The sequence below is a fragment of the Schistocerca cancellata genome, chromosome 9, assembly GCF_023864275.1.
Source record: "Schistocerca cancellata isolate TAMUIC-IGC-003103 chromosome 9, iqSchCanc2.1, whole genome shotgun sequence".
Taxonomy (NCBI): domain Eukaryota; kingdom Metazoa; phylum Arthropoda; class Insecta; order Orthoptera; family Acrididae; genus Schistocerca; species Schistocerca cancellata.
In genome coordinates, this window is record NC_064634.1 from 510,981,208 (window position 1) to 511,103,158 (window position 121,951).

The following is a 121,951-nucleotide window of genomic DNA, read 5'->3' on the forward strand; positions in this document are numbered from 1 at the left end:
TATTACAATTTATTATTATTATTATTATATTATTATTTTATTTTATTTGTTAAAGGACCAAGTCGATCATAGGCCAATATGGAGTAAAAAGAAGATTAGATGCAATTTCTCTTAATGCACGGGTTATATATACACTCCTGGAAATGGAAAAAAGAACACATTGACACCGGTGTGTCAGACCCACCATACTTGCTCCGGACACTGCGAGAGGGCTGTACAAGCAATGATCACACGCACGGCGCAGCGGACACACCAGGAACCGCGGTGTTGGCCGTCGAATGGCGCTAGCTGCGCAGCATTTGTGCATCGCCGCCGTCAGTGTCAGCCAGTTTGCCGTGGCATACGGAGCTCCATCGCAGTCTTTAACACTGGTAGCATGCCGCGACAGCGTGGACGTGAACCGTATGTGCAGTTGACGGACTTTGAGCGAGGGCGTATAGTGGGCATGCGGGAGGCCGGGTGGACGTACCGCCGAATTGCTCAACACGTGGGGCGTGAGGTCTCCACAGTACATCGATGTTGTCGTCAGTGGTCGGCGGAAGGTGCACGTGCCCGTCGACCTGGGACCGGACCGCAGCGACGCACGGATGCACGCCAAGACCGTAGGATCGTACGCAGTGCCGTAGGGGACCGCACCGCCACTTCCCAGAAAATTAGGGACACTGTTGCTCCTGGGGTATCGGCGAGGACCATTCGCAACCGTCTCCATGAAGCTGGGCTACGGTCCCGCACACCGTTAGGCCGTCTTCCGCTCACGCCCCAACATCGTGCAGCCCGCCTCCAGTGGTGTCGCGACAGGCGTGAATGGAGGGACGAATGGAGACGTGTCGTCTTCAGCGATGAGAGTCGCTTCTGCCTTGGTGCCAATGATGGTCGTATGCGTGTTTGGCGCCGTGCAGGTGAGCGCCACAATCAGGACTGCATACGATCGAGGCACACAGGGCCAACACCCGGCATCATGGTGTGGGGAGCGATCTCCTACACTGGCCGTACACCACTGGTGATCGTCGAGGGGACACTGAATAGTGCACGGTACATCCAAACCGTCATCGAACCGATCGTTCTACCATTCCTAGACCGGCAAGGGAACTTGCTGTTCCAACAGGACAATGCACGTCCGCATGTATCCCGTGCCACCCAACGTGCTCTAGAAGGTGTAAGTCAACTACCCTGGCCAGCAAGATCTCCGGGTCTGTCCCCCATTGAGCATGTTTGGGACTGGATGAAGCGTCGTCTCACGCGGTCTGCACGTCCAGCACGAACGCTGGTCCAACTGAGGCGCCAGGTGGAAATGGCATGGCAAGCCGTTCCACAGGACTACATCCAGCATCTCTACGATCGTCTCCATGGGGGAATAGCAGCCTGCATTGCTGCGAAAGGTGGATATACACTGTACTAGTGCCGACATTGTGCATGCTCTGTTGCCTGTGTCTATGTGCCTGTGGTTCTGTCAGTGTGATCATGTGATGTATCTAACCCCAGGAATGTGTCAATAAAGTTTCCCCTTCGTGGGACAATGAATTCACGGTGTTCTTATTTCAATTTCCAGGAGTGTACATCATATTATGTGGAAAGTGCGATATGGCACCCTGTTTCAACAAAACCAATGATTGTTTCGAGAGTTTTCATTTCGAGTAACACACCAGACAATACTCTATATGAAAATCTTGGCCCTAATAGCGCAACATTGCAGTACTGCAACAGTATAAATTGTGTTCTGGAAACAAAATGATTTTTTTCTATCATATCACATGTACCAAAGAACATGACTTTTGCTATGGTACTTAAATATAAATTAGCGTGATACAAAGGGTTAAACCGAATGGAAATTGTTGCTCACTTCCTGTAATCACTCTTACTGAACAAACCGAATACCTGACGTATGCACAAATATGCTCTACCACATTGATTTGAATCTGCTCATGACTGCGAAATTATGCATCAGCGGATGATGTGTGTATTAGTCTTGTGGGGCCATTCAGTGGCGAATGACCTATGTCAGTGGCGTTATTCGGATGCGGTGTGTGGGTTTGGGGGGGGGGGGGGGGCTTGTCTTCAGCGCACTGCTGCGCCAGCCGTTGTCGGCTTTCGTGAACTCGGAGCCGCCACCTCTCAGTCAGGCAGCTCCTCAGTTGGCATCACGAGGCTGAGTGCACCTCGTACCAGTCGTCCCACTGCAACCCGATCCTGATCCTACGAGCAAATCTTGAGTGGAGGGCTGGGGAACTATCCTAATCACAATATCTTAACAACTACTTGTTTCAACAAGCAAACGAGCGGCCAGAACCCACAACCCACTAAGGCACACAGTAACTGCAGATATGAAAGGCCTAAGGATATACTTGCTTCACGGCGTTCTAAAACTATTATCATCCACTCCTTCCGATGCAAACGGATTTCAGTCCGCTAATAATGGACAGTTCGTAATCGCTGAGTTATAAATTCCGTGGAGTCCAACACCTACTGCTGCGGCCTTAACAGAAACGGTAAACATCAGCAACAGCTCCCTTTAATTCACAACTGCCATGAGGACCACCTGCAGCCTCGTTAATCAACCCAAAAGCTCCTGGCCTGAGCTGCGCAGCAACTAAATCCACATTAATATACAGGGTGTTACAAAAAGGTACGGCCAAACTTTCAGGAAACATTCCTCACACACAAATAAAGAAAAGATGTTATGTGGACATGTGTCCGGAAACGCTTAATTTCCATGTTAGAGCTCATTTTAGTTTCGTCAGTATGTACTGTACTTCCTTGATTCACCGCCAGTTGGCCTAATTGAAGGAAGGTAATGTTGACTTCGGTGCTTGTGTTGATATGCGACTCATTTCGCTACAGTACTACCATCAAGCACATCAGTACGTAGCATCAACAGGTTAGTGTTCATCACGAACGTGGTTTTGCAGTCAGTGCAATGTTTACAAATACGGAGTTGGCAGATGCCCATTTGATGAACGGATTAGCACGGGGCAATAGCCGTGGCGCGGTACGTTTGTATCGAGACAGATTTCCAGAACGAAGGTGTCCCGACAGGAAGACGTTCGAAGTAATTGATCGGCGTCTTAGGGAGCACGGAACATTCCAGCCTATGACTCGCGACTGGGGAAGACCTAGAACGACGAGGACACCTGCAATGGACGAGGCAATTCTTCGTGCAGTTGACGATAACCCTAATGTCAGCGTCAGAGAACTTGCTGCTGTACAAGATAACGTTGACCACGTCACTGTATGGAGAGTGCTACGGGAGAACCAGTTGTTTCCGTACCATGTACAGCGTGTGCAGGCACTATCAGCAGCTGATTGGCCTCCACGGGTACACTTCTGCGAATGGTTCATCCAACAGTGTGTCAATCCTCATTTCAGTGCAAATGTTCTCTTTACGGATAAGGCTTCATTCCAACGTGATCAAATTGTAAATTTTCACAATCAACATTTGTGGGCTGACGAGAATCCGCACGCAATTGTGCAATCACGTCATCAACACAGATTTTCTGTGAACGTTTGGGCAGGCATTGGTGGTGATGTCTTGATTGAGTCCCATGTTCTTCCACCTACGCTCAATGGAGCACGTTATCATGATTTCATACGGGATACTCTACCTGTGCTGCTAGAACATGTGCCTTTACAAGTACGACACAACATGTGGTTCATGCACGATGGAGCTCCTGCACATTTCAGTCGAAGTGTTCGTACGCTTCTCAACAACAGATTCGGTGGCCGATGGATTGGTAGAGGCGGACCAATTCTGTGGCCTCCACGCTCTCCTTACCTCAACCCTCTTGATTTTCATTTACGGAGGCATTTGAAAGCTCTTGTCTACGCAACCCCGGTACTAAATGTAGAGACTCTTCGGGCTCGTATTGTGGACGGCTGTGATACAATACGCCATTCTCCAGGGCTGCATCAGCGCATCAGAGATTCCATGCGACGGAGGGTGGATGCACGTATCCTCGCTAACGGAGGACATTTTGAACATTTCCTGTAACGAAGTGTTTGAAGTCACGCTGGTACATTCTGTTGCTCTGTGTTTCCATTCCATGATTAATGTGATTTGAAGAGAAGTAATAAAATGAGCTCTAACATGGAAAGTAAGCGTTTCCGGACACATGTCCCCATAACATATTTTCTTTCTTTGTGTGTGAGGAATGTTTCCTGAAAGTTTGGCCGTACCTTGTTGTAACACCCTGTATAACGTGCAAAATCTGCAGCAACGTAAACCACGCCATGAGCTGTCTGGCTAATTTGTGCACAACTTAAAACCCACTAAAATTTAGTCAACAACTGCAACAACTCAAACGAACTCAACAGCTGCCCAGCTGATCTGAGCAGCACCTAAAACGACTGGTAAATTTTAACAACAGACTGCTACAAAGCTAAAGGACACAATGGTTGCCTAGCCGATCTATGCAGCACTTAAAACCGTGTGTAAATTCAGTCACAACTGCAACAACCCAAACGAACTCAATAACAGCCTAGCTGGTCCTGCGATATTTAAAACTGAATTAACATTTGGACACAACCCATTCAAGACAACCCTCCGAGGAACGGAAAAGCAATCACAACCTCGAGGTGGTGCCCACAACGCAACCCACCGAGGCACATCGGCCAACAAACTACCGCGAGAGCTCCACGCGCCTCCTGCCCTATGCAAAAGCGAGCCGGCGGCTGTAGCCGAGCCCATCCGAAAGGAGAAAGATACGCTCGCCGCAAGTGCCACATGACACACGAACAAGTAGAAATCCTTGGCAGTAGCGGGATCCGCCGCACCGCAGTCACACAAGCTGACCACTTTGCTACAGAAGCGAGCTACAGATGAAATATTACGTATAATTTCCCTTACAATATATTTTCCCATATGAACGGCACTTCGATTTCACAGCTAACGTTGCCTGATACTATCATTCTCATCAATACAGGCATGTAGACTACTTCTTGGGGGTATTTTTGTTCTGTCATTGCAAATACGGACACTATGGCCACACAAATGAAGAATTGTAGAGTACTACACTCCTGGAAATTGAAATAAGAACACCGTGAATTCATTGTCCCACGAAGGGGAAACTTTATTGACACATTCCTGGGGTCAGATACATCACATGATCACACTGACAGAACCACAGGCACATAGACACAGGCAACAGAGCATGCACAATGTCGGCACTAGTACAGTGTATATCCACCTTTCGCAGCAATGCAGGCTGCTATTCTCCCATGGAGACGATCGTAGAGATGCTGGATGTAGTCCTGCAGAACGGCTTGCCATGCCACTTCCACCTGGCGCCTCAGTTGGACCAGCGTTCGTGCTGGACGTGCAGACCGCGTGAGACGACGCTTCATCCAGTCCCAAACATGCTCAATGGGGGACAGATCCGGAGATCTTGCTGGCCAGGGTAGTTGACTTACACCTTCTAGAGCACGTTGGGTGGCACGGGATACATGCGGACATGCATTGTCCTGTTGGAACAGCAAGTTCCCTTGCCGGTCTAGGAATGGTAGAACGATGGGTTCGATGACGGTTTGGATGTACCGTGCACTATTCAGTGTCCCCTCGACGATCACCAGTGGTGTACGGCCAGTGTAGGAGATCGCTCCCCACACCATGATGCCGGGTATTGGCCCTGTGTGCCTCGGTCGTATGCAGTCCTGATTGTGGCGCTCACCTGCACGGCGCCAAATACGCATACGACCATCATTGGCACCAAGGCAGAAGCGACTCTCATCGCTGAAGACGACAAGTCTCCATTCGTCCCTCCATTCACGCCTGTCGCGACACCACTGGAGGCGGGCTGCACGATGTTGGGGCATGAGTGGAAGACGGCCTAACGGTGTGCGGGACCGTAGCCCAGCTTCATGGAGACGGTTGCGAATGGTCCTCGCCGATACCCCAGGAGCAACAGTGTCCCTAATTTTCTGGGAAGTGGCGGTGCGGTCCCCTATGGCACTGCGTAGGATCCTACGGTCTTGGCGTGCATCCGTGCATCGCTGCGGTCCGGTCCCAGGTCGACGGGCACGTGCACCTTCCGCCGACCACTGGCGACAACATCGATGTACTGTGGAGACCTCACGCCCCACGTGTTGAGCAATTCGGCGGTACGTCCACCCGGCCTCCCGCATACCCACTATACGCCCTCGCTCAAAGTCCGTCAACTGCACATACGGTTCACGTCCACGCTGGCTGACACTGACGGCGGCGATGCACAAATGCTGCGCAGCTAGCGCCATTCGACGGCCAACACCGCGGTTCCTGGTGTGTCCGCTGTGCCGTGCGTGTGATCATTGCTTGTACAGCCCTCTCGCAGTGTCCGGAGCAAGTATGGTGGGTCTGACACACCGGTGTCAATGTGTTCTTTTTTCCATTTCCAGGAGTGTATTTGCTCTGTCTGTGTTGCATGATGCATGTCTGAAGGCACGGACACTGGGACGAATGACAGACGTATGGAATTAATTAAATGTACTCGCAGTTTATCGCTTGTCGTCTCGTCTCTTTTAATGCAAGGTACTACCTTTGACGTAATCCAGATTCATGTGAATAAAGTTGATCAGTGTGCCAGAATTTTCCCTTCAGTTTGACAGTTTCATCGTCGGTCTGTTACCTGCACACCACTGATATCGCTACATCCTCTTCTTTGCTGGAAACTCCTTATAGCTGGTCCTCATTCACGATTTGGTTGCCTTGGTTCTGCTGCATGCTTATGAACTACAATATACATACGAGGTACGTTCAAAAAATTCTGGAACTTTGTCCACAAAATTGTTCTACACTTACCTGTTACTTATAGCGCATGATCTCCTTCGAAATATTCTCCTCCACAACTGATACACCGCTCCCAACACCGTTTTCACTTCTGGAAGCAGTCTAGGTACACCTCTTGCCTGATCCCGCGAAGCGCAGTCTGCGAATTTTCTTTTATCTCATATAACTGCGTAGGCTTCCGCGGCCAGAGTCAGTCGACATAAAAGTTTTCTGGGTGTGGTACTGCATCATAATGTGAAAAAATACTGTTGCTGGAGAAAAACCAACATTTCCGCCACGGTTGCAGCAGCCTTCTTCTGGGTCCAATGGTGCGTTCTAGCTATGCAGTGTCCTTTATACTTTTTGTTACTGTTCACTGCGCATGCCATTAAGTCATACTTTTTAAAAAGGTAGTTTCATTGGTCACTTACGAAAGAAGGAGAGGGAACTTTATTTTAATATGTTATTCCGGTGAAGGTAACCTCTGTTGCCTATAGGCTCTTGTGTTATGTGCCATGATTGCTGGTCACCGTCGAATGCTGGACGTCGGCCGCGCGGCGGCAGTTACTCGCCGGTAGTGCTCGTGCCTCGTGTTGACAGTGCGGTCTGCTGGGCTCTGATTGCTGGCAGCCGAGATGGGGCAAGCCTGAGTCCATCCCCCCTGTTCATGTTATTAGGGTGTTTAAATATTTCGATGGCCTCTCTGATTTTGCGTTTCGTCGTAACTGGCTGCTTGGCCAACACACAGGCTTCGCTGAATTTCATTTCTTTTCCGCAGTCTTGCTGATGTTCTGCCACTCCGGATTTGTTGTGTTGCCCTAGACGAGTATAGTGCTCGTGTTCTCGAATGCGCGTCGCTATTTGCCTACCTGTCTCGTCGATGTATGTCTCTTCACATTCGCATTCCACCTTGTAAACGCCTGCAGTGTGTAATGCACCCACCTTGTCCTTAGTGGAGCCTAGCACGTCCTGGATCGTACGACCACCGTAGAAGACCGAAGATAGGCTGCACCGCAACGCAGCGAAGGTGTTTGTATACTCGGTCAGGAACATTTTTCATATAAGGCAAGCGCACTGTGGCTGCAGTGTGTCTATTTCTTGCTTATCTTTCTTACTTGTGTTCGTCGACAAAGCTGTGTGGATCGACTTATGGCTGTAGGCATCGGCTAGAAACGTTATGCGTAGCCTTTTAAGCTCAGGTGTGATGTTTTGAGCATCACTTAGGCACTGCGTACGGATTGCAGGACACTGCATAGCTAGAATGCACCAACAGACACAGAAGAGGGCCGCTGCAACCGTCGCCGAAACGTTGGTTTTCCTCCAGCAGCAGTAGTTTTTCACATTATGATGCGGTACCATACCCAGAGAACTTTTATGTCGTTCTTTTATCTCGTCTGTCACTGCAAATTTTCATCCTTTCAACAGGGTTTTCAACTTTGGGAATAAAAAGAAGGCCGCACGGGCCAAATTTGGAGAGTACGGAGTATGAGGCAGCGCAGTGATTTCGTTGTTTGTGCAATAAGTCACGCACCAATAGGGAGGAGTGTGTGGGTATGTTATCGTGATGCGTAAGAGCCATTAATTGTCTCGCCATATTTCAGGCCGTTTCCTTCTCGTATTTTCTCGCAGGCGTTGTAACACGTCCCGACAGTACCATCCATTAACAGTTTGTCCCTGTAACACCAGTTCATGATGAACTAACCCTTCAAAGTCAAAGCAAACGATCAGCATGGCTTTGACATTTGACCTGACGTAACGATCTTTTTTCCGTCTTGGAGAACCTTTCCCGACCCATCGTCTCGACATCATAACGGAAGACCCACATGTCATCACCGTTTATGATTCTCTTAAGGAATATCTCGTTCTCATTTGCGCAATTCAAAAGCTATTCACAAATTGCGAAGCGAAAGTCTTTCTGGTCTTGACTCAAGAGCCGTGGGAGGAACTTGGCGGCAACACGATGCATTCCAAGACGCTATGTCAGGATTTGTTGACATGATCCAGCTGAATTGTTACTTTCCTCTGCAATATCTCTGACACTCAGTCTTCGATTGGCTTGCACAATTTCGTTGACGTTCCTGACACGAACTTCGTTGGTCGTCCTGAACGAGGGTCATCTCTAACTTCCGTCTGACCATTTTTAAACCGTGCGAACCATTCGTAACACCAAGTACGGGTTAAGTACCCATCACCATAGGTTTCCCGCATCATTTGGTGTGTCTCTGTAAATGTTTTCTTGAATTTCTCGCACAGTTTAATGCAGACGCTCTAACTCTGCCATCTCGAAATTCGCGAACTGTACGACACAATGTTCTATTCAATACAGCACTGAATAATAACTAAGAAACATACAATAATGAAACTTCCGGCAATTACACATTAAACACAGGCGTGTGCAGAGTTGCCAACCGCATTTCGCTCCAACAAACCAATGGCGCGAAATTATGAATTTTCCCGATTTTTTTTTAACAGATTGAACCTGGCAAGGGAGGGGTGACGTCGGCATTTTACAATAAATGAGCTTGGCGCGAGTCGTGCCCGGTAAGGCGATGTTTCACTTTGCGATATAAACAACTCCGGATTGTCATTAACTCTGAATTTGTCAGGTCGGAGTTAGTCAAGTCCGAATTAGCGAGGAGTTACTGTATTAGCACCTTATATTCTAGCGACCTCCACCGACCCTGTGCCACAGCTATTTCAGGGATCTCCAAATCAGAATTTACGTTATGCGTCCAAAGGAAAAGCCAGCCGACTAGATGCATGTGTTTTGCGTCACAGATTGGCTGAATTCACATACCTTCAAACTGCGATCGTTCCTCGGTGCTCTTACATTTCAGGGTTTTCTTAAGATTTTGGTGAATGGCGAGGGAAAATTTACTGTCACTCTCAATTCGACACGTCTTGAATTAATGCTAATCAGCGCCACGGCTCGATGCAGAGAACACTGTATTGTTGAGAACTGCGTCACATCACGGTTTGTTCTTTAGTCGGGAGGATATGTCGAAAATAGACACGGCACAATAAAAGGAAACCACCCAACGTTAATAGCCGGAGAGGAGGGCCGGACGACTGGGGCAATTCCCCTAAGAGCAGGGTGCCCATAACGTCCAGAGAGCAGAAAGGAGAAAAAAGGAAAAAATTAAAAAGGAAGAAAAAGTGGAAAAATTAGTAAAATCAATCAACATAAATCTTCCACAAATAAGCTGTTATGGAAACCACTGAGAGGTAAAGATATGCGAATGATTTTCCTAACTTACTGGGATCAAAGATCAGTCTGCATTATAAATCGAACATCTATTAACTGAAGATACAGGACTACATTTGAGCAAACATTTCCCAAAGGCTATGACAATGAATGCCGTATACAGGGTGAACATTAATAAAACCAATAAACTGAAGGGACAGATTCCTGATTGGAAACAGAGGAAAGCTTTCCTATGAAAATCTGTCCAGATATGGATGGAGTGTTTTTTTTTTTTTTTTTTTTTTTTTTGTGGTTTTAGGGCGCACAACTTCAATGGTCATTAGCGCCCTGACTACTCTAAGAATGCACCGCGAGGCACAAGTTGACAACAACAACTAAAAGGGAAAACACGATAAAAGACAGACTGACAGGCATAGGATTAAAATACAGCATCATCAAATGTCCTTAGAGAGGTTTGTCAAATAGATAAAATGAAGAACACGAGCAGCTGCTCGTGGGTCATCCGCTAAAATCGCATCGAAAGTACTTGGCAGGTTAAGATCTAGGCGCAGTGTGCTAAAATCTGGACAGGACATTAAAATGTGTCGAACCGTCAGCAAGTGCCCACATGGGCAGAACGGCGCCGGCGCAGCCGTCAGCAGATGGCGATGGCTGAACCGGCAGTGTCCAATTCTTAACCGGGCCAAAACTACCTCCTCCCGCCGAGAAGGGCGTGAGGAGAACGTCCAAGCCACGGGAAGAGATTTTAAGGCCCGAAGCTTGTTGTCTGTAAGTGCAGCCCAATCGGCATGCCACAGCGATAAAATACGCCGACAAATGACCCTGCTAAAATCGGACGAAGGGACACAACAAGAAGCTGTCCGAGGCTGGAGGACCGCAGCCTTGGCCACGGCATCTGCAGCTTCATTCCCAGGGATACCGACATGGCCAGGAACCCACATAAAGCTAACCGGAGAACCGACGCCACCAGCTGCTGAAGAGAGCGTTGGATCCGGTGTACGAAAGGGTGAACCGGGTACGGATCACTAAGGCTCTGGATGGCGCTCAGGGAATCGGAGCAGATGACATAAGCAGAATGTCGGTGGCGGCAGATGTAAAGAACAGCCTGGTAGAGGGCAAAGAGCTCAGCTGTGAAGACCGAACAATGGCCATGGAGCCGGTATTTGAAACTTTGTGCCCCAACAATAAAAGAACCCCCGACCCCATCGTTGGTCTTAGAGCCATCTGTATAAATGAAAGTCATGTTGATGAACTTCGAACGAAGTTCCAAAAAACGGGAGTGGTAGACCGAACCGGGGGTAACCTCTTTTGGGAGCGAGCTGAGGTCAAGGTGAACGCGGACCTGAGCCTGGAGCCAAGGTGGCGTGTGGCTCTCGCCCACTCGAAAGGTTGCAGGGAGTGAAAAATTAAGGTGTTGAAGGAGGCGACGAAAGCAAACTCCAGGGGGTAGCAGGGCAGAGACATACAACCCGTATTGACGGTCAAGAGAGTCGTCAAAAAAGGAACGATAAGACGGATGGTCGGGCATTGACAGTAGCCGACAGGCATACCGACAAAGCAGTATATCGCGCCGGTAGGTGAGTGCCAATTCGCCAGCGTCAGCATGAAGACTCTCTATGGGACTAGTATAAAATGCTCCGATCGCAAGTCATAAACCCCGATGTTGTATGGAGTTGAGGCGGCGTAAGATGGATGGCCGTGCAGAGGAGTATACGAAGCTCCCATAATCCAGCTTGGAGCGGACGATCGACCGATATAGACGAAGTAGGACGGTTCGATCCGCTCCCCACGACATACCACTGAGAACACGGAGGACATTTAAAGAACGGGTACAACGGGCGGCCAAATATGACACATGTGGAGACCAGCTAAGTTTCCTGTCAAATGTAAGGCCTAAAAATTTGGTTGTCTCCACGATTGGGAGAGCAACGGGACCGAGTCGTAAGGACGGTGGGAGAAACTCTTTGTAGCGCCAGAAGTTAATACAGACCGTCTTCTCGGCAGAAAAACGGAAGCCATTGGCGACACTCCAGGAGTAAAGACGGTCAAGAGAACGCTGAAGACAGCGCTCCAGGACACGTGTACACTGCGCGCTGCAATAGATGGTAAAATCGTCCACGAAAAGGGAGCCTGATACATCAGCTGGGAGGCAATCCATTATTGGATTGATCGCGATGGCGAAGAGAGCGACGCTCAAAACTGAGCCCTGTGGCACCCCATTCTCCTGGCGAAAGGTGTCGGACAGGACAGAACCCACACGTACCCTGAACTGTCGATCCATTAAAAAGGAACGAATAAAAAGAGGGAGGCGACCGCGAAGGCCCCATGTATGCATGGTGCGGAGAATGCCCGCCGTCCAACAGGTGTCGTAAGCCTTCTCCAAATCAAAGAACACAGCCGCGGTCGGGCGCTTCCGCAAGAAGTTATTCATAATGAAGGTCGACAAGGTAACCAGATGGTCAACAGCAGAGCGGCGCCTACGAAATCCACATTGTACATTGGTAAGTAGGCGTCGAGAATCGAGCAGCCAAACCAATTGAGAGTTAACCATTCGCTCCATCACTTTACAGACACAGCTGGTAAGCGAGATAGGTCGATAACTGGAAGGCAAGTGCTTGTCCTTCCCCGGCTTAGGAATCGGGACAACAATAGACTCGCGCCAGCATGCGGGAACATGTCCCTCAATCCAGATGCGATTGTATGTACGAAGAAGAAAACCTTTACCCGCAAGAGAAAGGTTCTTCAGCATCTGAATATGAATAGAATCAGGCCCTGGAGCGGAGGACCGTGATCGGCCAAGTGCGTTTTCGAGTTCCCGCATGGTGAATGGGGCATTATAACTTTCACAATTCGAGGAGCGGAAGTTAGGTGGCCTAGCCTCCTCTGCCTGTTTGCGGGGGAGGAAGGCAGGGTGGTAATGAGCGGAGCTCGAAACCTCTGCGAAAAAGCGGCCGAAGGCATTGGAGACAGCCTCAGGGGCCACAAGGACGTCATTCGCGACCTTCAAGCCAGAAACTGGTGAGTGGACCTTAGTGACAGATAGCCGGCGCAGGCTACCCCAGACAACAGAAGAAGGAGTAAAACTGTTGAAGGTGCTTGTGAAAGCAGCCCAGCTGGCTTTCTTGCTTTCTTTGATAATACGACGACACTGAGCACGTAATCGTTTATAATTGATACAATTCGCCACTGTAGGGTGGCGTTTAAATGTGCGTAAAGCACGTCGACGAGCACGTAAAGCGTCCCTACATGCTGCGGTCCACCAGGGGACCGTTACGCGATGTGGAGAAGAAGTAGGGTGAGGGATGGAATATTCAGCAGCAGCAAGAATGACATCCGTGAGGTGTGCGACCTGACGATCGCAGCTTGTGAAGGTTTGATCCTGAAAGGTCGCCCTGGAAGAGAAGAGCCCCCAGTCTGCCTTGGAGATGGTCCAACTAGAGGAGCACGGAGAAGGGGGGTATGCTGCAGGAGATGGATAACACACGGGAAGTGGTCGCTCGAATATGTATCAGAAAGTGCATACCACTCAAACCGGCGTGCAAGTTGGGGAGTACATATAGAGAGATCTAAATGGGAATAGGTGTGAGATGTGTCCGAAAGAAAAGTAGGGGCGCCAGTATTGAGGCAGACAAGATTGAGCTGGTTGAAAAGGTCTGCTAACAAGGAGCCCCTCGGGCAGGATGCTGGAGAGCCCCAAAGGGGATGGTGGGGATTGAAGTCTCCAGTTAACAAAAATGGTGCAGGTAGCTGAGCAATAAGTTGCATCATGTCTGCCCTGGTAATGGCAGATGACGATGGTGTGTAAACGGTACAAAAGGAAAATGTAAAAGTGGGGAGAGTAATGCGGATGGCAACTGCCTGCAGGCCGGTGTGCAACGTGATGGGATCGTAGTAAATATCATCCCGGACCAGCAACATAATCCCTCCATGAGCTGGGATACCTACCACAGGGGGTAGGTCAAAACGCACAGAGATGTAGTGTGCCAAGGCAATTTGATCGCATAGGCGTAGCTTCGTTGCCTGGAGGGCTACGACGAGCAGACGGTGCAAGCGGAGCAGCAACTTCAAGTTCTCTCGGTTGGAGCGAATGCTGCGAATATTCCAGTGAATAAGTGCCATCGTAAGAAAAAGAAGATGAAAGAAGGGGTCACCTCGAAGGCCGCTGAGGGCCTGGCTTCGAGCAAGCACTGCCGCCGCTATCAGTAGGCGGACAGTCATCGTCCATTGGGTCTATAGGTTCATCGGCCATCTCAGGAGGATGGCCGGGAGGGGGAGCTTCCTCCGCCGGCGAATGGCCAGATGTACGGCTACCAGCGGTGCAGCCAGGCGAAACGGATGACGGCATGGGGCGGCAACCGCTGGGTGGCGCAGGAGAAGAAATGCGCCGTGGCGGAGAAGGAGAACTGTGCTTCCTATGAGCCTTTTTGGAAGGACGTTTGGTGGAAGTACCGGTCGAAGGCTGGGAGGTCGAGGTACGTAGGAAGTCTGCATGGGATGGTTCCTTCTTGAAGGCCCGTGCATCTGACTTCGGGGTCTTCGTCTTAGCAGAAGCTGATGAAGGGGCTGGTGTCGGTGGGGTGATGGTAGGAAGAGGAGACATCGACCGCGCGATCTTAGCACTGGCCGAACGGACGACCGTGGTGCTGAAGGTCAGATCGCATGTCTGGGTTGCTACCTCCCTGGTAGTCCGAGGAGAGGCGAGGACAGTACTGTATTTCCCCGCTGGGAGCAGCGTGGGCTTCCTACTAGCCAATAGCTTGCGAGCAGCCGAGGTGGACACTTTCTCTTTGACCCGAATTTCTTGGATACAGCGTTCTTCCTTATAGACAGGACAGTCGCGGGAGGATGCGGCATGGTCACTCTGACAGTTCACACAACGAGGAGACGGAGGTGGACAGTCACCCTCATGGGCATCCCTGCCACAAGTGACACATTTAGCCGCATTGGAACAAGACTGTCGAGTGTGATTGAAATGCTGACACTGGTAGGTGTCAGGACATAGGGGCGAACAGAAATAACCTCATAGCCCGCCTTGATGCGCGATGGCAGCTTAACACTATCGAAGGTCAAGAAAAGTGTCCGGGTCGGTACAAGGTCATTGTTGACCTTTTTCATGACCCTATGGACAGCCGTCACGCCCTGCTCAGCGAGGAAAGATTGAAGCTCCTCGTCAGTCAATCCGTCGAGGGAGCTAGTATAGACTACACCACGAGACGAATTGAAAGTTCGGTGGGCCTCCACCCGGACAGGGAACGTGTACAGGAGTGTGGCCCGAAGCAGTTTTTGTGCCTGAAAGGCGCTCTCAGTTTCTAGTAATAAGGTACCGTTACGCAACCTGGTACAAGATTTGACAGATCCGGCTATGGCATCTACGCCCTTCTGGATAACGAAAGGGTTGACAGAGGAAAAATCCTTTCCGTCCTCAGATCGAGAAACGACGAGGAACTGTGGGGCAGGCGGTAGTACTTTTGTCACTGGTGGCTGGTCACGTTTCCGTTTTTGGGCAGAAGTCGAGAGAGATGGAGTAGAATCCATTGCGGAGGAATCCCCCATGATTGCCAGCGTCTCCGATGGCGCGCTCCTTCCTTGTGGGGACCCTCTCAGAGGGCACTCCCGCCTTAGGTGAATGTTTACACCTCAGGTCACACCTCCCGAGAAACAGACGGAGGGATCAATCGGCATGGTCAGAACGTATCAGCTCAGGCAATCACCCCTCCCCGGGGCTGGCCTTTACCAGGGGGTACACGCGTGCCTTACATGTCTACCCAGGGTGGGGACTTACGCGTTACCCCGTCACCGGCTACGCATGCAAACGCGTGGGTCGGCCTTCAGGCACGCACAGGGAGGAAGGAAGAAGAGGAAAAAGAAGAGAGAGAGGGAGAAAGAGGACAGACTGTCTCAAACGCCGAGGCGGAGACCAGAGAAGGCAAGGAGAAGAAGGCAATGAGAAGGCAAGGAGAAGAAGGCAATGAGAAGGCAAGGAGAAGAAGGCAATGAGAAGGCAAGGAGAAGGCAATGAGAAGGCAAGGAGAAGTCAAGGGAAAGAGTAAGGAAGACAGTGAGGTGGAGAAGAGCAAAGAAAGGAACCAACAAAAGGAAGGAAGAAACGAGAAGTGAAAAACCAAAAAGACCACAATTATAGGTCGTGGAACCGTCCGTCTCCAGACGCAGGCGCTAACTACCCCCGTGAGGGGGATGGACTCCTTTTAGTCGCCTCTTACGACAGGCAGGAATACCTCGGGCCTATTCTAATCCCCGGACCCGCAGGGGGGGGATGAAGTGTGTGCAGTGAAAAATCGTACCAGAACACAGTACAGAGCTGCATCGCGTCCACATCACAGGAAGTACAATGTGGCCACCACGGGATGCAATGCTCGCTTTCACACGTCACATCATGGATTGCCACACTCTTCACATTCCAGCCTCTATTTGAATAGTGTCACATGCGTTGTGAATACACTGTTGATGAGTATGCACATCAGTAACTGGTTCAGCATACACAATGATTTTCACATGCCTCTGGGGAAGATGTTCTTCAAGTGTCAGTGAACTGTAATGTAGAAGTGGAAACCAAATACCCTGTCGTATGGGCAAAGGCACATTCTCAAACTGCCCGGGCAGAGTATTCTGCAGGAAGTTTAGGTACATTCCCCCATCGAGATGTTGAGGAATAATAGTCGGTCCACGTATGTGGTCACCAAGACTCCCTGCCCACACATTGATGCCGGATCAATGCTGATGAGATGCCTCAATGATTCCCTGAAGATTTTCTGAAGCTCACAGATGACGATTATGCAGACTGATGACGCCAGTTCTTGTAAAGGCTGCTTTGTCAGTAAAGCAGACTGATGACAGAAATCCCGTAATTCTGATGGCCTGGTGCAAAAACTGTCGACAAAATCATTCCTGACAGAAATAATAGTGCTTGTCATGCTAGATACACATGATTGTACTTTGAAATGATAATTAAATCAAGACCCTAAGCTGTCGACAGGCACTGATATACATCAACGGGGACAGTTGAAAATGTGTGCCCTGACCGGGACTCGAACCCAGGATCTCCCGCTTACATGGCAGACACTCAATCCATCTAAGTCACCGAAGGCACAAAGGATAGTGCAACTGCAGGGATTTATCCCTTGCACGCTCCCTGTGAGACCCACATTCCCAACTTAATGTCGCAGGGATTTATCCCTTGCACGCTCCCTGTGAGACCCACATTCCCAACTTAATGTCCACACACTACATTCGTAGTGCCCCTGCCCATTACACTCATTACTCACGGCAGACAATCTTACCGAGGCCCGCATGAGTTCGGGCAATGTGTGTGCATCCAGCACAGATGAAGATGGTCAATGGTCGGTCGGCTTTAACTATATGAAGACAGTATCTGTTCTTTCGGACATGTCCAAAAGAACAGATACAATCTTCACAACACATCATGGATTGCCACACTCTTCACTTTCCAGTAATTCATGTAATTGTACTTTGGCTAAGACCATGTCGGCAGGCCACTTGCCCAGAATTTATACTAGGGTTCGTCTCAATATCCTGTAGATCCTAATCCTCCAGATCTAGTGCACACACAATCTGCCACCTCGTGGCAATGATGCATTTCCAGATACATCTTCATAGGCCGTTCTTTCCTCCACTTCCAGTCAGGAACCTATTCATACAGTTTGTTGGTGTTATTAATGTTCACCACATATAATGGTGTGCAGAAATGAATCGAGTCATAATTTAAATTTAGTCCTTAAAGACACTGTAAGGCAAATAAAGAAACAGCCTTTTATTTCAAAAGATTTGAGAACATATACAAATGCTACAGTAGTGACTGAGTGAGTTGGCACCGTGGGTAGCACACTGACTCTCATTTGGTAGGACAATGGTTCAAATCCCCATCTGTCAATGATGCAGGGATAGAAAGTGGCAAGAAGAGATGTGTGGGTGATGTTTTGCTGAGCTGGGAATGGGGTGGGGTGCTAGGAGTAGGGTTAGGCATGCAGCAGGGGGAAGAGGAGGGGGAGGGGGGCTCACTGTACCTGCTCCATGACCCCAGTCACAGTACATCACATCTCTCTGACAGATACTCCTATGTACTTTTACAGTAGTTTAATGTGCAGTACGTTACATTCATTTATGTTTATGGTCAACTGCCTGTTTCTGCACCAATTGTTCATCATCTGCACATCTTTTGCTACAGTGTTCTGGCATTCTTCTAAGTCACAGCATCGTCTGCAAATAGCTTTGTAGTGTTTCAGAATTATCCACTAAATCATTTATACAAAGATCTGTAAAACTAACAGAAGAGTTCAATAAAGTAACATCACATATTAACTACTCAGTGGAAATGAATGAAAGTATGGGGCATGTTGCCAGAAGTCTCAGAGTCCTGCACAGAAAGCTGGACAGCACATGACGTGAGGTCAGTGTGACTATAGTGCCAAATGAGACTGGCACTGCAGCATGAAGCAGCTGAAGGAACAGGAAAAAGACAGAGTATGTCAATCAGTGAACAGTTACAGTGCACTGTGCCAGTGTTCTTTATTACAACATGGCCGAGAGACAGCATCTGGATGACTTCAAATAGACAAGAATCATGAAGAGTAGCCCAGGAGTTTGGTACTGCTCATATCATAGTTTCATGTGATGGTTTTGTTCCGAACCGTAGGTACTGCTACCCGAAGAAGAAAAGGTGCTTGACCACGGTCAGCTACAGCAGCACATGACTGCCACATGTTCAACAGGCAAGAAAGCAGCTGTGTCAAACAGAAGGTGCATTTGCAATCACATTCAACAGAACTGCAAGGCACACAATCTCACACTTCACAGTGGCAGGGGTGACTGCATGGCTGTGGTCTCTCCACCTGACAATCAGTACAACACGTTCCACTGACACCCACACACTGTCAGTACCATTTCCGACAGTGCCGAGAGCATAGGCACTGGACTGGCATTGAGTGGGTTCAGGTGCTCTTCTCAAATGAGAGGCAGATTCAGTACGAATAGTAATTCAGGACATACCCCCATATGCCAAGAGACAGGAACATGTAACATACAGTCAAACATGATCTTTTGGCGGTCCAGCTGCTATGCTGTGGAGAGGTATAATGTTGCATGGGCATATTAACTTCAAAATCCTTAAACACTGTACACTCATGGGTCAACATTGTTATGACACTGCACTGCTTCACCATGTTCAGCCTTTTAAGGGTGCACGCAGCCCTGACTTTATGTTTACAGATGGCAAAGCGAGACAGTGTCGAGCTGGAGGGGCTCTCAGGAAGAAAGGATATTTGGCAAATGGACTGGCCTGCCCCCCCACCCCCCTCCCACATTAAATACCAACAAGCAAATGTCGAATGCATCAGAGCTATGTATTGCAGCACGTCTGCAGTACATCAACATCCACAAGCACCAATGACCATCCAGCAGCTGTCAATGGCACTGGTGGAGGAATGAAATGCCTTAGCAGTCTTGTGGCCAGCACGGGAGGACGTTTCAGAGCGCGCATTGTCATCCTCGGTGATCATACATCCTACAGAGAACCATGTCCCGCCTTCTGTGACGTGCAGTGGAACATCATAAATTGTGGTGACTTCAGTGTAATGGTTGTCTTCGAAGAAAAGTGTCATTTATGTCCATCTCATTGCCTGTTTCTTTCAGTTGCCTTCTGTACTGTACTGTAGCAGTTTGTTCTGTGTACGGTCAAAGGTTCATTGAGTTGTGTTACTTGGCAGTGACTCATTATGTGAAAGTTACTTTTGTCCTTAGGTCTTGCACTCCAGTGTATATACTGTAAACTGTAATGGTCCTATCACATTTCATTTTAGGTGCTCTTGAACTGACCTTTATATCTGTTGATTTTATTCCATTAAGAATGAATGTTGAGTTCTATTTGCAAGGAAGTCCCGAATACAGCCACAAATTTGTTCCGGTAATTGGCAACCTCATATTTTTTCTCAGTAAGTGAAAATGTGCAACTACTTCCTCACGTCAATGAACATGGCATCCACGTGGGGAACCACTGTCTATGGCAGTCTTGATCTCATAGATGAATGGAGTGAGTCAAGTTTTGCAAGAGCTCTGTTTGCAGAATTCACATTGATTTTTACGGAAGAGATTTTCCTTCTCCAAATATGACACACTAGATGAGCATAAAATGCGTTTTGTAGTTCAACAGATTGATATCACCAATACCTATTTGAAGAAATCATCTTGATTTTCATAGAGGTGGTATTTTTTCTCCAAAAACCGCTGTAACCTATGAGTGTAAAAAAGAGAGAGAGAGACAAAACTGAAGCATTTGAAATGTGGGTTTTTAGGAAAGTGGAGAAAATAAAATGGGTGGATAAAGTGAACAGCAGTGAAGTACTGAAAGGGGTAAAGGAACAGATAACTCTCCTAAATCTGATTAAAAAAGGAAAGTGAACTGGTTGTGATGTACACTAGGAGGAAAAGGAATCGTTACAACAGCTATCAAATGTTCAATGGAAGGACAGAATAAAACAGGAAGGAGAAGAATAAAAGTGCTTAGAATAGGATCAGACAGAGACAGAAAGGGTATTAACAGCCTGCTAGTAGGCAGAACACATTATTATTATTATTATTATTATTATTATTATTATTGTTACTATTATTGTTACTACTACTACTACTACTACTACTACTACTGTTGCTGCTGCATTAGTTGGTACAAGTAGTGGTAACCTGCTGCTTGTGAACCTCGTGAATTTTCTTCTGTGCGAATCTGCATTGTAACTGTTTGCCTCTTGTTTCTGAGGTGCGAATGGGAAATGAATCTAGAATTCTTATTGAGAGATGAGCAAAACCACTTAAAACCCATTCCTCTGCCCGGCTGGTGAACCAGCACAATAAATATTAACCCACATGTCACTCATCTGCCTAGATTGGACATCAATAGGCCTAGAGTTGAGTACCATAAGCAGTTCTGAATAAATAATTAGAACAGAAAACACAAGGAAGAAAGATTCAGGAAATTAGAAATGAAGCACAAACTCGAATTATGGCTGGATGGAATGCATGAGCACACTTCTCCCACTTTGTGATTCCTTCCTCCACTGGCCAGGAATCAACCAAAAGGAATGGATATCTGCTGCCATCAACCCACCTGAATTACATTTTGTACTAGCTGAAGCTTGTGGAGCATTGTTGGGGGACACTCTTCAAACACTGGATGATCTCAGGCAGCTCGTCACACGCACAAGAGCAGCTGAAGAACCTCAGCAATAATCCAGAAAAATTTTTCAGGCAACCTCCAAAGTCATTGCAGATTAATTGCTTTATCAGCTGTTGTCTACTAGGAAGATTAGCAAAAGATCTGCTGAATAGAACAACTCCTTTCCTGCTTTTTTTAGTCTGGAGCAATTAGAAGCTGCCACCCATCCAATGCAAATTAACGAAGGAGAAGTTGATATTTAAGTAGAAGAAATAAAAAAGTTTGGTGCTGCAGTCAAAAACTGCATCCTGGACCAAGTAAAGAGGTGCTTCTCACAACTAAAGATATCAAACACATGGTAAAAATGCAAATCATGTAAGATTATTGAAACCTGGGAAAGAGCAGTCTGATTAAAAAAAACTTCCAACGAGATTCAGTTCTCTCCCAGTGCTTCAAAGTCTTTGAGAGACTGATATTTAACCACATCTCTGAATATGGTGACCAGACTCTTAAAAAATAGTAGAGAGATCTTTTTCTCGTCAAATGCTGAACCTACCCCAGAGTCTGAAAACACACTTGAAAGAGGTCAAATCAGAGGTGTGAAATTCATTGACTTAACAGTGGCATACAGCACTGTCAGCCACAGAAGTTGGTTATGATGCCATATGCTACCATAATAAACTGAGGAAAGGAAAGTATATAACTGAAGCAAAGATCGATGGGGAATAATTCTAGCAATAATGACAAGAAATGGGGAAATTTACTGACATTTGCAACTTTGAATAGGGGAAGATTGTTACGGCCTGGCACCAGGGTTCCAGACAGTCCTTGAAAACAGTGAAGCTGGTCAGCTGATCACATTATATGTGAGCTCCAATGGTTGGATGATGAAACTGTGAGAAAGTTAAGCCAAGAAGGTGTTGGCTGCCCACAACTCATCAGAGAACATGGAGGTTAGAGGTTTGCTACAAACTGGTAAAGGAACAACTGTTTTAGAGCACACCATGCAACACAAATTGTTGAACATGGGATTCCACAGCAAACAACCCCTACGTGTGTCCACATTGCCCCCATGACATCATCAGTTACGGTCGCAGTAGCACGGGATCACTGAAATTGGATCATAGATAAATGGAAATGGCAGCAGTATTATGCTATGGGCTTATGCCTGGGCTTCCATGGGACCTGTGGTAGTCACTGAAGGCATCATAACAGCTTTGAACTATATAAACACTATTCTTACCCACTTGCACTTCTTCATGCTTGTTGTCTTCTCCAACTGTGATTTCATCTTCCAGCATGATAACTGATTCTATCACAACACCAGAATCATGCTACAGGGTTTAGGGAGCACCATTGCGAACTCATGGTGATGTCTTGGCCACCACATTCACCTATTCCAAACCTGACAGAAAATATCTATAATGGTATTGGGTGCCAGCTCTGCACCCAAAAATCACCTATCTATAATTTACAGGAATTGTGTGACATGTGCACAGAGTTCTGGTACCACATACAGCTGAATGCATGTCTTGCAAAATCAATGCTGTATTGCATTCCAAAGCCAGGTCAACATCTAATAAAGCAAGTGGCCCTAATGTGTTGGCTCATCAGTGTAGATTACCACCTGACATAGATCATCCAATATTCACTTCAGTATAAGGAATTCTGTCACTCTGAACAACAAAACATATTCAAGTATTCAAATATCTTTTTGACAAATTTTAATGACCAATTTTTCTCCTTCACCTTTCACAGAATTCGTATGACCCTTCACCATCATAAGAATTCAATACAATATTTTATACACTTGTCATTCGTTTTCACCAGAACATCTATTTGTTGTACAACAACTTCCAAAGGTGGAAGTTTTTTGAAATATATTCTTAATTTTGTCTCTCATATCCCATTAAAAATAAATTGTGAAGTGTGGGATACTGACAAAATTATGTACAGTTGGATTAACTCATACACATGCATCCACACAGAGTTAATGCAGCACGGACATTATCTTCCTGAAAGTGATTTGTTTACAGATAGTACAGAAAAGGATCTTCAAGCACAGATATTTACAGACTTTTATGGTTCTTTAAATTGACTTAATTAAAAAATGTATAGATCTTTCTCTTAATCTGTTCTGAACCTACTTAACTCTACTGTCTTGAATTCCCCTTTCTTGGATTCCAAGAAACTGGCAGAATCTAACCACTTCCAATCACACTGTGTGAACAAAAATGTGTTAAGTATATTTAGTCTGTTAAAGATACAGTTATGAATGAGTGAATTAATAATTAAAGTTTTTTATCTATTTGCATCATTACCATAAGCAGTTAATGCATAAACATTATGTTCCTCTGATGTTGTTACATGCTTAGGGCATTATGAATAATGCTGATTTTTCAAGTATACACTGCTTTATTCACTTTCTTCTGTAGCTACGCCCATCATAGACGGAAATTTTCCAGTGGTCTACTGTTCATCACAAGCTAACAATGAAATGCAAAAAAGGATTGTGTATAAATATACTAGGGTCGTTTTGTGTTAAAAAATAACTACCCAATGAATGATGTTTGGAAATAGAACAACTGTTATTACTGATTACTGGCATACTTCTGTTTGAATTGGTAACTGGTGACACAAAACATACAGCTTTATTACCACACTCTAGGTGCAGCTCTGTAAACAATTGTGGGAAAGCAACTATAAAAATCACAAACAGAGAAAGTATGTGCACAATCATAAATTTCATTCTAAAAATAAGCAGGATCCAACACACTGCAAAATTATAGGACGAAATGATTATCTGACATATATTATTCTGCTGGCCCTAAAGAAAAATAAATTATAGGACAAAATTTTATAAAGCAAATGAAGTAAACTGAAACTGTATCATTAATCATTTATGAATCCCAGAAGTATGAAAATGAACACAGTTCTGTCCTTCCTATATTCTATCACTTGTTCTCATTATTTTGTACTTGTAATTTTGTATTGTTTAGAAAAAAAAAAACATTTCAGGCTAACAGGAAAATTGAAAAGCTTTTTGAATGCAAGATTGGATTGTTTATAGATGATAAAGAGAATAACAAAAATAGCAACACTTCAGTTATCATTCAGAACTTCCTCCTAATAAGTGACTACAGTAATGCTGTATCTTTTCCTATTATTCAGTTTCTTAATATAATTTTTTTTTTATTTTCATCATTACCAATCAATCTGTATTCTTGTGTACTATTATTCTATCCTTGACCAATTATTTTGCATGTTTTATTTCTCCATGGAGCTTTGTTCAACATTTATTCCTATTCTCTTTATGTAATTAGATACCTTCTCCAGAAGAGTGCATTTTGAAAATGAAAGACTGAACTGTCTCTGTCCATGCTACCTCAAGCTGAAGGTCCCATTTTATATTTTTTGCCTGAAATAGATAAATGAACAGGTTCCTGGAATCAAAAGTGAAATAACTCCCACTTAAATATGTGGCACCATCACCCTAAATGTTAGAGAACAATGTACCTACTAATTCCTGAAACTGGATCAACTGATTTAAAGCTGAGATACAAACTCAGATTTGGAGAAAATGGTTCAACCTGTAGTTTCTGATAGATTACATTTTTCATCGCATGAAAACAGAAACAGTGGAAAGTGCAGGTAAAATGTTGAGTTTCTGAAGAAGACAGAAAAGTATTTAACACACCAGAACTGGGCAGACACAATGGACTAACAAATGAGATTAAGGTACAATAGTACCAGCTAATACTTTTGGGTAACCAATAGGATGCAAATAATGGATAAGACGCACAAGAAATAGCAGAATGCAAATAGTTAGTGCTCCATAAACTGAACCTCTGCTGCACAGAGCAACTTCTAAGCCTTATCCTGCATCTTGAGTGCTGTAGAATATGGTGAAACTGCCTTGAAAAACATATTTGAGGAAATGATATAGAGTGCAGCCCAAGAAGATAAGAAAACAGAAGGAGGATAAATAATTTTTTGTCATATTACGGAAGATGAAGTTAGAAATGTGGTAAACATCCAATGTCGAGAGGAAACACAAACACTAGTTACAAAATATCACATAGCACTTCAGGATCATTTGATATTTATAATGAATCACCCTCATCTAACATTACCTGTTTTTATAGTACCATGTATACCATCGATTCCTGCATAGGTTAAAATTATCTCAGTTGATTCATTAAAAGAATTCATATTATTTTGTATATAATGTATTATATTTCAGGCTAAAATGTATAAGAAAGAAATTAAAGTCTTAGAATCGATATGTACTAACAGTTGAAATTACTCTTCTTTTAAAAATATTTGAAATTGCAAAATTTGTGGCATACTTAAAATTCATATTATTAACTGCACAATCTAACTCTAATAATTAAACTTGTTTCTGGATTTATTTATAAAATAACGATATAATTTGGTGAAGATTCTTCTTTGGTAAAGAAAGTCTGTAAACTCTTTGGAATAATGTGAGGACCACAGATTGTAAGAGTGGTGGGCATGCCTCTGATGGAAGTAGGCGTTTTCTAAGTTTGTCACCAACAATTTAATTATTATTTTTTTTTTATTTTTAATTTGGAAAATGTAAAAACAGTGTGATGTTGAAAGATGTGATAAAGAATAAAATTTGAGAATAATACAGGCAAATCTTCATCGGTTATTTAGTCATCAAGAACCTACAAAATCGAAGTTTCTGCTGTAAGACTGTACCCCTAGATAAGACTCTGAGCCATCGACAACAACGAGGTAATGAAGATAAGTAAAAAGTTATTCTTTTTTATATTGTATGCCTCTCAAAGATTTCAAAATTTGTACAAAGAATGAGAATTTTAATAGTGATGTGTGGGAGGGTAAGATTACACACTCCTCACTTGCTATGATGGCTGTGGCCTTATCAAGTACACAGAGAAACTTGAAACTTCTCATTCACCTACCACATGCAAGAAAAGATTCTGTAAATATATATGTAAATTTGAAGTGTGCTGAGCAATTAAATGAAGCAGACATCCTAAATGAGAGATAGCCTGTACTTTACCATGAGAAAAAGCTTTAAAGAAACCCTTCACCATCCTTACATCTTACCCTTTCTTTTCCTCGTTTCTATTTTCTCCATACAAATACATTTAAAGAAATCTGTCTGCATTAAATTTTGCGAGAAACTCAAGAAAACCTTTACAGAGACACACCAAATGATAAGACCTTAAGATGTATTCGGTGTTACAAATAGTTCACATAATTTAAAAATGGCCAGATGGAAGTTAAAGATGACCCTCGTTCAGCATGCCCTTCGACATCTGCCGACGAACCTCATATCAGGAACATCAAAGAAATTGTGCATGCCAATCTAAGACTGACTGTCCAAGACATTGCAGAAGAATATAACATTTCACTAGGATCATGTCATGAAATTCTGACACCTTATCTTGGAATGCATCATGTTGTCACCAGGTTCATCCCACGGCTCAATGGTCACGACTTTTGCCTCAAAATCTGTGAAGAGCTTCTGGATCACACAAATGAGAACAAAACGTCCCTTAAGAGAATCTTAACTGGTGGTGAGTTATGATGTTGAGACCAAGTTTCAGTCTACCTAATGGGTCAAGAAAGGTTCTCCAAGACGAAAAAAAGCTCGTCAGGACAGGTCAAAGCCATGCTGATAGTTTTATCTGGCTTTGAAGGATTAGTTCATCATGAGTTCATGTCACAGGGACAAACTTTTAATCAATGATACTATTGAGATGTGTTGTGATGCCTGCGAGAAAATGTGAAAAGGAAACTGCCTGAAATTTGGTGAGACAATTCAGGGCTTGTGCATCACGATAATGCACCCGTACATTCATCCCTGTTGGCGTGTGACTATTGCACTACAAACAAAATCACTGTGCTGCCTCATCCTCCGTACTCTCCAGACCTGGACACTGTAGGCTATTTTTATTTCCAAAGTTGTAAACCTTGTTGAAAGGACGAAAATTTGCAATGATACACAAGATAAAAGAAATTTTGTAGACAGTGCTTCATGCAATCCAGCAAGAGGCGTACCAAGAGTGCTTCCACAAGTGAAAATGGTGTTGGGAGCTGTTGTATCCTGCCTATTCATCAAATATGGGGTACCTAGGAAACCTGCTTTCTTGGGTCACTAGAAAACAATTCAAGCACATTGTATTAGTGATTTTTATTACAAAAGGAAATGATTACAATACTTAACTTTGCATTAAACAGATGTGTCACAAGCAAAGGGCGACAGACAAAATAAGAAATCTCTTTGGTATAGACAGCACTACATAGTAGAAGCAAAATGACTAGTCGTGCTGCTGTAGAACTGCCTGCTTTAGAAATTGGCTGCAGCTAGGCAGTGCAGTGCTTATCTCCTGTTTGTGTAGAGGGCACTGCTGTCGCATTTTCATCCTGGAGAGAGGTCAGTCAGTGGGCAATTGGCTGAAATTGTCTGACAGCCCTTTCTGCTCTAACATTCCCGCCTAGCATTCCAGCGCTTGACTTTACGCCGGAACAGGAGTGGCGTATCAATTGTAGAGGTGAGTATTTCTAAGGAGGGCATGCACAATAAATAAAAGCCAAGTCTAGAAAAGGTTTGTGGGCAAAGTTCTGGAATTTTTTTAACAGATTGCATACGTCCTTCACTTATTGCAAGTCCTTATTTTTATTTGTGTGAGTCAGACACAAATACAATACATGGTACTTACCACTAAAAGCAAACGAAAGGAAGCACTCTCAAGCTGCACAAGTGTTGATCAAAATCTTACAATTTCCAACACACTCAGAGCTGCAAGCAGAAGATTTTCTTCTGTGTGCTTTTCCGCAGTCTCATTTCGTGGAAACCATAGGTAAGTGGCATTTCCAACTGCAGAATGACGATGGCAGAGGGGTCTCTCCGCATGATCCAATTCCGTTTGTGACCAAGTGGAAGGGTTTAGGAAGGGTGTGGCCAAGTAGAGTTATTCTCAGACCAAGAAGTTAACATTTTTATTTGCATGTCTGGATGAACAGACATTAACAACAACTGACAGCTGTTTGATAATAATTTGAAATAAAGGAAATATCTTGGACTCAGCCATCTTATGTCAAAATAAATGAACAACAGTTTTCTTGCTGTAGCTGTTGCTGTTTAAAAGATTGGAGTGGGCTTGAGGAAGCTCTTTCTCAGTCTCAAACTTGGGGATGCTGGAATGTGCCCACATAATGGACAGTTTTATAATGTGCCCAATTTGATCTCTCCATGTCGGCAGCAAGTTTGTGACAAAATATTTGGTGGTGTTGTGCCTGCGAGCTGGTAGAGTTTTACAGGTGACTTGGGTTTTAAACAACCTGTAATAAACCTACATTTTTTGTTTAGTGCTTTGTTTGCATGGGTAGATTCGTACGAGACCTGATTTAGGAATTCAGGTACATCAGCACTCCAGAAGAAACTCAGTGATCAATTTGGTTGCAAGTCTTGTTATCATTTATTTCTTTGTTGAAAGTACTATCAATATTTATTTTTAAATTTAATACTGAACTGTATATGTAACTTGGACCAGACCATAGAAACTGAAGTAAATCACATTCATTACTATGCAGCATGTCGATATTGTACTGCAGTAAAACAGTGTATGTAGTGTGTTTGCAGTTACTGTAAGAAACACACAGAGTGTTTCTTCCTTACTGAAAATGTCTTCATTACTAATAAATAAAAAAATTCATACCACAGTGAATGTTAAGTAGTTGTACAATATTTGATTTATTTATTCTGTACCATTTAACATTTTGTAATTAACATGATCACTGGATGCCACATCATCTGTAATATGAAAATTAAAGATACATAAAAAGTGACTGTACTGTAATTTTCTGATATACTTCTTCCATTTAAAAGTGTTTGTTTACCTGAACACAATGAGCACTGTCTTAGTCTTCAAACAATTCCTTCACAGAATCTGTAACCTGTCCAAAAGGACCCTCACAAACATCACTTAGCATTTCAACCACCTGCTCTTCTGTCAGAGACCAATATGCTGCTTCTGCTGTATAAAAAGTTAAAGGATATGTTAACTGGCACAAAGCTTGCACAAATAAAGTTTAAGTACTATCAGGAAAACAGCATTCAGTAGGCTACAAATAAAGTCTTTCAATACCCGAGGAAAAATGCTTTAAAGAATTTTAAATACACAACAATGTATTATTTTTCTACCCACCACTCAAGTTTAAGCATTTATAAAATCACTTACCCATTTTTCAAATTCACTATGCATAACAACTGCCCCCTCAAGACCACAGTTATTCCTTGACAACATATTAAAATTCTGTGCTGGGGTCAAGCGTGCTACAACAAGCTACTTCTTCGTGACCCAAGCACTCCGATTCTGTACAGTGACCTCTAGCAAGACTTGGAGCATATTAGATACATATGACATTAGACCAGTATTTCAAACTCTATGGGAAATGGAGGGCTTAGTGCTTCCAGTGAATGACATCCTGTATCTGAGACTGCCTGGTGTCTCCACTGTGCCACGTGAACGTGGCAAAAAACTGTAGCAGAGTGCTGCACTAAACATGGATGGCACATCAACTACAGAAATTTTGAAAAATCAGTGATAGCATCACAAATGCACGTAAGTTCAACTTTGAGAATATGAAGATCCTCTCCCACACTATGCATCAACTTATAGGTACTCTGTAATAAAACAAGCAGTAAAAGTTTGCATGCACACCTACACAGATCAGGGTTATCGTCTCGGTGGCGCCTGGAGACAGAACGTCTTCAAGGAAATAAATGCAAAAAATGTAATTCCTAAGGAGATTCTGCTGAATTTGTGCCTGTGATCACACCCTCCAGGTGACATCACTCCCCCAACGGAAGCAATGTCACCCGATCAGTGATAAGCTTGACCACTACCGTAAAGTAGGCAGACTTTGCTACACACAGTCAGTCATTTCCTGACAAAGAAGATAGTAATTATCTTCAAAATCTCAAGTTTTTTGATGATGTCTGGGCACCAAAAAAATTTTATACATATCTTCAAGTGGATGAAGAGACACAAATCAGTTAAGAGAACAAGAAGAGCAATCTCTTGACTACTAATTAATGTGGCATTTTTGCTTACAAGGATCAGTCAGACACTGCCCAGGACATGAGATTCAGTGTGCGACTTCAACGAAACATTTTTGAACGTCCACCTTACAGCCTGAGCCTTATCTGTCTGATTTCCACTATGTGGTGTATGTGAAAAAGTGGTTTTGCCCCGACACATTAACTACATTGAAGAACTATAAGAGCGTGTCACTGGTGAATTGCAATATCAGGAGCAGAATTTTATACCGAAGTATTTTTTAACTAGTTACAATTATGGGAAGTGCTAAAATCTGAATGTCATTACATTGAAAAGTAGTATAAGGGTGTAAATACTTTTTTAATAAATCTGTGAGATTACTTCCTAAATAGCCCTCACATTCATCCAAAATCTAAAGTATGACAAAATTATTGTTCCTGATCCACTCTATGCTTCTATTGTACAACGAGTTGTATTTCTTGGAAATTCTACTTCTTAAAATGCAGACAATGTAATTTGTTACATTCTCTTATTTTCTCCAACTTCTATGTACTTCTCAGAGACAGACAATCTGATTCCGATAACACAAAGTTAAATATTAAACAATGGATAAGCTAAATATTACTTTTTGTTGTGCTCTTCAGCCTGAAGAAAGATTTGAGGCAGCTCTCCGTGATACTCTGTGCTGTGCAAGCCTCTTCATCTCCGAGTAACTACTGCAAACCACATCCTTCTGAATCTGTTTACTGTATTCATCTCTTGGTCTCTGTCTATGATTTTTACTCCCTGCACTTCCCTCCAATACTAAACTGATGATCCCTTGAGGTCTCAGAATGTGTCATTCTAACTGATCCCTTCTTCTAGTCAGGTTTTGCCACAAATTTCTTTGCTCCCAATTGTATTACCTCCTCGTTAGTTACATGATACACCCGGCTAATCTTCAGCAGTCTTATATAAACGTACATTCCAAAAGCTTCTAGTCTCTTCTTGCCTAAATTGTTTATCATCCATATTCCATTACATCAATACAAATACTTTCAAAAAAGACTTCCCAACACTTAAATCTACATTCAGTGTTAACAAATTTCTCTTCTTCAGAAACACTTCTTGCCATTGCCAGGGTACCATATTATATCCTCTCTACTTCAGTCATCATTTTGCTGCCCAAACAGTAAAACACATCTACTACTTTAAGGGTCTTGTTTCCTAATCTCATTCCCTCAGCATCACCTGATTTAATTCTGCTATATTCCATTACTCTTGTTTTGCTTTTGTTGATGTTCATCTTATATCCTCCTTTCAAGATACTGTTCACTCTGTTCAACTGCTCTTCCAAGTCCTTTGCTGTCTGACAAACTTACAATGTCATCTGCACATCTGAAAAGTTTTTATTTCTTCTCAATGGATTTTTTATTCCTACTTCAAATTTTTCTTTTGTTTCCTTTAGTGATTGCTCAATATACAGATTGAATAATATCAGGGATAGGCTACAACCCTGTCTTACTCCCTTCCCAACCACTGCTTCCCTTTCATGCCCCTCGACTCACAATTTTTGTCTGATTTTTCCACAAATTTCAAATGGTTTTCACTCCTATATTTTACCCCTGTTACCCTTAGATTTTCAAAGATAGTATGCCAGTCAACAATGCCAAAATTGTTGATCGGTTTCTGCACAAGTTTAAATAGCCTTTTGCTCCCTGTATTTTAACCCTTCTACCCTCCCCCCATTATGCATGGACCTTGCCATTGGTGGGGAGGCTTGCGCGCCTCAGCGATACAGATGGCTGTACCGTAGGTGCAACCACAACGGAGAGGTATCTGTTGAGAGGCCAGACAAACGTGTGGTTCCTGAAGAGGGGCACCAGCCTTTTCAATAGTTGCAGGGGCAACTGCCTGGATGATTGACTGATCTGGCCTTGTAACACTAACCAAAACGGCTTTGTCGTGCTGGTACTGCGAACAGCTGAAAGCAAGGGGAAACTACAGCCATAATTTTTCCCGAGGGCATGTAGCTTTACTGTATGGTTAAATGATGATGGCATCCTCTTGAGTAAAATATTCCGTGACATTGTAATTCTGTCAGAGACAGCAAAGGACTTGGAAGAGCAGCTGAACGGAATGGACAGTGTCTTGAAAGGAGGATATAAGATGAACATCAACAAAAGCAAAACGAGGTTAATGGAATGTAGTCGAATGATGCTGAGGGAATTAGATTAGGAAATGAGACACTTAAAGTAGTAAAGGAGTTTTTCTATTTGAGGAGCAAAATAACTGATGATGGTCAAATTAGAGAGGATATAAAATGTAGACTGGCAATGGCAAAAAAAACGTTTCTTAAGAAGAGAAATTTGTTAACATCGAGTACAGATTTAAGTGTCAGGAAGTCGTTTCTGAAAGTATTTGTATGGAGTGTAGCCATGTATGGAAGTGAAACATGGACGGTAAATAGTTTGGACAAGAAGAGAATAGAAGCTTTCGAAATGTAGTGCTACAGAAGAATGCTGAAGATTAGATGGGTAGACCACATACCTAATGAGGAGCTATTGAACAGAATTGGGGAGAAGAGGAGTTTATGGCACAACTTGACAAGAAGAAGGGACCGGTTAGTAGGACATGTTCTGAGGCATCAAGGGATCACAAATTTAGCATTGGAGGGCAGCTTGGAGGGTAAAAATTGTAGAGGGAGACCAAGAGATGAATACACTATGCAGATTCAGAAGGATGTAGGTTGCAGTAAGTACTGGGAGATGAAGAAGCTTGCACAGGATAGGGTAGCATGGAGAGCTACATCAAACCAGTCTCAGGACTGAAGACCACAACAACAACAACAACAACAACAAAAACCCTCAGATTTTCAAAGAGAGTATGCCAGTCAACAATGCCAAAAGCTTTTCTAAGTCTACAAATGATACAAAGTGTACAACTTTGCTTCCACCGTTTGATGATACAACGATAAGTAGCGGTCAAAAGAAACAGATCACAGATGTCAGGCAGTTAGCTTGGACTGCGTTCAACATAACCTCATTCAAACATTAGTTGATTTGTGACTGCATTATAAAGTTGTTCTTGATTGAAAATGTCAGTTTACGAGCCTAATTCTCATCATTTGTGGGAGGTGTTACTGTTTTGTTTCAATATGAAGAAAACTGCAGGTGAGTCTCGTTGAATGCTCTTAGTACATAGGGTAAGGATGCTATTAGTGAAAGAAAGTGTCATGAGTGGTTTCAGCACTTCAAGAACGGTGATTTTAATGTTGTAGATTGGCAGAGTGGTGGAAGAGAGAATTTTTTCGAAAATGCAGAGACATTGCTGAATGAAGACTTGCATCAAACTCAAGAAGAATGGCATGATTAGTGGGAGTGTCACAGTAAGCCATTTCAAAATGTCTCAAGGCTATGGGTATGATTCAGAAAGAAAGAACATTGGTCCCATGTGAGCTGAAACCAAGAGATGTTGAATGGCCTTTGTGTGTTTGTAAACAGTTGCTTCAGAGGCAAAAACAGAAGGGATTTCTGCATCGCATTCTGACCAGGGATGAAAAATGGGTTCACTAATGTAACCCTAAATGCAAAAAATCATGAGGATATCCCAGTTTCCATGTCGACTGCCAAACTGAATATTCATGGCTCCAAGATCATGCTCTGTATTTGGTGGGACCAGCTCGGTGTCATGTACTGTGAGGTGTTGAAACCAAGAGAAACAATCACAGGTGCTTGTTATCGAATGCAATTAATGTGTTTGAGCAAAGCATTAAAAGACAAATGGCCGCAATACAACGAGAGGCACAATAAAGTGATTTTGCAGCACGACAACACTCGACCCCACATTGCAAAAGAGGTCGAAACGTGCTTGGAAATGCTAAAATTGGAAGTCCTACCCCACCCGCTGTATTCTGCAGACATTGCTCCCTCTCACTATCACCTGTTTAGATCAATGGCGCATGACCAGCACTTCTGATCTCATGAAGAAGTCACAATTTGGATCGATTCATGGATCGCTTCACAAGGTGAACAATTTTTTCACTGTGGGATTCGTACACTGCCTGAAACATGGGAGAAAGTAGTCCCAGTGATGGAAAGTACACTGAATGATACGTGGGTAACCAATTTGTTTCATTAAAGCCTCAACTGTTGGGGAAAATGGCAGAAGAAAAGTTGTACACCTTGTATAAATGTTGGTTTGTCTTTCCTTAAGCTATTTTCTTTGAGAAGTTATATTGCGTCACATGTTCCTAGATTTCTTCATAATCCCAACTGGTCTTCCCCAAGGTCAGCTTCTGCCAGTTTTTCCATTCTTCCGTAAAGAATTTGAGTTAGGTATTTTGCAGCCATGACTTATTAAACTGATAGTTCGATACTATTCACACATGTCAGCACCTGTTGTCTTTGGAATTGAAATTATTAAATTCTTCTTGAAGTCTACTGAACATCTTGGAGACTAGATGGAAGAGTTTTGTCATGGCTGACTCTCCCAAGGCTATCAGTAGTTCTAACAGAATGTTGTCTACTCCAGGGGCCTTGTTTTGACTTAAGTTTTCCAGCACTCTGTCAAATTCTTCTCATGGTATCATATCTCCCATCACATCCTCATTTACATCTTCTTTCATTTCTATAATATTGTCTCAAGTACATCTCCCTTGTACAGACCCTGTATACACTCCTTCCACCTTTCAGCTTTCCTTCTTTGCTTAGGACCAATTTCCCATTTGAGCTCTTGATATCCATACAGCTGCTTCTCTTTTCTCCAAGGGCCTCTTTAATTTTCCTGTACACGGTATCTATCTTTCCCCTAGTGAGATATGCTTCTAAATCCTTACATTTATTCCCTAGCCATTCCTGTCTAGTCATTTTGCACTTCCTGTTATCTCATTTCTTAGATGCTTGTATTCATCTTTGCTGCTTCATTTACTGCATTTTTATACTTTCTCTTTTCATCAATTACCAATTACATTCAGTATCTCTTGTGTTACTCAAATATTTGTACTATGCCACATCTTTCTGCTGCCTTCTCTATTTTGTCTCTACAAGCTACCAATTTGTCATCTACCGTATTCCTTTACCCTGTTCCTGTCAATCGTTTCCTAACGCATCCTCTGAAACCCTCAGAAACCTCTTGTTCTCTCAGTTTATCCACATCCCATCTCCTTAATTTCCTACCTTTTTCCAATGTTTTAATCTACAATTCATAATCAATAAATTGTGGTCAGAGTCCACATCTGCCCCAGAAAATGTTTAGCAGTTTAAAATCTAGTTCCTAAATCTTTGTCTTACCATTACATAATCAATCTGAAACCTTCTGGTGTCTCCAGGTCTCTTCCACATATACAACCTTCTTTTCTGATTCTTAAACCAAGTGTAGCAACGATTAAATAATGTTTTGTGTAAAATTTGACCACGCTGCTTCCTCTTTCCTTCTTACCCCACCAAGTCCATATTCACATACAATTTTTCCTTCTCTCCCATTTTCTACTATTGAATTCCATTTCCCCATTACAATTAAATTTTCATCTCCTTTAACTCTAAGAATAAATTTCTTTTATCTCATCATACATTTCTTCAATCTCTTCAATATCAGTGGAGCTAGCTGACATATAAATTTGTAGCACGGTGGTAGGCATGGGCTTTGTATCTATTTTATCTACAATAATGCGTTCACTATGCTGTTCATAGTAGCTTACTTGCATTCCTTTCTTCTTATTCATTATTAAACCCACTCCTGCATTACCCCTATTTCATTTTGTTTGTGTAACCCTGTATTGACCTGACATGAAGTCCTGTTCTTCCTGCCACCAAACTTCACCACTTTCCACTATATCTAACTTCAGCCTATCAATTTCCCTTTTTAAATTTTCTAACCAGCCTGCCTGATTAAGGGAACCAACATTCCATACTCCGATCCTTATGATGCCAGTTTTGTTTCTCCTGATGACAACATCCTCCTGAGTAGTCCCTGCCTGGAGATCCAAATGGGGGGCTATTTTACCTCCAGAATTTTATCCAAGAGGAAGCTATCATCATTCAACAATCAGAAGAGCTGCATGCCCTCGGAAAAAGTCTGACATTCACATTATTTTTATAGTCTTCAATAACCTTGACTATTTAATATGAAATAAAAGACAAAATTTGATAAATATGTATTATTCAATATAGCTTTCCATAAGGATGCTTGTTTCAAATGCAACATTTTGTGACATGTAAAGTATATTTACATTTTATATTGTAAGAGAGTATTTCCTCTATTTGTCTAATATACCTGAAGTTTCACGGTTTCATACTTCAGTTTAAGTGAACTGGGAAAAGTTCAAGATACTTACTTTTAACACTGAGATGGCCAATCAGCTCACATATTGCAGGATTGAAAGCATCATTTTGTTTTGCTCCTAAAAAGCACATGTACATACATGTTAGTGACATCAGTGAAAGTTCAGTTCAAAGCATATTTGTATGTGGTGATCTTTTTCTTTGCACCAAGCAGTTATACAGTCAACTGAATAAATCATGTATCATTTACTGAAACAAAGAAAGAAAATGCTTTAAGGGAAGATTACAATTCATGATACTGTTGAGCTGTTGAGCAACAGACATGTTTCCAGAATGAGATTTTCACTCTGCAATGGAGTATGTCACTCTGCAGTGGAGTGTGCGCTGATCTGAAACTTCCTGGCACATTACAACTGTGTGCCCAACTGAGACTCGAACTCCCAAGTTCGAGTCTCGGTCGGGCACACAGTTTTAATCTGCCAGGAAATTTCAACAGACATGTTGTCATAACAAACAACTCTGACAGATGAGTAAGTACACTTCCAATTTTATGTGCCTACTGAACAGCTCAGTGCCTCATCCTGTATGGCGAGTTACCTCCCACAGTTAATTTGTGTCTTTCGTACAAGATTTTCCATCAAGGTATTAGTAGTTTAGGATTGTACTGTATACATTCTTATCTGAGAGCCTTCAGTAAGGTAAATGAAAATTGTTTTGTGCAGACTAATTATTTATTTATTTTGTGTTCCAGTGATCCCATTGTGAATATATCACAGGATAAAGAACAAGTTAGTTTCACAAGCTATGTTCTATGGCATTATTAAATGCCACTTGCTGTAAGTGCCAATTCAATGTGTGTACCACTTCATGGTTTGAATGTGAAGTTTGTGCTTGATTCGGCCATTAGAGGTCTGCAGGCTGTGCCCGCTGTTCGAACTAGTGAATGTATAGGTCAGACTGCAAGGCTCGCCGGCCACTTGTGTATTGCTAATTGTATTGGACCTTGCCTCCCTCAAGTGTTTGCTTTTCAGGTAATAAATTACAATGTTCTTGGGTTATAACACTTTTTGGCAATGGGTTCAATACTCGACTCCATGAGTTTCACTCTAATCACTGGTCCTTTGAATTTAATTTCCATGGAGGTAGTGCAGGCACTGACAGTTTACAGTTTAACGACTACATTGGGACATCTGAACATCTTGCAGTTCCAGCAACAACATGCCCGCCACCATTCCCTGCACATGATCATGCAGCAGAAGACTGGGATGCTTACAAAAAGCACTTGTGGCAACATTTCCAGGCATTTGGGATCACAAATGTAAACTTGTGTAATGCTCTTTCCTTTATCATGGATTTTACTTTGCATGTATTGAGTGTTGTATCAGCTCGCCCCCTTACAAAAACCTTTAAGTCTTCCTTTCAGTCAGATGTGTGAATTACTTTCTACTTATAACTGTAAACATGTTATTGCTGTTCATGTGGAGTTTTACTGTTGACAAATTAGCTGGCCAGGCAAACTTCCGAGCAGTGCTTCTGATCCATTGAGAAATTATTTTGCATTACAAAATCATCTGCTTGTCTGAGACGGAGTGTTGCTGTTAGCTACAAAGGACACCATTCCACAGGCTGCAGTCTCGTCTGTCCTTCGGTGTAAGGTTATGCATTTATTACAAGTGGACCTCTAGGATGTATCATTACAAAAGCATTAGCTTGAAAACATGTTTTTTGGCCAGGTATTGATGAGGAAATGATGTGAACTGTTGCAGCCTGCCCACAGTGTGTCACTTATCAGGCAGCTCCTCATGCTTCATTGTCACTGTGACCGTATCCACAGCAGCCTTGAGAATAAATTCATGTAGATTTTGCAGGACCCTTTTTGAATTTTTACTGGCTTTTTGTAACTGATGCTTATCCCAAGTTTCTGCATGTGGTGCATGTCTGTCTACTTCTGCAGCAAAAATTTCAGCTTTGTCAAAAATTTTGTCAATGGAAGGTCTTCGATATATGTTAGCTACAGACAACAGCCCCCAGTTCATATCTCAGGAATTTAAAGATTTTTGTAAAAAAAAAAAAAAAAAAAAAAAAAAAAAAAAAAAAAAAAAAAAAAAAAAAAAAAAAACACTAGTGTTCACCATGTTACATGCTCCTGTTTTCCACCATCAATCAAATGGGGAAACAGGATGACTAGTATGAACACTTAGGTCTCAGGTGAAAAGACACATTTCGGATGTGTTACCGAAAGCAGCTCTTGACCAGTTCCTCCACCCCGGTTGGCGACAGGAATCTGGTAGAGTTGTTGCATGGTCTTAAGCCCCAGATTCTGCTATATCTGCTTTGACCAATGTCAGGCCATCCACCAGCACCAGTGTTGCAATGCTTCTGTCCTGGCACAGCTGTTTGGGCTCATGGATTTGGCCACCAGCCAAAATGGGTGCTTGCAGTAATTGAGAGTACTCATGACCAAAGCCTCTTCATCAACCACATGGGTGTAGGGAGGGTGTCGAGACACATAAACCATCTATGACCTCATGTGGTAGCTGCACACCGGGTATGTGCATCCTCCATCTGCCCAACTGTCTCTACATCACGGCACGTGCTCACCTTCTCCACGGCCAATGCCAACATTTTTGCAACTGTCTCTTCTGTTGCAGGTGTCACCTTCAGCTGTCGAAGGCCACAGTGGAAGCCTGGCTCCGATACTGTCACAGCCGAAGCCTCTGCAGCTTTCACCTCCATTACAGTTAGCACCACCTGTTCCGCCGCCTTCACTGCAACTTCCTTCCCTAGGGGTGATCTCAGACGTGGAAATGGAAGCTGTGCCAGCACAGCCTGTTCTACCATAAGGCCTCTCACAGGGGCAGGCGCTTTACTTGTCCGTGCTCTTGCTATTTCCAACCCTATGCACCAGTGACAGTGTGTCGTGCGATTATAAAACCTACATTGATCACAGAAGAAATGGACATAAGCACAGTGCTCACTTTTACACGAAGGATGAGAAGTGCTGTAACTACAAATTTAGTGTGTTTGCCACGTCACAGTTATGCATGAAGTTTGTGCTTGATTTGGCCCATTGGTGGCCACCCGGCCTGTTAATACAACAGCTGCAGGCTGTGCCCCTGTTGAAGCTCCTGACTGTAAAGGCCGGAGCACAATTCTCCACCAGCCACTTGTATATAGCTAATTGCATTGTATGTTGGCTTTCATGTGTGTGTACTGTCTGAGCAATAAATTACACTGCTCCTGGATTAGAACAGTATTAACCAACTTCATATTAAGGTACCGAGAACTAAGATTCTATTTAAAAAAATAAAGTATTTCAATATGCTTATAATAATTGAAAATATGCACACAAATAAGGGTCTGGGAATGTATCTGAGTGTTACAGCTATGTGGATACTATACATTATGGTTCAGGAAGTATTCTATAAGTGTAGAATGGTTCTTGTAATAGGAACTGTTTTAAGTGTTTTTTAAGTAAAAGTTCACCACCCACAAGACAATTTGTGAAGGGAGGGCATTAAAATCTTACAGCCACTGAAATGTATCCCTCTCCATACCACACTCAGGTTCATATGCTTATAGTGGATATCTTAATTCCTTCTAGCCTGATACATCCTATTGGGCTTAAAATGTGTCTTTTTTCCCTTCTTACATGCACCCGGTAGAGAATATATTGTGCAATGTGTCAGGATGTCAAGTTCATTAAAAAAATTTCTAGAGTGGACTCCACTCTTATTTCTTATGACCTGTTTCTACACATATAGTACTTTCCTAGCCAGTGGTGATTTCTCCTAAATATGATTTGATATGCTGTAATGGCATGAAAATAACTGTCATAAGCTGATTTTTATAATTTCCATACTTCTATAATGACAGCCAAAATGTAAAGCTAAAGCTGTAAAACACAGACATTTGCACAGATCCAGGGTGTGGTTTGACCATTTTAGTTTACTATCAGTACATAAACCCAAGTATTATAAGTATCCTCCCCAGTTATCTGCTGGACCTCCAGTTTTCTCCTGTGTCTTCAGCCTCAGAGGTTGTGTGAAAGTGAATAAAGTTTATTTCAGTACAATTTACAGAAAGACTATTTATGTTAAACTAGTTCACAGTATCCTTAAAGATCTTAACTGACACCTCAAGTTTTTCTAATGAATTACCAGTAAGTACTGTATGGTAACCAGCAAATATGGTATTCATCTTTCAACTGTCCCTTCTTTGCTTAGTACTGGCTTGGCATCTGTGGTCTTGATATTCATACAATAGCTTCTTTTTTCTCCAAAGGTTTTTCTAATTTTTCAATAAATTGCATCTATCTTCTCTTAGTCCTTCATGTCTGATTGGTTGGTTTGGTGTGAAAGGGGCTAAACTGCAAGATCATCAGGATGAATGAAAACAGCCTCCATGGGCAAAACAGATCAGTCGAGTTGGTGTCGCCTGCTAGCACCAGAGGCAGCGGATCAGGAAGATTAAGATGCCACCTCAAAGCAGCCAAATCAGGGCAGTCTATGAGTAAGGAGGCCACTGTCAGTCAGGCTCCACACTGTCAGTGAGAGGGATCCTCACCTCTGAGAATGTGGCTATGGGTTAGCGAAATGTAGCCAATGCGGAGGCTACAGAGGATGGTGGATTCTCTGCAAGAAGCGTGCAGCAAAGACTGCCACATGGCCGTGGTCTCCTTAATTGTCCTCAGTCTGTTTGGGAGGTCAGCGCAGACCATTCCGAGTTGCGTATAAACGACCGTATGTCCAGTTCCGGGAGTCCCATTTTGAGAATTGGCATCTTGGTGGCCAGCTTGGCCAACCAGTCAGCTTGTTCATTTCCCAAAATCAAAACGACTGATGGAGGTCAGAGACAAGATTCTCAGTAGCTGTAACCAGTAGCTAAGGGGAGTAGCACTGGTCTGTAGCATGAAGGCTGCTAAAGGAATCACTACAGATTAGGATACTCTTGCCAATGCAATCATGGACATGGCTAAGGGCTAATTTAATGATCATAAATTCAGCAGTGAAGACACTGCTGCCCTCTGGCAGAGAGTGGAGTTCACTACACTGTGCATATGTGTACGCAACTGACTGTTGAGCCATCAGTGAATAACGCTTCCGAAACCAGATACTTCTCAAGAACAGCCAAGAACAGGCAGTGAAAAATCATGGAGTCAGCGGAATCTTTTGGACCAAAGGAGACTTTGAGGCAAATCTGAGGTCAGGGCACAAGCTATGGGAGAAGATGCGATGTCTCCTTGGCCAGAGGCAACAGTGGAGGAAGCTGCAATTCTGAAGAGCATGACTGGATGCGTGTAGCAATTGTAAACCCATTTCTGGGTCACTGCTTGGGAGGTGGAGCTCCCTTCCAGGGAAAAGGACACGGTAGCTGGAAAGGTCAATGAAGCTACGAATGCTTACAGCATAATTCAGCAGCTGTTGTTGGCGCCTGATAGGTAATGAAGGAACTCCAGCCTCGACTAGTAGGCTGTTCAGAGCGGCTAGTTCAGAAGGCTGCTGTCACAAATTGGACCTCACAATGATGAATGGGTCCAATATCAGCAATACTTAGGGAGACGCTGAACCATATGAAGACTCCCACAGCGAAGATAGGACTGGATCAGGGCTTTCGCAGGCATTTCACATTTTGGACGGCGTCACCATTTCCCCACACTTATCCTCAAGGTTTAAAAAAAAAAGCTTTGTAGCCAGAAAGGAGAACCCATCAGTTCTGCTGCATACTAAGTAACAAGACGAATATGGCTCTCTTTTTTTCTATAGCCCTATGTTCCTCCCATGGTGTAGCTAGGGAGGAGAACAATTTGTGGTCATAGTTCTCAGTCTACCTTTCCTTTCTTAGAGACTGCTGGGGCCATTTGGTCACTAAAAGATGACTTGGACTGCTTCATTGTGGGTCATCCACCCTCATGCCACCCACTCTCACCAGGGGCTCTCCCCACAGGAACCTGCCAGTCTCAGCAAAGGCCACCTGGCAGGATGGTCATTGCTGGGAGTCCTGATGCCCCAGGTAGATGGGAATCTACTCCGTGGCATACATGTGGAGTTTGCAGCTCAGTCCTCAGCAGTGCGATTACTGTGTTGTCAGGGGGCTACAATCAAGTGGATATATGATGGCCCCTCCACAACGGACTGGCTACCATGCTGGATATTTGGGATGAAGAAATCTAGTATTATCGTAAGGTGTCCTCACCCAAATGGCTGGATTATGGGTGGAGTTGCTGAGCCATGACAGTAAAAAGCGCAGAAGGGCTCAGTGCATGATGGATGTATGATGTACCACATAAGGCATCCTTCCCCAAATGGCCCATACTTCTGAAAAATTTTTTAAGTGTGGAGGTCAAACCCTAAAGGAGACCATAATACTGAAGGTTGAAAAGTAGAGAGCAACACCTCAGGCCTATTCTAAATCCCAATCCTGCAGTGGGCAGAGAGATCTGCACCCAGCTACTGTTACTGAAGCAACAAAGTGTATTTAGGTGTTGCCAGCATTCTTGCTTAAGCTGGCAAAGGTTGGGAAGCCACATCAGGTTGGAACTGAAGTTCAGTGCCAAAAAATGATGCAACTCAACTACAGTAACTAACTGATCATCTAGGTAGAGCTCTGGGTGTGGGTGGGCAGTACTACGGCGATATAAGTGTATGACACAAGTCTTGGTGGTTGAAAACCGAAAGCCATGGGTGAGTGCGCATGACTCCACCTTTTGTATGGCACCCTGTAGGCGAAGCTCAGCAACAACCAAGAAGAGGTGCAATAATAAAAGCAAAAATTGTCAGCATATAAGGAAGGTGATACTGAAGATCCAACAGCCACTACTAAACCATTGATGGCCTCCAGAAAGAGGGAGAAGCTCAGTACAGAGCCTTGTGGGACCCTGTTCTCTTGGATATGGGGGGTTCTGAGTGAAACTCCCACTTGAACCTGGAAAATATGGTGCGGCAGGAAGTTCTTAACACAAATTGGGGTGGACTGCAGAGGCTCCACTTGTAAGTAAGGAAGATGGTGAAATCAAGGTGAACCAAATTATCAGCAGTGTAGCAGCCTTTGCAAAAACCACCCTAAGATGCAGTCAAAAGGCCCTGAGACTCAAGCAGCCAATACAGTCCCTTGCCCACCATGTGTTCGAGCAACTTCAGAGAATGTCAGTAAGGCTGATTGGGTAATAACTGTCCATCTTGAGGGGATTCTTACCCAGTTTCAATACAAAAACTATTGTTCTTTCTTGACACTGATATGGGAACTCACCCTCATTGCAGATTCAATTAAAGAGGGCAAGTATGTGACGTTGACAATCCACTGAGAGATGTTTCAGCACTTGGTTGTGAATGACATCTGACCCTGGGACTGTATCAGGTCACTGGGATAGGACACTGGAGAGTTCCCATTCACTGAATGGAGCATTACATGGCTCCAGGTGGTGGGTAGTAAATGATAAGTGCATTTGCTCCTCCTCGTTTTGTGGGCTGAAAGGCGGGATGGTAGTTCTCAGACACAGATGCATGAGCATAATGCTCAGTCATGTCCTCAGAAACAGCATCTGGATCAGTTAAATTGCTCCACCTAAGGAAATACTTGGTACACATGCAGGGGACTGTGGGCTGTAGAGTCATCTGATCTTTGCCCATACCTGTGATGAAGAGGTACATGATCCAATGGTGGAAACGTACCATTCCCAAGATTCTTGCATTCATCATTTTATGAGGTAGTGAATATGGTCACAGAGCTGTTTAAAGGCAATGAGGTGCTCCAGTGAAGGGTGTCACTTACGGCACTGGAGAGCCCGAGTATGATCTCTAATGGGCACAGCCATATCTGGGGTCCACTGGCATACTGTCTTCTGATGGGGGGTATGCTAAGGAAGAAGGGATGGCTTGGTTGGCTGCCAAAAGAATGGCTGCTGTTGTGTGCTGAACAGATGCATCGATATTGCCTTTCTATGGCGAGCTAAGGACGACAGCAGAGGTGAACCCACCCCAGTCAGCATTACGGAGAACCCAAATAGGTGGGTGTCCAAGGAAGCAATGCTGCGTAAGGGAAGTGGTCACTACCACACAGGTCATTGTGAGCCCTCCAATGGTAGAAGACCAGGACTGCAAAAGGAGAGATCAATGGCCAAGTAAGTCCCGGGTGCCACAGTGATGTTGTGGGGGCACCAGAATTCAAGAGGCAAAGATCAGGTTGTGCCAGTGAAGTTTCAATGTCTTTACCATGGCCAGTGGTCATTGTTCCATGTCACAAATGGTTATTGGCACTGAAGTTGGTAAGGCTAGGAAAGATGGGGGGGGGGGGGGGGGGGGGAGGGGGGGGGGAGCTGAGTGAGTAAGGCAGACAGTACATCCTCATATTGGGAGGGATATAATTGATATAGACTCCAGCACATACGTAAAAACTGCACCCAATATCCTCTCATAGTCGGTACATTTGTAAACAGGAAACACGACACAACCCGATCGTAATTTGTAAAGAATGTTTCAGGTTACCGTTCGTTGGCAGTGTCTCTGACACTACAATACACACTTACCATTCTCTCGAATTAGCCACTCAAGTAACATCTGTTACAAATAATCAATTGGTTTTAGCAGTATTGTAAAGTACTGACAATACAGCTAAAGCTGAATTAACATTTACTGTGCTTTTATAAGGTGTGCCTGCTAATAGTATCTTTTTTTTCTTCCAGTTTCACAGTAATGTGGAATACAGTTAACTTTCTCAATTTAGCAATGATGAAATATGAGGAATGTAAAAAAAAAAAAGAAAAACACATACTGCAATAGCTTTCAGCAGCAAAGAAAAGGCAGTGAAATATTTGTTAGACTAAGGAAGGAAAAAATGCTTGTAGTTATGCACTGTGCAAAGGCATTTTTGTTTCATAAAACCAGAGTGTGAACTGTACAAATGGAAGAATGAACTACATTAAGAAGGAAATATGTGTCAAATGGAAACCTGAAACCATCTGAATGAAAAATTGTTCGAAAGATTTAGAACTGCTTGTGAGAGGCTATGCACCATTACCGATGGAGATCTATGAGACTGGGTCCTCTGAATTGCATCTGACATGAACATTGCTAATTTCCAGGTTTGTCGACCTGGCTTTGCCGGTTCAAGAAATCGTACAAAATTGGAAGTCACAAAACTACCAAGTTTATGTCATGGAAATGTGTAAAGCAGCTACCAGTGATAGACAATGTTATAGAGCAGGGCTTCCCAATTTGTGGTCCACAGACCCCTTAGGGGTCCGCTGGCTCTTTCTAGGGGGTCCACGGCCACATTTCACTAAATCGTGTAAAATAATGAGTAAAATTATTGAATAAAAATGTGAAAATGAAATTCATCCTTTTTTTCGTGTGAAAAACATGAGTACCTTTACTTCAGGTCATATTCCTAAGCAGCCTTTGCGGTTCCTAAGTGAGACCGAATACACAGTTTAGTGCCGGAGAATGCGGCTTCTCTGATCGACTGTTTCGCAACAATACAGGGGTCGTTTGTGTGCTGGCTCACAACACTAGATGCGCTGAAACATTTTACGCATGCGCAGAGCAAGCTTTGTCAGAGACGCCCCTCAGTTGGATTTATTATGTGAAAACGCTGCAAGTACTCCATTGGTTGCAATACCCTGAGGAAGTGGAATAACCATAAAGTGCACGTACAACAAAAGCTATTTAGAAATGGGCTTTATGGAGACAAAGAAGGGTAAAGCTCAGTGTGTAATTTGTGCATGAGTCCTTCCGAACAGTTCAATGGTTCCAGTTAAACTGCGCCGTCATTTTGAAGGTACTCACCCAGATTTCCAGGCTAAAGACATCGATTTTTTCAAAAGGAAGAGTGCTGAACTAGCTGCTTCTCAGCATTGTATGAAAACTCGTGCAGAAACAATGAATAAAAAATCATTAAAAGCTTCTTTCTTGGTTAGTTATCAAGTGGCAAAAACAGGGGAAGCTCATACCATTGCAGAAAACCTCATGAAGCCATATGTTAATGATATTGTTTCTTGCATGCTAGACAAATTGGGAACATGGCACATGCATTAAGAAGCTTTCAGTTCCCATGGGTTTTGCTCTGAAATTTAAAGTTACTGTGCTCTTGACTGACGAGGGGTCCACCATGGATTTTCGACTGAAGAAGGGGTCCGCCAGCTGAAAAGGTTGAAAAGCCCTGCTATAGAGAAATTCATAGCTGAAAAAGATGAAACTTGCTGTTATTCCTGCAAGTGCTGTTTATAATGCTGATCAGTCAGGTTTCATGAAAGAACTGCTTGCACACTGCACTGTATCATTTTGGGGTGAAAAAAAGACAGAGTTGGTTGCCCAATCAATGAATCCAATGATACATTCGTAAACGATAATGCCAGTTGTAAGTATGAGTGGTTTACTGTTTCTGCAGCTGTGTAGCTGTCTTCAAGAACTGCAAGGCAAGTTAGGAAAAAAATGGACTGTTTTGTTGCAAAAATCTTGTAATCGATGTATCAAAATCTGGAAAAATGGGAAAGAATAATTTTCAACATTTTGTTTGAAACATATTCCTACCAGGTGCAGAAACTAATTCATTGTTTTTGTTCGATTCATGCTGTGGACATTATGATGCCTCTGTTTCTGTGGGGAACGACGTAAAATCTGTATATGTAACGTGGATTCCGCCTGGAACTACTAGTGTGATTCATCCTCTCAAAGCAACAGTGGAAAGCATTTTTCAGGGAATTATCAGACAATATAATTTCCAATACCTCTCTTTCATTTGAGGTTTATCAGTGGAACAGTATTCTTAAGCCCCAGTCATTTGTGCATTACCAGTTTTCTTCACTATGGTTACGAATTTGATCAAGTATGCCTGGTATGCACTGCAATATGCAGAGCAACAGCTGGAACTATTTCTGATTCCATCCCAGTTCTGTCTAAATAAAACTAGTGGTTCCTGTGAAGTGCCCAACTGAGTCAATTTTTCCTTTTTCCAATGTACCTGATGCAAGAAAAATGTTTGTTTTTGTCATTCAATCGACACTTCATATATCTGTGATGATACAGGGAATAAACAAAGAACTGTTTCACTGATAGTCAAATGTACAACATTCAAACATTATTATATGGAATGGCCTACAGGAATTGTTATAAAATGAAGTATTGCAAGACTCATTTCATTTCAACAAATTACAAGTCCACATTGATGGAAGTCGTCTGTGACATAAAACACTGCTTGGATTTTATTTTCTCTGCTAGCCACTTTTATCAGAATTACGTGTGCAAAAACTGAACTGTCAATATGAAGTTATTCGAAAAATGTTTGCATATTTTAAACCAGGTTTTCACTGGGGCAAACAAGCACGAGCAAAAGAGAAGTCTGTCTGTTCTATCTGGCAGGCCTCTTGCATGTCTCTCAACTGGATGCCACTACAGCTACTTATATATCCCTAACGTTCCCCAGTTACCTAATTGGAAAATGGAGACCTGCAGTTTAATGTGGAATCCAAACCACATGTCTTTCATGGCCACTCCAACATCTGTGAGAAGTAAATGCTCAGTTAAAAATCACAGTGAAAAAGTTGTGGTCTGCTCAAGATTTCATTCCGCACTCTCTGGATCACAAAGTGCATGCTTTGCCACTAGACCATTTCCATTTTTTCTTTTTTCTTATGACCATTAGACGATACACACGTAGTGGAAACACTATCTGTGTCACCTCTTGAGACGATGCTCGACGTCAGTAATTAGTGTTCTCTTTATAAATTTCTCCTCAACGGTAATGAGAAACCAGGGAAAAATGGCTGCTGACATACGAGGAAAATTTTGGACCAGTGCTAAGGAGAGGTGAAGATGCAATTATGTGTAAGTGCACAATCTCTGCATACGTCACACTTCCATACAAATTGACACACGTAAAGTTTTCCTTCCCTGCACCATTTTGCATATACTGTCAAGTGTGCTCACCATGCAAAATAATCCTCACTGAATAGCAAAGTTTCACATTGTGGCTCTAACAAGATAGAGTTGTATCCTGTATGCTGAATATTAGCTCCAAAAACTAAAAACTAAAAACACAGCGTTCATAGGCAATGTTCGCTACCTCGTGTTCTCTACCATTCCCTCTAGTATAAACAATTATTCCCATATGCAAGCAAATGGTAGTGAATTTTCTGCAAATGCTTATTCACACATGTTCACTTCCATTCGCTCTATTGTAAACCAGGCTTTAGGTGCTTAAAAGTGGTGTCTTTGAACTTCGGATAACTCCACTATGCGGTGCTGTGTGATTGATTCACCGAGCCATGCACTAGGCAGGCAGAGCTGTACAAACCACTGTTATAAACTGTTCTTCACGCGGCAAAAATGTGTAACTTCAACATATTTTTTTACCAAATACTTGCAGTGCCTCTCAGCAACTAAAATTTTGGCAGTGCATTTCTTTCATTGTCTTCCTCCTGTGTAAAAAATTTCACGTTCCCTTGAGACACTTGTGGGGAGTGACAGTCACAGGAACGTCACCCAGCTTTTCATAAGATAGCAGCACCTGCGATTGAGAATGAGATGACGTTTTTCATTAGGAGGGAACTGCTAGTCAGCTTAGAGATGGCTGTAACTTCCCCGTATTCGTCCTCAATGCTTCCCACAAAAAATAAAGGCTTTGTAGTCAGAAAGGTGTCTCCTTCAGTCCTGGTACAGACCAGGTATTGGGGGGAGGGTATTGGTCCTTGTCATTTAGTGCTGCATTCCTTAGTATGCCAAGGGAAGGGAACACATTGGGATCATACTTTATTGCATTGTACGAGGCCTTTCCTTTTGAAAAGGCATTTCATTAGGCCTCCAGCAGACATGCCGAGTGCACAGTGAGTTTCTTTCCAGCCGTGAATGCTATCTGCCTGACTACCACTCCCTCCGTGCGCCTGCTCAAGCCCTGCTGAAGGAGGGGCCACCTGTTCACTCATAGGGTGAATGGGCTAAGCAAGGCAGCCAGTCTCCATGTTGGCCCTCCACCCCCAGTGACATGAACGTGTTACCATTCACCATTCACCCTTGTGTGAGGGCAACCCAATCCGTCAGGTGCACTAGGAGGTGCCTAGGAAGTAGAAGCTGTGGGCAAAACAAGCAACACTGGAGTTGTCCCAAGTGACGCACCATTTCTCTGCCACTGCTACACCCTGAGGCAGCAGCCTGAATGTGATTGACTGTAGCCAAAAGAACATTCAGCTGTTCGCAAACTGCGGCCAGCTCTTCCTGTGTCCCACACACAGCATGCACACATCCTAGCCACCCAAGCAAGACTAACTGAAGAAGTAAACTACAAAAGCAGATAGAATTCTAGATATGCGACTTACTACCCTCCTAATGTGTCACCAAAGATCACTGATGTGTTAATGAGCTATGTAACTGGCTGTTCAGTGAGAAACTACTGCACTACAGACTGAATGAATTTACCCTTACAAAAACATGGCATTAAACCTCTTAAACAGAAAAAACCTGCACAAAATTTAATAAATAAACAGAGAAGGATAAACATGTAACTTGCTGCTCTGTAGGCATATATCAGTCGAGAGCTGAAGCCCAGTATCTTGACCTCAATGATGAGTGTTCATCAGAGACAAGGGTATCGTCAGGAGTGCCCCAGGGAAGTGTGATAGCACTGCTGTTGTTCTCTATAGACATAAATGATTTTGTGGACAGGGTGGGCAGCAATCTGCAGTTGTTTACCAGTGATGCTGTGATGTATAGTAGGGTATCGAAGCTGAGTGACTGTAGGAAGATACAGGACAACTCAGACAAAATTTCCAGTTGGTGTGATGAATGGCAGACAGCCCTAAATGTGGAAAAATGTAAGTTAATGATGCTGAATAGAAAGATCAAACCTGCAATGGCTGAGTACAGTATTGCTAGTGTACTTTTTAAATATCTATGTGCGATGTTGCAAAGCAATATGAGATGGAACGAGCATGTGAGAACAGTGACAGGGAATGGGAATAGTCGACTTCAGTTTATTGGGAGAATTTTACAAAATAGTGGTTCGCTTGTAAAGGACACCACATATAGGACAATGGTGTTCCCTATTCTTGAGTACTGATCAAGTGTTTGGAATCTGTACCAGGTGGAACTGAAGGAAGACATCGAGGCTGCTAGGTTTGTTACCAGTAGGTTTTAACAACATGTTAGTGTTACGGAGATGTTTCAGGAACTCAAATGGGAATCCCTGGAGGGAAAGCAACATTCTTTTCGAGAAACACTATTGAGAAACTTTAGAGAACAGGCATTTGAAGCTGACTGCTGAATGATTTTACTGCTGCCAACAGACATTGCGCGTAAGGACCATGAAGGTAAAATACGAGAAATTAGGGCTCATATTGAGGCATATAGACATTCGTTTTTCCCTCACTCTATTTGAGAGTGGAACAGGAAAGCAAATTAGTAGTAGTGGTACAGGGTATCCACCACACACTGTATGGTGGCTTGCAGGGTATCTACATAGATGTAGATGTAACCACCAGTAGGAAAAAGTAATCTGTTGCTGGGAGTCCACGTGTCCCAGTCATGATGCACACATACTCCATAGTCCATGACATACATGGGGAGTTAGCAGCACAGGCGCCATCAGTGCAATCCCTGCGTAGTCAGGGGGCTACCATCATGCAGGCACTTGATGAACCCCCACAATGGGATGGTTACCATGCTGGGTTTTGGGCGTGCTACGACAACAGGAAGAAAGAGTGCCAGGGCACAGAGGTAGAGCACACACTACAGTGGGTGACCTTTCCTGCATGACGTGCACTTGTATACAATTTTGGAAAATACGGCATGTCAAACCCAATAATGTGGACCATGTCCAACTTTCTACAGGCTTGCATTTGTACTCTAGCCATTCCTACTTAGTTACTCTGCATTTTCTGTCAACCTCACTTTTTTAGTTGTCTCTATTCTCTCCCACCTGTCCCATGTACTACATTTTTAAATTTTTTCTTTTGTCAGTTTAACTCAATATATCCTACGTTATCCTAGGGTTTCTACTAGGCCTTGTCTTTTTATCTTACCTGTACACCTTAGGATATAAGACCATGCAGGGCTATGGCTTGGACTGCCTCTAAACAACAAAGCAGACAGTTCATCAACTGAACTAGGGAAGTTAATCAGACCAATCAATGAATGTGAACTGAATCACGTAAAAACCAATCTCAGCCACATAAACTGAGATAAAGTGTTCACTAATGGTAAGTCTGCCAATGAATCAAAACAGAAATTCTTAGAGTTATTAGTAGAAAACCTTGACTCATGTTGTCCCAAATGCCACAAAAACACAAAGCAGAACTGGTATAATAAGCCTCAAGAACTGGGGAACTGCTACACACCACATCTGGGCAAAGTTACAGAGGAAATGATGGTGCACTATGACATACTGCAACAGAGTCAAACTGATAACGAAACTTATACAGCAGCAAGAATGGTGCACAGATCAGAAATTAGAGCATCCAAGAGGGGAGCCAGTGGTTAACTATATACTAAACTCGAAAAATATGTGTAAAGCAGCACGGAAAGCTAGTAAAACAGAGTTAGGCTCTGAAAATACCCAAACACCTCCAACACAGCCTTTACCAGTTCTGGTTCAAATAAAAACCTCACTAAAGATGCAAACAGAGGTGTAGTTTTGCTCCCAGCTCTAGCTCAAAAGCATAAGATTTCTATGGACTTTCAAATTATGTAGCAAAACACATAAAAAAAAAAGAAATTCTATTGCCACTAACACAAATCATCAAGTAAATCATGAAGGAATCTTCCCGGATTGCCTAAAAATTACTATTGTAACACCTATCCATAAGAAAGGTGATAAAGCATTGCCTGATAACTAGTGTGTCATCTCACTCATACCCATCATATTGAAAACTACAGAATATTGTATGCACAAACAAATGAACCAGCACTTGGAGCAAAATAATCTACTTAGCTCCTCCCAATATGATTTCAGACTTCAATATTCCACTGTCAAAGCAGTTGAGACTAACATTACAAAAATTTATGATTCTTTCGAGAGTAAGGAAACAGCCTACATAGCTGTTTTGGATTTGAGAAAAACTTTTGATACTGTCTCCCATAGTACTCTTATCAAAAAGCTCCAGTATTATGGAGCTGGAGAGAATACTCTTCACCTACTGAGTCATACGTAAGCAACAGGGAGCAGATGGTAACCATAAACAACCAAAGGTCAGACTCATTATCTGTTACAAAAAGCATTCCACAGGGCTCAATACAGGGTCCATTCCTGTTCACTGTATATATAAATGACTTACCCCCATTCTTCAAACAATGGAATCTCCAGGTAGAAATATCAACAACTTAGGAAAAGACAAACTGCTACTTACCATAAAGAAGACATGTCAAGTTGCAGACAATTAAAATACACTCAAATAAAGATTTTGGCCACAGCCTTCATCAGTAAGACACACACATACAACTCACATATACACAACTGACAACTCCAGCATCTCGGGCCAGAATGCAACTATCACATGGGTGGAATGCAAGCAGTAATCTGGAAGAGGCAGGGAAGGGGAAGGGACAGTGTGTACATTGTGTGCAGGTGGGGAGAAAGACGTACGCTGTCTGGTGGAGTGTGCAGGGACTAGACTGGCAACAGGTGCTGCTTCAGGAGGTTGTGTGTGGGGTAGGGTAATAGGGACAAAAGAACCAAAATGGAGAGGATCTGAGAAAGACAGGTGGATGCATTGGCAGAGGGCTGCAAATAAGCTGGGTGGGAGATAAGAATGTGGAGGAGATAACAAGACAGAGGGGGTGGAAACTGTTGGGTGGAGAATGTGAGGATGGTATGTTACCAGAGGTTGAGGATGCGATAGTTACGGGAGCAAAGAATGTGTTGTAAGGATAATTCCCATCTGAACAGTTCCGAAAAGCTGGCTGTGGAGGGAAGGATCCAGATGACTGGCAGTGAAACAGCCATTGAAGTCAAGTGTGTTATACTCAGCTGCATGTTATGCCACAGGGTGGTCTACTTTGCTCTTGGCCAGTTTGGTGGTACCTGTTCATCCTGGTGGACATATGGTTTATACGTACACAAATATAAAAAGCTGTTTAATGATTACAGCAGAGCTGTTATACGACATGGCTGCTTTCACAGGTGGCCCGGCCCCCAATGGGGTGGAATAAAGTTGTGACAGGATGGAAATAGGAAGTGCTGGGTGGGTAGATTGGGCAGGTTTTGCACTTGGGTCTTCCACTATGGTATGAACCTTGGGGCATGGGGGTTGGGATTTGGAGTGGCATAGGGATGGATTAGGATATTGTGGAGGTTGGGCGGGCGATGGAATGCCACTTTAGGAGGGGTGGGAAGCATCTTGGGTAGGGTGTGCCTCATTTCAGGACACAATCATAGGTAATCACAGACCTGGTGAAGGATGTGGTTCAGTTGTTCCAGTGTGGGGTGGTACTGGGCGATGGAGGGAGCAATCCTTGGTGGGTGGTTCTTGGGGTTGGTGAGAGATTGGTAATATGAGGGGAAATGGCACAAGGGATGTGTTTGCGGACTAAGTCTGGGGGATAATGCTTGACTGTGAAGGCCTTTGTGAGACCCTCAGCAAGCTGAGCAACGGAGTTTTTGTCACTATGCCATTCCTGGGTGACCAGAATATATGGGATGGATTATTTGGTGTGGAAGGGATGACAGCTGTCAAAATCCATGGATGGTTGGTGGTTGCTGGGTGTAATGTGGACAGAGGTGAGAATGGAGCCATTAGAGAAGAGGTGACCAACATTTAGAAAGGTGGCACGATGGGTTGAGGAATACCACATGAAGCATATGTGAGAGAGAGGGTTGATGTAGTGAAGGAATGAAGATAGGGTGTCTTGGCCCTGAGTCCAGATCCTGAAGATATATCAATGAACCTGAAGCAGACTATGGGTTTGGTGTTTTGTGAGGCTAGGAAGGTCTCCTCTAGTTGGTCCATAAAAAGGTTGACATAGGAGGGTGCCATATGGATGCCCATGGCTGTACCATGGATTTGTTTATAGAACTTCCCTTTAAATGAGAAGTAGTAGTGGGTTAGGATAAAGTTTGTAAGGTGTATGAGGAATGAGGTAATGGGTTTGAAGTCTGAAGAACATTGGAAAAGGTGGTGTTCAATAGTAGTAAGGACATGGGCATGAGGGATGTTGGTGTACTGGGAGGTGGTGTCAACAGTGACAAATAGGGATTCAGGAGGTAAAAAGGTGGGGATGATGGAGAGTCAATGAAGGAAGTGGTTGGCACCTTTGATGTGGGAGGCTAGATTATGGCAATTGGTTGGAGGTGTTGGTCAGTGAGGGCTGAAACTCTTTCAGTTGGGGCACAATAATCAGCCACTATGGGCCATCCCCAAAGTCCACAAACCCAACAATCCTCGAAGCCCCATAGTGGCTGGTTATTGTGCCCCAACTGAAAGAGTTTCAGCCCTCACTGACCAACACCTCCAACCAATTGCCATAATCTAGCCTCCCATGTCAAAGGTGCCAACCACTTCTGCCTCCTGAATCTCAAATTTGTTACTGTTGACACCACTTCCCAGTACACCAACATTCCTCATGCCCATAGCCTTACTACTATTGAACACCACCTCTTCCAATGTTCTTCAGACTTCAAGCCCATTACCTCATTCCTCATATACCTTAGAAACTTTATCCTAAGTCACAACTAGTTCTCATTTGAAGGGAAGGTCCATAAACAAATCCATGGCACAGCCATGGAGATCCACGTGGCACCCTCCTATGTCAACCTTTTTACGGGCCACCTACAGTAGACCTTCCTAGCCTCACAAAACACCAAACCCATAGTCTGGTCCAGGTTCATTGATATATCTTCAGGATCTGGACTCAGGGCCAAGACACCCTATCTTCATTCCTTCACTACATCAACCCCTTCTCACGCATACGCTTAATGTGGTCTTCCTGAACCCATCATGTCACCTTTCTAAATGTTGACCACCTCCTCTCTAATGGCTCCATTCTCACCTCTGTCCACATTACACCCACCAACCACCAACCATCCATGGATTTTGACAGCTGTCATCCCTTCAACACCAAATAATCCCTCCCAACCAAATAATCCCTCCCATATATTCTGGTCACCCAGGAATGGCATAGTGACAGAAACTCCGTTGCTCAGTATGCTGAGGGTCTCACAAAGGCCATCACAGACAAGCATTATCACCCAGACCTAGTCTGCAAACAGATCTCCCCTGCCATTTCCCCTCACACTCCGAATCCTCCACCAACCCCAAGAACCACCCACAAAGGAGTGCCCCCTCCACCTAGTGCCACCCCAGACTGGAACAACTGAACCACATCCTTCGCAAGAGCTCTGACTACCTATGTGCCTAAAATGAGGCACACACTACCCAAGTTACTTCTCACCCCTCATAAAGTGGTGTTCCGTTGCCCACCCAACCTCCACAATATCCTAGTCCATCCCTATGATGCTCCAAATCCCAACCCCTTGCCACTAGGCTCATATCCTTTTGGAAGACTCAGGTGCAAAACCTGCCCAATCCACCCATCCGGCACTTCCTATTCCAGTCCTGTCACAGATTTATCACATCGCAAATTGTGGGCTGGGCCATTTGTGAAAGCACTCATGTTTGGTTTGGTTGTTTGGGGAAGGAGACCAGACAGCGTGGTCATCGGTCTCATCTGATCTGGGTAGGAAGTCGGCCGTGCCCTTTCAGAGGAACCATCCCCGCATTTGCCTGGAGTGATTTAGGGAAATCACGGAAAACCTAAATCAGGATGGCCGGACGCGGCATTGAACCGTCGTCCTCCCGAATAGCACCCATGTCTTATACCAGTTCTGCTGCAGTAATTGCACAACTTTTTATGATGGTATGACTACCAACCTGATCTCCACCAGGATGAACAGCCACTGCCAAACTGTGGCCACCCTGTGGCACAACACGCAGCTAAACATAACACACTTTATTTCTACCGCTGCTTCACTACCTGAGCCATCTGGATTCTTCCCTCCACCACCAGCTTTTCTGAAATGTGCAGATGGGAGTTATCCTTACAACATATTCTCCAGTCTCATAATTATCCTGGCCTCAACCTACAGTAACATACTGTCCCCACACTCTCCACCCAACAGTTTGCATGCCCTCCATCCTATCATCTCCTCCCTATTCTTATCTCCCATCCAACTTACTTGCAGACCTCTGCAAATGCATCCACCTGTCTCTCCTTGCTCCTTTTTTTTACTCACTGCCCTACCCCACAAACTCCTGATGCTTGATGCTGTGCCTGTTGGCAGTCTAGTCCCTGCACACTTCACCTGACAGCATTTGTCTCTCTCCTCATCGGTACACACTGATCCTTCTCCTTCCCAGTTGCCTTCTCGGTGTTATATAGTATTTAAATAATTTTGTGCCTAGGATGTCTGTACATGAACACAACACAAGAACTGGACAATCAGTTGATACACCTTACAGTAGAGCTAAGCTTTGCAACAGTCATAAATATCTAGGTTCCACATTTTTCAACAGACACTCAAAAGCTGCCCAATCTGGTCCCTATAGTACATACAATTGTTCTAGCAGAGTGGTTTAAGAAGAAAGCACACTAAACCATAAAAAGAGTATGAGGAATCAGATATAAGTGAAAAGTATCTGACTAGTGCCACACTAAGTTGCAATAAATCACTGGTTAAATGCTTTTTACACTGAAGTGCCAAAGAAACTGGTATAGGCATACGCATTCAAATACAGAAATATGTAAACGAGCACAAAATGGCACTGCAGTCAGCAATGCCTATATAAGACAACAAGTGTCTGTCACAATTGCTAGATTGGTTACTGCTGCTGCAATGGTTAGTTATCGAGATTTAAGTGCAATTGAAAATGGTGTTATAGTCATCGCACAAGTGATGAGACGCAGCATCTCTGAGGTAGCAGTGAAGTGGGGATTTTTCTGTACAACCATTTCATGAGTGTACCGTGAATATCAGGAATCTGGTAAAGCATCAAATCTCTGATATCACTGCAGCTGGAAAAAGATCTTGCAAGAACTGGACCATCGACAACTGAAGAAATCTGTGGTGTCACGAGCAGCTTTAAATCAGCCGCGGTCCATTAGTACATGTCGGACCCGCGTGTCGCCACTGTCAGTAATTGCAGACCTAGCACCACTACATGGCAGGTCTAGAAAGACGTACTAGCACTCGCCCCAGTTGTACGACGACTTTGCTAGCGACTACACTGACGAAGCCTTTCTCTCATTTGCCGAGAGACAGTTAGAATAGCCTTCAGCTAAGTCCATGGCTACGACCTAGCAAGGCGCCATTAACCATATCTGGAGAGAGTCTCATTTGTATAGTCAAGAGCGATGTACCACAAGGATGAATTAAAGTTAAGTAAACAGACGATACGTACTTTTCTTTATAGCATTAATTACGTATCCGGTTCCAGAATTCACGCCAGTCGGCGTGAGTTGACGCGTGCCCTTTCGGTATCTCCGCCTTGTGTCTAGACTGTCTTGTCTAGACACAACATAAACTGGCAACGAGGATGGGATGTGTGTTTTTTGCTTGTGACTTGCCATATCTGGGACATGTCCTTAATGCCCAAGGCATACATCCGAGTCCGGAGCACCTCCGTGCCATACAGGAGTTGCCTTCGCCGCAGAATTTGAAGCAGCTACAGAGTGTGTTGGGAAAAATTAACTATTATCATAGGAATATTCCGCATGCCTCTTCCATTTCAGCTCTGCTTCATCGCTTACGCCGTAAGGGTGTTCCGTTCGTCTGGTCGACGGAATGCGAACGCGCCTTTCGTCAGTTGAAATCGGCGTTGCTTTCAAATACTTGCCTTACGCCATTCGATCCCCAGAAACCCCTTTTGTTGATGGTAGATGCATCGGATTTCAGGATCGGTGCTGTGCTTGCGCACAAAGATGGTTCGCATGATCGCCCTATAGCCTTTGCGTCCAAATTGCTCTCGTCAGCGCAAAGAAATTATTCCCAGATAGAGAAAGAAGCTTTGGCTCTCGTGTTTGGTGTTACAAAGTTTCATGATTTCTTGTATGGTCGTCACTTTACCATCATCACAGACCACAAGCCTTTGATATCGCTTTTTCATCCGAACAAGCCTGTACCTCCACGTACAGCGCAGAAATTCATTCGCTGGTCTATTTTCCTCTCGCAGTACCGCTACGATATCTTGTATCAGTCCACTGCTAAGCACGGAAACGCCGATGCGTTGTCCCGTTTGCCTGTTGCTGAGGATAAAGCATTCGATTCTTCCGAACTTGCTTGCATGTTCATTGATGCGGAAACTGATGACGTGGTCAAATCGTTTCCAATTGATTTTCATCGTGTAGCCACAGCCACAGCAGCTGACCCTGTCCTTGCTACCGTTTTGCGTTTTGTTGCTATGCAATGGCCCTTGTCGAAGTCACCGCCCGCGGTGGACGCTTCGCTGCAGCCGCCAAGCGCCTCCCTGGGTCCCGCGCCGCCGTCTGCTTCCCGTGACCAGCTGTCCTCCGCCATGGAACTCTTGCCCGCTCCGGACCACATGGCGTCGTCGCGCGTCGGATACCCCGACGCAATGGAGGTTGACTCTTCGGCCCCTCCTGTCTCATTACGGGCGCATACACCGCATGTTGACGTGCACCCTGGACTAGGTTTCCAGGCGTTTCCAAGCTCCCCTCGGACCGAATGGCCGGGTGCGGGTGGCACAGCCTCGCCTGTTGTTAGGCTCCCCACCTGATCGCATACGTCAACATGTGGCCCTCCCCACGGCGGGCGGAAGCCTTATAACACGACCGTTCGCCGATTTGAGAGGGAGGAATGTGGTGTCACCGCCAGACACCACACTTGCTAGGTGGTAGCTTTAAATCGGCCGCGGACCATTAGTACATGTCGGACCCGCGTGTCGCCACTGTCAGTAATTGCAGACCTAGCGCCACCACATGGCAGGTCTAGAAAGACGTACTAGCACTCGCCCCAGTTGTACGACGACTTTGCTAGCGACTACACTGACGAAGCCTTTCTCTCATTTGCCGAGAGACAGTTAGAATAGCCTTCAGCTAAGTCCATGGCTACGACCTAGCAAGGCGCCATTAACCATATCTGGAGAGAGTCTCATTTGTATAGTCAAGAGCGATGTACCACAAGGATGAATTAAAGTTAAGTAAACGGACGATATGTACTTTTCTTTATAGCATTAATTACGTATCCTGTTCCAGAATTCACGCCAGTCAGTGTGAGTTGATGTGTGCCCTTTCGGTATCTCCGCCTTGTGTCTAGACTGTCTTGTCTAGACACAACAAAATCATTCTACATGACAGAAGTGCAACCCATCTCCAAATTGCTGCAGATTTCAGTGCTGGGCCATCAAAAAGTGCCAGCATGCAAACATATTCAATGAAACATCATCAATATGGCCTTCTGGAGCCGAAGGCCCACTCATGTACCCTTGATGACTGCATGACACAAAGCTTTATGCCTCACTTGGGCCCATCAACACTGGTCTGACGAGTCTCCTTTCAAATTATATCAAGCAGATGGACATGTACAGCTATGGAGACAACCTCATGAATCCATAGATCTTTCATGTAAACTGGGGACTGTTCAAGCTGGTGGAGGCTCTGTAATGGTGTGGGGCGTGTGCATTTGGAGTGATATGGGACCCCTGACTTGTCTAGACACGAACTGAGAGGTGACACGGATGTAAGCATCTTGTCTGAACACATGCATCCATTCAGGTTGATTGTGCATTCCGACAGACTTGAGCAACTCTAGTAGAACAATTTGGATAATTTGGAAAATATTTCGAGTAGATTTCCCCACCATGTTATAGTTCTGGGTGGAGATTTTAATTTGCCGGATATAGACTGGGAGACTCAGACGTTCATAACGGGTGGCAGGGACAAAGAATCCCGTGAAATTTTTTTAAGTGCTTTATCTGAAAACTACCTTGAGCAGTTAAACAGAGAACCGACTCGTGGCGATAACATATTAGACCTTCTGGTGACAAACAGACCCGAACTATTTGAAAAAGTTAACGCAGAACAGGGAATCAGCGATCATAAATCGGTTACGGCATCGATGATTTCAGCCGTAAATAGGAATATAAAAAAGGGTAGGAAGATTTTTCTGTTTAGAAAAAGTGACAAAAAGCAGATTTCAGAGTACCCTGTTGGCTCAACACAAAAGTTTTGTCTCAAGTACTGATAGTGTTGAGGATCAGTGGACAAAATTCAAAACCATCGTACAATATGCGTTAGATGAGTATGTGCCAAGCAAGATCGTAAGAGATGGAAAAGAGCCACCGTGGTACAACAACCGAGTTAGAAAACTGCTGCGGAAGCAAAGGGAACTTCACAGCAAACATAAACATAGCCAAAGCCTTGCAGACAAACAAAAATTACGCGAAGCGAAATGTAGTGTGAAGAGAGCTATGCGAGAGGCGTTCAATGAATTCGAAAGTAAAGTTCTATGTACTGACTTGGCAGAAAATCCTAAGAAATTTTGGTCTTATGTCAAAGCGGTAGGTGGATCAAAACAAAATTTCCAGACACTCTGTGACCAAAATGGTACTGAAACAGAGGATGACAGACTAAAGGCTGAAATACTAAATGTCTTTTTCCAAAGTTGTTTCACAGAGGAAGATTGCACTGTAGTTCCTTCTCTAGATTGTCGCACAGATGACAAAATGGTAGATATCGAAATAGACGACAGAGGGATAGAGAAACAATTAAAATCGCTCAAAAGAGGAAAGGCCTCTGGACCTGATGGGATACCAGTTCAATTTTACACAGAGTACGCGAAGGAACTTGCCCCCCTTCTTGCAGCGGTGTACCGTAGGTCTCTAGAAGAGCGTAGCGATCCAAAGGATTGGAAAAGGGCACAGGTCATCCCCGTTTTCAAGAAGGGACGTCGAACAGATGTGCAGAACTATAGACCTATATCTCTAACGTCGATCAGTTGTAGAATTTTGGAACACGTATTGTGTTAGAGTATAATGACTTTTCTGGAGACTAGAAATCTACTCTGTAGGAATCAGCATGGGTTTCGAAAAAGACGATCGTGTGAAACCCAGCTCGCGCTATTCGTCCACGAGACTCAGAGGGCCATAGACACGGGTTCACAGGTAGATGCCGTGTTTCTTGACTTCCGCAAGGCGTTCGATACAGTTCCCCACAGTCGTTTAATGAACAAAGTAAGAGCATATGGACTATCAGACCAATTGTGTGATTGGATTGAGGAGTTCCTAGATAACAGGACGCAGCATGTTATTCTCAATGGAGAGAAGTCTTCCGAAGTAAGAGTAATTTCAGGTGTGCCGCAGGGGAGTGTCATAGGACCGTTGCTATTCACAATATACATAAATGACCTGGTGGATGACATCGGAAGTTCACTGAGGCTTTTTGCAGATGATGCTGTGGTGTATCGAGAGGTTGTAACAATGGAAAATTGTACTGAAATGCAGGAGGATCTGCAGCGAATTGACGCATGGTGCAGGGAATGGCAACTGAATCTCAATGTAGACAAGTGTAATGTGCTGCGAATACACAGAAAGATAGATCCTTTATCATTTAGCTACAAAATAGCAGGTCAGCAACTGGAAGCAGTTAATACCATAAATTATCTGGGAGTACGCATTAGGAGTGATTTAAAATAGAATGATCATATAATGTTGATTGTCGGTAAAGCAGATGCCAGACTGAGATTCATTGGAAGAATCCTAAGGAAATGCAATCTGAAAACAAAGGAAGTAGGTTACAGTACGCTTGTTCGCCCACTGCTTGAATACTGCTCAGCAGTGTGGGATCCGTACCAGATAGGGTTGATACAAGACATAGAGAAGATCCAACGGAGAGCAGCGCGCTTCGTTGCAGGATCATTTAGTAATCGCGAAAGCGTTACGGAGATGATAGATAAACTCCAGTGGAAGATTCTGCAGGAGAGACGCTCAGTAGCTCGGTACGGGCTTTTGTCAAAGTTTTGAGAACATGCCTTCACCGAAGAGTCAAGCAGTATATTGCTCCCTCCTACGTATATCTCGCGAAGAGACCATGAGGATAAAATCAGAGAGATTAGAGCCCACACAGAGGCATACCGACAATCCTTCTTTCCACGAACAATACGAGACTGGAATAGAAGGGAGAACCGATAGAGGTACTGAAGGTACCCTCCGCCACACACCGTCAGGTGGCTTGCGGAGTATGGATGTAGATGTAGATGTAGATGACACCCCACATGTCCAGAATTGCTACAGAGTGACTCCAGGAACACTATTCTGAGTTTAAACACTTCCGCTGCCCACCAAACTCCCCAGATGTGAACATTATTGAGCACATCTGGGATGCCTTGCAGTGTGCTGTTCAAAAGAGATCTCCACCCCCTAGTACTCTTACGGATTTATGGGCAGCCCTGCAGGATACATGGTGTCAGTTCCCTCAGGCATTAGTTGAGTCCATCATGTTGCAGCACTTCTGCATGCTTGTGGGGGCCCTACACGATATTAGGCAGGTGTAGCTGTTTCTTTGGCTCTTCAATGTAGAATATATAATTTTCACTTTATATGTAAAAACATGTCACCGACATAAATATTGTGAAATTTTATATAGCCTGTGCCTCTTAACTTTATATGTAATTTTTTACTGAAAGAACTTGCAAAATGTGGCATGTGAATGAATTCTATTCTATTGTATTCTATTCTATATGTGTGATCCTCTGCTGCTTTCATTTCTCAAAGCTACCCATTCATCATCCTCTGTATTCCTTTCCCCTGCTTTAGTACAACATTGTCTAATGTTCCTTCTGAAACTTTCAACAGCCTCTGGTTCTTTCAATTTATCAAGGTCTCATCATTACCTCTTTACAATTTCTTCTGTTTTAATCCACAGCTCATAACCAATAAATTATGGTCAGATTAAACATCTGCTCCTGAAAATGTCTTGCAATTTAAAATCTGATTTCAAAATTTCTCTTACTGTTATATAATAAATCTGAGATCTTCCAGTGCCCTCAGGTCTCTACCTTGTACACAGCTTTCTTTCATGATCATTAAACCAACTGTTAGCAGTGATTTAATTATGTAAAATTCTGCCAGGTGGCTTCCTCTTTCATTCTTGTCCCCCAGTCCATGTTTTACTATTTTTCCTTTTCTTCCTTCCCCTACTATTGAATTCCATTCACCTATCACAACTGAATTTTTCTCTTCCTGAATAATCTTATTTCTCTCATCACATAATCTTTCAATCTCTTCGTCATCTGTAGAGATAATTTGCATATAACTGTGGTGATTGTTGGCTTCATGTGTATTTTGGCTCTGATAATTCATTTACTATGCTGTTCATAGTACCTTAACAGCATTCCTATTTCTTATTCATGTTGTGGCCTACTCCTCATGTCCTTTATTTGATTTTGTGTTGATAACTATACACACACCTAAACATAAATCCTCTTCTTCCTGCTACCAAACTTCACTAGTTCCCTCTACATCTAACTTCAACTTATCAATTTCCCTCTTCAAATTCTCTAATCTCCCTACCTGAGTAAGGGATCTAGGGTTCGACACTCTGTCAGACTGTTTACTCCTGCAAGTACTGAAAAGGCTGATGTTCCTTTTCAGAAACCACAGATTAATCTGGGCTCTCCATTGATAACCTGCCACCTTGACTGCATGTAAGATTGTAAGGTATAGCTGTTGTATCATTGAGGCATGCAAGTCACTCCACCTCAGTACTGCCCACAGTCCATGGGGGGCTTAACTGACAAACATATAACTAGCTATGAAAATTCCATTAAGCATAAAAGTCATAGCCCTTCATACACAGTGAACAACTGCAGCAGTCTGGTACACAGGTGTAGGTGACTCAGATAACAGCAAATAATGGAAAAGACTGCCAGTGTGTGGCCTTACGTTTGCCCACTGCAAAAATTCACATGACCAGCCACCAACATGAGCAGTGTTCTGACTGCAAGCATCCTTGCTGGACATCAGTGATGTTACACGTATTCATATTGATACACTCATATTTTCCACTTGCCCAGCTGACAAGGTTACTTAAGTAACTGCAGGCAATAACCAGTATCTTTGTGTGGACTGCACTCTGGAATACAATACCCATATTTCTGGTCTTTGTTTCACTAAGTGTGTCAGTTGGGCCCACAGATCATTTAGTAACCCGTCTCAATAATTTCTTGGGTTCTTTTAATGCCAAAATTTATTAAAATATCTTTAAAATCAATTTCTCATTGTGTATTATCATTAAATGCCCATAGACTTTCAATGTTTAGTGTGCTATTCATAAGATTTCCAGCATAGTATTACAGTTCTTCAGTTTTCCTCTCCTTCCTTGAACCCACTGTAGTTACTCTGGTGCTAAGGTTTTTCTCACAGTTCATCTTCCTTCCTTTCTGTCATGTATTTTCCACTTCCCTGGCTTGCTAACATAAGCCATGTTGGAACGCACAACCCTGCTAGTTTCACTACTGTAGTGAAGTATCTCCATCTGGCTGCATAATATAATATTGTTCTATAATATTTGTTCTCTATTACCAGATGAGATAGATCTCACTTTCTGGCCCTTTATTTGTCAGTCTCTTCATCCATTCCATTGGACTGAATACATGAGTAGAAGAAACAAGGTGACGCCACAGCATAGCATGGGCATACTGGGGGGTTGCAGTGTTAGTGACTCATTTGTCAGCCATTGGCAATCATATGGAGATCTGGGGGCTTGTCTGTGTACCCTCTGTTTTGACTCTGCAAGCAGTAACAGTGCTGATTTTTGAGGTGAACAGTATTTGCAACATGCAGTCAAGGTATAAACACGATCCACCAATGAGTATCTACTCCTGAAGTATCGAGGGATTGCTGCACGAGCTGGGCACAGTGTATCGGTGGTGTATCACTTCTTTCAACAGTGGTCTCTGTAACATTCCTACACTTGTAAATCAGTTTTTGAATGTCCACATAGTACAGGCACATGTCAAAATCAGTGCAATGTATGAACAGTGATGGCCGACCAAACATCATCTGGACAAAATCTGGATAAATGTTGCACATGCTGTGTCATCAGGAACTACTGGGAACCATACGCTTGCAGGATGATTAAGATCATGTGTGCCTTTGTCCAGGCTACCATTGCCATCATGATGTTACCACGTATGGCTACTCTGGTGTCATGAAATAGTTGACTGGAGAGTGGAATCACACTTCAGTGATGGGAGCATGTTTTGTCTGTATATAAGTGATGGACGAACACCTGTATGGTGTAGACCTCATGAGCTATTGCCCATGCACTACTGTTGTATGGTTAAATGATCATGGCATCCTCTTGGATAAAATATTCCGGAGGTAAAATAGTCACCCATTCAGATCTCCAGGTGGGGGATACTCAGGAGGACATTGTTATCAGGAGAAACAAAACTGGTATTGTACGGATCAGAGCATGGAATGTTGGATCTCTTAATTGGGCAAGTAGGTCAGAAAATTTAAAAAGGAAAATGGATAGGTTGAAGTTAAGTATAGTGGGAATTAGTGAAGTTTGGTGACAGGAGGAACAGGACTTCTGGTCAGGTGAATACAGTGTTGTAAGTACAAAATCAAATAGGGATAATGCAGGACTAGGTTTAATAATAAATAAAAAATAGAAATGTGGATAATCTAATATGGACAGCATAGTGAATGCGTTATTGTATCCAAGATAGACATGAAGCTCACACTCACCACAGTCATGCAAGTTGACATTCCAGCTAGCTCTACAGATGATGAAGAGATCGAAGAAATGTATGATGAGATAAAAGAAATTACTCAGATAGTTATGGGAGACAAAAATTTAATATTCATGAGGGTATTCATGAGGGGGGGGGGGGGGGGAGTGGCTGGAATTTGATAGTAGGAAAAGGAAGAGATGGAAAAATAGTAGATGAAATAGACTGGGGCTAAGTAATGGAAGAGGAAGCCACTTGGTAAAATTTTGCACAGAAAGGATCATGAAAGAAGGTTGTATATATGGAAGAGGCCTGGAGACTCTGGAAGGTTTCAGATTGATTATATAATGGTAAGACAGAGATTTAGGCTCAAATGGCTCTGAGCACTATGGGACTCAACTGCTGAGGTCATTAGTCCCCTAGAACTTAGAACTAGTTAAACCTAACTAACCTAAGGACATCACAAACATCCATGCCCGAGGCAGGATTCAAACCTGCGACCGTAGCGGTCTCACGGTTCCAGACTGCAGCGCCAGAACCGCGCAGCCACTTCGGCCGGCCAGAGATTTAGGAATCAGGTTTTAAATTATAAGACATTCCCAGGGGCGGCTGTGGACCCTGACCACAACTTAATGGTTGTGAACTGTAGATTAAAACTGAAGAAACTGCCAAAAGGCAGGAATTTAAGGAGATGGGACTCAGGTAAACTGAATGAACAAGAGGTTGCAGAGTGTTTCAGATAGAGCGTTTGGAATCGATTGTCAAGAGCAAGGGAAAGGAATACAGTAGAAGAAGAATAGATAGCTTGGAGAGATGAAATAGTGAAGGCAGAACAAGATCAAGTAGGTAAAAAAAAAGAGATATTGAATTTAACTGATGAAAGGAGAAAATATTAAAATCCAGTAAATGAAGTAGGCAAAAGGGAATACAAATGTCTCAAAAATGAGATCAACAGGAAGTGCAAAATGGCTAAACAGGAATGGCTAGAAGATAAATGTAAGGATGTAGAAGCATATATCATTAGCAGTAAAATAGATACCACCTACAGGAAAATTAAAGAGACCTTTGGAGAGAAGAGAACCACCTGTATGAATATCAAGAGCTCAGATGGAAAACCAGTCCTACGCAAAGAGGGAAAGCAGAAAGGTGGACGGAGTACATAGAGTGTCTATACAATGGATATGCACTTGAGGGAAATATTATGGAAATGCAAGAGGATGTAAATGCAGATGAGATGGGGATATGTAACTGCATGAAGAATTTGACACAGCACTGAAAGATACAAGTCGAAACAAGGCCCTGGGAGTAGAAAAACATTCTGTTAGAGCTACTGATAGCCTTGGGAGAGGCAGCCAGAATAAAACTCTTCCATTTGGTGAGCAGGATGTATGAAACAGGCGAAATACCCTCAGACTTAATAATTCCAATTCAACAGAAAGTAGTTGCTGAGAGGCGTGAAAATTACCAAATTATCAGTTTAATGTTACAATATTGTGAAAAGGAAAGTTGCTACTCACCATATAGCACAGATCACAGATAGGCACAACAAAAAGACTGTCACAAATATAGATTTCAGCCAGTAAGGTCTTCGTCAAAATTGAATGACAAACACACACACTCTCTCTCTCTCTCTCTCTCTCTCTCTCTCTCTCTCTCACACACACACACACACACACACACACACACACAACCTCGGGGAAGATCAGTTTGGATTCCAGAGAAATGTAGGAACACACGAGGTAATATTGACCCCATGACTTCTCATAGAAGACAGGTTAAGGAAAGACAAACCTACATTTGTAGCATTACTAGACTTAGAGAAAGCTTTCAATAGTGTTGACTGGAATGTTCTCTTTCAAATTCTAGAGGTGGCAGGGGTAAAATACTAGGAGCGAAAGGTTATTTATAATCTGTACAGAAATCAGATGGCAGAGTCGAGGGGCACAAATGGGAAGCAGTGATTCAAAAGAGAATTAGACAGGAACGGAGTGAGACAGGGTTGTAGCCAACATCACATGTTATTCAATCTATATATTTAGCAAGCAGTTAAGGAAACAAAAGGAAAATTTGGAGGAGGATTTAAAATCCAGGGAGAAGAAATAAAATTTTTGAGGTCTGCTGATTACATTGTAATTCTTTCGGAGACAGCACAGCACTTGGATGAGCAGTTGAAGAGAATTGGCAGTGTCTTGAAAGGAGGATATAAGATGAACATCAACACAAGCAAAATGAGGATAATGGAATGTTGTCACATTAAATCAGGTGATCCTGAGGGAATGAGATTAGGAAATGACACTTAAAGTAGTAGATGAGTTTTGCCATTTGGGCAGCAATATAACTGATGATCGTTGAAGTAGAGAGGATATATAATGTAGGTTTGCAATAGCAAGGAAAGCATTTCTGAAGAAGAGAAATTTGTTAACATCAAATATAGATTCTATTCAATGTCAGGAAGTCTTTTCTAAAAGTATCTGCATGGAGTGTAGCCTTGTATGAAAGTTAAACATGGACAATAAACAGTTTAGAGAAGAAGATAATAGAAGCTTTTGAACTGTGGTGCTACAGAGGAATGCTGAAGATTAGATCGATAGATCACATAACTAATGAGGAGGTACTGAATGGAATTGAGGAGAAGAGGAATTTGTGGCACAACTTGACTACGAGAAGAGATTGAGTGGTAGGACACACTCTGAAGCATCAAGGGATCACCAATTTAGTATCGGAGGGAAGCATGGACAGTAAAAATCACAGAGGGAGCCCAGGAGATGAATACAGTAAGTAGATTCAGAAGGCTGTAGGTTGCAGTAGTTACTCAAAGACGAAGAGTCTTGCTCAGGATAGAGTAGCATGGAGAGCTGCATCAAGCCAGTCTTAGCTCTCAAGCCAGTCTTTGGACTGAAGCCCACAACAACAACAACAACAACAACAACAACTGCAATTTCTCCAACAGGTTGCTGATGTGCTTTTTCAGCAGAACAATTCACGTTCACATATGGCTTCTGTGACACAACACGACATTCATGGTGTACAACAACTGCTGTTGCCATCAAGATCACCAAATCTCTCTCCAATTGAACACATATGGAACATGATGAAGTTACAGGGCCTGCAGGAACAACTGACAAACTGCAACAACAGGCACAACAGTCTGTCACAGGATGCCATTTGGCACCTTTATGATCATTTGCATGTGAACACACACCTGCATTGTGCTGTCAGAGGGGAGGTACACAGTGAATTGATGTGACTGCACACCCTTTACTGTGACACACGTGTTTCATTTGATCCAAATTTGTTATGCTACCTGTGACCTCACTTGTAATTAAAATGACCATGTCCATGAGGGTGTTGCACTTTTTTTCAGTAGTGTATGTTACACAAGTATTTGAACATCTTTATAGTCTAGGAACACTGATGAATTATTGTTTTCATTTATCAAGTGAAATCAATTACTGTGTTATAAGTCTTTATAACAGCATGTGGTATCCTAGCGAAAAGAGTAATGCTTATTGCACTATTATTAAAAGAGCTGTACTGGCACACATATTTGTGCCAAGGTAACAGAATACATAGTAGGAAGATGTATTTCAAATATATTATGATTCTATCACTTAACAGCAAATTCCATGACACCACATCACTAAGTGATCAGAAAATGAGACCTCAGCAAAAAAGTAATAGCCATCTAAAACAGGACTTCATGATTCAGAACCTATACAGCTGAAATTTGAATAAAAGAGATTTAAACCTCTTGATTGCTTTCTCTCTATAACTTATAGCTTTTCTCAATATGTTTGTTTTCAACAACATAGCATACATGACATTCTGTCTAATTCCATAACACTACAAGTTTAGTTAATAACAGGAGACTGTCTACACTAGGGGTAGTCAACTTTTTTAGCAACAGCCCACTTCTGTATTTCTGCTAGTAATAAAATTTTCTAACCAACCATCGGTTCCACAGTAATGGTGATTTATGAAGTGGGGAAGTAAATTTATAAAGCAGAGTTACAGCAAGTTAAAACATATAATTATAATAATAATAATAATAATAAATAATAATAATAATAATAATAATAATTACTTACTACATGCTTTACATCCAAACATTATGCAAACCAAGTGAAAATATCTTTAAAACCTCTACCAGCTACCACACACCGTGAAAGCTGGAACATCAACTAGTGTGCTGTAGAGACCAGTTTGACTACCACTGATCTACACATTCAGAAAGATATGTTTGATCACAAAACATACACTGCTGAGCCGTATCAGAAGTAATAAACTGTTTTGTCACTATTTGAGGCATTCCTAAATCCTACTGCATGGCCGTTAAGACATTATGATTTCTTACACAATAATATTAGTCTGCAGCTGTTAACTACTTTGCCTTTCTTTTCTCTGAGATGGTCCAGTCCCAAAAGGTACAAATCAGCAGAACATCTGAGATTATTTAAGGTTCTGACTTATTGTCAAGAGAGATTGGTGCCTTATGGCGTGAGGATAAGATGGTGACCTGTAAATTCTAAAATCTTCTGTGTGAAAGATAGTGATGAAATGTCTTGGCATAGAGCACATAACACACAATTCGTTCTACGGCTTCCACACAAGATCAGAAGAAACATAATGTTTAGGTAATTGTCCTATCTTTCTCACATCAGTATCAACCTGTACATATAATAAAACTCTAAACTTGGGATGATGATACACTACAGATATTACATTACATTGAAGACAAAAACAAGACTTCAGCTTCTCAATTTCAGATTGTTTGAATATTGTTTATACGTGTTATAAGGATGGTCAACCTCCTAAAGGCTGTAATTATAAACTTATAACACAATTATTTCAGAATTTATCTTATCACTACATCTAGAATTTCATTGCAATTTTGTTTTCACTTACTATTAATGAAATGAAATAATTTATGTAACTTCTATGTGGTGTAGCATCACCCTGTCATCAGCACAATGAAGAAGAAATGAAACACTTATTCCTTCCACGTCTTGTGACTGCAGAGAAACATAATGTGACAACATTGTGTGATGAGAAACCTTGGAAAGAAGACAGAAGTGTAATAAAGCCAAGAAATTCTGCAAGATCTTAAGCCAGCTGGACTCCAGACAAAAGATGCAAAGCACAAAGATAAAATTGATACTCTTCTTAATAACCACTAATCTTCAGCAGAAATGACACCCTGAATGAGTATAGTGGTTTAAGACATATACAGAAAGTTACAATCAGAAGGAATGAAACAGTACTAGGCAGAGTGCATGAACCAATCAAAGAAAAACTGAATGTGGAATGACTCGAGATCCAATGGGACCAATAAAGTTAGTATTCCTATGACATTTAATCAGCACTGCTTTAGGAAAATTCTTACAAAGCAACTTGCAGTACAACATTGACATATAAAAACAATTAATCCCAAATAAAACAATGGAAACTCCCGGTTGGAATGTCAACAATGAAAGGAAAAGATAAGATTGCTACTTACCATAAAGATGACACATTAAGTTGCAAACAGGAAGCAAGTACATATGATAGACTACTCTGACAGCTGGTGGTCATGCATGCATGAGGTGTGCTTGCTTGTCGAAGGTATGGTGTGTGTCTCTCTTGGTTTTTCTAATGAAGGCTGTGACTTAAAGTTGATTTGTAAGTTTCTTTTAATTGCGCCTATCTGCAACTTAATATGTCATCTTTATGGTAAGTATCAGTCCATTTTTTACTTCTATTATTAATCCAGAATATTTAGAAAGGGAAAAATCAAATTTCTGTACCCAAAATGCTATCTTGTGTTTCTTAAATTCTGAATACATTGTTTGATATGTATTTAGACTGCAATATCTTTTGTTGACATTTACAAATTCTAGTGTTTCTTTTTCTGTCAAGCTTCATTTTGTACAAAAATAGAGAACCAATAAAAGCAATAATGGAAAAACAGTTAATACAGACCTGAAGAAGATTTCCTCGCCCACACATAAACACGGACTGTGTTGCAAATTTTAGAGTTTGTATGCGAAGAGGAAAAATCAGTTCCTCTGGTTATATATATATTGTGTGCTACATTGTTGCATACTAGAAAATTTGTTAGCTTGAATACATCCCTGTGAAATGGGAAATAAAGACAAAATAATCTTTCAATCAAGATTATCAACAAATTAAATTATATAAAACTAATTTATGAACAGGAAGATTAACATATAGTTCATCTGTCTTACAGTGTTTTCTCAGTGAAAAAAGAAAAAAAATCCAGCACATACTTCACATACAATAAATAGTAAAAGTAAGATAATAAAATAGAGAATAAATGTTTTCTATTTCACACAATTCATGTACATGAAACATACTCCCAAATGTTTTAAGCAGAACTAATGCTCCTCATTATTACTGACCACACACACTGCTGTAGCTACCAGTTTTGTGTGTGCACCACTTCATAGTTCGCAGGTGACGTTTGTGCTTGATTCGGCCACTAGAGGCCACCCGGCCTCTGCTGACCATTTGTGTATTGCTAATTGTATTGTACTTTGCCTTCCTCGTGTGTGCACTATCCGAGTAATAAATTACAGTGTTCTTGGGTTAGAACACTTTTCTGGTAATGTGTAGTGTTCAGCTCCATGTATTCCACTTCAGTCACTGGTCCTTTGAGCTTAATTTCCACAGAGGCAGTGCTTAATCTCTTCTTGAGCTACAGCAGACACTGACAGTAGCTACTTCCAGTTTAATAACGCATTGGCACAACCTGCAGTTCCATCAACAACATACCTGCTGCCATTCCCTGCATATGGCACTGCAGCAGAACACTGGGGCACTTGTGAAAAATGCCTGTGGCAATATTTCCAGGTATTTGGGGAAACAGATGTAAATTTGTGCAAGGCCTTCTTATTGTTGTGGATTTTGTGTCTTTCTATATGGGTCTAAGTTCCACCTGAGGACAGAACTAGTCTCTCTTTTTAGCCTTCCGGCATATTTGCCAGACAAAACTGCTTGTCACTTACTGCAGTGGGCTCTTTTCCTGTGACAATACAATTATGAGTTACGTTTTTGGCCTGTGGTGCAATATGCCATTGCTATTGCCTTGTTGTATTTGTCAACTGGTCCAGATGAACAGTGTGATAAGGTGGAACTACTTTGTTTTCATTTAAACATGAAAGCTCAAAATATTGTTGATGATTTTCCTACTACCACCACCACTAAAATTGCAGATGCAGATCCTGTGTTAAATTGTTTCTTTTGTCCAATACTGTCTGGACAAACTTCTGGGCTGTGCCTCTGATCCTCTGAGAAATTATTTTACATTACAAAATTGTCTCTCTGTTTGCAGTGGCGTACTGTTGTTGGCTACTGAGGACACTAGTCCCTTGTTTGTGGGCACGTCTGCATTTCAGTGTGAGATTATGAGTTTATAATACGTGGACAATTAGCATGTGTCACACACAAAAGCACTACCACGCAGGTATGTGTTTTGGCCAGACATTGATGGCGAAATAGTATGAATTGTTGCAGCCTGCTCACAGTGTGCTCCCCATCACACAACTCCTCATGATTCTTTGTCACCATGGTCCAATCCATAGCAGTCACAGGAAAGAATTCACGTAGATTTTGTGGGACCTTTTTTGAGTTTCTACGTGCTTGTTATAACTGATGCTTATACTAAGATTCCGTATGTGGTGCATTGCCTGTTTACCTCTGTGGCAGCAACAATTTCAACTTTTTCAAAAAATGTTTGCAATGGTAGGTCTTATATATACATTAGTTACAGACAGTGACACCTAATTCATATCTTAGGAACCTGAAGATATTTTGCAAAAAACAAAACAACAACTGGTGTTCACCACATCACAGTTCCTCCTTTCCACCCTCAATCAAATGGGGAAGCAGAATGACTAGTACAAACATTTAAGACTCGGATGAAAAAATATGTTTCGAATGTCACAGGAAGTAGCTCTTTACCAGTTCCTCAGTTCTTATAGTTTCACCTTTGTTGGCGATAAGAGCATCGCAGAGTTTTTGCATAGTCAGCACCAGACTCTGCTAAATCTGCTTCAGCCTGGCTTCTGGCCTGGCACATCTTTTTAGGCTCACGGATTTGGCCTCTGACCACACGAATGATGGAGGTTCATGTGGGTGGCTGCGCAATTGGCGTGCCTCTGCTGTCCCTGCATCTTCCGTCTGCCCAACTGTCTCCTAAATTGCAGCCAGTGCCCTCACCTTCCCCGCCACCACTGCCAACATTTTCACAACTGTTTCCTCTGACGTGGGTACCCCCTTCAGCTGTCGGGGCCACGGCAGAACCCCGGCTCCCATTGTGTCGCAGCCAACATCTCTGCCACTGCCATCTCCGCTGCAGCTGGGGCCACCTGTTCTGCCATCTATGCCACAACTTCCTTCCCTCGGGGTGGAATTGCACATGGCTACGGAAGCACCACCAGCATTACCTGTCCTACCACATGGCCTCTCACGGGGAGGTGGGCACTGCACCTGTCCATGCTCATGCCACTTCCAACACTACACACCAGTGGTAGCCGTGTTGCATGACTTAATAATCTTTGTCACCCACTGAAGAAATGGACGTGAGCACAGTGTTCACTTCTTTGCAAAGGTAGAGGAGTGCCTTGTCTTCCATGTGTGTGTACTGGTCAAGCAACAAGGTACAGTGTTCTTGGGTTATAGCACAAACTGTCATCAATTTCAGTTTCAACTAAATGAAAATAAAAACTATTACTTATCACACATCAGCTAACATACTGATAAACACTTCTACAAAATCCTTGTTTCTTGAAGTATGGAGTAAAAAAGGTTGAAGAAAATGGAAGCATTTAAACATATCAAAAGAAAATAATTTAGGACAGTACGTAAAACAGGGACAGAACACAGTACAAGACAAAAATCAACACTAACATCCTACCAACAAACAAACCTGGAATTGAAAAATGAGCAGTATCATTCCGAAGTAAAGGAAAAGTGACTATGAAATGAAATGCAGTTGAATTAGTATTGACTGAAAAAGGAAAGAAAAGGGAAAGAAAATGCAATTGATAGAATAAGGAGAAACCAAATAAAAGAAATGACAAATCACAAGTTGTAAAAGGCAGATAACATCAGCAAACAAACAAGTGGGGAAAAAAAAAAAAAAAAGAAAAGACAGATGATTGTAGAAACAAAAACAGTAGGAACTGGGAAGGAGATCATCACATTTCTGGAGTTTGCAGTGTTCTTTAAATATTTACAAGAAATACAAGAAAGTCACAAATTATGAAACAAGGAAAAGTGGATAGAAAGTCCAGGGAAAGTGGATAGAAGATTTATATTAGTTGGATGGATTCTGGATTGGGTCACAAATTTCTTTGATAACTCACATTCAGGACACTAGTGTCACCTATTCTAGAGTTCTATTCAAATTTTTGTAGTCCTTATCAAATAGACAAGACAGTAGACATCAAAGAATTTCGAAGATACACTGCTGAGACTGGTATATCCAATATGAAACTGTAACATACATGAAACTTCCTGACAGATTATTGCAGAGAAATGCTTAGCCACAGCCTAGGAGAAGAATCTTCACTCTGGAGCAGAGTATATACTGATGTGAAATTTCCTACCAGATTACAACAGTGTGTTGGACCAAGACTCAGATCTAAGACCCTTGCCTTTCATGGGCAAGTGCTCTGTCAAATGAGCTATCCAAACACAAATCACAATCCAGCCTCACAGCTCAACATTTGCCAATGCTACTCCTTCTACATCCCAAACTTCACAGAAGTTCTCCCCTACATATCTTGTAGGGCTAACATTCTTGAATGAAATGATATTGGAGAGCCTTGGGAAAGCAAAGCTGTGAATTCTAAGAAAGTGCAAATGAGTTGTCACAGTCAAACTTTGGCTGCAAGCAGAGTTCACCAATCAGTGGCGAGACAAGGTGCCAACCACAATGTGCTTGATTTCATTGGGTGCTTCACAATCTGTGCCATCTGGATCCTTGCCACTAACACCAGCTTCCCTGAATTATGCAAACAATAGTTATCCTTGCAAGAATTCTTCAATCCTGTAACCATGCAGGCCTCAACCACTGCTAATCCCAACCCTGGATCTGCCTTTACCCCTGCTCTATGACTGTAACTTCACTCGTTCTACATCCATACCCTCCATTCCACTGTCTCCCTCTATATTGGTTCTATCTACCCCTCCCAATCCACTTCTCCATCTCATTGTGCATTACACAGCCAGCAAAATGTAGCCATGCAGGTACATATGTGTATGTACATGTATTTGTTACCTCTGCAGAATGATTTGTCCAAAATTTTAGCAATGTTCTCAGTCTTCTTTACTTGCCTGTCAGTGACTCAACACACTGATTGTACACTTAGTTCTTACTTTTACTTCTTCCATAATTTTTATAATTCACCTACAAAGAGGTAACTTACAAACCACTTGTCTGATTCTTGTGCTCTGCTAATCAGGGAGAGGAGAAAGAGAAGAGAACACAAAATATCCAAAGAAGAGCAGAATGTTTTGTCACACATTTGGAAGTATGAGAGCATTGGGGAGATATAATATATTCCAGCTTTACTGGCAGACAATACAAAAGAGATCTATGTGTGGAGAGATATACTTTCAAAATTCTGAGTCTTCCAAAAAGAGTCAAGTGTCATACTGGTTCCTCTCACATATATCTTGAAAATAAGCATAATGATAAAACCAGACAAATTGAGCTCATACAGGATCTTGCTTACAGTAATGAACCATTCATGTAGTATCATTTGCCACAAATCAGAAGGTAGCTTGTAGATGCAGGAAGATTAACAAAACTCAAATTATGAATGGAAACAACATTAAAAAAACCGCTTTGATCCTGATTATGAACAACTGCCTTCCCATTGCATATACAGTAACATGTCATAATATTATAGCTCTACACTGCATGAAAGTGAAAGGTTTTCACTAAGCTACATATTCATAATAAGTTAGCAAGAAATAGCCTTACCTTGCTAAGGTTTCTGGACATTTATCCGATGGCAGCTGAAAGACAAATCCTTTCGCTGGATAGTTGACCAGTATGAAACATGGGCCACTCAAGTGCTGCACAGACTAATTTAGCATTGACAATATGTATAAACACAATTTCAAAACTTAATTAGGCTTTTTATTTTAAATAATGTATGAATAAGTTGTTACAATGACTACAGCATAACAGCTAATAATTTTACAATTAGCCTAATGGTTTTACAAACTAAAACAATGCTTTTTCTTTATTATTGCTGCAGGATCTATTGAAACAATATGACTTTGTACTGCTACAACATGATGTCCAGCATAATGTCACTGGCAGCCAAATCAGAGATTCAATTCTGTTCTCATGTTTGTATTTTTAATTCTATATTTCAGATTTGTTAGAAATCCCAGAACCTGTTTGTTAACCAAAATAATTATTATTATATATGAATAGGAACACTAATCCACAGTTGCCAACCTTAAGAACAGATTGCATATAGAACTAGCAAATCACAAATATTCACCATCTTTTGATGAATTAATGCACACAGTTAGAACATACGTCAATACCATAATTGAAAGAAAACATGCGATACAACAAAAGAAACTCACCAAAATGATAAATCACAGAAACATCACCAATACAACAAATACACTTTTCACAAAAGAGTGATTAATCTAACAGACACAAAATTGCCTGAACAAGAGAGTAGCCTGCTTGAAAATGATTCCAAACATAGCATAAACACAATGGTGTCACACAGGACAATAGAGAATATCATAACAGAAACAAGACACATCATACAGAAACAAGAAAAACTAAACACACCTGAATTCAATGCAAATCTAACAAGAGACTAGTTGCTGAGGAAATAAGAAACATCAAATAGAACAAAACCACTATAAAAGAAAACAGAATGACAACTGAATAAAAAAACTACAGAAAACTACAGAAAAAATTAATGAAAGAAAATGCCATTATCACAAGATCTGACAAGGGAAATTCAATCATAGTCATAAAAGAACAGGAATACATTGACAAAACAACAGAATTCTTCCAAAGCAACAACATCACAGAATTAAGAAGTGATCCAACAAGCCAATACCAAACAAACTTCCAGAAAACTCTGAAAACCACATAAACAATTTTTACAGACACACAGATTAAAAGAATGATCCAGAAAAATACCACCCCCAATTTCTGCTACAGACAATATAAAATACACTGAAAACAGAAGTCTAAAGAACTCATGTGACTTAACAGAAAAAATAAGAAATGAAAACATACAAAACATCCAACTGCAAGGAAACATTTCCACAACAAACATAAAAGAAATATTAGCCATACTTAGGCTCATCACAGAGCAAAACCACTTCACATTAAACAATAAATTTTACTCTCAACACGATGGACTACCTATGAGATCCCCAATCAGTGACCTCTTAGCTGACATTTTCCTCCATCAGATGGAAAAGCAAATCTCTGACAAAATAGTAATACCAAAACAGTTCAAAATAATATATTGGTACAAATATGTAGATGATATAATTTAACTAAAAGATGAATCAAAGTCTCACATCAAATAAAGTCATGAGGACATAAACACCATCCATCCACAAATACAGTTCACCACTGATACACAAACAGACGAAAAACTCAATTTCCTAGATCTTACCATACACAAGAGAAACAACAGACATGAGTTCACAATTTAAAGGAAACCCACAATCACTAGCACCATTACTCCATTATTCATAACCAATCCAGTCACCCTATAACTCACAAAGAAGTAAGCTTCAGATATTTATTACACAGACTGAACAAAACACCCATGAACAAACAATATCACACACAAGAACTGCATACAATAAAACAAATTGCACAGAAGAATGGATACGATACAAAAAGAGTAGATAAAATAAATCACAAACTACAAAAATTAGCAACACATAATCATGAAACATACACACAAACAAACACAACACAATATACAGCAAATCAGCAGACAGTCATCAATAAATGACACATAATTACAAACGATAATAGTCACAAACAGGGTGAAAAATATACTAAAGAAACCAAGACTCAACATAGCACACAGAACCAACAACACAATACAAAACAGATTTGGAAGAAATACTATGAACACTGCCAAATATAGCCAGTCATATATACCAACTAACTTACAACTGCTTCCAATTTGTATATGTGGGTCGTTGTTGTTGTGGTCTTCAGTCCTGAGACTGGTTTGATGCAGCTCTCCATGCTACTCTATCCTGTGCAAGCTTCTTCATCTCCCAGTACCTACTGCAACCTACATCCTTCTGAATCTGCTTAGTGTATTGATCTCTTGGTCTCCCTCTACGATTTTTACCCTCCACGCTGCCCTCCAATGCTAAATTTGTGATCCCTCGATGCCTCAGAACATGTCCTACCAACCGATCCCTACTTCTAGTCAAGTTGTGCCACAAACTTCTCTTCTCCCCAATCCTATTCAATACCTCCTCATTAGTTACGTGATCTACCCACCTTATCTTCAGCATTCTTCTGTAGCACCACATTTCGAAAGCTTCTATTCTCTTCTTGTCCAAACTAGTTATCGTCCATGTCTCACTTCCATACATGGCTACACTCCATACAAATACTTTCAGAAACGACTTCCTGACACCTAAATCTATATTCGATGTTAACAAATTTCTCTTCTTGAGAAACGCTTTCCTTGCCATTGCCAGTCTACATTTTATATCCTCTCTACTTCGACCATCATCGGTTATTTTACTCCCTAAATAGCAAAACTCCTTTACTACTTTAAGTGTCTCATTTCCTAATCTAATTCCCTCAGCATCACCCGACTTAATTTGACTACATTCCATTATCCTCGTTTTGCTTTTGTTGATGTTCATCTTATAACCTCTTTTCAAGACACTGTCCATTCCGTTCAACTGCTCTTCCAAGTCATTTGCTGTCTCTGACAGAATTACAATGTCATCGGCGAACCTCAAAGTTTTTACTTCTTCTCCATGAATTTTAATACCTACTCCGAATTTTTCTTTTGTATCCTTTACTGCTTGCTCAATATACAGATTGAATAACATCGGGGAGAGGCTACAACCCTGTCTCACTCCCTTCCCAACCACTGCTTCCCTTTCATGCCCCTCGACTCTTATAACTGCCATCTGGTTTCTGTACAAATTGTAAATAGCCTTTCGCTCCCTGTATTTTACCCCTGCCACCTTCAGAATTTGAAAGAGAGTATTCCAGTCAACATTGTCAAAAGCTTTCTCTAAGTCTACAAATGCTAGAAACGTAGGTTTGCCTTTTCTTAATCTTTCTTCTAAGATAAGTCGTAAGGTCAGTATTGCCTCACGTGTTCCAACATTTCTACGGAATCCAAACTGATCTTCCCCGAGGTCGGCTTCTACCAGTTTTTCCATTCGTCTGTAAAGAATTCGCGTTAGTATTTTGCAGCTGTGACTTATTAAACTGATAGTTCGGTAACTTTCACATCTGTCAACACCTGCTTTCTTTGGGATTGGAATTATTATATTCTTCTTAAAGTCTGAGGGTATTTCGCCTGTCTCATACATCGTGCCCACCAGATGGTAGAGTTTTGTCATGACTGGCTCTCCTGAGGCCATCAGTAGTTCTAATGGAATGTTGTCTACTCCCGGGGCCTTGTTTTGACTCAGGTCTTTCAGTGCTCTGTCAAACTCTTCACGCAGTATCTTATCTCCCATTTCATCTTCATCTACATCCTCTTCCATTTCCATAATATTGTCCTCAAGTACATCGCCCTTGTATAAACCCTCTATATACTCCTTCCACCTTTCTGCTTTCCCTTCTTTGCTTAGAACTGGGTTGCCATCTGAGCTCTTGATATTCATACAAGTGGTTCTCTTCTCTCCAAAGGTCTCTTTAATTTTCCTGTACGCAGTATCTATCTTACCCCTAGTGAGACAAGCCTCTACATCCTTACATTTGTCCTCTAGCCATCCCTGCTTAGCCATTTTGCACTTCCTGTCGATTTCATTTTTGAGACGTTTGTATTCCTTTTTGCCTGCTTCATTTACGGCATTTTTATATTTTCTCCTTTCATCAATTACATTCAATATTTCTTCTGTTACCCAAGGATTTCTATTAGCCCGCGTCTTTTTACCTACTTGATCGTCTGCTGCCTTCACCACTTCATCCCTCAGAGCTACCCATTCTTCTTCTACTGTATTTCTTTCCCCCATTCCTGTCAATTGTTCCCTAATGCTCTCCCTGAAACTCTCTACAACTTCTGGTTCTTTCAGTTTATCCAGGTCCCATCTCCTTAAATTCCCACCTTTTTGCAGTTTCTTCAGTTTCAATCTGCAGTTCATAACCAATAGATTGTGGTCAGAATCTACATCTGCCCCAGGAAATGTCTTACAATTTAAAACCTGGTTCCTAAATCTCTGTCTTACCATTATATAATCTATCTGAAACCTGTCAGTATCTCCAGGCTTCTTCCATGTATACAGCCTCCTTTCATGATTCTTGAACCAAGTGTTAGCTATGATTAATTTATGCTCTGTGCAAAATTCTACAAGGCGGCTTCCTCTTTCATTCCTTCCCCCCAATCCAATGTGGGTCAAGCATGCGAGAATCTCAGAACCAGCTACAGAACATCTCAGAGCACTGGAAAGCAACAGCTCACACTCAACATCCACAGATCAACTGATAGCACAGAATCACCATCCAACAAACACTGAAGCTGGTTTAAAGATTCTTAAAACTAGTAACAGCTTATACCAAAAATTAACAATACAAGAAGACTATCACATCCAGAAATCAATAGCCCAAGCTAAGAAAGTACTAAATGAGTACACATCACTGTGCAACAAAACCCTCTTTGCCAGAATTGAAGAACTATATAAATAACACCCATACCAAAACTTCACACGATCAGCCCCCAGAACTAAATTCCCCCCCACCCGCACCCAATACTGCACAACATTCACTCTACATGCCTACAAACAACAAAAAACACTTCAAATCTGCGTGCCTCACCCGGGCAAACATGCCATGAAACAAATCAATACTACACAGCCACATCAACATGTAATGGTGGAAAAACACTGTGCAAGTTCGAAAAATCACAGAAAATGCCTGACAAAAGTGATAGAAACGAACATGTTAGTACACCACAAAAAAGGAGACCAAAACCACAACATCAAAGCTGTAAGTCACATGAAAAAAAATGCAATACATATTCATTTTTGTTCAGAAATGCATAATAAACAAAGAAAAAATTACATTTTGCTGTTTGCGGATAACGAGTTGTAGATTGTGTAGCAGACTCACAGCTACCAACATTAACATTCAGTAGCTTCATGTAAGATATATAAGCTAATGCATAAACCCATCCTTTTTTTTAAATAAGTTAAAAAACCAGAACTTTAGCCATATTATAATAAGCAACTTATAGTGCATCAGCCCAGTTATACATATCTCAACTGTGAACCATGAACAAACCATGTATAACATTTGACAACAATCATCTCATTCACAAATATAAATATTTTTTACCAAATATTCTCTAAATGATAATATGTATAACAGTTTTACAGAAATGAAATCAAGTAACCTCTTGAAGACAGGACAAAAAGTGCTGAAACATGTCTGGGTAAAACAAGACTCCAAAGGTGTCTTGCATAAAACAGAATTCATCATCCCATTTTCTTAGCAAGCATGGAAATAAGAAGAACTGCAACACCACAAGATGAGTATCACCCTCTCTTCTACCGTTGGTAAGTCATCAAACCTGTATCTAGAAAATTCCAGTTCTACTGTTCTTTCCATATTCACTCAGGGTGTTAGGAAAGAGCCCACTCAGCTTTACAACTGAAGAAAAAGGTTTAACTTTTCCTAGATCCAATACCTAAAACATCTATAGTTTTTAAGAAGTTATCATCTAATGGAAACTTTTGTTTGATGTAACTATATGAATTGACAAAAGCAACTTCTGATGTCTTCATAAAATTTTCTAACAACAGATTTTTGAAGCTTGGTATGATGAATGTAGCTTCTAGTGTCTACAACAATGACATTGACAAAATCTTCATCCCCTTTGTGATATTTATTTTTCTGGAATTTCAATTCCTTCAGACAACCAGAAATGGCTACTGCAGGAGGTTTGATGTTTGATAAATCTCACAATCAAATCAGAAAATTAGGTATTTTGAGTGCTATGAAGTTTATGAATTACTGGCTCTTCTTTCTGGAGGAATACATTTGTTCTGGTAAATAAGCACGAATACATTTGCTTTGGTAAGTAACATAAGACTGTTATTCCAGAAAATAAGATATAGTTTACTAACTGGATCACTTAGAATAGGGTGTACTATACTTAAGTGAGAGCTATTTATGCTTTTTGAAGCTTCCCCATTGAAAACTTTTATCATATGTTACCACTGTTCAGTTATTCTTCCTGTTGACTAGTGGAAATACAGCCACTTTGCAACAATATGCTTCAGTAGTTTATGGGGTTTAGTACCGTATATATTTTAATAAATTTTAAACGTAGACAGTTTTTTGAACATTTTTGGAGGGAGTAGCAAATGTCCATTACAAATTCTTCAGCACTGAAATATTTGAGAATTTTTGCACCTGTTTTTGCAGCTAACTGAACAAGCTTTTATTCATATGTGAAGTTGAACTTTCTCCAAAAAAGCAGCAACTCCTTTCATATGTCCTCACCATTGTATTTGCATTATCATGTGAATGAAGTACAGTTTTTCTATAGAATTCCTTTTCTTAGAAGCTCATCACTCAAGAGATTAAAAATCTCCTCACCAGTTTTTAAACTTGATTGCACCAAGGATAGTATTGTGGTGCACATCTTTCCCTCTTTAACATGAAAGTAACGTGAATATATCTTTAATATTTGTGCTACCATTGGTTGCAAGAGAGGCATTGTGCATCACAAAGAGGTTTACTACTGAAATTTTGAGAGGGCTCTTTCCGGGAAGAGTCAAACAACACATTACTTCTTCCCGAATACATTTCAAGTAATCAATGCGATGAGAAAATTTGAGAAATTACAGCTAATACAGAGCCTTACCACACACCATTTGCAAGTGGAACGGGGTAGGGAGGATCAGTTAGTGGTCCCAGAAACACCCTCTTAGATGGCTTGTGGAGTATGATGTTGAGCAGAAGAGAAAAGGGGTTTACTTTTAAATATTCTACTGTTTCATTTTATGTTCCTGGTGACAAAGAATTTATAACTCTAGTTGTTTTAGTTCTACCATAACTGTGTTCTTCAACAATCTGAGAATCAGAAAACTTTTTTTGAACAGCTGTGATGTATGGGCTCCACAAGAAACTGGCAGACAATTAATGAACTAAAAAGTATTCAGTGTTGGTGTTAGAGTCTTACTCATCAGGTTTTATTTCAAATGATGACAATGATGTGTTTGAAGACTTCAAGTTTGTTAGGTTTACAAGTACTTTACACAAAACATGAAAACGAAAATCATCATGACCAGCATGCTTTACAGAACTCTCTTGAACACAATGTGCAAAACACATGTTGCTCTGCCTTATTAGATTTTACCAAACTTAGCCTTTCTAAACCATATGATTTCCTATATTTCTAGCCAGTTCTACTTTTGTTGTTACATTGCCAGCCATTGTTATTAACTCTGTGGTGTTACACCATATTACAATATGAAATTGCTGCAGTAATTATGCCTTCTTCTACAGTACTCAATTGTGATCATTTTTCACTTTAGCTTTTTCACTTTCATTCTTACTACAATCAAAACAATAAATAAACCTGTGACTGTTGGCACCTTGAACAGTTTACAGATGAACACCTTGAACCTTGTGATGTCATATGGTTCGAAAGCAGTATTATTCCTATCCTTAAAGCTGAAATGCACAGAATGAAAAATTTTCATCCTCAATCAGCATCCTCTATCTGAATAAGCTGTGGTGACAAAATCATTCATAGACAGATTTACTACGTACTCGGGAAGGAAATCATTACAATGTACAAAGTATTTTAGTAGCATATGAGTACTGAAATGTAAACAGTAGTGTTTTCAATTGTTTAAAACAGCAAATTGAAAAATGTATATTTCCATAATTTTAGTCACTCGCCATACCTCCACAATTAAGGTACCAAATGCATAGCATTCAATCTATAATAGTTGGCACCCATGCTCACCATTCAGATGGCACTTCAGCTCTGTTTGTGACTTGCACTGTGTTTATGAAACAAACTTGCTTTCAGTATTAACTGTTTGCTTTCATTAATTATCCTCCTATCATATTTATTACACAATTTGGGTGACTTTTCATTAAGTTTTACATAAAAAACTTGGTTTTCTGGTATTTGTGTTCACAAAATATACCCTTGATATTATCAGCAAGTTAAACTGGCAAGAGTAAATTATATCTGTAAGTCACTGCACAGTGTAAAGCAATAAAGACATTTGTGTGTCTGTGACAGAAATAACTTGGTTATCACAACATGTACAGCAACGTTTCTGTAAAATCATTTGGTGTAAGTTTCCAAAGTCAGCTGCTCATGGTGATATGGTGCTACTGTCTGACACAGTATGGTGTTCAAAATTCACCACAGAAAATAATAAAACAAACGTGCATACACATAATTTAAAAAATCCCATATTGTTACAGGCGGCAGTTCTGGCCAAAACCAGGAAAAGCTCCAATAATTACACGTATACAAACAATATTCTTATTATGATATGGGACATTTTGTCTTACATTAACCATCTGTGTGTTGACAAAAATTAGGAGGGACTCACTGTGGTTATCAATCGTTCTTATACATCCTTAAGTCCTCTTTCTCAAAGAATCACACTCAAGTAAACACACTTCACTGCCCTTGAGTTTGGTTACATGCATGGGGTACACAATATGTGAGCCGTGCAATTGTCAATGCATGTGGAATACACAATAGCCAGAAATACAGGGCTATTACAAATGATTGAAGCGATTTCATAAATTTACTGTAGCTCCATTCATTGACATATGGTCACGACACACTATAGATACGTAGGAAAACTCAAAGTTTTGTTCGGCTGAAGCCGCACTTCAGGTTTCTGCCACCAGAGTGCTCGAGAGCGCAGTGAGACAAAATGGCGACAGGAGCCGAGAAAGCGTATGTCGTGCTTGAAATGCACTCACATCAGTCAGTCACAACAGTGCAACGACACTTCAGGACAAAGTTCAACAAAGATCCACCAACTGCTAACTCCATTCCGCGATGGTATGCACAGTTTAAAGCTTCTGGATGCCTCTGTAAGAGGAAATCAACAGGTTGGCCTGCAGTGAGCGAAGAAACGGTTGAACGCGTGCGGGCAAGTTTCACGCATAGCCCGCGGAAGTCGACAAATAAAGCAAGCAGGGAGCTAAACGTACCACAGCCGACGGTTTGGAAAATCTTACGGAAAAGGCTAAAGCAGAAGCCTTACTGTTTCCAATTGCTACAAGCCCTGACACCCGATGACACAATCAAACACTTTGAATTTTCGGCGCGGTTGCAACAGCTCATGGAAGAGGATGCGAAACTTGTTTTCAGTGATGAAGCAACATTTTTTCTTAATGGTGAAGTGAACAGACACAATGTGCGAATCTGGGCGGTAGACAATCCTCACGCATTCGTGCAGCAAATACGAAATTCACCAAAAATTAACGTGTTTTGTGCAATCTCACGGTTTAAAGTTTATGGCCCCTTTTTCTTCTGCGAAAAAAACGTTACAGGACACGTGTATCTGGACATGCTGGAAAACTGGCTCATGCCACAACTGGAGACCGACAGCGCCGACTTCATCTTTCAACAGGATGGTGCTCCTCCGCACTTCCACCATGATGTTCGGCATTTCTTAAACAGGAGATTGGAAAACCGATTGATCGGTCGTGGTGGAGATCATGATCAGCAATTCATGTCATGGCCTCCACGTTCTCCCGACTTAACCCCATGCGATTTCTTTCTGTGGGGTTATGTGAAAGATTCAGTGTTTAAACCTGCTCTACCAAGAAACGTGCCAGAACTGCGAGCTCGCATCAACGATGCTTTTGAACTCATTGATGGAGACATGCTGCGCCGAGTGTGGGAGGAACTTGATTATCGGCTTGATGTCTGCCGAATCACTAAAGGGGCACATATCGAACATTTGTGAATGCCTAAAAAAACTTTTTGAGTTTTTGTATGTGTGTGCAAAGCATTGTGAAAATATCTCAAATAATAAAGTTATTGTAGAGCTGTGAAATCGCTTCAATCATTTGTAATAACCCTGTATATGGGAATGCCACAGGGACTCATCGGCCAATCCATTTTTCATACAGACCTTGTCACATCAAGGATATTATCCTATGTACATGACGTGCCTGTTGATTAACCTCATCCTTAAACTGTAGCAGAATACAATTCCTGTATTGTTCCCGCATAGAATAATATGACTCTGTTTCACTGTTTTATTTACAGTGTTCACTCTCCATGGAATCTGTAATCTTATTCATATACCAGCACAAGCTCAAAACAATTACGAAATGGCTGATGCAGAGGGTAGTTGTAAATGCTGCAGCAAGTCAGAGGACTGAGCACGAAGACAAAGGCAGCCAGTAACACATGTACATGGGTTATCAACAAGAAGATAGCCCACACGCCAAGAAAAATGGCCCATTTCTCAACAGGTATTTATTTCCACACAGTTGATTATAGGATTTTTTAAAAGGACTTTGACCCAATGCACATACTCTTTCAGTAGTGGCTACTTTGCTATTTTTTAACTCGATAATTGCTCACAAACTGACCTGGGTAGGATTAAATCATCTTGGGTTATTTTTATGTCAGAAAAGTTTTCAACTGAACCTTTTTTCTTTTATGGCCACATACTTAAGAAAACCTTCCTGCTTCATTTTGTACGTAGCACTCTTTTTCATCATTTCTATTTTTGAATGCCAGCCACTTTCTGATAGCAGATTTTGAAAAATAACTGCTGTCATTTCATGTGGCGCAGCCTGCGACTCTGGATAATTCCCAGTTGTTATTCTCATTTCTACTGCTCTCTATCACATTCGCCTTTCTTTTGTTTAAAGTAGCCCATGCATCCAGTTCAACCATTCTAAATCTTTATTTGCTTCCTGATAGAAGGGACATGTAATATTCAAAGCTTCTTTTTTGTAAATATATTTCCCAAGTGTGATCTTTTATTCCCATTCAGAATTTTCACACATATATTTAGCTGTTTCTTTGTCAAGTGTGACAATGAGTTGCAGCCTTCCCTCTGCCCCTTCTTTATACAAATTGTTGTCTCTCAAACTTTTCACACTCTTCTTGGCAGCTATGGTACATTACTTAGCTGCCCCTGTAACTTGTTGTAAATAAGCCAAGGTAAGTAACCAGTAGCCTGTGTGTAACTCAATTTTACAAAACTTGAGAAGAATCTGGGCCCATGGTGCATTCAAACTAAACCTTGAACACTTTTGCAATTAGGTGAAAGTGCTTGTCTTTCAACCACAGGCACTTACAACTACTACTAACATAAACTATGCAGAGTTATCAGCAGCTAACAGCAGCTATATTACAGGTAGCGCAAGCATTAGCAAATGTAGCAGGAACGTTTCAAGCACCATCTGTGTTTACATCTTTTCCACTATTTATTGAACATCATGAAGAACAGGATCCTTACTACTGACAACTACAGTTATATTACTCAGCTTGTCAAGTTTCTGACTTGGAAAGACAAATACTATGTTCTCATTATGGAATCCTGAACTGTATCACTTAATACAGAAATTCGGGCTGTTAATGAATCTGGTACAGCTTGATCTGTCTAGAATATTTGCTTTATTGTGAGTACATTTTTTGACAAAAACATGTTCTTGCAGCAAGATTTAGATTTCTGGCAGCCAAAAAAAGGTTCCAATAAATCACATGCAGATTGGGCTGCCAACCTACATGGATTAAATATGAATTATAATTTAAATTTTTGAGCTGTGAGCATTATGCAGACTCTCTAATCTGGGATGTTATAGTGTAGTTTACCCGACTCAGAATGAGGAACCAAGGAACCACACATTAAGGAAATCAGATCTGTCTATGATAGAAGTAATGTGAATACATTAGGCCTCTGAAACTGCTCACACAGGGCAGAGTTCGTTTAAGATGGAAGAAGCCATTGCAGTCAATTCGCCAGCATTGGTGATGAGGGTACGGCCCCTACCTGCTCTATGGCCCAGACAGCATATGTCAGTAGTAATGCCATAGGCCACCTATAAACACCGTTTCTTTCTCCATGCATGCAGCGTATATCTCCATCGGTGCATAGTGCATCACAGGTGTGGAAAACAGTAACACTTGCAAGAGGTAGTTGTGGCAATTACAACGCTGCTTATGGCTCAACCTAAGGAAGTATACCAACTGAGTGTAAGGAAGTGCAGGTTTCACATAAAGATTTGGAAAGGTGCAATCTGTACAGTAAATTAATCTTCAATTTGCCAGTGAAAAATGCTCATATTGGAGCACAAAAAAGGCTAATATGCTCCTGTCTCAAAAGACTCTGACTGAAAAGTGGCATACCAGCTGACTCATTCTACCTTCCTCAACACCTTTAAAATTTTTTCCAAAAATTTTGGCATGCGAGAATATTCATGTTCTTTTCAACATGCAACTCACATCTAATTTCCCCAAGCTCCCCTAACTGTAACTCATCCACACCCACTAGTCTATTGTAGTAAGTCACTCACACCTGTCCACTCCCATTTCCCCATTCTTACTCATTCATTCAGCCCAATATGTTTGTCTTTGCCTCTTTGTTTGTCTCTAACTGTCACTGTCTACTGTCTCACAGCCACAACCTCCTTCATTCTGTCCAACTACTAACATCTGCTCTCACTGTCACTGCCTATCCCTTCCTCTCCCTTACTACTACCATCTCATTCATTCCTTCCCACTGCTACTGTCTCTTCCCACTGCCACTATCTCTGTCTTCCTCATAGTCATTGTCATACACTCTGTCTCTCATTATTACTGCTCTCACCCATTTCCACTTTCTCCTTCTCTTTACCCCTCTCCCATGGCACTGTCCCTTTCACTCTTTTCTTAGCATTGTTCACTCACTGCAACTGCATCCCTCTCCTTCCCTCGCACTGCCATTGTCTCCTTCGTTCTTTCTACAATGCTACCAATGTCTACTGTCTTCCAGTATTTATCACTTTTCCATCTCTTCCCTGCAGCCACTGTCTCTCTCAGTATAAAAAAGCGTGAATATGTCTGCATGCCAAAATTTTGGGGAAAAGATAGAATGAGACAGCTGGTACCCCACTTTTCACGCAGAGTCTTTTAAAACAGGAGCGTATTAGCATTTTTTGTGCTCTGATAGGAGCATTTTTCCACTAATTTCCTTATTTTCCCTGCTACAGCAGGGCATGTCACTCACATCAAAATACTATTTGGGTGAGTAAAGTTTTGACAGTTTATTTATGTGAAATTGAAATAAACTAATTTCACACCTCAACCTCACACCAGAAATTACATACATATTTTACAAGTATAAGTAGGGTAACTTTGAACCTCTGTATGTCAGAAATGGGTAAAGGTATCAAGACAATTTGTAGGGTTGTTCGAGATTGGAATCTTAGAATATATCATAAAATTTTCAGCCATTTGCTGTGCACAGCCATCTTGGAATCTGCACTCAGTTTTTGTACCCAAAAACCATGTTTTTCAGGTTTTCTCAGGAATTGCCCATGAACTGAATGGTGCCTCCATCACCCCCTTAAGGTGCACCAAAGATGACATATAATGCAAAAAGAACCAACCAATTTTCTCCACTTGCCTAAGCCAGAGGAAGTGTGTAATTTTCAAACTTTCACCTTGTACTTTAGGATAGTTACAGTAAGATGATCCTTCTGCTGGGTGTACAAATGGTCCCTAGGCCAAGGGCTTCCGAAAACACTTGATCCCACCTTGCTATCACCAACAGAAGCAAGGTATGAGTCCTGGAAAAATCCCATTTTGGTGTGCAGTGTTTTGGGACATATCTGTAGTGCATACTGTCACACGTGTACCGATCACAGAGAAGTATTATGATATTAATTAAGTAGAGCTGGTAGTCCACAGGCCAGATAGTCAAGAGCTAGCTTTAATGCACTGGGCTATCTGAATGGGTTAAGGATAACAGTCCTAACTTTATAAAATTTTAAAAATTGTGGGATGTGACAAAAGATGAACAAAACATCCCAATTACATTTCATCTGTGAAAGGAGAGCTAAGTAATACTGGTACCATTTACACATTGCCATGCATCATAAAGTTTTTTCATATTAACAGAATCTTCCGTTGGTTCTTGGTAGAACAACATTATAATAAATGAAAAGCAACAGTTTGCTTTTGTTCTACAATATGACTTTTATTGTTAACCGGTTTTAGGCTTACAAGGCCATCTTCAGACATTTACTGAATATTATCACCAAAGAAGTTAAATGTTAGCAGACAACTTCTCTTCCAATGTTGTCTGCTAACATTTAACTTCTTTGGTGATAATGCTCAGTAAATGTCTGAAGATGACCTTGTAAGCCGAAAACCAGTTAACAATAAAAGTAATATTGTAGAACAAAAGCAAACTGGTGCTGTTCATTTATTATAAAGCTTTTTGCTAAATAAAAAACTAGACATAGATAGTAAAGCAGCTAATCCATGCAAAGCACACAATGCAGTACAATCCATGAAATATACCAGGAGTTTCAAAATGAATATTGAGGTTTTAAGGCTTTGTAGCATTTATCACATTCAACTTACAATTATAAATAACACATTAAATGAATGAATAAGTCAAACAGTTTATCTGACAAGTGTTCAAGAGTTCAAAACAGTACACAGTCATCGATAGGTGAGTTCTTTCCATACCTTGATCAGTGTGCTAGGGTAACTGTTGCACCAACTGCTTCAATCCTGTTTCTTAATTTGGGTTGATTAGCTGTTAGCAGAGGCACATACAAATGAGCCTTTATGAACACCCTCCCTCTCCACCCCAAAGGTAAAAACTTCATGACATTAGATCAGGTGACCATGGAAGCCAAACCAACTCTATTATCCAGCCCTTTGCGGCCAAGCCAGCAGTCAGGTACAATATAATTTACTCAATCCTGTACTGAGTCACCACTTTGCTGTCAAATAAAGTTAAGTGGTCCATCTTCTTCCACTGAGGAAAATGCCATAGCTCCAGTCCATCACGATATGAAACACCAGTTACAGATGCTTCACTGAAAAATGAAAGACTACAAACTTTCTGCCATTACACAATATAAAAAACATTCAATTAAAGTGAGTCTCATTGCAACTGTACCATCTCATAGGGATTTACGGACCACCAGATGCCCACATTGTGTGTGTTCACAATTCCACTTAAATGAAAGGTAAATTATTCACTTAAGCTGGTACGATCGAGAAAATTTTTATCATGATTCAGCAACATTTTGTTTGTAAAGATGACAAAGGAAACAGTGCATTTGCATACAGACAGATCTGCAAAAAAAATTGTATGAGTTGTTCTTTCATGTGCCGTGGTATTTATAATTGTGAGCTGACTGTAATAAATGCTACACAGCCTTAAAACCTCAATATTCATTTTGAAACATCCATTATTACCATTAAAATGGCTGATAATGATAAAGCAATGACATCAAAGTATCTGTTACTGCACGGAAAGCAGGTACAGTTCAGATATATGCTCTTGGGAACTGCCTACAGGAAATGTACGTGTTCTATACCATTTATGAAATATTGGCGCACAAAGATTAAATGAAAATTACAATCAGAAATTTTTTGACCACTCAAATACAGATAAATCTGACAAACTTACAATGTGCTCCAGGAGCATGGAGTAATTAAGGTAATAACCATGATAGTGGAGATGATTCACAGATGCATAGCCACAGAGGCTGTTAAAACCTACACGAAATGCCCTGCAATAGAGAAAAAATTAGCTAAATAAAGAAGGAAAGTTGTCCATACAAACAAAAATTTACATTTATAAAAATGACAGTTATCACTTTAAATTACAAACAACAAATAATAGGTATTATTTTCCTCTCTTTCAGTAACAGAATGCAGCTTTTAAGAAAGTTGCTTTTACTTCAATGATCATTGTGTCATTTATATTCATTTGAGCACTGTCATAGCAAGAAAACAGCAAAAGTTTCATGTTATCCTCCTGTACTGTGTTAATGCAAATAGCTTCAAATATTTACCAAAACATTACAAACAGCACAGGGTCCAAAAGTTAGGCATCTTGCAGAAAAGAAGAAATGAAAAGTTTGAAGGGGAAGTTATAGTTGATACAGTCACAAGAATATTGTGGAAGGAGGCTACTTTTTTCATGAGGAGGTCCTTGCATGAAGCAAGTGAGTATTATAACAGCAAATAAAGCAACATATCATAATAGACATAATCATGAGGTTAAATGACACTCGTCAACATGTTTATTATGTGAGTATTAAATACATTCTCAAAATACTAATCCGAGGAGGAATAAATATTGTGACACTCACATACATTTCATAGAGACTATAAACCCTTCTAGTACAGAGTGGTAAACTTTGAATAGAATGTTTGCTTTTGCTTGTGCTTGGATTCTGGGTTTGGTGAGGAGTAAGTTGTTGTCTATAGAGGAGAACTAAGATTCAAAAGATAAAAGAATTGTGTTGGCTGGGGTACACATGTGGAGAAGTAATATGATAAAACCCACACTGCAATGAATCATGTCTTGACTGTACAACAGATAAGATACTGATTACGATAAAAATATGTGAAAATGAAAGATATAATCTAAATTGTTGAAAGTAAAATGAAATATGTAATGGTGATTTTTGTACAACTGTGGTAAGGAAAAAGTATGGTTTGCCTCTAAATATGACTTCTTTCTAAATCAATAACTAAACCAACTTAAACAGTTAATAATGTGTTTTCATTTTTGGGCAATAGATTTCCTGCAAAATGTATAAGAAAAGTTGTTGATTAATTAGTGAATGTAAGAATGATTTCAAGAAACAGTGGGTGCAATTTACGTCACTCAATGGTATGAAAATGAGCATAAAATGTAATTAGTCTACACAGGGGAAAAAATGCCCACACGGGTAACAAAAAGAAAGAGCCTGTTTAGCTGTGGCATCTTATTGGTAGTAGCCCAGAGACACATACATGAAGCACTGCAATCACATGTCTATGTTTTTAGGTGCAACTAGATTTTCTGTTCCCATGTCTAATGCTTGTCTGCATAATGCTGCTCTGATGAATGAATTTCTTGGAAGTGAAGTTACTGATTGCATGCACTGGTCAGTAAGGTCTCCGGATCTGTGTCCTATAAAGTATGTCAGACATGCAGCCCAACTACTCTCACCACAGGACTTTTCATCACTTCCATACTTGTCTGGCCTGGTTGTCCAGTAGTAAAGCACATGCTTACAAACAGAAAAGTCATGGAATTGAATCCTGCTCAGACTGTAGAATATATGAGTTTGCCTTTAACACAGCCATCACCTCTCAATGATGTGAAAATTCAGCAGAAACAACAAGTGGTTCATGTTCCTTGATAAATCGCAGCCCCATTCCCCACTAGGATTACTCGTATAGGTTAGGGACACACAAGTCACCAAAGTGGCAACCAGTTCAAAAACTTGCACCAGACTGTGAAGTCGCATGGAATTATTATTATCTTCTTTCCTTTCTCAGACCTTAGGTCTGGTTAAAAATGGAAAGTGACGCTAACCTTGATCAAGCGTGACTTCCTTTTAACTGTACAGTATATGTTACATTGCATTTAGGAACTTTCGGGTAATTGAACATGTATCAATAATTACAGATTTCTGTAGTTGTATATATAAGTTTGGATGTAGCTGTATTGTGTTGATGTACTGGTGGATATTGTGTGGTATGACTCCTGTAGTTGATAGTATAATCGGTATAATGTCAACTTTATCCTGATGCCACATGTTCTTGACTTCCTCAGCCAGTTGGATGTATTTTTCAATTTTTTCTCCTGTTTTCTTTTGTATATTTGTTGTATTGGGTACAGACATTTCGATTAGTTGTGTTAATTTCTTCTTTTTATTGGTGAGTATGATGTGAGGTTTGTTATGTGGTGTTGTTTTATCTGTTATAACGGTTCTGTTCCAGTATAATTTGTATTCATCAATCTCCAGTACATTTTGTGGTGCATACTTGTATGTGGGAACGTGTTGTTTTATTAGTTTATGTCGTATGGCAAGTTGTTGATGTATTATTTTTGCTACATTGTCATGTCTTCTGGGGTATTCTGTATCTGCTAGTATTGTACATCCGCTTGTGATGTGATCTACTGTTTCTATTTGTTGTTTGCAAAGTCTGCATTTATCTATTGTGGTATTGGGATCTTTAATAATATGCTTGCTGTAATATCTGGTGTTTATTGTTTGATACTGTATTGCAATCATGAATCCTTCCGTCTCACTGTATATATCGCCTTTTCTTAGCCATGTGTCGGATGCGTCTTGATCGATGTGTGGCTGTGTTATATGATAAGGGTGCTTGCCGTGTAGTGTTTTCTTTTTCCAATTTACTTTCTTCGTATCTGTTGATGTTATGTGATCTAAAGGGTTGTAGAAGCGGTTATGAAATTGCAATGGTGTAGCCGATGTATTTATATGAGTGATTGCTTTGTGTATTTTGCTAGTTTCTGCTCGTTCTAGAAAGAATTTTCTTAAATTGTCTACCTGTCCATAATGTAGGTTTTTTATGTCGATAAATCCCCTTCCTCCTTCCTTTCTGCTTAATGTGAATCTTTCTGTTGCTGAATGTATGTGATGTATTCTATATTTGTGGCATTGTGATCGTGTAAGTGTATTGAGTGCTTCTAGGTCTGTGTTACTCCATTTCACTACTCCAAATGAGTAGGTCAATATTGGTATAGCATAAGTATTTATAGCATTTGTTTTGTTTCTTGCTGTCAATTCTGTTTTCAGTATTTTTGTTAGTCTTTGTCTATATTTTTCTTTTAGTTCTTCTTTAATATTTGTATTATCTATTCCTATTTTTTGTCTGTATCCTAGATATTTATAGGCATCTGTTTTTTCCATCGCTTCTGTGCAGTCGCTGTGGTTATCCAATATGTAATCTTCTTGTTTAGTGTGTTTTTCCTTGACTATGCTATTTTTCTTACATTTGTCTGTTCCAAAAGCCATATTTATATCGTTGCTGAATACTTCTGTTATCTTTAGTAATTGGTTGAGTTGTTGATTTGTTGCTGCCAGTAGTTTTAGATCATCCATGTATAGCAAATGTATGATTTTGTGTTGGTATATTCCAGTAATATTGTATCTATAATTTGTATTATTTAGTATGTTGGATAGTAGGTTCAGAGCAAGGCAGAACCAGAAAGGACTTAATGAGTCTCCTTGGTATATTCCACGCTTAATCTGTATTAGCTGTGATGTGATATTATTTGAATTTGTTTGGATATTAAGTGTGGTTTTCCAATTTTTCATTACTATGTTTAGAAACTGTATCAATTTAGGATCTACTTTATATATTTCCAATATTTGTAGTAACCATGAGTGGGGTACACTATCAAAAGCTTTTTGGTAATCAATGAATGCATAGTGTAGTGACCTTTGTTTAGTTTTAGCTTGATATGTCACCTCTGCATCTGTTATCAGTTGCTCTTTACATCCTCGTGCTCCTTTGCAACAGCCTTTTTGTCATTTATAATTTTGTTCTGTGTTGTATGTGTCATTAATTTCTGTGTAATGACTGAAGTTAATATTTTGTATATTGTTGGTAGGCATGTTATGGGACGATATTTAGCTGGGTTTGCTGTGTCTGCTTGATCTTTAGGTTTCAGATAAGTTATTCCATGTGTAAGTGTATCAGGGAATGTGTATGGGTCTGCAATGTAACTGTTAAATAATTTAGTTAAATGTGAATGTGTTGAGGTGAACTTCTTTAGCCAGAAATTTGCTATTTTATCTTTTCTAGGGGCTTTCCAATTGTGCGTAGAATTAATTGCTTGGGTGACTTCATGTTGCAAAATTATCACTTCAGGCATTTATGGTATCATCTTGTATGCGTCTGTTTCTGCTTGTATCCACCGTGCATGCCTGTTATGCTGTACCGGGTTTGACCATATGTTGCTCCAGAAGTGTTCCATGTCTGTTATGTTTGGTGGATTGTCTATTTTAATGTGTGTGTTATCTATTGTCTGGTAGAATTTTTTTGGTTTGTGTTGAATGTTTGATTTTGTTCCCTTCTATTTTCACTTTTTTTGTATCTTCTAAGTCGTTTGGCCAATGCTTGTAATATCTGCTTCTTTTCATCTAATTGCTCTATAGCTTCTTGTTGTGAGATTTTACCTAACCTTTTTCATTTTTTGTCTGACATTTCATTTCTTATAAATTGTGTTAGCTGTCCGATGTCTTTTATTATTATTATTATTATTATTATTATTTATTATTATATCCACACAGCTCTTTCTACTATACCCACTTTCTGAAAACCACTGCCAGTTGCAAAGTATAATGCAATTGATTAGTATGTTTTAAATACTAAAGATAAATCATATATAAACATTCAATGTTACTGAAGGGCAAATCAATTAAAAAAAATGATGTCCACACTGACTGTGTTATCTTCAATAAATATTTTACAAATAGTGCCAGTCCCACTAGCCCATGCAATAATGCTATACTCATGCAAAACGGCCAAGAAATGAGAGTTTTACTTGGATTCAAATCACTTTAGAGGACAATATTATGAAAAGGATATACTGCTTCTCTACAAATGACATTTAAAAATTAATAACCAAACTAAGCATTTTCAAAAAAAAAAAAAAAAAAGTGCATTGGATGCAGTAATTTCATTATAAAAAGTATAGCAAATGAAATCAAAATGTCATTTCCCTCACTGTCACAGTACTAGATGAAGGAATTTTCCCAAAACGTCAAAAAACTGTAAAAAGAATTGAAGCTTTGGTAAATTATGTTTATCAAGGGTATGAAAGACGGTTGTCTATGTGTGGAACACTTATTGATTTAAGAAAATTATTTGATTCACTGTCACATGTCATAATGATTAAAATCTTACAATACTGCAGCATCAAAGTTAAATCAGTCATTTTAATCAAATTTTATCCAAGCAATAGGTTACATGGGGCCTATATATGTAAATGAGCAGAGATCGGCAATACTCCCAATGACTAGAGGAATGCTCCATGTTTTGTAACTTCCTGTTCATATCCTACATTAATGATTTTTCATATTATATGATTACATACAATAATTAACAATATTATGAGATATGAAAATGAAAGCTTCCACTCACCACATAGAGGAGATGTTGAGTCATAGATAGGCACAACAAAATGACTCACAAATAAGCTTTTGTCAAAAACAGACGACATACACACGCATACACATGCATGTGCACACGCAAACGCAACTCACACACATGTCTGTAGTCCGTGGCAGCTGAAGCCACACTCCTTCAGCTGCCAGAGACTGCAGTCATGTATGCGAGATGCACTTGTGTGAGTGAGTGTGTGTGTGGGGGGGGGGGGGAGAGGAGGGGGGGGAGAGGGTCTATTTTTGACAAAGGCCTTGTTGGCCAAAAGCTTATGTGTGACAGTATTTTTGTTGTGCCTACCTGTGACTCAGCATCTCCGCTATATGGTGAGTGGCAACTTTCCTTTTCATAATATAATTCCATCCTGGATTTTCCGTATAATAATTAAATAAGAATTTACTATATGCTGATAATATGACACTAATAACTGCTGGAAAAATTTACAAAGTTTACTAGATAACAACAGAGACATGATGCAGATAACTAGTCAGTGCTGTCAGGCAATTAAGTTGTGCATTAACCATGTGAAAACAGAATTTGAACAAATCACAGACCAAAAGTTCTCTTGGGAAAGACACACTAATTATTTGTACAGAAAGCTAGTTTGTGTAGTTTATGAAATATTGCTATGGTGTAATTCCCCAAGAGTTAAACATATTTTCAGATGGCAGAGGAAAGCAATCAGATGTTTATTAGTATTAACATCCAGAGAATCCTGCAAAAACTACTTTCAATATCTCGGCATGACAATGTCTAGCCTGTACATGTATAACTGTTTAATATATGCTAGAGAAAACATGGAAAAATCAAATGAGATACTATGTGTATGTACACAATGCCAAAAACAATCACTTTCTTTGATTTGCCTTCCTCAAGACTAGCTACCATCAATAATAACTATGGACAACTTAAACAAAACAAAAAAAAAAATCACTAAGTTACCACATTCAGCTCTTATAGTACCACTAATCTAAGAGCTTTACAAATTTGGCTAAAATACAATGAATTCTATTCAGCTGACAATCTCCTAGAAACTAATCACTATTACGTACATGATGAAGAAAGCATTTTAGTTCTCAAACCAGCTGGTTCTTTTCCATGACCTTATGTAACTGATTACTGTATACTACACTGTGTACTTTCATGAAGTCAGTTATATGGAAAATACTGAAAGGTGAATAGAAACTCTGATGTTCTTGGCAGAGCTCATTCATATTGTCACATATGGGGGTTTCTTCTCATTCAATTTGCATACGGAGCAAATATGTAATTAGTCTAATTTTGTTTTTGCAGTGCCTATGGGAGTAATATGTAAGGAGCTGTAACATATTCCTGGAATATTACTTGATTAGTAATAGTTCATGAAATTTTGTGAGTAGGTGGCACAGATGGCATCTGTCTTCAAGCATCTACCAGTTCAGGTTTTTGAGCACGTCTGTGATGCTCTCACGAGAGTCAAACAAGCCTGTGACCTCCTTTGTACACATTCTGTAATATCTAGTACCGAGGAGTGACTGAAGACACTTTTAAAAACATAATGTTATCAACAAAACAAAATTAAATTATAATATTCTCAAATGAATATCCACACAACTAAATACAACAAAAATGTCTCCCCTATGATGATGTCTGGTATGTGCCTACATGATAAACCCCAGAGCCGTGGTAGGTAGTGGCGTGAAGACTGCGGGGGAGGGGGGGGGGGGTGTTACTGTGCCAGAGCTGCCGGCATATTATGGCTGATGTGGTGCTGGTGAAGACCTGGATGAAGTGGACCAGATCGGCATGCATGCAGTGCTGAGGTAAGACTGTTGGTACTGCCAACTTGTAGTGCTGGGACCGAACTGCTGAGGTGGTGAAACTGAACTGCTGATGTGGCCGGACTGAACTGTTGGTACTGCCAATTTGAGGTGTAGGGTGTAACTGTCTCCACACAGTCCAGCAGCAGCCAAGTAGGCCATGCAGGCACGGATGGGTATCCACATGCCGCTGCAAGTGCATTGACCTGTCGTAGCATAATAGTGCCTTGCTGGTAGCACTGTCTGCGTGACAGGCATGCATAACAGACTTCACAAGGTCTGGCAGTTGCCTGAACAGGCAGGCACATAAGGCTGTCCACACTGCGGTGCAAGTGCTTATGACCTGGTGTAACAAACTACTGCCCTGCCATGGCAGGTACACTGCCTGATGGTGAGGTTGGCATCCAGGTGCTGTAGAGGTGACATGTAATTCCGTGATAAACAGCCCAGGACATACAAGGAAATATCTTTGTTTTGTTGAGAGCTGTTTACCCATGTCATCCTAGCATGGCTGCTGCCCATACGGCCTGCACAGGAAATGACTGCCAGACAGATAAAACACATTCATTAACCACATTAGTTATAATCAATGCACTTTTCTAGGATGAGTAGCGTAGCTGCTACACAACTAACTTCCTTTGTACACTGGGTCATTTTCATAGTATCCTACCAGAGAACTGAAGGTTAAGCCTGTTTAACCCACGACAGAGCCAGTCTTATCATACCATTTCATATGTCCTTAAATTGTTGCATCGAGATATTGGCATGAGTTGACTAATTCCAGCTGTGACTCACTGATGCCATTTTAATATAATACTATGTTTCTTTGTTTCCTGGTTAAACAATTTATATTGCTGAACAATTAAAGCAAATTGGCAGTCTTTGCACGACCCTGAAGTCTTATAAGATCACATTGGTTGTTGGCACAAATTTTTAAATGTAGTACTATTCTATAGACGACTGCATAATCTGAAAAATGTCTGAGGTTGTTCTAACTATCAGGCCATTGAAATATTATACAAACATTAAGGGTTCCTGCATATGCCTGAAGTTCCTTACACATCTCTGAATGACTCTCCATCAAAGATGATATGTTGCATCTCACAAACCTAGAAATCAATCCAGTCCAAAAATTTGTTTTATGCCCCACATGAACACACTTTCATAACTAAGTACTGGTGTGACACTGAGTCAAATTCTTTTCCATAAGTCAAGAAATATTGCATCCACATGACTTCCTTCATCCATGACTTTCACAAGAGAAAAACAAAGTTTCATACGATTCATATCTTTGGTGTCACTGCTGGTCAGTGAAGTACCCCGCACATTACCGCACCTCCGCTGCCACCACAGTGGCATCTGTCGATATGCACATTCATTTGAGTAGCACACCATTTGGTTGCTCTGGGCTGCCACCAGAGGCTGCTGACCTTGGCTCAGTGCCTCTATCGTCCGCAGCCACATAGCACCTAGTGGGCAAATGGTTCTTATAAAGCCACGTACTGGCAACGTCAGCAGCCTTGTGTATGTTCTCTAAATTGTATTGTACTTATGGTGTCTTGCCATAACTTAATAAATACTAGGTTTGTTACGGCCATGGGTTTTATTGCACTTGGAGTTGGAACAGTTGCTATGGAGGAGGTTATTCTGTTCAAGATACCTCATTACATTTGAGTTCTGAATATGTTCTAATATTCTGCAAGAGAAAGATATCAGTGATACAGAGTGACAGACTTGCAGTAATTAGACTAATTACAGACACATTTAAATAAGCATTGTTACATGCTCAATATGTAAATGGAATGAGAAGAAATCTTCATACATGATACAATAGGAAATACCCAAGAAAATTATGATCCTATGATACCCATGGTCTAGGGGGTAGCATCTCTGATTCGTAATCAAAACATCCTTGATCCCGGGTTTGAAACCCCCAGACTTCCGGCATAAGAAGTCACCTTCATTTTGCCAACAACCTTGTCAAAGAGAGCGGAGGAGTGGACAAAGGTTCAAGGCACTCTCTTGCCCTTGGTGTGGGAAACTGCCCCTAAAGGTGGAAGAATCAGCAGTGATCAATGGCATAAGGATGCAGAAGGAAATGGAAACCACTGCATTAAAGACACACAACATGTATCCACAGGACATGCAGCCGGTTATTGAGAAAGTATAATGATGATCTCTCCATTGGCAAAAGATTCTGGAATAGAGGGGATTGCCAAGGAGGAGGTGACCAAGAGAAAAAGATTGAATAATCAATGAAAGGATAATATTCTACTAGTCGGGGTGTGGAATGTTAGAAGCTTGAATGTAATAGGGAAACCAGAAAATCTGAAAAGGGAAATGCAAATGCTCAATCTAGATATAGTAGAGGTCAGTGAAGTGAAATGGAAAGAAGACAAGGATTTCTGGTCAGATGAGTATAGGGTAATATCAACAGCAGCAGAAAATGGTATAATGGGAGTAGGATTTGTTATGAATAGCAAGATAGGGCAGAGAGTGTGTTACTGTGGACAGTTCAGTGGCAGGGTTATTCTTATCAGAATCAACAGCAAAACAACACCGACAACGATAGTTCAGGTATACATGCTGACATCGCAGGCTGAAGATGGAGAGAGAGAGAGAGAGAGAGAGAGAGAGAGAGAGAGAGTATGAGGATATTGAAAGGGTAATACAATATGCAAACGGACATGAACATCTAATAGTCATGGGAGTCTGGAATGCAGTTGTAGGGGAAGAAGCAGAAGAAAAAGTTACAGAAGAATATGGGCAGGGACAAGGGATGAGAGATGAGAAAGACTAATTGATTTCTGTTAAAAAGAATAATATACAGAAGAATCGAAAAGAAAATTGAGAATGTGTTAGATGATGATCAGTTTGGCTTTAGGAAAGGTAGAGGAACCAGAGAGGCAATTCTGACCCTGTAGCTGATAATGGAAGCAAGACTAAAGAAAAAATCAAGACACGTTCATATGATTTGTCAACCTAGGAAAAGCATTTGACAATGTACACTACTGGCCATTAAAATTGCTACACCAAGAAGAAATGCATTCAAAGGACAAATATATTATACTAGAACTGACATGTGATTACATTTTCACGCAATTTGGGTGCATAGATCCTGAGAAATCAGTACCCACAACAACCATCTCTGACCATAATAATGGCCTTGATACGCCTGGGCATTGAGTCAAACACAGCTTGGATGGCGTGTACAGGTACAGCTGCCATTGCAGCTTCAACACGATACCACAGTTCATCAAGAGTAGTGATTGGAGTAGTGTGACGAGCAGGTTGCTCGGCCACCATTGACCAGACATTTTCAGTTGGTGAGAGATCTGGAGAATGTGCTGGCCAGGGCAGCAGTCGAACATTTTCTGTATCCAGAAGGACCGTACAGGACCTGCAACATGCGGTCGTGCATTATCCTGCTGAAATGTAGGGTTTTGCAGGGATCAAATGTAGGGTAGAGCCACGGGTCGTAACACATCTGAAATGTAACATCCACTGTTCAAAGTGCCGTCAATGCGAACAAGAGGTGATCGAGACATTTAACCAGTGGCACCCCATACCATCACGCCGGGTGATACGCCAGTATGGCGATGACGAATACATGCTTCCAATGTGCATTCACCGCGATGTTGCTGTAAACAGAACCTGGATTCATCCAAAAAAATGACATTTTGCCATTCATGCACCCAGGTTCGTCATTGAGTAGACCATTGCAGGTGCTCCTGTCTGTGATGCAGCGTCAAGGGTAATCGCAGCCATGGTCCCAGAGCTGATAGTCCATGCTGCTGCAAATGTTGTCGAACTGTTTGTGCAGATGGTTGTTGTCTTGCAAACATCCCCATCTATTGACTCAGGGGTCGAGACATGGCTGCACGATCCGTTAAAGCCATGCGAATAAGATGCCTGTCATCTCGACTGCTGCTGATACGAGGCCATTGGGATCCAGCACAGAGTTCTGTATTACCCTCCTGAACCCACCGATCCCATATTCTGCTAACAGTCATTGGATCTCGACCAACATGAGCAGCAATGTCGCGATACGATAAACTGCAACCACGATAGGCTACAATCCGACCTTTATCAAAGTTGGAAACGTGATGGTACGCATTTCTCCTCCTTACACGAGGCATCACAACAACGTTTCACCAAGCAATGCTGGTCAACTGCTGTTTGTGTATGAGAAATCTGTTGGAAACTTCCCTCATGTCAGCACGTTGTAGGTGTCGCCACCAGCACCAACCTTGTATGAATGCTCTGAAAAGCTAATCATTTGCATATCACAGCATTTTCTTCCTGTTGGTTAAATTTCGCATCTGTAGCACATCATCTTTGTGGTGTAGCAATTTTAATGGCCAGTAGTGTACAATGTTCGTAATTCTGAGAAAGATAGGGGTATGCTGTAGGGAGAGACAGAAGAGGGAAGAGGGAATAATAAGAGAGGGTGACAAGAACGAAATGCTCAGATTGAAAAGGGTGTAAGACAGGGATGTAGTCTTTCACTCCTACTGTTCAATCTGTACATCGAAGAAGCAGTGATGGAAATAAAAGAAAGGTTCAGGACTGGAATTCAAATTCAAGGTGAAAGGATATCAATGATACGATTTGCTGATGACATTGCTATCCTGAGTGAAAGAGAAGAAGTAGTACATGATCTGCTGAATGGAATTGACAGTCTACTGAGTACAGAACATGGATTGAGAGTAAATTGAAGAAAGATGATAGTAATGATAAGTAGCAGAAATGAGAAGAGTGAGAAACTTAACATCAGGACTGATGGTCACGAAGTAGATGAAGTTAAGGAATTCTCATACGGCAGCAAAATAACCCGTGATGGATGGGGCAAGGAGGACATCAAAAGCAAACTAGAACTGGCAAGAAAGGCATTACTGGCCAAGAGGACAGTAAATTCAACATGCAAAAAGTCTGGAATGATCAATGGCACAGCAGTCTTCCCTGAATCATCACCAGCTGATCAAAACTCCCTGCAGGCGACCAGCAAGTTTTCATCTACACTGACGACAACTATGCACATTGAATCAGATCAGAAATGACAGGGCAGATGTGAAGCATGGGTGCACTAATGGGGATGAAAGTCCTCTCCCAAATGTGACTGTAGCGAAGGGCATATTGAAGTACCTGTCACTGAGTCAACTTGAAAATCACAATCCTAACTTATTTTGCACATTTCACTCCTTGTTACCTTACAGAAACTGAACATCCATTTCCATATGTTGCATCACAACAACTTACATTTTACTTACTATCAAGGGCTGTTTACGTAATATGCCCCCGTTCGGGTAGGATTAAAACAATAATTGCGTTGTATTACTTCAAAAATATTCTGCCCAATGCAGTACATTCAGCTTCTAGTCATGTGAAAAATTTATCTCAGGCATGAGATCTTTGGGATTATCCGGTTTTCTCTATGTCTCAGTTTTAGATATTTGCCTAGAAGTGACTGTTACTTACCACCACCCAGAACAAACTTGTGCCTTAAGGATAAAATTGTCCTCCACAATGCCTAAAATTGCCCCATATCCAAGGGAAACTCCCTGGATTTAACCAACCTTGAGCAATTTGGATTACCCTGGATTGCATCCCAACTGGCCATGGAAAATGAGCAGACATTCTCCACAAGTGAGCAAATGTTCATCATCACCTTCTGAGTATGTAGCAGAATGACAGACACTTGCTCATGTTATATCAGTGTGTCCTGCATATGCCTATAAAATTCCTTTCAAAGGATTTCCCTGACAGTGACAAGTGGTGCGATAAACTACATAAAAGACCTTGATATTAATCTAGTGCTGTTGTCGTTTATGATATGTTATACTGATTTCCTGTGTTGAAATGCTGATATGGAGTACTTTAGTAATCTTTGTACATGTAGAGCTAATTCTTACAATTCAAAAACTCATAACGCATGCCATACGATAAATAACGATAAAATCACCTGATAATCCACAAGTTGGATGACTAACACTTTTTGGAATTACAGAAGTGTCCGATTCCAGCCATCTTCTTTGACCCATGATGTCATCAATAGGGCGGAAATGGCAATTCTAAGTGTCTCCAATATGTATCACTACATACACACAGCAACAAACATGAAAATACATATAAATAAGACAATAACATCTCCCTTCAAAAATACAATCAAACTAACAGGGCAACAGTGAGAAATTGGCGGTTTTAGGATGACGACAAGAGATATATAATTATAACCCACACTTCCCTTGACCCTTATAGGTGACGATACCAAAACACCAATACCTATCAATAAAACTTTGAAAATTGGAATTGGACATTTCCCTTGACCTATATAGGTAAACTATAGATGACTATACCAAAACACCAACACACCAACAACTACAAAAATGGGAATCAATCATATATAGGACAACCACAACTATTGATACCAAACTAAGAAAAAAACTGCAACTAAGAAAAAAACAAAACCAAAACTCCAACCTCAAAAATTCACCAAATCAAACATCCCTACATAAATTAAAACACATTCAGTACACCATAAATTCACAAAACGTCACAACTCGAGTAGAAGAAAAAAAAGACACACACACAATTACTTCCCACCAACCAATTCCAGCACTGTAAACTAGGTTGGCCAGCCCCACCCACCCACACACACACACACACACACACACACACACACACACACACACACACACACACACAACTCGAGGGCACCATGAAACACAACAAGATGACATCTCCAAACACTCATAAACACCGTGCCATAATGATGTCACACACAACACCAACCTTATGTCATGGGTCAAAGCAGACGGGTGGAATCGGACACTTCTGTTAACCCCCCTTCTTTCCAATGCAATTTCCACTAAGGTCTCTTCACGACAACAGCTCTAACTGATGTTGGACCTCATTCTAGGTTATGTTGTCAGATAAACATAGCTCTAGCAGGAAGGTAAGTTGACGATTTCTAAGTAAGAACAGTACTGGGTGATGAAAGGTACATTCTCTATATTTATTTGTCAATATTTTTTGTGATGGTCAAGATGGTATTCAGAATATTCCTGTGAAATAGACTGTTTGTCTGTAGGAATAATGTCAGCCAAGACAGTCTATGTATTTTTGTAGTGAATTAGTCTCTCTCCATGTCTTAGTATCCTACCCCTTACTTGGCAAGCTCCCTAATGATAGTGGTGGTGGTGGTGGTGGTCGTCGTGGTGGTGATGATTGTTCACTGGCTCTCTCAGTGTGATTCTCCATTCTACACATGGTGAGTTTCAAAGTTCAGTACATATTACAGTTCAGCTATGCATACAGGTAGAGAACAGTTCACGTCTTAGATTCAGCCATAGATTCTCAGAATGCTCTCTTTCTACAGCCCCCTAAAAGGTAAACATAAAGATGCCCTGAATTGGAATGAGATTTTCACTCTGCAGCAGAGTGTGCACAGATATGAAACTTCCTGGCAGATTAAAACTGTGTGCCGGACCAAGACTCGAACTCGGGACCTTTTCCTTTCAGTTTGGAAGGTAGGAGGCGAGGTACTGGCAGAAGTAAAGCTGTGAGGACGGGGCGTGAGTCGTGCTTGGGTAGCTCAGTTGGTAGAGCACTTGCCCGCGAAAGGCAAAGGTCCCGAGTTTGAGTCTTGGTCTGGCACACAGTTTTAATCTGCCAGGAAGTTTCATGCCCTTAACTGTTTATACAGGGTGTTCAGAACCAGTCAGAAAGCTTATAAGAGTGTTGCAATGGAGGTTGTGCTAAAAAATAATTGTTAAGAAAAAAATTCAAAATGTTGTGCCATTTTCGAAATACTTAACATTTAAGTTAGCAAATCAGTTTGTCATGCGTGCAAATTCAAGCAGCCTGTCAGGGACAGTATTGCCAAACTTGATCTTCATCTGATTAACTCAAAATGAACTAATGTATTTCTAGCTCAAACAAAAAATAGAAACTCCGAGTAGGAATAACAATAATGTAGGAAAAAATTGATTGCTATTTACCATCAAAATGACACACGAAATTGCAGACAGATACGATTAAAAGACACTTACGCACACCCTTTTGGCCATAGACTTCATCTGAAAAAGAGAAACACACACCAGTCATTCACACATGACTGCCGACTCTGGGAGCTCAAGCCAGAATGCATAATAAGTGCTTGAATCTGTGTACGCAACAACCTGATTGGCCCACTTCAATGCTAAATAACTGGGAAATTATGCAATGTATCTAATTTTTTCTTAAACAATTGCTTCTCTGGTTACTCTCCATATTATGCCACTCAAGGAAGAAACATTGATTAGTGAGTATGAAATTAATTACAGTCAAGAGCAAGTAGATCAGGGTTTCTTTCAGGTGATTGCAGGTGAAGATCAACAGTGAATAGAATATAGCGAATCAAGACTGGTGATGTTGGGATGGCAGAGGACATGATTTGCAAGATTTGGAAAATGTTATTGTACTCATTCTTATGACATTTAATATATGACCAGGACTTCTAATCCAAAAAATCTTATAATAAAACTCTTCCATGGTAGTCGTTCAAATTTATATCTATTACACACTTTAAAACAAAGTTTGTTTCAATTAATTCCAAATGTCGCCATATCCTATTATAGGAAAAACGAAGTACCTTAATATGTGTGTGCACTGCCACAGAATGTAAAAGAAGAAGGATCAGTCACAACAAAACATGAAAAGCTATCAGTGCAGGACACCATACAGATGGTCCTGCAAAAAACATATAATGTAAAATCGTATTTTCAATAAACAAAACCCACTGATGATGGCACAGAGGTGCCAAAACATGTTTGGGTAGAAATAAAAACAGTGTTTTTGTATGAAAATGGAACCTACATGCTATAATTTAACTGCAAACTCAGAAAGAAAGACAAGAGCTGCAGATATGAAAGATGAATATGTCATCATATCCCTATGTTACATTGTGGGATTTGTTCCTTCCTGCATATGTGCCCAGCTTTACAGCTCTCATGTACAATCTTATGCATTGTTGCTAATCGAATTCCAAGGGTATACACTGTAGTCACAGGAATAATTTTTAAGCACTCTTTAATCCTCAAACGTATTTCTTCCATAGTAGCGCTTGGAGCACACCCTGGAGACACTTTCATCATCAATTGAGTTTCAAGAGGGTTCAAACCATGACCATGGGAGGAGGAGAAACGTCAAATTCAATACTCAAAGTTCTAGCTTACAGCAGCAACTACCAGTGTTACTCCGGAGAAACTGAGAAGCAAGAACAGAAGCACTAGTTAATGCATATGGGCAAGCAATACAAACACAAATTGTCTCACTGCTGGTTGCACAGAGTAGATTTACATGATGATGTGGCAACTGGACTGCAGCACTAAAGGCAGCTGCCTGCTTAAGTGTGGTGCATCTGTTGGTCCTGTTGAGGTTTCTGATGACATGGTTGTATCAGGCCTGCTGTGCTCACATGACTGCTAGTCTCCACTATTGTGAATTCATAACACAGAAGTCTTTTATGCTTAGGTACCCTGATCAATGGCATACACAAGCAAAGCATTCCCACTCCTTCAAAGGAGAAATAACAATAGTCGCCCAGCCTTGTTCCCTCCCCCCCTCTAAATGCTATACAGGTGAAAATTGCCAATCTTATTTACATTATGAAAGCCAAGGAACCTGGCCTCATTGAGATTCCTGAAGAAGACAAGTGCACCTAGTTTTGCATATCACACCTCACATTTCCTCAGTCAGTCACAGATGGTAAATAGGTAATTACTTGACTTCAGTGTTGATTCCTTATAATTCCTTTCCTTTTATCTCCCCCCCCCCCCCTCTCTCTCTCTCACTCTCTCTCAAAATTTCATAAAGTAGCTGAGTCCAATACAGATATCCTTACCACAGGATTCATTTCAACTTTCAGTGTTAGCTTAAAGCAAATAGGCATAAAGGTGACGCACAGATCTTCAGGTGAAAATAACCAAACTCTCTTTGAGACTATGAGAAAGGTTGCATGTCATTCATGTACTTGGTGGTATAAATAATGTGTGAGATAACAATAAAAAAATTAAATCCATAAGTACATCCCACACAATATAACACTACTAAGACCACTTGAAACTTTCTTGTGTGAGGTTTTCTTGAAACAAATGAGACTGATGCTGCAATTTATCAGATATGGTAGTTGTCTTCAAAGCTTGACCCACTTGGGTCCATGCACACTAGTAATCAACAGGATAAAATAAAAAACAATATGAGAAGGTAAAAAAACAGGTGTGTATTATGATAAATAGCTCCTGAGTAATTTTGTACCTTTTGTGTCAAGGAAATGTGACTAGTTTAGGATCCATGAGTGCAACAACTTTTGTATTTTACTTTTCCAATGTGTTAGCAATTAAACCAACCAATCATTATAAACAAAGTCTTATAGAGTCAAACATGTCTAGAACAGTCCTCTATAGCTTTGCTGTCCTGACTCCTTCACAATGAGATCTAAGGTGCACAATTTACAAATTAATTGAGACATGATTGAAGATTTAGTGCAAGAGGATGACTGTAATGTGTGCACAAGAAGCTTATTTTTTTAATATCCTACTTTATATATGATCAGGTCTCTCAGGCTTCATTGAGGCTTTAATTTACCTTACACTGTGATAATAAGATATACTCAATTAGGACACACTCCCTATCAGAAACTATTTGTTAGTCTCTTATTTATTGAGATTTTTTACCAAAGTCTAGACAATATAAGATACAGAGAAACAATTCTATTGGCCAATGACAGAAATATTAGAGTCACTAATAAAACACCAGAACTTTTGTAAGAGAAGGCAAACGAAACCCTCAATGGTGTTTGAAATCTGCACTGCGTAGGGCCTACATTGTCATGTTAAGCATAAATTATAAATCAATTGCCTGTAGCAAATAAAAAGCTTTTTTTAGGGGTGAATACTGATTATCAATTGATGCAGGATCTACATCTACATCTACATCTATACACTGCAAACCACTGTGAGGTGCATGGCACAGGGTACATTCCATTGTACCACTTATTATTAATATTCTAGGATGGGTCGCATGAGTGATTTCTAAGCAATCTCTTTTGTAGTCTTATTGCACTTCCCCAGTATTCTTCCAGTAAGCTGAAGTCTACCATCTGCTTTACCAATGACAGAACCTATTTGATCATTCCATTTCATATCCCTACAAAGTCTAATACACCCACACATTTGAATGAGTTGGCCAATTCCAATAGTGACTCACTGATATTATATGTTTTGTGAAGTTTACATTTCAGAATATTTAAAGCACATTGCCAGTCTCTGTACCACGTTGAAGTCTTATGAAGATCTGACTAAATATTTACGCAGCTTCTTTCAGACAGTACTCCATTATAGATAACAGTATCATCTGCAAAAAGCAAGATTTTGCTAGTAATATTGTCTGCAAGGTAATTAACAAATCATGAACAGCAGAGTCCCAACACACCCGAAGTTACTTCTGCATCCAACAATGAGTCTCCATCCAAGATAACATGCTGAGTCCTTTTGCTTTGCTACCCTCAATTTCAGTTCTTGTCTCATTCACTAGGGACTGGACACTAACTCTGGTGCCACAAACAACCTTTACAACCAGAATTTCTTTGGATTTCGTGAAATGTCATTTGACAATGTTCTGGTACAGCAGTCATTGAAGGCATCATGCATTGCTCTCTTGACAGCCAAATGTGTTTCATTCAGCATATCTCTATCTATAGCACCATGCTTTGTTTTGAACCTATTATACAGTAATCTCTGTTTCTTTAGAAGTTTCTTTACAGTGACTGTATACCATGGAGGTTCCCTCCTATTATGAACTGTTCTACTGGGTGCATATCTATCGAGTGTGTTGTCAACTATTATTTTAAACTTAAGCCAGAGACATTCTACATGCTCCTAACCTGTGCTGAATGTTTCAAGTCCCTCATTAAAATACGACATTACTAATTTTTTGTCTAGTTTACTGAACATATATATCTTCCTGCTTGTTTTAACTGTCCTTTGTACGTTGGCAATCACTGTTGCTGCAACCGCACCATGGTCACTGATACCAGTTTCGATGTGGACAACCTCAAAGAGGTCAGGTCTATTTGTTGTCATTATATCCACTACATTTCCATCATCAGTGGCATTCCTAAATGTCTGTTCGAGGTAGTTTTCAGTGAAGGCATTTAGGAAAGTTTGGCAGGATGTCTTATCAGGCCTAACACTAACAACACTGTAATTTTTCCAATTAATTGTTGAATGATTAAAGTCTCCACTGATTATTACAGCAGGGGGGGGGGGGGAGGGGGGAGGGGGGGGGGCGAATTTACATACAAGTGAACTGAGATTTTCTCTGAAGTTTTTGGTTACATCAGAAGATAAGTCTGGTGAGCAATAGAAGGATCCAATTATCATTTTATGCCCACCCTCTGATACTGACCCTTTTCCTGTCTCACAGGCAGCTTCAGTTTCTATCTCAATGGATTTGACAAATACACCATCTCCCACTATCATTTGCCTATCCTTTTGACATACACTTAAATTCTCCCCAAAAATCTCACTGCTATCCGTTTCAGCTTTCAACCAGCTTTTGTACCTAGTATTGTGTGAGCTTTACTGCTTTTCATAAGTGCTTGGCACTTTGTTGCAAATGCTTTGGCAGTTTACCATTAGGATTTTAATAATCTCACCTGTGGGAGGCATGTCTCTCGATCTTACACTGATACTTCTGGGAATATTGGGAAACAGAGTGTCACCTATATGTTATGCCCTTAAGGTCCCATTGTCAGTTTGTAACACCCCTTGTCTTGTAGTGACATACTACTCCTACGTGACTCAGTTTTTAGCCATGTGATTTTTTCTGGGGATTAATTGCACAAAACATTGACACAAATTTCAAACTGCAGAAAAGGGCCACAAGCAATATCAGGGTTGCCTCAAGTTTCCCCAAGTAAAATTCCCTGACCTCCAGACAAGTTTTAGCATTTTTTCCTGACAAATTTTGAGATCTTAAGGTTAAGTAAAGACATAAGTTGACAAAAAATGTAAGGACTTCTGTATTAAAAATGTCTGAGCAAAAATGTTAAAAACTAACAGCAAAATATTTTGCAATGAACTGTTTTTAGATGGAGAAAGCAAGCCGCATGTTATATAAGTTTCATTAAGACCACTGATGTTATTTTATTTCAATAAAGCAAAATGCATTTGATGACAAAAATATGCATTTTATTGGAGTCACAAGACAGATTTAAAATACCTTCACTGCTTTCAGAAATAACCTCAGAAAAAAGTAGGCCTCCTGAAAGAAACATATAAGGTGGGGAAGAGTTATGTAAACCAATACTACAGGTGACCACCAATAAAATGTTGCTTCTACTATGTTTGTTATTGTCAGTAATTACCCACTGCATTATGTCTATTATTCTACAGTTATTGTGTGATTTTTCTTTCAAGAAATACTGAGTACATAGCGTACAAACTGCCAGTGACTGCCACAATTTTCTTCTTCCTATCGTCCACACTTTCTAATATATAAACTACTTTTGAAGTGCCAAAATGTACTATGATAAATAAAATGTCTATAAAATGTGGCACTGTATAATGTACTTGCGATGAGACAGTCACAATTCCTGAAATCCATCACCTGTAGCCTCTGGCCTGCCAAGCAGCACCACAGCCCTGGGTCCATGGATAAACCATGAAAATCCGGTTCATTACACCACACACAGACAGACACAGCCTGGGGGCAGATCGGTGACACTAGATCCGACAGGCAGGACCCACACATTAGTGGGAAATTATGGGGTTGAGATTGGTAGGCCTGATCCATTAGAGATGTCCACAGAAATGGCCTGCGGTTTTGGCCCACCATGGAACCCTACTCGTGTGGCCAGCTATTCACATGTCACAGACATCATGTTGATGAAATGAGACTGCGATTATCACCCACGCAACACACAACTTGCGCAAATGCTATGATAATCAATAGTAATGAGGATAAGTAGCAACTCACCGAAAAGATGATCGCTGAGCCAGGCACTTAGAGGAGACAATCACATTCTCATAACTGAATTTTTGGCCATACCCTTTGACAGAAAATGAGAGCGCACACACACACACTCACAATCACTCAGACACAACTCGTGCACACATGACCACTGTCTACTGCTGCTGCGTCAACAATCTCTGAGAATCAGATCCAAACAAACCACTCCTCATGCCTCCCAGCCTCGCTTAGGCAGCTGCTAGGCTAACAGTAAGTAATGGTCGCAGCACTGACTGCAAGCTGAGGGGAGGGGTGGAAAGGGGAGAAGCAGTAAGAATGAGACAGTAGAGAAGCGGCACGCGTATTTAGCTGCACCCAGCCAGCAATGAAGCATGACATCTCAGTAAATGAGCAATTTCATGCTACTGAGACAAAAACGAGATTTTTCCAGTTTTTTTTTCCCGAAATTTCCCTGAGACATTTGAAATTTACTCATATTCCCTGACTTCCAGAACGTTTGGCAACCCTGAATATATATATTTTTTAATGATACTGGATATAGTGTGTTCATCTATCAATCTTCTGAAAGACTATAGAATTTAATAACATCATTAAAAAATTTCAATTTTTCCACCATTTGTGTCCTTAAAATAATAATGGGTATATTTATTGTCCGAAGTGTGTTCATCTATCAATCTTCAGTACATATGTAAGCAAAATAAATAAAAGGCTGAACTGAAAGATTTACCATGCAGGGAATGAAAATGTGCTCTAGGTCTAGTGATACACATGTGCATTAAATGGCTATGAAAAACACACCGCTTTTGTATATTTTGTTAAAATGGAAATTCTGATAATATGCAAGGGCTGTCACTTGTATGAAAGCCAGTGTTCAGACAATCACGAATGGCAATGACCTGAAACTGAGGGTAGTAAAGCAGAAATGCCGAGACCTTTCTTCATATAGCCTATTACTAAACAAGGTAAGATACAGGAAAGCTCCTCCTGTTTCTTTCTCAAAATGCCAGAGAAATAAATAATGTAGATATTGTGTTAGGAGCATTGAAATATAGCTGAAATCTCAGATAACTGAACAAAGTTCCAGGGTTCAACAGAATCCCTAACAGATTCTACACAGAATTTGACAAAATTTATGTATTAGACCCCCTCACAATGTTCAATATGTCACCGACATAAATGTTAGGCTTCACCACCAGTCAATATATTACTATAATCAGATTTTCTACTTTCACATTCATTGACTTTCAATTCACTACAAAAATTACCGCCTTCCAACTTAACCTAGACATGTGGCCGCAGCTGCCTGTCAAAACAACCAAGATTTCTACGAGGGTTCAATATGTAACTTTAGCCTGGAATTTGCTATAGGGGTAGCCCCTCTTTTTTCAATAACTTACCACAGATCGTAAAAAAATATGCCCAATAGTTGGAAGACAACACAGGTCTCATCCATCTACAAGTTCTAAGTGTAACAAAAGTGATCTACAAAACTACCATCCAGTGTCCCTGATGTCAACCTGTAGTAGAATCTTATGACACATACTGAGCTCAAACATAATCAGCTATCTCAAACAAAATGACTTCCTTCACAACAGCCAGCAGGAATTCTAAAAACAATGATATGCAAAACCCAACTAACACTTTTCTCACATAACATCCTGAAGAACATGGATCAAGTCAATCAGATAAAGACAGTATTCTTTGACTTACAAAATACATTTAACTCTGCATCACACCATCACATATTAGTGAAAGTGAGATATTGTGTGGGTTGGATCGCACATTTCTTGCTAGGGAGAACTCGGGTTGAACAAGCAAGGGGTTTTAGATAGATGCGAACTGTCTCATGAAAGTTTACTTGTATAATTTTGAAAACCTGAGTCATTCTATGTCAAATCAACACACCTATTTTACCTCACCCTCTTAGATTTTGCTGAAAGTTGGTATTCTTATAGTGGACACTGAGACTAAGAAAAATACCAAATTCCAATTTTTTTATCTCAAACCATTCCTGAAATATGGCTATGTAAACTTTTCAAACACCAGCCAAAAATGTGTGAATGGACTTTTTTTAAATTGTCCTAGGAGCTGCCCTAATTGAGCTAGAGAACTGGGAAAGGTGTCATTTTGCAGCATTTTGCATGCTCTTTCCAGGGATATACACCAAAACATAGCTTCTAATTAATAACCTTTTTCAAAATACTAATTAATATTTTGATTTAATTTTAATTTTTTTACAAAAAGTACATAATTGAAAATTTTCAAAATATTTCCATAACTATGTCATACTATTGTAAATCACATGGCAAAATATAAATCTGGGATGATGATGGGTTCATTGTTAAAAAAATTATTCCGGACTCTTGTTTTTCACTAACAGCCCTAGTTTGACCAAATTGACCTTTAACAAACAGGAATTTCTTTAAAATCACCTTATTAAACCAAAACTAATCAGTATATTTTATAATTAAGTTGATTGCTTATTTTAATTTCATGCAACTTCACTAACAGTGTATTAACCGATATAACAAAAACAAGAAATTGAGCATTTAATACAAACTGAAATAAAGTATGAATAAGTACAAGTCTTTACATAATAGTTCTGGTCGATGATGTTTGAAATGGAACTATTAAACAAATTAAATACGTAATGCTTGTTTTTGAGTAACAGGTATATGTACATAGCTTAATTTAACACAATAGGTACTAACAATAGTTTTGAAACATCTTTCTATAAAATATACATTAACACTAACCTGAGACAAAAATTAAGTTTTGAGTTGAATGCAGTTTCCCTGTAAATTGTCTTGGAACTTCACATATTACATTTTAATAAAGCTGACTGGGTTTGGTTTACATCACTTTCATTAAGAATGTACTCCCTGTCGGAGTAAACGGATTCACTTTTGTGAGAACATCCACAACTGACACCCACAGGACATCTGCATGTGCAGGATAAGAGAATGACTTAGGTAGCTGGTCCACATGGATGAAGAAAAGTTATTTTCACTTCATCAAGTTCTTCGTTTTTTTCTAAAATGTACCCACGCCACCAGTTTCAGCCACATACAGTGGTGACATAGCCTGATACATCTCGTAACTTCAGTTTGTCTGGTGATGTAGTTACTTCCCTCCCCCAACTCTGCATATCACCTGAGAAGTATTTGACTATTAATTTTGATGTAGTGTTGGGAATGAAAGCGTGAAATTGCTGTGTTCCTTTGATTGTCAATGCCTCTTCAAGTCGGTTTTTTAAGAATATTTCTGAAGCAGTGTAGTCTTCTTGAGTGGAATATGCAAAATCAACATTTGTGATGTTATCTACTGCCCACTCAAATAAATCTCGTGCAGGTTGGATCTGATTTTGGTATGACCTTTGCAAACTTGCATGAGCTGCCAGTCTCTTTACTGAACCCCCTACCCCATCACAAGGCCCTTTCCCATGTGCTGTGGCTGAAAAGTGCCACTCAGCTTTTATGTTGAAGTCTTCCTCATGAGGGCAAAGGTTCAAGAAGTTTTTCTTATTTTTATACTGAGCAGCAGAACCATCAGAATAATAGTATATCTTTTTTGGAATCTTCTGAAATGTATTTGTTAGTTATGAAATTAGCTTCTTTTGAAAGGTGTAAACCGCAGTTGTATTGTGCTCCAGGCAATCAGAAACAATGACAAAGCTCATATGCTCAATTTTGTCTTCCTGTTTGTAATATATAACAAAAGGATGAATGGTAATCTGTTGTCTTGTCCAGTGGAAACTCTGAGCTTCATCCTGTAGAATTATACTATAATTTTCTGAAAAATCACATATGACAACAAATTCAGATTCCATAAGGTTTTCTCTTGTGGAGTTAAGAAATGTTCGTTGTTGCTTGGCAATGAAGTCATGCCGAATCAAAGTCGACATCTTACTACAAAATAAATCTATGAATTCTACAGAAGTTTTCTGAACAATTTCCAGATTGCATCGGTCAACTGACATCCACTGTCGGAACTGAACTTGTTCAATTAAGTCATGAAAAGAGTCTTTTAAAATTTTACGTTTGACAGTTTCTCCTGGGCAGTATTCACAGTTTCCCATGTTGCAATCAACTGATGATGGGTTGCAAAGCATTTCTGCAATGCACTGCTTATAATTGTTTAAGCTGCTGTTTGTTACTGTATTTAGTTTGGCATTTTCTATCATTAATTTTATGTTTTGGTGAGTTGTGCACATGCAGACAGTGTGTGTGCCACTCCGGCCAGCTAATACACAGTGTTTTGGTCTCAACTCAGCAAATTTAGAGAAACCCATTTTCATGTTAGGAAACTTGTCTTTAAAAAGCTTGTAAGCTTCTTTAAGGTTACACAAAATAAGTATTTTTGATATTTTTGTTTTATTTCCATTTGTTTCTGTAATTGTCACACAATCTTTAATACCTGGCATTGCCCTGCTAACTTCATCATTTTCATAAAATGAATGTACAGTTTTGACAGTTTCTGTTGGACTGCCAAACAATGTAATTAGGAGCAGTAAATTCCCTCATTATTTTCCTGACACTCCACTTTTCAGGTAAGCTTGTAAGAATCATTAGTTCTTTTGTTCTACTTATAGAATTTTTAAAGTTTCTTTCAAGATTTTCAAGAACAGATTCATCAGTATCAGTATCTGATGAAGAAGTTTCAGGAGCAACAAAAAGTTTGTGTGTCATTGATGAGATTTTCTTCACTTTTGATTTGGCGTAATGCCTAAATGTTAGTTTTCTCTTGTCAATTGGGGACTCGCCTAGTTCTTGAAGTGTTGTGTTAAATGTTTTAACAGCTACTGAAGTTGGAGTGAAGTCAGGGTCTTGGTCTCGGATGATTATCTCTGATCCAGAAGATTCTTCTTCAACACTTTCATCACTGATGGGCTCTGGTGTATTTTTCAATTTCCTACATTTATCACAAATCTTGGCACCACTTGGTATTTGAGGAAATAATTTGGGCATCCATGTTGTGATATATCTCAGTTTTTTTTCTGTCTCTAATAAAATGATTTGACTTCTTCAATGGATTACAACACTGAACTCTTACAGCACTGCACTTTTAACTTGGTTCCATATTTATACAAAAACCACTTATAAACTGGCCTTCAATGTATAGATTTACTTGAAAATGAACTATTAAATATAATAGATACAGACTGGTCAACACAGAGGTAACAATAATGCTGTAGGCACACAAAGCCTTAGAAGGTAACAATGCAGACTACATCATCTCAACAATGGCTCCAGTCCCTGAATTATTGTACAGACATCAAGCCCTATGTATACGGTCCTCTACTGACATACTACCTTATAGGTCAGTTTGGTCAAACTAGGGCCATTAGTGAAAAATAAGAGTCCGGAATAAATTTTTTTAAACAATGAACCCATCATCATCCCACATTTATGTTTTGCCATGTGATTTACAACAGTATGAAGTAGTTATGGAAATATTTTGAAAATTTTCAATTATGTACTTTTTGTAAAAAAATTAAATCAAAATATTAATTACCATTTTGAAAAAGGTTTTTGTCTATCACTGGAAAGAGCATGAAAAATGCTACAAAATGACACCTTTCCCAGTTCTCTAGCTCAATTAGGGCAGCTCCTAGGGCAATTAAAAAAAAAGTCCATTCACACATTTTTGGCCAGTTTTTGAAAAGTTTACATGACCATATTTCAGGAATGGTTTGAGGTAAAAAATTGAAATTTGGTATTTTTCCTAGTTTCAGCACCCACTATATGTATACCAACTTTCAGCAAAATCTAAGAGGGTAAGGTAAAATTTTTATTTAAAGTGTGTTGATTTGACATGGAATGACTCCCCTGTATTACCTGAGGAATCTAGGATTATACTAAAATTCTCTATGTATTACATCCTTATAGGTTGTAAAGGCAAGATTACTCTATTTAAATGTGCAAAGAATGATTTAAGCAATCATTCTACCTGTACACCATATGTGAATGGAACATGAAGAAATTCTAATATGTTGTACAATGGGAAGTACCTTCTGCCACGCACTTCACGGTTGTCTGCAGAATGCAAATGTAAATATCCAATGAGATGTCTCAAAATGGAATGCTGCCAAAGTAAACAAACCAACAAGAAATTACCAAACTGATGTCTAGTATTTACATTCAAGGGCTGATAATCAAGTGACCACACAGTGACAAAAAAGATGAAGAAAGAGGTAAGGTCTCCATTAAAGTGTAGATGCATTACATTAAAAATTATACCAGTATGCAAATAAATTAATAAATTATATGTAAAAACTGTCAACGAAAAATCTTGGCCACTTCCTAACTGATTCTGATAATATTTCAACATACTGAGAAGTTTTGCAAACCATTTAACAATGAAACACAAGTCTAATCCCTAGGCAAGGCGACAGTAATATTAAAATCACGAAACTGTTGTAACTCATTACGGAGATACTTACGGATTTGAACTAAGAAGCATAATTTCTATTGCCAGCTGCAGACTATGTTGTGTAGCAATTTGTGGTAAGCAGTTCAGCCGTGAGGGTAAAAGTAAACAATGCCCAAACTCTAGTGGGCTCTCATTAATTATCACACAATGCCTATTTGTTGATGTGTCACATTTTCTTCTCAGCTCAAAAAGTATTTCAGTCTCGTCTATTTTCGTAAAATTAAATCTGTCATGGTCAAAGGGCTGCGTCAGGCTTGTTATTTCCTCGGGGGCCCTTCTTTTAAGAGCGCGATCTGTATTTAACTGATGACAGTTTTTGCAAAAATTCCAGATTAATAAAACAATATAGGCTGTAGCGTTTCTTATAGGTCTTTTATTGTTTCTCACCTGTGCCACAAAAGAAAATTTTCCCTCTAGAATTTTAGAATGTTGTATATTTAAAGCGTATCGGAAGACACCACGCTCCAACGCGGCTTTCCACGTATTTTGCAACGTTGAATCGAATACACTTCCACTTTGAACACTACTGTCACCCCGTGATGTTTCGTAGATGAAATCAGTTTTACAGTACTCATATTTCATACCGAATTTTCAATAGATAAAACTAATGTAGCCCACTCCTTGCATCAACGTGTGCAGCACTGCTATTTTGACAATACGCTGCCACGTGTTGGTATCGAATTTATTAACGATTATGATCACTACAGCACTAAGTGTTATTTTCAAAATTAATGAGCAACAGTATCAAAACACACGAAGGTTGGCGTTTAACGCCCCGTAATACTTTCATGCAACATATACAGCCAGTCCTAATATTACAGCATTTTTCAAATAGTTTCTGAATACCTATATTTTGGAGCAAAAGTCAAAAGGGAAGTAATATTACATGTCACATATGATTATATTTATTTCAGAAGGAATCGGGATCATTGTGGTAAGACCGTAAAACATTAACACGGACAGGCTACATTCAAATGAATGTTGAGCAATTGATATCGATGAATCGATGTAATTAATAACAATGAATCGAATAAGTAATCGAGTTCAGAAAAGTAAACCGTGACTAATGACAATTTCTGGAATTGAAAGAAAACTTTGCTCGCAACATCTATTTTTTTGTATTATCGATTCAAAATTTTTTTCACCGTTCACACTTTAGTCACTCGTATGTAATGTTATATACATCGTACCGCAATTTAATTGTTGTCTTTGTTGAGCTATCAGCAGAT

General features: G+C 40.9%; 1 protein-coding gene across 6 annotated transcripts; it reads right to left on the reverse strand.

Annotated features, from left to right (window-relative positions):
- Positions 1-28,841: 28,841 nt before the first annotated feature.
- Positions 28,842-121,682, reverse strand: LOC126101112 (GDP-D-glucose phosphorylase 1). 6 transcript variants are annotated; one of them, XM_049911794.1, is made up of 8 exons: positions 121,110-121,682; positions 120,733-121,025; positions 92,969-93,071; positions 77,097-77,200; positions 72,065-72,216; positions 36,490-36,555; positions 29,014-29,150; positions 28,842-28,927 (listed from the first exon to the last, which is right to left on the reverse strand). In XM_049911794.1, the coding sequence occupies exons 1-7, from the start codon at positions 121,302-121,304 to the stop codon at positions 29,035-29,037; spliced, it is 1,029 nt and encodes a 342-aa protein (XP_049767751.1). In that variant the 5' UTR covers positions 121,305-121,682; the 3' UTR covers positions 28,842-28,927; positions 29,014-29,034. The 6 variants fall into 6 exon arrangements, with proteins under 6 accessions (XP_049767751.1, XP_049767750.1, XP_049767748.1 ...); XM_049911793.1 differs by having other exon boundaries at positions 77,097-77,131; positions 120,733-121,682; XM_049911791.1 differs by having other exon boundaries at positions 77,097-77,191; positions 120,733-121,682.
- Positions 121,683-121,951: the final 269 nt, after the last annotated feature.

Excerpts from the sequence above, each read along its gene's own strand:
- LOC126101112 (XM_049911790.1), bottom strand. The coding sequence starts at position 121,304 with ATGAAATATGAGTACTGTAAAACTGATTTCATCTACGAAACATCACGG. Across the intron at positions 36,556-72,064 it reads GGCGAGGAAATCTTCTTCAG|GAGCAAAACAAAATGATGCT; the intron begins GTCTGTATTAAC and ends TGTGCTTTTTAG. Across the intron at positions 29,151-36,489 it reads TGGCCATCTCAGTGTTAAAA|CAGAAGCAGCATATTGGTCT; the intron begins GTAAGTATCTTG and ends CTTTTTATACAG.